The sequence below is a fragment of the Neovison vison genome, chromosome 3 (assembly GCF_020171115.1).
Source record: "Neovison vison isolate M4711 chromosome 3, ASM_NN_V1, whole genome shotgun sequence".
In the NCBI taxonomy this organism is placed as follows: domain Eukaryota; kingdom Metazoa; phylum Chordata; class Mammalia; order Carnivora; family Mustelidae; genus Neogale; species Neogale vison.
Window position 1 is genome coordinate 181,665,384 of NC_058093.1, and position 138,626 is coordinate 181,804,009.

Sequence of the window (138,626 nt, forward strand, 5' to 3'; positions counted from 1 at the left end):
AAAAATAAATAAAAAATAAAATAAAAAAAGAGAATAGCACAAATGTAAAATAATGCCATTTTTCTTTTTTGGGGAATATGTACTTATTTTTCATAAAATGTCATTCATGTTCCAATACAATAGAATCTATTATTTTTTAAGTGAAACAATGAATACATATTTTTTAATTTCTCTTTTTAAAAAAGATTTTATTTATTTAAGAGAGAGAGCAGGCCTGCACAGGGGTGGAGGGAGGGGTAGAGGAGGAAGAGTAGGGAGAGGGAAAGAATCTCACACAGAGCCGGACTCAGGGCTGAGCGAGGAGCCCGATGTGGGGCTTGATCTTCCCACCCGAGATCATGACCTGAGCTGACACAAAGACTGGGAGACTTTAGAGACTGAGCCACCCAGGTGCCGCGTTAAATTTCTGTTTTAACATACAGAGTTATGATAGACATAATATACATAAAAGTACTTCTCTGGTGTCCTCAGTACTTTTCAAGAATGTAAAGGGGAGAATCTTAGTTTTAATCTCCCAAAAGTGGGAGAATCTTAGTTTTAATAGCTGATTTAGTTCATTGCACTGGAGTATCATAATTCATTTAATTAGTAAGGAATGCCAAAGAATAAGATCCTTAAAGTTAAATTTGTGTACACTCTTAATTATTTCTTTAAGATAATTTTCAGGGATGATTTTTAACATGCAGATTTATTTACTTATTGTAAATAAGTAATTTACTTATTGTACAAAAATGGACTAATATCATTAATGTAATCCACCCCCTCAGCCAGTCAACACTTTCCATTCTTTCTGTTTTCTTCCAAGCCACAAAGGGGAATGTAAGGCATTTAAGACTTTATCACTAGGTCACCATTTCCAAGGGGAAAGTCCCTTGTGGATCCTCCAGCCCAATGCGCCGCAACTTAATCACCCTGAAATCTTTTTAAAACGCAAGTTCCCAGGGTTGTGGGAAAGAACTGAGCATCCTTCTCAAATACCTTCATCTATGTGTTTATTGCCAGTGGAATCAATTCATTTTTCTGAAGTACAGGCTGAAATGAGTGCTGCGTCCTACATGCTCCTAGAGCTCTCTCCTTCTGAGGACTGGGGAGGTAGGCGCGCAGTAGCCATTTGTGTAGCCGTGTGTCCATCCTCTCCGAGGACCAGTGGCCTCCTTGAACAGCACCCACGGCACCTCCTCTCTTCTATTTCCAGTACCAAGCACAGTGTCAGGCACTCACTGAGGCCGCAGCAAATTTAGTGAACTGCTGAACGAAGGCTCTTCCCTAGCAGATCCTTTTTCAGTAGGTCTGAGATAGAGCCCAGAAACGTGCACTTTTAATAAATCCTGCCTCCGACATCAGATAACAGGAGTACAAGGGTAACGGGCTCCACCCGTGAATCCTGCTCCACCACTAGGTGCCTGGGTCTTGAATCTCCATAACCGGACAGATACAGTCTGTAGGGGTTGCCGTGGGAAGTAGCCGAGCTAATGCACGTCCCGTTCTCGGCTCGGGGAAGAACACACGCTAAGGCGCAGAGAATGGGCCTCACGGAAGGTAAGCCGCAGCCCCAGGTAGGCGACAAAGAAACCTGAGATGGGGGCAGGGAAGAGGGCGGAGGCAAGACGCGCGTGGGTCTCCCGCAAGACACCCCCCGGGTGTTTCTGGGGGGCGGGGTGTCTCTCCTTGCAGCGCTGTTGGGCGTGACCGGAGGGCAGGGCGGAGCCTTCGTGCGCGAGCGGAGCCGGGCCGCAGCTGGGGGCGGGGCCTTCGTGTGGGCCGCGCCGGGACCGGGCTGGGGGCGGGGCGGGCCCGCAGGCAGGGAGGGGCGGGCCCAGGGCGTGCGCTGACAGGAGCGCTCCGGGAGTGAGAGACGCCTCCTGGCGGGAGCTGGCGGCAGCGGGGAACCGAAGGCGGGCGGAGGGACCGGGGAACTGCGGGGAAGGCGGCGGCGGGCCTGTCTCTTTAAGGTGCCCGAGGCTCGCGGGCGCTGCGCTGAGGGACGGCGCGGGGGCGCGGCCTGCCTCCCTCGCCCAGCCCCGCGGCTCGCCCAGGCCTCGGCCGACCTGCGGGGGAACAAGGGCCAGGCAGTCTCGCGGCGCCGCGGCGCACGGTGAGCGGGAGCAGGCGGGGCAGGGTCTGCGGCCGGGGAGGGTCCGGACCGAGAGCGCCGGCCTCTGGAGGCCGAGGCCGCGGCGGGCTGTCGGGGCCGGGAGAAGCAGAGCAGCTCCCGCGCGGCCTGGGCCCCGCCTACGCGCAGGACAAAGTGGGGGTGCCGCCCGGTGGGTGCTGGGCGCGGGCCCGCAGGCCGGCGGCACCTCTAAGGCCCCCTCCCCTGCCTTGCTGCTCGGCGGCGCGTCGGTGAGTTGGGGGTGAAAAGCCGCTTTGGCCTCTGCCTCCTCACCGGCAGCCAGGGGCTCCGTGCAGCGGCACAAAGGCTGCTGTCAGTGCCGTCCCCCTTGGGGACCACACACAGGTCGCCCGAGCCCGAGAAGCGGGTCCCGACGTAGGAAAACAGTTCCGGTGCGGTACCGTTCCTCACTCCCTTTAAATAATTCTGTTACCTGCTTCGTACTTGCCATTATTTACTTGAATACTTTTTCCAGTGAGATTTTGGGAGTGGTATGAAGACAACCATAAAAGATGAAAAAAAAAAAATCCCATTTTTAGTGAGCGTAGGATGAAAACTACTTCTCGATAAAAATCACTTTTTGAAATACCTTCTTTGGCCTCCACGAATATGCACCAGAAAGCATCCGACTTAGTATTAAATACATTAGTCAATGCTGTTAAATAAATTAGAAAATTGGGCTACTAACGGTCTTTGGGAATACTTTGTGGGCCTCAGTATCAATCACCAGGGCTTTCTCTTTCTAAACTGAGTCATACTGGGTACAAAGCCCTTTATTCTTCCCACCTTCTTATTGTTTTGCTTTATTGTGCTTTATAATACTTAGCATAAACGTTTACAGTAATCATAAAAGGCCTATAAACTCACCTTTTATATATCCAACATCAGTAGTCATTTATTTTACTTGATTCTATCTTGGGGAGGGTTTGTTTTAATGCCAAGAAGTTGTATCTTTTTAAAAAGCTTAATAACCATGTTGGTTGTTTAACTACTATCAGGATTTTTTCAGGTCTTTTTCCTTCCTTTTTTCAAAGTGTACTATCTTCTTAATAACGTTGAAGAATCTGTGGTACCTATGGTATAGAATTCAAAGAATATCTTCACATTTTAATAAATTACTCGAGTTCTTAATGCAATTAATAATTTACTATCCCCTTTGTTATTTGCTGGGTTATTTAAGGAATGACTGCCAACTGCTTTCTCTGAGCTGCTTCATTCTGGTTAATTATGTTAAGAGATAAAATGAAATAGTCATAAATAATCATTAGAATAATTTGTTTTAAAAATTTGTTGAATGTTTTAAATTATGATACAGTATTAATAGTTTTAAATATGAGTTTAAAGTTGCATAATGGGCCTAAAACTAAAGGTGAGGAGTAGTGGTGCAGTATTAAAACTAGTTATTTGCCTCAGTAACCTGGTGGTTTTTTATACATATATTATATATATATATTTGGAGTTGGCTGACAAGACCTTACCATACAAAAATTGTAGTTTGTTTTGAATGTTTTATCATTCATTGAGAATGTCCTTTAAATGATCACTCAAAAGTCTTTTAACACAAACAATGAATCTTGGTTTGTTTTGCTTTTCATTTCTGTATCTGTTCTTAACCTAGCCCTTGCCTTTGAATTAAAGCTTTTTTTTTCTTCTTGTTTGTTTGTTTAGCTTCCTGGGAGTTGATTGTCCCTGAAGAAACATGAAGACACACTGTGGTGTTATGCTTACTCTAGCCATCCTGGTGTTCCTGACATGGGTCCCTGTGTCACTGAGTTGTAACAAAGCACTCTGTGCTAGTGATGTGAGCAAATGCCTCATTCAGGTAGGATTAAGTATACTTTTTATTAATATTAAAATGTAGAAGAGATAAAGAGTGCATATATACATATATATAGTGTGTGTGTGTGTGTGTGTGTGTGTGTGCGTGCGCGTGCACGCAGACATACAGTGTAAGGCCCAAGTGTTCAGTTGGCTTCTGAGGTACTGAATCATGACACACTGGTCTGGGTTTTTACCTCCATAGTTTTCTTGCATATTCCCAAGGTCAGATTCAAGAAGTTTGGTGCTGAAAATAATATCCAGCTTCATAAATATGCCATTACAAAGTGATGAGCGCTCCATTCGGATAAAGGGTTTCCTTGTATTATCTAGTTTATATACCAAAGAAGCTCAATTAATGTATTTAGGGAAAAATTTAGCTAGTCAAATAATAATCCTTCGCTTATATAAAGTAATAGTGTCTATTCTGTGCAACAGGTTATCCCAAATGTAGCAACTTAATGCCATAAACATGTCATGCAGTGTCTGGGGGTTGGGAGTCTAGGAGCAGTTGAAATGGGTAGTTCCAGCGCCCGGTCTTTCACAAGGTTGCAGGCACATTGTTGACTGCGATTGTGGAGAACCTGCTTTCAAAATACTTGACAGTATCTCTCTTTCAGTCATCTGGATGAGCCTCGTGATGTAGATACCACTCTTATTTTTCTGGAGAAAAAAGTGAGGTTAAGTAATTTGGTTAGGTTCCTATAGCTAGTAAGTGACTGTAGAACACAGTCTTTAACTCCATTAAAGGAGCCTGTGGCCTTCCCACTAACCATACTGGTTATTACTCCATAAAGTTGTGTTAATTAGTGGTGAACTTCACATCTTATATAGCCGTTCTCTTTTTTCTCATCCTGTAAGACCATCAGCAGTCTTGTGCCTTTGTGTGTTGTCTGTATTTATTAGCCTCCCTTTTAATTTTTGGCTGTTGGCTAAGAAATCTGGTAACCACACATAATAGAATTCTGTGTAAGGTATGAGTCAGCTCTAATTCCCACATGGAGCAGTTTTATGTATGTACTATAAGTGATAATGATTTTTATAGATTTGAGGCATTTTGTATTTATTTGGAACATTTTGGTCCTTCTCATTAATAGTTGAGATCCTAGGAAGCCTGGCCTTTATCTGAGTGTAGTTTGCCATTATCTCATACTCTCTTTACCCTTGACTTTGCCTATCACACCAAAACATTGAAATAGACAAGTATGTTGGTTGATTTGTTTTTATTTTTTTCACCGTGGACATTTTTTAGGCATAAATAGAAAGGAGGAGTATAATGAAGGACAATCCCAGCAGTCATTAACTCAGGCCTACCTATGTTTCACCTCTCTTCCTCTACACTGCCCACCCCAGCTATGTCTTAATTTTAGGCAAATTCCTGACACTGTTTTATCATAATTCTAATATCTATATCTTAAAAGATAAGAACTCTAAAACACAGCCATTCTCAATTTAAGGGGTGCCTGGCTGTTTCCATTGGAAGACCATGAGACACTTGATCTCAGGGTTGTGAGTTCGAGTCCCACACTGGGGCTTTTTAGTAGCGATTACTAAAAAAACCAAAAAAAACCCCAAAAAGCAAATAATCTTTAAAAGAATTTTCAGTAATCTTAAATACCCTCTAATTTTATACCTGGAAATCTTGTTATAGCAAGTCTGCTTAGGCTCATGCTGGCAAAAAATTCTGTAGTCAAAAAAAATAAAATAAAATAAAATAAAATTCTGTAGTCAGTACATGAAGTCTAGCTTTGTGCTCTGGGCTGATGGGGAATCTGCGCCACTTCCCACACTGCTTCAGTGTAGCTTCATTATTATTAAAAAAAAAAGTATCAAAACAATTGCTACGTTCATGTTCAGGTAGAATTTCACTTAAATCTCACATTATTTTTTACTCCAAATCTATAATTTCCATTAGTTCAAGTAATTAAAAAATTGGATTTTATTAAAATAATTTGCTTGGTAAAGGAGTATTTTAAAAGATAGCTTTTGGTTAATATTGGTGAATACCCTCAAAGGTTTTCAGTTTGTTTCTTTTGCTTTTAAATTTAAAAATATGTAGGTGGCTCAGTTGGTTAAACATCTGCCTTCAGCTCAGGTCTTGATCTCAGAGTTCTGGGATTATGCCCTGCATCCCATTCCCCACTCAGTGGGGAGTCTGCTTGTCCCTCTGCCCCTCCCCCCCGACTTGTGTGCACTCCAACTCAAGTAAATAAATAGAACCTTTTACAATATTAGTTAATTAATTTTAAATATATGTAATATACAGTAGTTCAGAAAGTAAAAACTATTTTGAGTGTAAAAACTGGAAAATTGAGTGACCTTTACCTGTTAAATGGTGACTTTACTGAATTCATTGGAAAGAAGCTAGAACTTGTTTTCTTTACCATTAATTCAGTGATGCTAACATTTTTTAAGGTTCCTTTTGTTCCTTCAGAACCAGGAATCATCAAATATTTTTCTGGAGTGGTAGAGACAATACTTCTGGTGCATAGTGGCAGAGTATTTGAAGCTAAAATTATTGTGGGTTCAAGAATTGGGGATTTTCTTATTCATTTAGTCATAAACACTTATTGGACATTGAAGTAAAATATGATTCGTTCCATCATTTGACTGATTTTGTGGTCTCCAAAACTCCAGCAGATTATTTCACATTCAGACCTTTATTTTCCTTGAATTCCTTTTACTATGGCTATGTAATCATCCCAAAAATCAGTGGCTGAAACCAACGTTGATTTTGCCCATGAATTTGCATTACGTAGGGCCTGGTAAGTAACCCATCTCTGCACCACACAGCACTAGGGCAACCTGAAGGCGGAGGCCTGGAGTTATCTGAAGCAGCACCATTCCCTAGAACTTTCTATAATGATAGAAACAGTCTACATCTGCCCTGTCCAGTGCAGTAGAAACTAGTCCCATAAGGCTATTGAGCACTTGAAATATGACTTGTGTGATTGAAAATAGATTTTTAAATTTAATTTGGTTTTAATTAATTGAAATGTAAATAGTTACATGTGACTACTGGGTATTGTACTGGATCTCACAAATCTGAAGGCTCACTGATGAGTCTAACACCTGGGCTAGAAAGATTCCTCAGCTCTCTCATTCTGTCCGTCTCTCTCTCACTCACTAACTTTCTCAGTCATCTCTCTAGATGACCCCTCTGGTGTCCTGGTTTAAGACTAGCTAGATAACAGGGCGCCTGGGTGGCTCAGTGGGTTGGGCCGCTGCCTTCGGCTCGGGTCATGATCCCAAGGTCCTGGGATCGAGTCCCGCATCGGGCTCTCTGCTGAGCGGAGAGCCTGCTTTCCTCTCTCTCTCTAAAAAAAAAAAAAAAAAAAAAAGACTAGCTAGATAACATACATACTGGCTCAGGGCTCCCAAGATTCATGAAAGCACTAGAGGAATATGTATTGCCTTTTATGGTCTCACCTTAGAGGTTAAATACTACTTGCACCATAGTCATAGGTCCACCTGGATTTAGGTAGAGGGAACATAGGCCTACTTCTGATGGAGGAGCATAAAAAGAGCGTGTGGCATAAAATGGCATGGACATTTTTGGAAAATATATACACATTTAGTGTAAAATAGATTGGCTAGCTAGGTGATCTCAAAGTTTCCTTCTAGTTTTATGTAGTTGTAACGAAAGAAACCAACTATTATATGTTAAATATTCTCCTTTTTAAAAATTAGAGTAAGAAAGGCATTTCTCTTTTTTTAATTGAAGTATAATTGACATACAATGTTACATTAGTTTCAAGTTCAACAGCATGTTGATTTGACAATTCTAAACATTACTCAGTGCTCACTATGATTAAGTGTAGTTACCGTGTATTATTTTTGTATGTATACATACATATATACATAAATACATACATATATACACAAATATGCATACATACATAAGTATGTATGTATAAGTGTAGTTACCAGTATTATTTTTGTTAAGATTTTATTTTATTTATTTGAGAGAGATAGAGAGAGCACGCGCGCGCACAAGAAGAGAGGAGGGACAGAGGGAACGGGAGAAACAGACTCCCCACTGAGCAAGGAGTTTGATTCAGGGCTCCATCTCAGGACCCTGGGATCATGACCTGAGCAAAGGCAGATGCTTAACCAACTGAGCCACCTAGGCACTCCTGTTATTACAGTATTATTGACTATATTCCCTACACAGTATTTTCCATCTCTGTGGCTTACTTATTTTATACCTGGAAGTTTATAAATATGCCTCTTAATCTCCATTATGTATTTTTCCCATCCCTCCTCCCCCACAGCCATTAGTTCATTTTCTATATTTAAGAATGTTTATTTGTCTTATTTTTAATGTTCCACATATAAGTGAAAGTGTATGGTATTTGTTTTCTCTGTTTGACTCTTTTCATATAGCATAATACCTTCTAGGTCTGTCCATGTTATCATAAATGGCAAGATCTCATTCTTTTTTATGGCTGAGTAATACTCCTTCGTGTGTGTGTGTGTGTGTATGTGTGTGTGTGTGTGTGTATGTGCATGTGTGCATGTATACACTATTCTTTATCCATTCATCTATTTATTGACACTTGGGTTGCTTCTGTATCTTGGCTATTATAAGTAATGCTGTAAGAAACATAGCATGTATCTTTTCAAATTAGTGTATTCCTATTCTTTGGGTATTTGGATTATATGGTATCATATGTATTTCTATTTTTAATTTTTTTTTTAAAAGATTTTATTTTATTTATTTGAGAGAGAGAGACAGTGAGAGAGAGAATGAGTGAGGAGAAGGTCAGAGAGCGAAGCAGACTCCCCATGGAGCTGGGAGCCTGATGTGGGACTCGATCCCGGGACTCCAGGATCACGCCCTGAGCCGGAGGCAGTCGTTCAACCAACTGCGCCACCCAGGCGTCCCTATTTTTAATTTTTTGAGTTACCTCCATACAGTTTCCTACGGTGGTTGCACTAACTTACATTCCCACCAACAGTGCATGATGGTTCCTTTTTTTCCACATCCTTGCCAACACTTGTTATTCCTTGTCTTTTTGATGTTAGCCTTTCAGACTGGTATGAAGGGATACCTCATTGTGGTTTTGATTTGTAGTTTCCTGATGATTAGTCATGTTGAACGTCATCTCATGTGTCTGTTGGCCATCTGTATGTCTTCTTTAGAAAAATGTCTTTTCGGGTCCTCTGCCCATTTTTAATTTGATTATTTGTTTTTTTGGTGTTGAGTTGTATAAGTTCTTTATGTTTTGGATACTAACCCTTTATCAGATATATTATTTGGAAATATCTTTTCCCATTCACTAAGTTCCTTTTTTTTTTTTTTTGATGTTTTCTTGCACTGTACAAAAACTTTTTATTTTGGTGTAGTCCCACTAGTTTGCTTTTGTTTCCCTTGCCTCAGGAGAAATATCTAGAAAAATATTGCTAAGACCAATGTCCAAGCTGTTATTGCCTGTTTATGAGTTTATGGCTTCAGGTGTAATTTTTAGACCTTTCATCCTTTTGAGTTTATTTTTATTTTCGGTATAAGAAAGTGGTCCAATTTCATTCACATGTAGCTGTCCAGTTTTTCCAACACTGTGTCCAAGGAACTGTCTTTTCCCCATTGCATATTCTTGCCTTCTTTGTCATGGACTAATTGACCATATAGATGTGGGTTTCTTTCTGGGCTCTCTTCTCTTTCATTGATGCATGTGTCTGTTTTTGTGCCAACACAATATTGTTTTGATTGCTACAGCTTTGTAATATAACATTAAGTCTGGAATTGTGCCTGCCAGCTTTGCTTTCTCAAGATTGCTTTGGCTATTCAGGATCTTTTGTAGTTCTATACAGATTTTAGTATTATTTGTTCTAGTTCTGTGAAAAATGCCGTGGATATTTTGATAGGGGTTGTTTTAAATGTAAAATTACTTTGGGCAGTATAGACATTTTAACAATATTTGTTCCATGAGCATGGTATGTCTTTCCCTTTCTTTGTATTGTCTTCAATTTCTTTCATTAGTGTATTATAGTTTTAAGAGTATAGGTTCCTCACCTGCTTGGGTGAAATTTATTCTTAGCTATCATTTTGTGCAACTGTAAATGGCGTTATTTTCTTACTTTCTGCTACTTTATTATTGGTGTACAGAAATGCAGTAGATTTCTGTTTATTAATTTTGCCTCCTGCAACTTTATAGAATTCATTTATCAGTTCTAGAAGTTTTTTGGTGAAGTCTTTAGTTTTTCTTATATATAGTATCATGCCATCTGCGAAGAGTGTGTTTTACTTCTTCTTTACCAATTTGGATGCCTTTATTTATTTTTCTTGTCTGATTGCTGCAGGTAGGACTTCCAGTATCATGTTGAACAAAAGTAATGAGTGGACCTCCTTGTTTTGTTCCTGATCTTAGAGGAAAAGCTTTCAATTTTTCATCATTGAGTATGATGTTAGCTGTGGGATTTTTCATATGTGGCTCCTTTTACATTGGAGCATGTTCTCTCTAAACCCACTTTCTGGAGTTTTATCATGAATGTTCTTTGTCCAGTGGTTTTTCTGCATCTACTGAAGTAATCATATTGCTTTTAACCTTCCTCGTGTTGATGTGATGTATCATGTTGATTAATTTGCTAATACTGATCTACCCATGCATCCTTGGACTAAATCCCACTTGACTGTGATAAATTAGTTTTTTAATGTACTGTTGAATTTGGTTTGCTAGTATTTTGTTGAGGATTTTTGCATCTATGTTCATTAGAAATATTGGCCTGTAGTTCTCTTTTTTTGTGGTGACTCTGGTTTTGATACCAGGGTGATACTGGCCTCATAGAATAAATTTGGAAGTTTTCCTTCTTTTGTTTTTTGGAGTAGTTTGAGAAGAATAGGTATTAACACTTCTTTACTTTTTCTTTAGATTTTTTTTTTTTTTTAAATCTAAGAGGGAGTGGGTATGCAGAGGGAGAGAATCTTCAAGCAGACTCCCTGCTGAGTGGGGAGCCCGAGATCATGACCTGATCTGAAGTCAGATGATTAACTGACTGAACCATCCAGGAGCCCCAGTGTTTCTTTAAATGCTTGGTAAAATTCCCTTATGAAGCTGACTGGTCCTGAACGTTTGTTCATTGGGAGTTTTTTTGTTTACTATTTCAATTTCTTTTATAGTAATAGGTCTGTTCAATTTTTCTATTTCTTCCTGATTCAGTTTTGGAAGATTGTACATTTATAGACAATTATCAGTTTCTTTTCAAGTTGTCCAATTTGTTGGCATACAAGTTTTCAAGATACTATAATGCTTTATATTTTTCTGGTGTTGGTTATTTATCCTCCTTTATTTCTGATTTTATTTGAGCCCTCCCTATTTTTTTTTTTCTTGATGAGTATGACTAAATGTTTATCTATTTTATCTTGAAGATATTTTTATTTTGAAGAACCACCTCTTGGTTTCATTGATGTTTTCTATTATGCTTTTTCTCTCCATTTTATTTATTTCTGCTCTAATCTTTATTGTTTCCTTCCTTTTTCTAGGTTCAGGCTTTGTCTTTTTTTTTAATCTCCTTTAGTTGTAAGGTTAGGTTGTTTATTTAGATTTTTTGGTTTCCTGTGATAGAGCTATACTGCTATAAACTTCCCTTTTTGAACTGCTTTTGCTGCATCCCAAAGATTTTGGACTGTTGTATTTTCATTTCCATTTGTCTTCATGTATTTTTTTATTTCCTCTTTGATTTTATGGTTGACCCATCTGTTGTTTGATAGCATGTTATTTAGCTTCCATGTGTTTGTGGTTTTTACAGAATTCTTTCTTTTTTTTTTTTTTTTAAATCTTTTTTTTTTTTTTTAAAGATTTTATTTATTTATTTGACAGAGAGAGAGAAATCACAAGTAGATGGAGAGGCAGGCAGAGAGAGAGAGAGAGGGAAGCAGGCTCCCTGCTGAGCCAAGAGCCCGATATGGGACTCGATCCCAGGACCCTGAGATCATGACCTGAGCCGAAGGCAGCGGCTTAACCCACTGAGCCACCCAGGTGCCCTCCAGAATTATTTCTTATGATTGATTTCTAGTTTTCATTGTGGTTGGAAAAGGTGTTCCATATGATTTCAGTCTTTTTAAATTTATTGATATTTGTCTTATGGCCTAACATGTAATCTCTTCTGGAGATTGTATACTTGGAAAGAAGGTATATTTTGCTGTTTTTGGTTGGAGGGTTCTATGTATGTCTGTTAGGTCCTTCTGGTCTAATGTACTGTTCAAAGCCACTGTCCCTTGTTGATTTATTTCTTCCCTCCTTCCCTTCCTTCCTTCCTTATTTCTTTTAGATTTTATTTATTTGATAAAGAGAGATACAGTGAGAGAGGGAACACAAGCAGGGGGAGTGGGAGAGGGAGAAGCAGGCTTCGTACTGAGAAGGGAGCTTGATGTGGACCTCGATGCCAGGAATCTGGGACCAGGACCTGAGCCAAAGGCAGATACTTAACTGAGCCACCCAAGCGCCCCAGCTTTCTTACTTTCTTTTCTTTTCTTTTTTTTTTTTTCTTTTTTAAAAAGATTTTATTTATTTATTTGAGAGCGAGAGCACACAAGTCAGGGGAGGGGTAGAAGGAGAAGCAGAGAGAGAGAGCCCAACATGGGGCTCAATCCCAGGACACCAGAATCATGACCTGAGCTGAAGGCAGACAGTTAACTGACTGAGCCACCCAGGTGCCCCTCCTTATTGATTTTCTGTCTGGATGATCTATTCATTGATGTAAGTGGGATTTAAAGTCCCTATTATTATTGTATTGCTATCAGTTTCTCCCTTTATGTCTGTTAATATTTGCTTCGTGTGTTAGGTACTCCTCTTCGTGCGTCAGGTACATAGATATTTTAATTGTTATAACATCTTGTTTGATTGATCCCTTTGTCATTGTGTAGTACTCTTTGTCTCTTGCTACAGTCTTTTTAAAAAAATTAATTTATTTGAGAGAGAGAGCGCGTGAGCGCAAGCAGGAGGAGGGGCGGAGGGAGGGGGAGAGACTTTCAGGCAGACCCTGTGCTGAGCATAGAGCCCCACACAGAGCTTGATCTCACAACCCTGAGATCATGACCTGAGCCAAAACCACAAGTCAGGGGCTCAACCCACTGAGCCGCCCAGGTGCCCCTCTACAGTCTTTGTTTTAAAATCTGTTTTGTCGGGCGCCTGGGTGGCTCAGTGGGTTAAGCCGTTGCCTTCGGCTCAGGTCATGATCTCAGGGTACTGGGGTCGAGTCCCATATCGGGCTCTCTGCTCAGCAGGGAGCCGGCTTCCTCCTCTCTCTCTCTCTGCCTGCCTCTCTGCCTACTTGTGATCTCTCTCTGTCAAATTAAAAAAAAAAAAATCTTTTAAAAAAAAATCCTTCAACTCTTTAAAAAATAAATAAATAAATAAATAAAATCTGTTTTGTCTGATACAGGTATTGCTACTCCAGGTTTTGTTTTGTTTTCTTCATTTTCACTGGCATGGTGAATGTGTTTTTGTACCTTCATGTTCAGTCTTTATGTGTCTTTAGGTCTGACATAAGTCTCTTATAAACAGCATGTAGATGCGTCTTGTTTTTTAGTACATTCAGTCCTTTGTCTTTTGACTGAAGCATTTAGTCCGATTGCATTTAAAGAAATTATTGATAGGTACGTACTTATTCCCGTTTTGTTATTTGTTTTTTGACTGTGTAGTTCTTACAGGACTCTTTTTAAAAAAGTCAAATTGTGTGAGCCTGGATGGCTCAGTTGCTGAAGCAGCTGCCTTTGGCTCAGGTCATGAGCTCAGGGTTCTGGGATCAAGCCCCACATCTGGGCTCCCAGCTCAGGGGTGAGTCTGCTTCTCCCTCTGCCTCACCCCCCCCACTTGTGGTCTTTAATAAATAAATTACATCTTAAAAAAAAAAGTCAAATTGTTGGAAAGATACATAGTGAAAAATAATCCCTTGAGTAATTCTCTCTACTCTTCATTTTGTTATTCAGGTTGAACTACTTTTAATCTTCCAAGTAATAGCTTCCACTTTTACTTCTTTTACTGTTGTTGCTTTTTTTAGCCATACGGTTAAATAATATGCTTCTACTACTGCTTTTTAACTTCCATTTCTAGATTATGTATCTAAACTGCCTTTCTGTTATATTAGGTTAGGACATGACTTACTTACCATTCTTTCCTCCGCACACTCCTACCCTGCTAAAAACCCTGTTTTTAGTTTCTTTCATGGTTCTCTCTCTTTTCAGTTTCTACAATGTACTTAAACCTTTCTGTTCTGTCATAGCATTTAAAAACAGTATCTCTTTGGACGCCTGGGTGGCTCAGTGGATTAAGTCTCTGCCTTTGGCTCAGGTCATGATCTCAGGGTCCTGGGATCAAGCCCCACATTGGGCTTTCTGCTCAGCAGGGAGCCTGCATCCTCCTCTCTGTTTCTGCCTGCCTCTCTGCCTACTTGAGATCTCTGTCAAATAAATAAATAAAATCTTTAAAAAGCACTATCTCTTGGGGCGCCAGGGTGGTTCAGTCACTTAAGTGTGTCTGCCTTCCACTCAGGCCCTGATCCCAGGATCCTGGGAAGGAGTCTTGGGTTGGGCTCCCTGCTTATCAGGAAGCCTACTTCTCCCTCTGCCTCTCCCATCTGCTTGTGCTCTCTCTCAAATAAATAAATGAAATATTTTTTTAAAACCCACTATCTCTTGATTCCTGCTGTAAGAGAAGGATATCAGTAGACCTCCTTTTTTCTTTTAAAATTGTATTTATTTATTTAGCATTAGACAGAGTATAATTTTTAAGAACTGTGCATGTGACTCCCATTTATCGCCACATTAAGTATTGCGGAAAGCAAGGGAATCAGTTTTGGGGTTTTTTTGCATCTGTGAATACTACCCTCAGAAATTTTCTGCTTTTGGAGTGACTTCTGATGGCTGTCTCAAAGTTTATGGGGAATGGGATGTGACCTATACTTTAACTTTTATATCATCAAGCTTGATAACATCTATATTCTGAAGGCACTTAGTATAAGACATAAGAGCATGAACTCTGAAACCAGACTGCCTGAATTTGAAACCAGTTCTGTGTTGTACAAGCTACCTGACCTTAGTCAAGAGAGCTAATGTTTCAGTGCCTCAAATTCCTCATCTGTGAAATAGTGATAATAACCATACCTACTGTGTAGGGATATTGTGAGGATTAGATAAAGAGTACCTAGATCAGTTGCTAGCATGTGAGTGCTATAACCATAAATATTATTAACCTTAGTTCTTTGTTTTGTAACTAGTTCGAATCTTCCATGATTTATTTACAGATATATTCTAAAATTGACAATAAGCCATGTTTATTCTGTAATGTATAAGTATTATCAACTGAATGGTCACGCAGGATACTATGATTACATTTCCTTCCTTGAATGACTTTGTTTTTCTTGAGTTTCTAATTGTCTTTCTTGATTTTTCCATCCTCAGTCATTAACATCTTAAGTTGTTTTAAATTCTTAGTCTGTTTTTCCCTCACAAGGGAGCCTCCTACGTTGCTGTTTCTAGACTTAACTGATTCTCTCTAGGCGTGAGGCAAGCTGCCCTGTATTGCATCCACACTTACTTCCTAAGTTGGCTCCACTATTTCTTTGAATCCATATCTTGTTCTTTCTTGATTTATTCTTTTTATTGTAACATGCCAATGACTACCTTCTAACAGAGGCAATACTGGGAGGAAATGTTGTAGGTGCTATATCTCTTCAAAACACATTTATTCTCATTTTATTTATACCTGTTTGGTGATTTGTCTGAATATAGAATTGTTACATTATTTCCCCTGGGAACTTTGAAGACATTTCCTAGCTGCCTTTATGCCGCTGGCATTCTATATTGCTAGTAAGAAGTCTGATGCCATTCTGTTTTTTATTCTCTGTAGATGATTTTGTTTCTTCCTTTTCTCTGGAAACCTTTAGTTTCATCTCCTGATCCTTGGTGTGGACATTGTGATGAGCACCTTATAAAACTCTTTTAGGAAACAGGAGGTTTGTTTTGAGCTCAAGATTGGGATATTCCCCTTTATTATTATGTTTATATGTAACATCCACTCCTTTTTCCTGGAACTCTTGTTAGTGTAATTTTAAGATAGAGTCTCTAAGTCTTTGTTTTTTTTAAAACAGCTTTTTTGAAATATAATTCTAATACTGTAAATTGCACCCATTTAAATGTGTGATTCACTGGTTTCTAATGTATTCACAGAGTTATACAACCATCACCACAATCTAATTTTAGAACATTTGATCACCCTAAAAAGAAAATTCATGCCCATTAGTAGTCACTCCCCATTCCTTCTTCCCAACCCCTAGGCAACCACTAATCTACTTTCTGTCTTTCTGTATGCCTGTTTTGGACATTTAATATGAGTGGGATCATATGATATGTGTCTTTTATATCTGGCTTCTTTTACATGGATAATTCATCCATGTTATAGTAAGTATCAGCACTTCATTATTTTATGGTCAAATAGTATTCCACAGTGTAGATACACCACATTTAGTTCATCTGTTAATCAGTTGATGAATATTTGGATTGTTTTTACTTTTTGGCTGTGGCGAATAATGCTACTATGAGTTTTCATGTACAAGTTTTTAATGTGGATGTATATTTTCATTTCTTCTGGGTATATACTGAGGAGTGGAATTATTAGGCCGTATTTTCTTTGTTTAACATTTTGAGAAACTGCTAATGACTTCATACATTCCCAGCAGCAGTGTGTGAGGGTTCTAGTGAACCTATGCCCTTTATTTATTTATTTATTTATTTATTTATCAGAGAGAGAGAGAGAGAGTGCGAGAGAGAGCACAAGCAGAGGAAGTCCCAGGCAGAGGGAAAAGCAGGCTTCCCACTGAGCAAGAGCCCAATGTGGGACTTAATCCCAGGGTGCATGGCTCATGACCTGAGCCAAAGGCAAATGCTTAACAGACTGAGCCACCCAGGCATCCCACATGCCCATTTTTATTTACTTATTTATTTTTATTAACATAAAGTGTATTATTTGTTTCAGGGGTACAGGTCTGTGAATTATCAGTCTTACACAATTCACATCACTCACCATAGTACATACCCTCCCCAATGTCCATAACCCAGCTACCCTGTCCCTACCCTCAACTTCCCCCAGCCCTCAGTTTGTTTGCTGAGATTAAGAGTCTTTTATGGTTTATCTCTCTGCAGTCCTATCTTTTTCATTTTTTCCCTCCCTTCTTCCCACAACCCCCCCCCACCAACCCTGCCTCTCAAATTCTTCATATCAGGGAAATCATATGATAATTGTCTTTCTCTGAATGATGTATTTTGCTTAGCATAATACCCTCTAGCTCCATCCATGTCATTGCAAATGGCAAGATTTCGTGTTTTTGATGGCTGCATAGTATTCCATTGTGTGTGTGTGTGTGTGTGTGTGTATGTGTGTGTGTGTATATATACCATCTCTTCTTTATCCATTCAACTTTTGATGGACATCTAGGTTCTTTCCATAGTTTGGCTGTTGTGGACATTGCTGCTATAAACATTCGGGTGCACGTGCCCCTTCAGATCACTATGTTTGCATCTTCAGGGTAAATGCCCAGTAGTCTATATGCCCATTTTTAAATTGCCTTGTTTGTCTTTTCATTGTTGAGTTACAAGCATTCTTTATATATATTATGGGTACAAATCACCTATCAAAAATTTGAGTTGCAAATTATTTCTCTCATTCTGTGGATTATCTTTTTACTTTCCTGATGATATCATTTGCAGTACAAAAATTTTAAACTTTGATACAGTCTAATTTATCTGTTTTTTCTTTTGTTGCATGTGCATTTGGTTGTTTTGGCTAGGAAACTATTAGCTTAATTCAAGGTCAGAAAGATCTACTTGTTTATTTTCCTCTATTAATTATATAGTTTTAGTTCTTATATTTAGGCCTATGATTTTTTGAGTTAATTTTTGTGTGTCTAACTTCATTCTTTTGTGCATGGATTGCCAGTTATTTCAGGACCATTTTTTGAGGAGACTGTTTTTTCCCTATGGAATTATTTTTGGCACCCTTGTTGAAAATAATTATACCAAAAGGATAAGAGTTTATTTCTGAACTTTCACATCTATTCCACTGATTTGTGTGTTTTATCTTTATGTAGGTACCATTTTGTCTTGATTACCATAGGGTTGTGGTATAATTTGAAATCAGGAAATAAGAGTTTTCCAATTTTGTTCTATTCAAAGATTGTTTTGACTATTTTGGATCCCATGTATTACCATATGAATTTTAAAATCAGCTTGTTAATTTCTGCAAAAAAACCATCCAAGGATTTTTTTTTAAATAATAGACTTGACTTTTTAGTTTTAGATTTATAGAAAAATTGAGCAGAAAGTGCAGAAAGATCTTGTATACCCTTTTCCCTAGACACACCTACTGTTTTCCCCAATTATTAACATCCTGCATTAGTTGGTATATTCGTTACAGGTGATGAACCGGTACTGACACACTCTTATTAACCAACATCCTTAGGGCTTACTTTAGGGTTCATTCTTTGTGTTGTATGGGTCTTTGGGTTTTGACAGATGCAAAATCTCATATATCTGCTATTATAGTATAGCAGAGTAGTTTCATTGCCCTAAAAATCCCCTGTGCTTCCACCTGATCCTCTCTTCCTTCCCCTTCCTCCTACCCCTCCCCAGCCTCTGGCAACCACTAATCTCTCTTACTATCTCTATAGTTTTGTTTCTAGTATGTTGTATAATTGGAATTATATAGTATATGGCCTTTCCAGGCTGCTTTCTTTCACTTAGCAATATGCATTTCAGGTTTTCCCGTGTCTTTCTGTGGTTTAATAGATAATTTCTTTTTATTGCTGATTTATATTCCATTGTATAGTTGTACTATAATTTGTCCATTCTACTGTTGAGGGACATCTTGATTGCTCCTAAGTTTTGGAAGTTAACAATAAAGTTGCTACAAACATCCATGTGCAGATTTTTGTTTGGACATAAATTCTCAGCTTATGATAAATACCAAGAAGCACAACTGCTAGATCATATCTAAGGGTATGTTTACATTTGTAAGGAACTGCCAAACCATCTTCCAAAGTGGCTCTACATCCTTGTCAATCCTAGTGATCTCAGCGTTTTGGAATTCTGCCATTCTGACAGGTATATATTGGTGTCTCATTATTTTGTTTTATTTATTTTAAGTAGGCTCCATGGCCAGTGTGTGGCCCAACACAGAGCTTGAACTCACAACCCTGAGATCAGGACCTGAGCTGAGATTGAAAATTGGATGCTTAACCGACTGAGTCACAAGGCACCCAGAGTCTCATTATTTTATTTTTTAAAAGATTTTATTTATCTATTTGACAGCGATCATTAGTAGGCAGAGAGGCAGACAGAGGGAGAGAGAGAGAGAGAGAGAAGCAGGCCCCCTGCTGAGCAGAGAGCCCGATGCGGGACTCGATCCCAGGACTCCGGGATCATGACCTGAGCTGAAGGCAGAGGCTTAACCCACTGAGATACCCAGGTGCCCCGAGTCTCGTTATTTTAATTTGCATTTCTCTACCAGCATGATATTGACCATCTTTTCATATGCTTTATTTGCCATCTATATATCATCTTTGGTAGATGCCTGTGTCTTTTGCCCACTTTTAGATAGAATTATCCATTTTCTTACCATTGAGTTTTAAAAGTTCTTTGTATATTTTGGATAACAATCCTTTATGTCTTTTGCAAATATCAGTCTGTGGCTTGTCTTCCCATTCCCTTGACAGTGTATTTTGCAGATCAGACTGGTTTTTTTGTTTCTGATTTTGTTTCTTTAATTTGTTTTAAAAAATTTATTTAAGTAATCTCTACACCTCATGTGAGGCTCGAACTAATGACCCCAAGATCAAGAGTCACATGGTGTTTTGACTGAGCCAGCCAGGAGCCCGCAGAGCAGAAGCTTTTAATTTTAATGAGGTCCAACTTCTCCATTTTTTTGTTCATGATTGTGTCTTTGGTGTTGCCAGCTGGGATTCTGAAAGGGATTGCACTGGATCTGTAGAGTAGATCAATTTGGGAGGTCTTACCATCTTAACAGTGTTAACTCTTCTGATTCATGAACGTGAATGTCTTTCCTTTTATTTAGATTTTTCTTTAATTTCTTTCAACAATATTTTGCAGTTGTCAGAGTTCGAGTCTTACACTTTTGTTAAATTTATTTGTAAATGTTTTATTCTTTTTGGTATTGTAAATGGAATTGTTTTCTTAATTTCATTATCAGATTGTTAATTGCTTATATATACTGTTTTAGATCTTAAGTCTGTTTTCACCATCCTGTTCTTCATTCTGCAAGATTTCCTGTACCAGGAATTGTTAACTGGGGTCAATGGATCCTTTAAAGGCTTTAGAGGATCTTCAAAATTATATGCAAAATTGTAAGTGTACAGTTTTCATAGAAGAAATGTCCATAACTTTCAGAGGTTCTCAGAGGGATTGATGGTTCTGGAAAGGTTAAGGATTACTGAGGTTTTCTTTCCATTGTACCATACTAAGTTATCATTAAAATTCTTTGTAAATTTAGCAAAGTATAAGGCATGTTGACATTTTAGATAACAATAATAGTTTTTCTCCTTAAACTGTGGAAGAAGAACAGGAACAGAAATGAAGGTGGGAGATAAGTACTTTGAGAAGGGCAATGCTATAGAAGTTTAAAGAAAGAGATTACTTCCCTCTTATGGGGAATTTCCGATTCTCTTTTTGCTGTTTTGGTTTGGTTTGAACAACATTTGTAGGGTTGAAATGATGTACTGTGAGGATAAGTTAGAACATTTGTTTATGTTGAGCGCTCTGCCACTAACGAAATAACAGAGTATAAAAAATTCTCCCTGGGAGCTCATAGTCATGTAAATATTTGTTACCCGCATGGTTGCAAAGCAGCATGGTCATTCCCGCCACTCCTACAAGTTGCTATGCATAACGGTGGTCCCTGTATAAATATTTATTTTTGTTTCTGGCAGGGAAGAAATCTAACTTTAAACATCAAGGAAGTAAAATTGTTGTCTTGGTGTATTTCCTTGCTCATATAATGAATGGTTTAGCTGTTCTATTTCAGGGGGAAAATGGTTCTACAAGATTTTCTTTTAACTACATATTTACTAGTTTTTCTTCTTCTGTGAAAAGAACATTTAAAGTTTGTGTTAATATTGTGCTTCTACCCCAGAAATCTCAAGACCTGTTTTTTATTATGAATGGAAAAACCCCTCAGTGTCTTATGAGTACTTTTGGCAAACATTTATGGTCATATTTAGGATAATATAAATATTATATTTCATGAAAATATTCAAATTTATGTTCAGAGATCATTGGTGCATTATTTTAGCACTTTACTGGTTATCTGAGTATTTATTTAGCACTTTCATGTACTAAATCAACAGTTTGCTTTTTTTAACTATCAAATCTTAGATTTTCTGAAATAAGTTGGGATTTCTAAATAATTTTTTATTAATCTAGTTTCTTTAAGTGTATTTTGACCTAAGTTAAAAATATAAGTAGTTCAGGGGTGTCTGGGTGGCTCAGTGGGGTAAGCCTCTGCCTTCGGCTCAGGTCATGATTTTAGGGTCCTGGTATCAAGCCCCTTATCGGGCTCTGCTCAACAGGGAGTCTGCTCCCCCTCCCCCACCTGTCTATCTGCCTACTTGTGTGCTCTCTCTCTCTTTGTCAAATAAATAAATAAAATCTTAAAAAAATATATATATATGGTTTTGATAATTTCAGGGCTTTTTAATTACAATAAACTAAAAAATTAACTTTTTCATCCTTTTTTTTTAATTCAGTGCTAAATTTCATATTAGTCTCTTGCTACAGTTACCTTGATTTGTTATTATACTAGTAGTACTTTGGTTTACAACATACAGTGTTTCTTCTTTCCTTGAAAAACTTACCTTATTTTCCTTTAATGTTTTTTCTTCTTGATTCTACTTCACTGCTCTCAAAAGTTGTGGTTGCAACTCATTTGTGTACTGTTTTGCTTCAGTTACCACCTCATAAAAATCTTTGAAATTAATACCCAAAAGTAATGAGTTAGGCCTGATGTAATTTAAGGAAAGAATAAGTCATTGTCTTCCTCTCAGATGTTTAATGTGGTTAGAACCAGTTGCTAAAGTAAACTAAAATTGATTTTCATTGGCTGTTTCACCTGTTGAATTATTTTTATTCTATTTTGTTTTTTAAATATTTAGAGAGAGGGGTGCCTGGGTGGTTCAGTGGGTTAAAGCCTCTGCTTTCAGCTCAGGTCATAATCCCAGGGTCCTGGGATCGGCCCCCACGTAAGGCTCTCTGCTCCGCAGGGAGCCTGCTTCCTCCTCTCTCTGCCTGCTTCTCTGCCTACTTATGATCTTTGTCTGTTGAATAAATAAATAAAATCTGTAAAAAAATATTTAGAGAGGAAGTGAGCATGAGTGGGAGGGGCAGAGGGCAAGGGAGAGGGAACCTCAAGCGGACTCCACACTGGGTGGGAAGCCTGATGTGGGGCTTCATCTCATGACTCCTGAGATCATGATCTGAGCCAAAGCTAAGAGTGCGACACTTAACCAACTGCACCTCCCAGGTGTCCCTTACCTGTTGAATTATTACATGAAGACAAGAGGAAGATTTCATTGGGGCACTTGGAAATTTTCAAATAAGCCTATATTAGAGAGTATAGTAAAATACGCCCATACCCAGTTTACTTATCCCTCAGCTCCACAGTGATCCACATATGGCCAGTCCAGTTTAATCCATACCCCCACTTCACCCCATCTGGATTATTTTAAAGCAGTTTATTCGGCCACTTTTAAAGTAAGTAAGATAAAATTTTGCGACTATGTTTATGTAAGAAATGGGTGCCATTTGATATATTTTGATAGTTCATACATGAACTTGTATGCTGATTTATTTAACCAAAAGAATAAATTCTGTTTTCAGTAGTGTTTCACTTAAATTTAAATTATTTTTAGGGCAATAGTTTACTAATTAGTCAGAATTTATAAAGAGCAACATGATAATAAAATTCAGTTTAGATACTTTCATTCAAAGTTTGAAAGTTTTTCTGATGGTCTTCTTAAAGAGCATTGAATCATAACATTTATTGTAACCTAATTATAATTATGTTCATTCTTTTGAATAAAGTCTGATTTTTTTGAGGATGTCTTGTTCTGTGTTTGTTTTTAAATATCCATCTGAGGGGCTCCTGGGTGGCTTAGTGGGTTAAGCCTCTGCCTTCAGCTCAGGTCATGATCTCAGGGTCCTGGGATGGAGCCCTCCATTGGGCTCTCTGCTCAGCAGGGAGACTGCTTCTGCCCACCCCCTCCTGCCTCTCTGCCTACTTGTGATCTCTGTCAAATAAATAAATAAAATCTTTTAAAAATAAATAAATATCCATCTGAGGGGCGCCTTGGTGGCTCAATTGCTTAAATGTGACTCTTGATCTAAGTTGAGGTCACAATCTCAGGATTGTGAGATAGAGCCCTGAATCAGGCTCCATGGTAGGCATAGAGCCTGCTTAAAGTTCTCTCTCCTGCTACTCTACCCCCACCTACCCCTACTCTCTCCCTCTTAAAAAAAAAATTCATTTGGGGGCGCCTGGGTGGCTCAGTGGGTTAAGCCGCTGCCTTCGGCTCAGGTCATGATCTCAGAGTCCTGGGATCGAGTCCCGCATCGGGCTCTCTGCTCAGCAGGGAGCCTGCTTCCCTCTCTCTCTCTCTGCCTGCCTCTCTGCCTGTAAGGGTGGGGCAGACTGAGTGGAGTCATCCAATCAGTAAGCCGTATGTATATCCACTGGGAAAATTGGAATTCAATTGGCCACCTGTGTAGGGGCGGGGCTTAACCACCGCCATAAAGGTTACTCTGCCAGGCTGTCAAAGGGGGGCTGCTGCAGGAGAGCCGGGACTGCTGCAGGAGAGCCGGGGCTGCTGCAGGAGAGCGGTGGAGCCGAGTCCGCAGAGAGTGGAGCGAAGAGCGGTGAAGTCGGCGGAGAGCGGTGAAGTGGAGCGGAGAGCGGTGGAAGTCGCAGAAGAGCAGGGGAGTCAACGGTGTATAGAAGAGCTGTAACAGCTCTTGTAAGAGCTATAACCGCGTTTGGCGGTCCAGCCTCCAGCGGCGGCCCCGAGCGCCGTCGCCTGCAGCCTCCGGCGGCGGCCCCGAGCGCCGCCGCCTGCAGCTTCCAGCCTCCGGCAGCAGCCCCGAGCACCACCGCCCACAGCCTCCGGCGGCGGCCCCGAGCGCCGCCGCCTCCAGCCTCCAGCCTCCAGCGGCGGCCCAGCAGTCCAGTTGTCAGCGGTCCCTCGACGCCTGCGGTCCTGAGACATCTGCGGTCCAGTTGTCAGCGGTCCCTCGACGCCTGCGGTCCTGATGCCTACAGACCCTAGATGCCAGCAGTCGGTCCTGACACCTGCAGCCCCTAGATGCCAGCGGTCTGGAGGTGTGAGCAGCCCTGAGATGCCAACGGCCCCTAGACACCAGCAGCCTCGCTGCAAAATGCCTCGCCACCCTGAACCACAAGTGGCCTTGTCCGCAGTGGTGGCTTCCTCCCGGTGGAAGCCTGGTCAGAGTAGCATCGTGGGGAGCAGAGTCTGTGTCATCTGGGTTGTCCTCCTTGTCATTGTTGCTTCTTCATCATTGGGAGTGGCCTCATCCAGGAAATGGTCTTGTCCAGAACAGCCTCTTCTTGGGAGCGGCCTTGTCCGGGGAGCAACTTCATTGAGCAGTGGCCTTGTCTTGGGAGTGGCCTCTTCTTGGGAACAGCTCCAATCATGGAGCGGCCTCATCTGCGGAGCAGCAACGTCATCTAGAGCGGCCTCGTCCAGAGTGGCCTTCTTGGAAGTGACCTTGTTGGGTTCATCGTCACCGCCTTTTCGTAAGAGGTAGCTCTGACCGGTAGTTTGATTCCTGATGCTTGGCACGAAATAAAGTTTTGCTTGACCTTCGCTTTGTATCAGTCTCGTTCCTTTGATCACGGACCCTAACACTGCCTACTTGTGATTTCTCTCTGTCAAATAAATAAATAAAATCTTAAAAAAAAAAAAATCCATTTGACCTAAGTAAAGGTTGTAAAAGTACGTCAGCATAGGTATAACCTAATGCTTTGTTGATTACTGATGCTTACATGAGATGTATTTACTTAATTAGCTTTGTTCTTACAAATAATTTTTTTAATTCCCGTATAGTTAACATACAAAATTATTTAATTCCCGTATAGTTAACATACAATGTTAGCTTCAGGTGTACAATATAGTGATTCAGCAATTATATATATAGGGTCATGTCATCTGCAAAGAGTCAAAGTTTTGCTTTTTCCTTAACTTGGATGTCTTTTATTTTTTTCCTCTCTGATTGCTGTGACTAGGACTTCCAGTACTATGTTGAATAAAAGTGGTGAAAGTGGACATCCTTGTCTTGTTCCTGATCTTAGGGGAAAAGCTCTCAGTTTTTCACCAGTGAGTGTGATGTTAGCTGTGGGTTTTTCATATATGGCCTTTATTATGTTGCAGTATGTTCCCTCTAGACCTACTTTGTTGAAGCGTTTTATCATGAATTGATGTCATACTTGATCAGATACTTGCTCATGTGGTTTTTATTCTTTCTCTTATTGATATGATGTGTCATGTTGATTGATTTGTAAATATTGAACCAGGCTTGCATCCCTGGAATAAATCCCACTTGATCATGGTAAATAATTTTTTAAATGTATGTTTGGGTTCAGTTTGCTAATATTTTGTTGAGGATTTTGCATCTGTGTTCATCAAGATACTTCCCTGTATTTCTCTTATTTTGTTGTGTCTTTGGTTTTAGTGTCAGGGTAATGCTGGCCTCATAGAATGAATTTAGAATGTTTCCTTCCTCTTTAATTTTTTGGAATAATTTGAGAAGAATTGGTATTAACTCTTCTTTAAATGTTTGGTAGAATTCATCCGTGGAGATACCAGGTCCTGGACTTTTGTTTGCTAGTAATTTTTTTGTTGTTTACTCAATTTCATTGCCGGTAAATAACCTGTTCAAATTTTCTATTTTTTCCTGTTTCAGTGTGGGAGGTTATGTATTTCTATTAATTTATTCATCTCTTCTAGGTTGCCCAGTTTTTAGCATAAAATTTTTCATACTATTTTATTAAATATTTAACAGTATTTATCCTTTGTAATTGTGTGGTGCTGGTTATTTTTCATCTTTAACTTCTGATTTTATTTATATGAGTCTTCTCTCTTTCTCTCTCTCTCTTTTTTAAATGAACCTTACAAAAGGTTTGTCAACTTTGCTGATCTTTTGAAAGAATCAGCTCTTGGTCTCATTGATCTGTTCTATTTTTTTTTTTCTATTTTGTTTATTTCTGCTCTAGTCTTTATTATTTCCTTCTTTCTACTGATTTTGGGTTTTGTTTGCTCTTACACAAACAGTATCTGAGAATTCCTTTTGGTGTAAACTTAGATTGAGATTTTTCTTCTTGAGGTAGGCCTACATTGTTATAAACTTCCCCCTTAGAACAGCTTTTGCTACATCCCAAAGATTTTTAATCATTGTATTTTCATTTGTCTCCATATACTTTTTGATTTCCTCTTTGATTTCATGGTTGACCCATTCATTGTTTAGTAACATTTTATTCAACTTCCATGTATTTATGTTTTTTCCTGATTTTTTTTATTGTACTTGATTTCTGTTTTCATAGCATTTTCATTGGAAAAGATGCATAGTATGACTTCAGACTTTTTTCATTTATTGAATTATTTTGTGGCCTAGTAGATGATGTGTTCTAGAGAATGTTCCATGTGCACTTGAGAAGAATCTGTATTCTGCTGTTTTAGGATGTAAAGTTCTGAATATATGTATTAGATCCGTCTGGTCCAATGTGTCATTCAAAGCCACTGTTTCCAGGTTGATTTTCTGTTCAAGTTATCTCTCCATTGATGTCAGTGTGGTAATACAGTCCCCTACTGTTATTGTATTATCATTCATTACTTCCTTTATGTTTGTTATTAGGTGCTTTATATATTTGGGTGCTCCTGTATTGGATGCATAAATATTTACAGTTGTTTTGTCTTCTTGTTGGATTGTTCCCTTTATAATTAAATAGTGTCTTTGGTCTCTTATTACAGTCTTTGTTTTAAAGTCTATTTTGTTCAATATAAGTATTGCTACCTTGGCTTTCTTTTCACTTACATTTACATGATAGATGGTTTTCCACTCTTTCACTTCCAGTCTGCAGATGTCATTAGGTCTGAAATGAGCATCTTGTAGACAGCATATAGATCGGTCTTACTTTTTCATCCATTCCAGCACCCTGTATCTTTTGACTAGAGCATTTAGTCCATTTACATTTATAGTATTTATTGCTAGGTATTTATTGTACCTATTTATTTATTGTATTTATTGCCATTTTGTTTCTTGTTTTATGGTTGTTTTTGTAGTTCTTCTCTATTCCTTTCTTTTCCTGCTCTCTTCTCTCACAGTTTGCTGTCTTTCTTCAGTAATATATTTGGATTCTCTTCTTGGTCTTGGGTATATCTGTTACTGGTTTTTTATTTGTGTTTACCATTAGTTTTATATAGGACATCTTATGCATGTAGCAGTCTGTATTAAGTTGATTGCTTAAGTTTGAACTTATTCTAAAAGCACTAAATGTCTGCCCCTCCCATGTTTTAGGTATATGGTATCATACTTTTCATCCTTTCATTTTGTGAATCCCTGTGATTTTTATTGCTATGCTGAACTTTACTACTTCTATACTTCCTGTATTTCTTAATCTCATTTATGGTCTTTCCATTCAGCAAGTACTCTTTAACATTTCTTGTAAGGCTGGTTTCCTGGTGATTAATTCCTTTGGCTTCTGTTTGTTTGGGAAACTCTTTATCTCTCCTTGTATTCTGAATGATAGCCTGGCTAGATAGAGTATTCTTGGTTGCAGGTTTTTCTTTTTCTTTCAACACTTTGAATATATAGCATGCCACCCTCTTCTGGCTTGTAAAGTTTCTGCTAAAAAATCAGCTTATAGCCTTACAGGGTTTCCCTTGTATGTAACTGTTTTCTTTTCTCTCTTGCTGCTTTTATAATTATTTCTTTATATCTACTCTTTGCCATTTTATTTATTATGTGTCTTGGTGTGGAACTTCTTTGGGTTGATTGTGTTGGGAGCTTTCTGGGTCTCCTGCATCTGGATTTCTGTTTCTTTCCCCAGACTCGGGAAGTTTTCAACTATTTTTTTTTCTAACTATTATTTTTTGAATAAATTTTCTGTCCCCCTTTTCTCTATTTTCTCCTTCTGGGATTCCTTTAATGTGAATGTTCTAACCCCTGATGGGGTCACTGCATTTCCTTACTCTATTTTCATTTTTTTTAAATTCTTTTTTTTTAAAGATGTTACTTATTTATTTGACAGAGATCACAAGTAGGCAGAGAGAGAGAGGGGGAAGCAGGCTCCCTGCTGAGCAAAGAGCCCGATGATGTAGGGCTCCATCCCAGGACCCCGGGATCATGACCTGAGCTGAAGACAAGGGCTTTAACCCACTGAGCCACCTAGGAACCCCATATTTTCATATTTTGTTATTATTTCTTCTCTCTTCTGTTCAGCTTGATTGCTTTTCATTACTTTGACCTTCAGTTCACTGATCTGTTCTTCTGCTTCCTCTAATTTACTTTTTATTCCCTCTAGTATATTTTAAATTTCAGTTACTGAGTTCTTCCTCTCTGATTGATTGGTTCTTTATGTTTGTTGTTTGCTCTTTTTTGTGTTTCTGTCTGTTGAGAATCTCCCTGAGGTCTTCCACTCTTGAGTGCAATGGGTATCTTTTTGATAATTACTTTAAATTCTCTATCAACTATATTACTTATCTCTGTTTCATTTAGCTATCTTGCTGTGATCTTTTTTCCTGTTTTTTCACTCAAGACATATTTTCTGTCTCCTTATTTTGATGAACTCTTGTGTCTGTTTCTGTGTTAGGAAGGTCAGCTATGTCTCCTACTCTAGAAAGTAGCAACTGTATGACGAAGAGGTCCTGTAGTGCCCTCCAGTGTCATGTCACCTGTTCACCAGAACTTGGTGCTTCAGGGATGACTCGTATGGGTGCTGCCTCTGCTCTACTGTTGTGGCTGGGCCACTTTCCTTTCAGTTGTCTGCAATGATTCTCTCTGCCATTGTGGGCAGGGTTTGGTCCCTGTATTGTTATGGGGCCAGTCTGGGGCTGCCTTGGGCTTGAGTTGAGTCACACCAGGCATTTGCTAAAGATGCAGTAGCACCGAACTGCTAGGTGTTTTCCCTGTGTTGTCCCCTGAGAAACTTTAGTTTTATTTCACTCTGGCTTCAGCCTGATGGATGTGAGCTTATCTCCCTTTTCCCTGGGACTGGAATCCCTTTGGAGTGGTGCTGCGCCCTTTAGGGGGTATAGGTTCTGGCAAAGGGCATATTGGAAGGGGCAGATCTGCAGGAAATACAAGCTAGGTGGAGAGTATTATCGTCTGCGGGTGTCCTCTCAGGTGTCTGAGTATCTAGGTTGGGGGGTAGGCAGGCAAATTGCACTCTCCACCTCTTTTGTTCCTGGAGAAGGCTCCTAGCATCTGAGCTCTGAGATTAGTAAACAAATCTCTTCTCTATACCCCAGGCATCTTTCACTCTGCTTCTTCTATGCTATAACTTTAAGGGCTGGGACTCAGTTTCTTATGCCTTTTGGCTTTTCTAGAGCTGAGCCCACTGGTTTTAAAGTTCCAAGTGTTAAGCCCCACTGATTGTGAGAACTCGCAAAATTATTATGTTTTCAAAGCCAGATGAGGATTCTTCTTCCCCATGAGGGTTTCTTGTGCCTGGGGTGCTTGGCATGAGGGTCTGTTTCTGTCCCTTCTCCACACCCATGGCATCCTTGCCTCTAGCAGATAGTCTCATGGGTCTATTTAGCTCCCCACTGCATCTTCCGCCCTCCCTATTCTCTTCAGTGTGGACTCTTCTCTATATTTAGCTGTGGAAAGTCTATTCTGCCAGTCTTTGGTGGTTTTCTGGGTTATTTACACTCATGTGGGTGTTATCCTTAGGATTGTATGCCTAAGTTTTATCCTTAGGATGAGGTTAACTTAGTTAAATTGAGTTAACTTAGGATCCTCCTACTCTACTATCTTCCTTGCTGGGGGGAGGGTGTTAAGATCAAGATATTTTAAATACTTGGAGTTTGCTTAATTTAATGTTTAAGAATCTTGGTTGGTGTTTTTGAGTATCGTTTTATTATACAAACATTAAACTGGATAAAGAAGTCATAGTAGCTAAATAATTAAATATTTACTTGCCATTATAAAAATATTTTATACTCACAAAATGGGAATTTTTTCTGTGAGGAAATTAAAAAAATACATTGAAGTAGAAAAAGGAAAGGAATCATTCATAGTGCTATTTTCTAAACATAGACTACTCTTAATACTTCGATATAGCTCTTTCTAGGTTTTTATCCTATGTTTAGGTGATTTTTTTAAAAGATTTTTTCATTTTTAAGTTATCTCTGAACCCAATGTGGTGCTCAAACATACGACCCCAAGACCAAGAGTCACATGTTCTACCAGCCGAGCCAGCCAGACGCCCCTGTTTAGGTGATTTTTAACAATTATATATAAGTTTTGTGTTCTGCATTTTTCACTAGTATTGTTTTAGGTTTCTTTGTAAAAAGAAAATTATGTTAGTTTAGAGAAATTTAGCTTTAGCGTCAAAGTAAAATAGAGAAATACATTTTCAGAGTTAGAAGAACTGTCTTCTTCATTGCTTTCTTCAGTACTGGCTTGTATATATTTTGAATTCAGGTTTATCAAAATAATAAATTTATGGGCCACAGTGTACCATACTCATCTTTCAAAGGTGAAATTAAGTATTCTCTTATCTCCCAGAGCACTTTTGGGCCAGATACATTGCGGTATGACTCACATACAATACAGTTCACTTTCTATGGTTTTGGACAAACATATTCTTCTGTGTAACCACTACCACAGTCAAGACAGGGAACAGTGTCCCTTAACAGCCCTCTTCTGTCTCTTTATAGTAAAAACTAGCCCCCTTCCCAGACTCAGCACTTGTCAACCACTGATTTGGTTTTTTTCCTTACGGTTTTGCCTTTTTCAGAATGTCTTTTGAGCAGAATTGTGCTGTTTGAGGCATGTGTGTCTGCCTGGCTTCTTTCATTTTGTATAATGCTTCTGAGATTAATCCCTTGGATGTATCAGGTTATTGTTGAGTAGTATTTCATTGTGTGGATGTACAACATTTGCTTATTCATTCACTAGTGGATGGACATTGGGTTTTTGGTGATTATGAATAAAGTTGGTATTTACTTTCACTTATAGGTCTTTGTGTGGGCATATGTTTTCATATCTCTTGAGTAAATACCTAGGAGCAGTACTGCTGTGTCACCAAAGCTCCTTGATAGCTATTGCTTCACTTGTATACCAAAGCCTGTAAGGGAAAATCCAGCAGTACCATCCCCTTTTTATGACTGAAACATGGAGAACCACTGTGACACACTGTAGTTTATGGGCTAGGACAGAATCTAGATCCTGTAAACCCAAGTCATTTCCTGTCTACTAGACTATCATGTTCCTTTCAGTGATGTTTCCCGGTTTTAACTAACAAATTTCTAGATCTTGGCAATGGTTAGAGAATGGAAATATTTATCAGTACCCAAACATTGAAATATAAATAAGATTTTCCTTAAGTTATTAGTCTTCCATTGCTGGCCTGGAAATTTGGAATTTATAAAATAAATTTTAACTTTTTAAAAAAAATATTTTATTTATTTACTTGACAGTCAGAGATCACAAATAGGCCAAGAGGCAGGCAGAGAGAGGAGAAAGGAAGCAGGCTCCCTGTTGGGCAGAGAGCCCGATGTGGGGCTCGATCCCAGGACCCTGGGATCATGACCTGAGCCGAAGGCAGAGGCTTTAACCCACTGAGCCACCCAGGTGCCCAACGTTTTGTTTTGTTTTGTTTTGTTTTTTAAAGAGAGAGTGCAGGAGAGGGGAAGGGGCTAAGGGAGGATTTTTTTTTTTTAAATAAGTTTGTATTTATTAGTCAGAGAGAGAGAGCACAAGCAGGGGGAGGGAGAAGCAGGCTCCCTGCTGAGCAAGGAGTCTGATGCAGGACTCGATCCCAGTCCTGAGATCATGACCTGAGCTGAAGGTAGATGCTTAACTTACTGAGCCACCCAGGCATCCCAGAAGAGAGAATCTTAAGCATGTTCCACATCCAGCACAGAGCCCATCATAGACTCCCTTTTATAACCCTGAGATCATGACCTGAGCCAAAATCAAGAGTCAGATGCTGACTGAGCTCAGTCAGGCAACTGAGCCACCCAGGTGTCCCAACAAATTTTAACTCTTAAAGTTAGAAGACTCCCACCCTTTCCCCTCAATTTATTTTGCAGAGGATTAAGATCTCACCAAAACTTAGTTGTATAGACAATAGATACGATGGACTCTTGATTGAATAATTATGTAAAATCTCTGTCTTTGGGCATTCAGAGATTTGAAATTCTCTGAGATATTCAAGATTTTTCTAATATAAATGTAATAATGTTTTAAATTATTAGATTCTCCCTAAAAATTTTCATCCTTCCAGATTTTCATTTCATAGAAGCTGTTAAAGCAGCTTGCCAAATTCTGAATATTCATGCTGGTCCATATTAGGAAAACCCAGATATAAAAATTTCTGTTTCTCCTTTAGTATAACGTGTTTATTTTTTCCATCATAAGTTTATTGAACAATGTCATTACTTTACAAACACCTTGCATAGTACTTCACTCAGAGAACAGATGTCTTATTCCCTGTTACTCTGACTAGCATGCAAGAGCAGTGCTGGTGGAACAGCTTTGAGTCAGAAGACCTGATGTCAGAGCTCCGGTTGCAGGAACTCAGACAAATCACTAACCTACTACTTCTCAGCCTTCTCAACTGTCTCAGGAGCAACATCAACACTTTCTCTGAGACTTGAGAGGCAGATGATGTGGTCATTAACTGGCTGAAGCAACGAAAGAATTAAGTATTAAATTCCAACTCACTGGTTTTGCAACTCTTAGCCAGTGATACTTATTTTACCTTTACAAACAATGATTAAACTTGGGCAGTAGCACTTCTAATTGTATTCAGGTAGAGAGTGAAAGATATAATAATGCCTTTGACTGAACGACTTAGAGGATTGTTTAGGTTTAATTATGGGTTCATCTCTCTAAGAAAGTAATAACTGTAATTATTGAGATGCTAAATTAATAAGAAATAAGCTTTATATTTCTCATTCTAATGTTTGAAAAACAAGAATATCTAACCAAAACTGGGGTCAGATCTCAGCCCCTTACTGAATGATGTACAAATTTTATAATCCTATTTGAAAAATGAGGGTAATAACTGCCTTGAAAGGGTCTTTATGAGAGTCAAGATAATGCATGTAAAATGCTTAGCACAGTGCCTTTTAGTGTTATATAAAACCTACTTAGGAACTTTAGGGGAGGTAATAGCAGTAAACAAGTGGAAGTATTGAATCAGTCTTTATTTTAGACTTCTGTGAACTTTGCGTTAGGCTGTGATCACATGTTCCATCCAACTTAGCAGTACTCAAGTTTGGTCATGTAAGGTTAGGAAAATATATAAATAGCCAGTCCAAACAGAAAAATTCCACATCTCAAGTCAACCATATTTTCTACTTAGGTAGAGAAAAATAATGATCAAGTTTTTGACAAAGAATAAGAAAGCGGGACACTCAGGAATTGGGGAGCCCAACCACGTTCATCTGTGTCTGCATCTTTCTGTGCCCTGGAAGCATTTTCTACAGCAACACCTCGACCTCCATGTGGGGTCATCCAAAGTATCAGGGTCTGACAAGCCAAGGCCAGGCCCCCCTGCAGCTTCCCTAGTGCTGTAACACCAGCCTCCCCAGCTGCCGCTGCCCCGTGGTGCTAGAGGTGCTGCAGGGGGTAGAGCAGCGCCAGCGCACCCCTGTGGCGGCTGTTTAAAGAACACAATTTTAAATTAAAAAAAAAATTGAACAAGATGTGGAAAGGATCAGGATTCAAGGTCTATTTCTGAATTTGGTACATAGAATACACTATTACGCAGTTAAAAAATTATGTTGACAGATTCTTACAATAGGGAAATGCTTATTTTTTTAGTTCAGGAAAGTATACAGTCAAGATTTTGTTAGAAATGTGTAGGAATTTACCAAAGGGGGTGGATTTGGGGGTGTTTTTCCTTCTACTCTAGCATATGTTTTTCAGTATTTCATAATTTTAAAAATACTTAAATTTTTTTTTTTAAGGTATGCCTGTTACCTCGACTGTAACCTCTTTAGGAAAGCCTTTCTGGCCTCTCCATCTACTTGTGATTTCTCTCTGTCAAATAAATAAATAAAATCTTTAAAAAAGAAAGAAAGAAAGAAAGAAAGCTAAAGGGGCGCCTGGGTGGCTCAGTGGGTTAAGCCGCTGCCTTCGGCTCAGGTCATGATCTCAGGGTCCTGGGATCGAGTCCCGCGTCGGGCTCTCTGCTCAGCAGGGAGCCTGCTTCCCTCTCTCTCTCTCTGCCTGCCTCTCCGTCTACTTGTGATTTCTCTCTGTCAAATAAATAAATAAAATCTTTAAAAAAAAAAAAAAAAGGAAAGCCTTTCTGGTTACTGAAGATTCATTTATGTCTTTGTAACTAAAACTGTTAAAGGTTTCTCTTCAAGTGAAGAAGACTGCTTTATTTATTTTTTTAAGATTTATGTATTTATTAGAGAGAGAGGTGGTATGTGCATGGAAGCTGGGGGAAGGGCAGAAAGAGAGAGAGAGAGGGAGAGAGAAGTAGACCCCCTGCTGAGCGCAGAGCCTGATGCGGGGCTCCATCTTACCACCCTAAGATCATGATCTGAGCCAGAAGCAGGAGTTGGAGGCTTAAATGAGTGAGCCGCAGGCAGTCCTCTGCTTAATTTAAATGAGGTAGCTCTTAATGTTTTTCTGTGATTCTTGATACATTACAGAGTTACAAACTGAGTTGGGTTTTTTCTTCTTTTGTATTTCCAATCCTTAGGTTCAAAGGACGTTAGAAGTACTTTTTATATTTAGAAACATTCATCCTAACCATTGTTTTCTTGCTGTCAAGAAAATTATAGTGTACATTTCCAAAGATGTTTATCACCAAACATTCAATAATGTGATTTTGGGAGACATGTAAAGTGAGCAGAAAAGGATGAATTACTTGGTGAGCCACACAGGGTTATTATTCATCATTATTTACACATGGAAATTCACTGCTTTCTATTTTTTTCTTAACAATAGTCATAAAGCAGACGCTTCCCATGTATTTTGCTCTCTTGATCTGCATTGAGGTTTTTGAGATCCTAAACTCCATATATTAAATTTGCCTGGAATTTTTCCCTGGAAAATGAGAAGTTATGTGTCTGAAAATTGAAAAGGTACAAATCCTGCCTAAAAAGTTGATTTGAGGATCTCATTTTCCTTATTTTTCCATCTCCTGGAAAGAATGCTCACATTACCTATGAAGAATAGAGATTTGATGTATTTTTAGGCTTATTTACTCTGTAAATGTCTTAATATATGTGATTAGGTTTATTTTATTAGGACAAAGATTTTTCAGTCTTTTCTGTAGGAAGATGGAAAGAAAGAAAAATATTAGTTGGCATATTGTTACTTTGGCATTCAACCAGTTTTCATAGTAATTTTTACCAAGAAAGTCTTCGCCTGGATTTTTATTATTTTAATAGTGTAATAATAAAGCTCATCTTCAAGTTATTTCCCTCATATCTTGGTTTCCTATAGCTTCTCCTTTATGTCCTATCAGTAAATTATAAATCATTAAGCATATTACTAGGGTACATTATTCCATTGTACTGACATGTAAAAGTACAGGCGTCTATTAAGAGGGTGTGAAATAGATTTAATCTTGAGGGCTACATAATCCAGGCAAGTTGAAGCAACTGTTAAGTAGTCTTAGTTTTAACCTTCCATTAGTTCTCAGTAATCCTAAGATATCACCACCCTTTCATTCCGATTTAAAACACGTTGCAGATCCCTGACAGTAAAAAGACATAATGAATGCTTTAATGACTCAGACTAGAAGCCATTACATTGACATTCATTTTCTTTAAAGATTTTATTTATTTATTTGCCAGAGATAGAGGGAGAGAGCACAAGCGAGCACAGGCAGACAGAGAGGCAGGCAGAGGCAGAGGGAGAAGCAGGCTCCCTGCTGAGCAAGGAGCCTGATGTGGGACTCGATCCCAGGACCCTGGGATCATGACCTGAGCTGAAGGCAGCCGCTTAACCAACTGAGCCACCCAGACGTCCCGACATTCATTTTCAAATTATTTAATATGATATGCAGTCATTCACTTAATAAGCTATTATTTGGAAGCTTCCATAGAGAGAAAAAGGAGAAATATATTCTTTGAATAAGTTTGTTACTTTCTAATTTGCTTCTCCTGAGCTAAATAGATCATGTAAATACAAGCAACTAAGAGAGTAAAAGGTTATTTTCTATGTATAATGTAAATTAAAATTTAAAAGAAGCTTTATTTCTTGTGACTAAGTGGCAGCCTTAAAACTAAAAAACAGTAAGTATCAATATCCTTAACTCTGATGGTATTTAAAAAAAACATACTAAAAAATGTTCTCTCATTCCAAAGATAGGACAGATTTTTATGGGGAAACAAGTCACAAAGTATATCTTTGGCAACTCTGATTTTCTAGGTTTCCAAGTAAATTTGAGCTTGTCTGAATTAAGCATCACCAGTTTTATGATGAAGCATCTGTACTTCTCAGTAGGTCCCTGCCCCTCTAGTCCCTCTCTTTCTAAGAGACCTAGCAAAGTTACTTAAGTTCTACAGTACATGAATTCAGCCTGACTAGACAGAGTTCCAAAGTACTAAAATATTTCTGCTTGCATATATCATCAGGATACAGGTATACGCTGACATGAAACTCATGAGTTAGTTAGAAAATAGCACAACTGTTGATTCTCAAAAATGCTGTGAAATAGCTAAGGGACTTTTGGAGAAGTAGAAACAAGAAATTAAGTATCAGTGATGCAAAAAATCATGTCATACTAGAGTGATGGAATGACTCCAGTAGTCTAGAAATGTAATAAGATAAACTTAATAGTGATAAATATTATGTACTGTGTTTAAGTTTTTAAAAATGTGTATGGTATCTCATAACCCATGGACAGCTGAGTAAGTGATGGTGTCTACAGAGTTTCTCCTTAAGTTGGCTTTGTTGAGGAGTAGCTGTCTGGTGGAAGGGACTAAAGGAATTACCCTAAAGCCTCATTTAGGAAGCAAAGTTTAGTGGCTTAAAACAATAACCTTTTTTTTTTTTTAAGCTCTTATTTCTGTAGGTTGGCAGTCTGGGCCTCTATTGACTGTATGGTTTTTCTAGGCTCATTCTGTGTCTCTTGTCAGCTGCTGGTTGGTTGGAGGCTAGATGAGATAGGATGGCTTCAAGTGGGCCAACTTGCCCATGTGGCCTTCTCCCAGGCTTACACATGGCAGCTGGGAGAAGTTCTGAGCGGAAGAGGAGGGAGAGCACTCAGTGCTGTGGAGACCCAATGCTGTGGAGACCCAGACTCAGAATTGACATGATGTCACTTCCCCCCCAATTCTGCTGATTAAAGCCAGGCTGAAAATAGGCACTGTCCCTTGATCAGAAGAGCTGCAAAGTTACATTGCAAAGAGGGTGGGTGGACACAGAGAGGCTATAATTGCTCTCTTCTTTTAAATAGTCTACCACACCAAGCACATTGCTTTAATATGTTGTAGGTCAATAAAAATAGCAGTTTTGGCAAGATGCATTTATTCACATTCCTCATATTGAGAAACCACAGCTCCCACTACAAGCTGGCTCTTCATTTAATTTGGACAATGAATTTAATAGCTGAAAAGCAGGTTTTGTGCTTGTACTGAACTATTTTTCAAGGTAGTTTAGGAGGTAAAGTTACAGATTATAAAGTTAAATGTTTTTTGTGTTTCAAAATAAGGTAAAAGCATCCGAAATAGATAACTGAGTACATCCAAAAGAAAATATAAATCTGCTTGATGTTGTAGATATTTATGTTCCTACAAACAGTTAATGATCTTAAAAAAAAAAAAACCTGTGTGAAGAATAGATTACTATAAATGCAAATATGGGGGTTTTGCTGTAAAAAAACTAACAATTTTAAACATAGGTGTTTGAAATTTTAAGTTTGAACATTTGTCTTATTTCCAGGAGCTCTGCCAGTGCCGACCTGGAGAAGGAAATTGTTCCTGCTGCAAAGAGTGTATGTTGTGCCTTGGGACCCTTTGGGATGAGTGCTGTGATTGTGTTGGTAAGTTGACATGCAGGAAAGTTCATGTTTATCACAGAATCTTTGACTTTAAGGGACTTTAAAGAATGTAAGTATATTTTATGTGTATAGACTAGTGTCAGTATAGATGTAGTAGGTATATAGAACATTATTGTATTTGCTTGGATTGAATGATATTTACATAGATATGCAGTTTTATTTTTATTGAAAAGCTCTGGAAGGAAATTCAAAGATCTTATTCTTGAGGAACAATGGAAATTTTTTACTTTTCATTTTTAACATTTCATACTGTTGAACTTTTAATAAGAAGCTTATGTTATAGTTCCAAATAGAGATAACTACTTCATATATTAAAAATAGATTATCTTCCTTTTATATAAGATTTCACTATGGGTTGCCTTGGTAGCTCTATCATTTAAGCTCCCAGCTCTTGATTTTTCTTGGGTCTCAGTCGTTGGGTGGTGAGATTGAGCCCTTATTGGGCTTCATGCTGAGCTGGGGCCTGCTTGGGATTCTCTCTGTCCCTCTCCTTCTGCCCCACCCTGCCACTTAAAAAAAAAAAAAAAAAAGACTTAACTAAGAGATGCTTGAAAAATTAAAAGCTTTTTTTTTTTTTTTTTTTTGAGAAACTAAAAGTTATTTTTAAGTGCTTCCTGAGGAATAGCGTCCAAGATGTATTAAATAAAAAGTGGAGCACACCTGCGTGGCTTGGTTGGCTGGGCATTCAAATCTTTCTGCTGGGGTCATGATCTCAGAATGATGGGATCAAGGCCCCCTCTGGGCTCTGCTCTCAGTGGGGAGTCTGTTTGAGATTCTGTCTCCCTCTCCCTTTGCCCCTCTCTGCACTTGCACACTTTCTCTCTCTCTCAGTCTCTCTAAAATAAATAAATAAATCTTTTTTTAAAAAAAAAAACCAAGGTGTGCAAAAGTGGGTTCATGGAATCACTTGTGTTTCCCAAAGAAAATTTACATGTGTAGACTGCTGATTGGAGAAACACTCATCATCCTCTCTCCAACCAGTTAACCCTTTTTCATCCCCTAAAACCACAGTTCATACTTTTTTTTTTTTAAAGATTTTATTTATTTATTTATTTGACAGAGAGACATCACAAGTAGGCAGAGAGGCAGGCAGAGAGAGAAAAGGAAGCAGGTTCCCCGCTGAGCAGAGAGCCCGACGCGGGACTCGATCCCAGGACCCTGAGATCATGACCTGAGCCGAAGGCAGCGGTTCAACCCACTGAGCCACCCAGGCGCCCCTAAAACCACAGTTCAAATGTCCCCTTGTCTCCCAAACATCTTTTTTGACTGAGATAGGATCCTCTACGTTATTCAGATTATCTGCTTCTGTTAGGTCATGTGCTGCATGCTACTATACTTGTTTTTAACGTTTCTTTCAATAGACTATAAACTCCTTAGGGACAGAATGGTGTCATTTTGATCTTTTATAATTAACTACTATGTTTATCAAAGCGGGATATATGTATATACGTGAAGTTCATGCATGTTGTACTAAAACAAGCCCCTGGCATGCTTGTTCCCAACCCTTTGATCCTGTGTCACAGACAACAACTTCCAGGTCTTTGGTATGGTCTTACTTCCCTAATTTTGAATAATATCCCTATACTGTTCTCTTGATTCTTTGATTTTAGGAACTATTCATTGACTTTTTTTATGGCAGATAATGACTTAGCTTTATCTCTTATCTTCCCAATATAGTTATCACTACTTCTAGTTAAATCAGTAATTACTTTAGCAATCCATTGAATAAATTAGTGTTGCATATTAGTTTGATATATGATGTATAAACACTAGTTTATTAAATGAATAATACTATTAGGTCTTTTTATATTGGAGTATGCTTCCTGAAAGCTTTCTTAATCTTCTAGACTTGGTATTAGAGTTTAAAATTCTGGCTTTCATTTTTAATTTCTAAGAGCCCTTCCCTGCTTGTCCTTTTTGGGGAGCATACTGTTTTTTTTTTTTTTTTAATTTTATTTATTTATTTATTTAACAGAGAGAGAGAGAGAGAGAGAGAGAGAGCACAAGCAGAGGAATCAGCAGTCAGAGGGAGAAGGAGAAATAGGCTCCCCGCTGAGCAGGGAGCCCAACGTGGGGCTCCATCCCAGAAACCTGGGATCATGACCTGACCCAAAGGCAGACACTTAATGATTGAGCCATCCAGGTGCTCAAACAGTTTTTTTTTTTTAAGATTTTTTTTTTTAAGTGACCTCCACTCCAACGGGGGGGCTTGAACTCACAACCTGGAGATCGAGAGTCACGTGCTCCACAAACTAACCCAACCCCATTGACCTCTTCTTCTAGGAAAAGACTTACATAGTTCTGTTGAGAAAGAACCACTTATCTATGGTCATATCTCTACAATTCTAGAAGCAACTGGTGTGCTTCTAGGCTAGTTTCCATTTAAAAATATATATATTATCTACCTCTGAGGATTTAATCACTAGTTTTAAACTTTGAGGGAGTTCATAATGTAACTACCTCTCATTTAAAATTCAGTTAATCCTTCTGCTCTCTAGGATAAAATTTCCATGTTCCAGTTCTTTCTGGAGAGCAGTATTCTTTTTCTTGTAAACCATTCTCTTCCACACTAGGTTCTTGTAATGTCCTCTGTAAATCTGTGGCTGCTCCTCCCTTCTAAATTGAAACACTGACCATACTTTTCATGGGAGGGGCACAGGTCTCTGAGAGGACCTAAATTAGCCTTCCCTTCCGGTCTCATTTGGTGGACTTTTAGCTCATACTTGTCTAGCAGGCTCTCCTCCAGCAAACTTGCATAAGAGAATTCGTTTCTCTTTTCTGATTTTCTCTTAAGGTAGCTCATTTTTATACTTGCTGTTAAACATATTACTCAAATCCTGTAGTTTTTGGATCCTGGATCCCTACCTACACCTTTTTTGGTTTTATTTCAGTGTTTGCTTTGTTTTTACTTTTCTTGAAGTACACAAAGAGAGTACAAAGTACTCTTTGTACTCTCTTTGTGTATTTGAATGTAAACAAGTACATTTTTCTTGAATGTACACAAAGAGAGTACAATGAACTTGTACACTTTTTTTGAATGTACCAAAGAGAGTACAATGAACTTCTGGGTACCTACTCCCCAGCTTCAGCAGCCATACCTCTTTCATCCATTCAATCATCTGTCTGTGAATCTGCACAACCCCTCTGCCACTTTCTTTTGTTGGGTATTATAAAGTAATTTCAGTACATCTCCAAAGTCCTTTAGTTACACATCTTAAAAAAGAGAGAAAGTAAATTTTCTTACACATACAATGTTATGACTACACCTAAAATACGTAGCAGTACTTCCTTAACATTTAATATCTAGTCCATAGTCAGATTGCCCTAATTAACTAAATGTTGTTTATAGCTGTTTTAATCAAATCAAGGTCTCACAGTCCACTTACTGTATTTAGATTAGGTTTCTTATGTTTCTTTTATTCTAAAACAATTCTTCCTTCCCTCACCACCTTTAAGGTTCTGTAGACTTGTTGAAGAAACTAGTGAATTGGTTGGAAAATAGATTGCTTTCTGGCTCTGGCTGATTGCTTCCCATATTTAACTTGTTACTTTGTCCTCTCTATTTCCTATGCATTGGAGATTAGATCTTAAAATCGATCAAATTTAGATTCAGTTTTTGGGAGATGGGTATATACATTATGCACTTACAATGTCTGGTTTTTTAGTGGTGTTAAAGTTGATTGCTGGGTTCAAATGGTGAAAGTCTGATCCTTTTGTACTAACTTTTCCGTCAGTCTTTCACCTGGTAGTTTCACCCTTCATTGATGACCTTTGCCATTATCAATTTCATTAAATAATGATCTACAGTTATCTTTCCTTCTGCATTTATTAGCTAGAATTATTCTGTATAGAAGAACTTTCTTACACCTACTAGAGCCCTTTGGCTACCCTGAAATAAAGGATATGTAAACAAAAAGTTAGATAAGTAATCTCTTTGTTCAGTTTCAGAGTATTGACTTCATGCCCTAGCAAATTCCAGTAGTGTTTAATACATTTTTGCTTTGCTTTTTGGTAGGTTGGGTGTGGATGAGGGTGATGGTATTTTTTTTTCTTTTTTTTTAAAGATTTTATTTATTTATTTGGCAGAGAGAGATCACAAGTAGACAGAGAGGCAGGCAGAGAGAGAGAGAGAGGGAAGCAGGCTCCCTGCTGAGCAGAGAGCCCGATGCGGGACTCAATCCCAGGACCCTGAGATCATGACCTGAGCCCTCGGGCGCCGGTATTTTAAGTAACATTGTAACCTCATGGTTTTTTAGATACGTTTAGTGTTTTAATCAGTTGCTGCCATTATTCTTTTTGCTCAAATTGTTTCATCTTTGGTCAGTAGGAGCTTCCTCAACTTGGTGCTTGAGTCCTTTTGACATGCTTTTTGACATCTTTTTGACATGTTCTTTCTTAGCTTTAGAGACTGTCCGAAGCTCATCTTATATATCTTACATATGTTAATTCCATTTCCCCAAGGGACTTTGATTCCCAACAGAAGAAAATGGTGGGCAGAGACCACAGCCGTGCCATTAGGACTACTTGTTGCTGCTACCAGCTTTCTTATAACCCTTTTTAGTGGGCAGAGCTAATAAATAGTTATAAGGGAAAATCTTTTTGAGTTTGTAGTAATATTGCCAATTCAAATTTAAGATGACAGGTCTTTATTCCTTTTGATTTTACATCTGTAACTCTTTCATACTGAAATTATTGTTTTCTAATAATATTAATATTACTTATATGCTTTATTTATAATACATTAATGAGATTATTAAGTGGCAGTTAAGATTGTCCTTTGTCCTTGAACACGTATTGAAGATATAAAGCCCAAATACTGTCTTCCGAAATCAGCTGGAGTATTTTCTGCGAGTGGTTATGTGACCGACTTGATTTAAAATTAGGTTTATTTATGTTAGTTTTCAATTTTTAGGGATTGTTTATTTCCCTTGTGATTTGTGTGTTGATTATGTAAAATATTTACATAATTAGAAAGACAAATGTATGTAACAGTGGTAAAGCAGTCATCTCTGTCACTTCCACTTTGTTCCTTCTATACATAATGTGACCATATAACTTATTGTCCAAACTAAAACATTTTTGAGAGTTAAACCATGACAGTAGGATAAACCTGAACCTGAATTGACCTGAATTGGCTCAAGGAAACGGGTAAATGGTTTCATCCTACCTATACTCATTGTTTAATAAAACTTTTGTAGGCATTTATATTTGTTAAAAAACAAACAGAAAAACATTAATTTATTACAGAAAACATTGTGCTTCATGCTTTTTCTTCCTTGTTTTTGTATTTTAATTTAAATAAATGCCCTGGAACTTCTTCCATATTAATTTGTGGGGGGGGGTACCTACATAGAAGCCCATTGTTGGCTGAAACACCTTATGTATTCATTTGTTGATAGATGGACATTTGGGTTGTTTCCAATCTTTTGTCATTACAAATAAAATTATAATGAATAATCTTGAAGAGTCAATTCCATGTGATATTGCTAGATATTATCCCATTCTCCTCCAAAAAGTCATAATATTTGCATTCTCACCAAGGCCCTGTTCTCCCACACTTCCAAAAAATTATGTTGCCAAACTTTTGTTGCTGTTATTTGCCAAAGTTTTGGATTTTTGTTAACTTGATAGGGAAATGGTGTAGTTTTAAATTTTCATTTCTTTTATTACCCAGGAGGTTGAGCATCTGTTCATATGCTTATGGACTATTTATACTTACTTTTTTTGTGAATTGTTCTTATCTTTGCCCATTTTTCTACTGGATTATTGGTATTTTTATTTATTATTTAGAAGTTTAAAAATATGTTAGGCATATAAGGCCAACATTTATGTTATAAATTATAATTTTGTTTCCCAGTTGCTCATTTGTATTTTAACCTTTTTTGGTTTTGTTTTTAAGATTTCGTTTATTTATTTGAGAAGGGCAGAGAGAGAGAGAGAGCACGAGCAGGGGAAGGGAGAAGCAGACTCTCCTCTGAGCAGGGAAACCGACGCAGGGCTTGATCCCAGGACCCCAAAACTATGACCTGAGCCAAAGACAGATGCAAAGACAGATGGACTAAGCCACCCAGGCCCCCTTTCTTTGCTGTTTTTTATCCTGAAAAGTTTTTTTTTTTAATTTTGTGTCAACTTTATCAGTGTTTCCTTTCATTATTTCTAGATTTTGAGTCGTAGTCAGGTTTTCCCCCTACTCCCAGATAGTACTTGTATGGTTTTATTTGTTTATTTATCTGCATATAACCCTCTAATACATTTGGAATTTATCCTAATTTATGTATGAACTATGGATCCAGTTGTTTCTTTTTGACACAGTTACCACTATTCATTTAAATAGTACTTATAAAGTCATAAAGCTATTTATTTAAGTCTTTCTTCCACTGATTTGAGATGCCACCAGTATCATATTTTCTTTGCTTTCATTTCTAGGTTTTCTATGTTATGCCAATAGTCTCCGTGCCCATTCATGCATCAGAATCACACTTACTTATTTAAAAAAATCCTTATGAATGTTTTACTATCTAGAAAGACTAGACAACCATCCATTGCTTTTCTGGCCATAGTATATTAATTTCAAGCATACATACATACATACTAGAGTTAATAAGAGGATTCTTTTCTTCCCTTTAGGTTTGCACATGCTCTTTATAAAAGACTTTCCAACCAGGCTTAACTTTTGAAAACTGTTTCTCCAAAAAGCTATTAAAAATTAGGCTGCTCTTTTTCCCTTGAGATTTTCTGCCGTAAAGTACAGAAACAGACCATTGATAATATTAAGTTTTTATATAAATAAAATGCTCTGTTTTGTATTTTGGGCATTAGCTTGCACTTTTAGAATAATGTGCAATGAAAACAAGTGAGCCTAACAACTGAAAAGGAGCCACTGGCCAGAATAGCAACTTGGCCCACCTAAACAAAATCTAACCTAAACTAAAATGGCTTCTTGCTTTGACTTCTCTTCTTATTTCCTTGTCTGCTTTATAGTTCCTGACCCTTAATTCCTGTTTTATGGCTCTTTTTCTGACTTTGTCCACTTAGATTAGTTTTTGCTTATTGTATAATTTCACATAAATGGAATCATACAGTATCACAAATTGTTTTAAAATGCATTTTAGAAAATTGTGGAATGATTTATAATAAAACAGACTCTACAATTAACTATAAAAATAAAATTGTCAATTTTTTTAATGAGCAAAAAATGGGTTTATTTAGGAATAGCAGAAAATTGCAGTTTGGGATATGAAAGCTACAGCAAAACCATAGGCAAGTCCAGAAAACAAAGGAGAGGAACACTCTTTTATAGAGGACAGGGAAGAGTTAGGAGTACTCTTGTAAGTAAAAAGTCTGCTGGAGTAAACTAAGAGTTGGAAGTGTAATGGCTTCTCATTGGCTTAATTGGGACAGTCTCTCATTGTCTGGGCTGTTACCAGGGGAGAAGAAAACTTCCTCTCTCCTGCTGGGGCAGCAAAGTATAGTCTTCTTCTTCCTTTTGGGAGTTCAGTGGTGTACTGTTTGCATAATGTTGATTTGGAGATACTAGATTCTTTCTGAGACTGAGGTCATGTCTAGTACTTAATGAAAATAGATTCTGAAACTAGGCTAGGAAGCCTGGTAAAAAACTGCTTAGCAAGAATAACTTGAACCATTTTGCTACACCATTTCAGAGACTCCAGATCTCACCCAGGTGAGAGAAAAACCTGTGAAAAGGGCAAAAGAAGGTGGGGGTGTCAGGTAAGAGGCAGTGCCTGCAAAACCCAGGAAAACAAGATGAGACAGTTATGCACTTGACACTTGGAACACAAAGTCAAATGTTGAGCCTTAAGACAAAAACTCTGCCATCCTGTTGATGGCATGTTTCTTCAGTATTCCTGGTTCTTTATCTGCTTTATGAATTCCTTGAACTCTGACTTTCAACTCATGGCTATGGTTCTAATACCGACTTGACTGGGGCGCAGCCCTTTCCTTTTAGGACATCCAGGCTTTTTATGATTCTACCTTTTATAGCTCAGATCATATCTAGGTGTATCCATTGGCTACCGCACAGAATGGATTTCTGTCTTGCTTCACACCAACACTTGTTACTCTCTAATATTAGAGAAGAAATATGTGCTAAGAGTTCATCCAAATCCTAGTGTGGTAAATATTTGTTTTCTTAGTTATTTTTAGTCATAATCAAATTACATTCCTAGTTCAGGAAAATATGAATAAAATTAGAGTACAGCGAAAAACACCTTTGTTGAAATAAATGACTTTGGGACCCTAACCAAACATAACATAATTTTTTAAAAATTTTTATTTATTTACATTTATTGAGGTGTAGTTGGTAGAGTATTACATTAGTTTCAGGTAGACAGTATAGTGAATTGACAACATGATGCTATGCTCACTGCAAGTGTAGCTACCACCTGTCACTATAAATGCTATTTCAGTACCATTGCCTATATTCCCTATGCTGTGCCTTTCATCCTTGTGACTTATTCACTCTGTTAAATGGAATTCTGTACCTCCCATTCCCCTTCATTCATTTGGCCCATACCCCCCCCCACTTCGCCTCTGGTAACCACCAGTTTGTCCTCTGTATTTATGAGTCTGTTGTTGCTTTTTTGTTTCTGTGCTTGTTTTTCAGATTCCACATAGAAGTGAAATCTTATGGTGTTTGTTTTTCTCTGACTTCTTTTACTTAACATAATAACCTCTAGGTCGGTCTTTGTTGTTGCAAATTCTTTTTTATGACTGAGTATAATATTCCGTTAGATACATGTGTGTAAGACTACTCTTCTTCCTCCATTCATCTATCAATAGATACTTGGTTGCTTCTACATCTCAGCTATTATAAATAATGCTGTAATAAACAGGGGTGCCTATGTCTTTTTTAATTAGTGTTTTTGTTTTCTTTGGCCCAGTAAATAGAATAATTGGATCATATGGTATTTATAGTTGTATTTTTTTAGTAACCTCCATATTGTTTCCCACAGTGGCCACATCAATTTACATTCCCAGCAACAGTGCATGAGAGTTCCCTTTTTTCCACATCCTTTCCAACACTTGTTATTTGTCTTTTTGTTACTAGCCATTCTAACTGATATAAAGTGATAGCTCATTGTGGTTTTGATTTGCATTTCCCTCACGACTGGTGATGTTGAGCATCTTTTCATGTGTCTATTGGCCATCTGGATGTCTTCTTTGGAAAAATGTCTCTTCAAGTCCCTTGCCCATTTTTAATTGGATTATTATTATTTGGTGTTGAGTTGTACAGTTCTTTATATATTTTAGATATTCACCCCTTATCAGACATTTTATTTGCAAATATCTTCTCCTCTATGCTAGGTTAACTTTTTTGTTTTGTTGGTGGTTTCCTTTGTTTTGCAAAATCTTTTTATTTTGGTGTAGTCCTACCAGTTTGTTTTTAGTTTTGTCTCCCTTGCCTCAGGAGACATATCTAGAAAAATGTTGCTAAGGGCGTTATCCAAAAGGTTATTGCCTGTTTTTTCTTCTAGGACCTTTCTGGTTTCAGGTCTCACATTTAGGTCTTTCATCCATTTTGAGTTTATTTTTGTGTATGGTGTAAGAAAGCTATCCAGTTTCATTCTTTTGCATGTAGCTGCCCCATTTTCCCAGCACTATTTATTGAAGAAACTGTCTTTTTCCCATTTATATTCTTTCGTGGGGGCTTGGAGGGACAGAGGCAGAGAATGAATCTTAAGCAGGCTCCACGCCCAATAAGCAGAGCCCCACGCAGGAATCGATCTCATAACCCTGAAATCATGACGTAAGATCATGCTTAAACCGACTGAGCCACCCAGGCGCCCCTCCATTTATATTCTTGCCATCTCTGTTTGTAGATTAGCTGACGATATAAGTGTGACTTTATTTCTGGGCTCTCTGTTTTGTTCCATTCATCTGTGTGTCTGTTTTTGTGCCAGTATCATATTGTTTTGGTTACTGTAGCTTTGTAGTATTTCTTGAAATCTGGGATTATGATACCTTCAGCTCTGTTCTTCTTTCTCAAGATTGTTTGCACTCTTGAAGGTCTTTTGTAGTTCCATGCAAATTTTAGGATTATTTGTTCTAGTTTTGTGAAAAACACTATTATTATTTTGATAGGGATTGTGCTGAATATGTTTTTGCTTTGGGTAGTATGAACATTTTAACAATATTAATTCTTTCGTGGTTTGTCTTTCCATTTGTGTTTGTCATTTTCAACTTCTTTCATCAGTGTTTTATAGTTTTCAAGGTATAGGTCTTTAACCCCTTTGGTTAAGTTAATTCCTTAGTATTTTATTCTTTTTGGTATAATTATAAATGGAATTGTTTTCTTAGTTTCTCTTTCTGCTATATCATTATTAGTGTATAGAAATGCAACAGATTCCTATATATTAATTTTGTATCCCGTAGTAAATATTTATTTTTAAATCCTTATTGACAAATACGATTTTCCATCTTTTCCTTTTAAAATACTGATAGTATTGGGGCGCCTGGGTGGCTCAGTGGGTTAAGCCGCTGCCTTCGGCACGGGTCATGATCTCAGGGTCCTGGGATCGAGTCCCACATCGGGCTCTCTGCTCGACAGGGAGCCTGCTTCCTCCTCTCTCTCTCTCTGCCTGCCTCTCTGCCTACTTGTGATCTCTCTCTGTCAAATAAATAAATAAATAAAATCTTAAAAATAAATAAATAAAATAAAATACTGATAGTATTTAAGAAAACTATGCATATTATTTAGATAAATTATGGTCTCCACCAAATCCAGTTTTTGCATTGATTTAATACATATGCCAGAATTGATATGTCAAGAGATATAAGCTTTTTTTAAATTTGGTTTTATTTTGCTAAAATTGTTTGATTGGCTCAAATGTTTATAATTGTTACCCAGCAAGTACTTAAGGACACCCAAGTCTAGAGTCATATATGCCTAATTTTCTTCAAGGATAGTCATTAAATATCCTTTACTTTCAGCCCACCATAATCTATTACATATATCAAATATGAGTCATAGCATAATATTCAGAAATAGTTTCTTTCTTTTTCTCTCTCTTTTTTTTTTTTTTTTTAGATTTTATTTAATATTTGAGAGACAGACAGACAGACATAGCACAAGCAGAGGGAGAGGCAGAGGGTGAGACATAAACAGACTCCCTGCTAAGCTCTGAGCCTGGAGTGGGACTTGATTCTAGGATCTGGCAATCATGACCTGAGCGGAAGGCATACACTTAATCATCTGAGCCACCCAGGCATCCCATTCAGGAGCAATTTCAATTACCAAAACAATTTGCAATTCCCAAAACTGTTATGTTGTTATTGTTGTTTTTCCACAAAAAGCTCTGTTAGGCAATTGTTTTTTAATTAAGGTGATTTTTTTTTTTTTCCAAAAAGGAATACTCCTCACTTAACTCAGGTATATCTTTGAGAAACTGAATAGCTATACCTTTATTCCAAATTAACCTTTTTTTAAAAAAAATTCTCAGGGCGCCTGGGTGGCTCAGTGGATTAAGCCGCTGCCTTCGGCTCAGGTCATGATCTCAGGGTCCTGGGATCGAGTCCCACATCGGGCTCTCTGCTCAGTGGGGAGCCTGCTTCCCTCTCTCTCTCTATCTGCCTCTCTGCCTACTTGTGATCTCTGTCAAATAAATAAATAAAATCTTTAAAAAAAAATTCTCTTTTGTGATACCCATTGGATCTTATTCTTAGAAATGATAATTGACCCCATGTTTCTTAAGGTAAATTGCTTGTTATTTACAAGTCCCTTAGGTTGTCATAAAAATAGTTTCGGGGGGTACCTGGGTGGCTCAGGTTGTGATCCCAGGGTTCTGGGATAGAGCCCCCCACTAGACTCCCTGCTCTATGGGGAGTCCGCTTCTCCCTCTCTATCTGCAGCTCCCCCTGTTTGTGTGTGTGTGTTCTCTCTCTCTCTCTCTTTCTCTGTCACATAAGTAAATAAAACCTTTACAAAAAAAATAGTTTCGGGAATTGCATTATGAAGTTATTTTGCTTTTATATTTGTATGTGAGCCCCAGCCAAAACAAGGTTCCTGAATTGAAAGGATTTTTTAAAATTACTCATGTACATTAGTTCCTCTTCTATATCCAAGAAAGAACTTTGAGTTTGTTTATTGTATATGTCCTATATATCTTCTGTCTTTTATTTTTATTTTTTTATTTTTTTTTAAAGATTTTATTTATTTATTTGACAGAGAGAGATCACAAGTAGGCAGAGAGGCAGGCAGAGAGAGAGAGAGAGGAGGAAGCAGGCTCCCTGCTGAGCAGAGAGCCCGATGTAGGACTTGATCCCAGGACCCTGAGATCATGACGGGAGCCGAAGGCAGTGGCTCAACCCACTGAGCCACCCAGGCGCCCTATCTTCTGCCTTTTAAAAAGACATTTTAAAAGGGGATCTTGCCCCAGTACTATGAGCACACTTTGCACTCAGCTCTTGTGATCTGATGTGATCTTTCTCACATCATTCTCTAATAAAAGGAGCCAGGCTTCTTGGAAGAGCAGCTGGTTCTAACACTGAGGCAGGAAATATAGAAGGTAAACCCAGAACATGTTAAAGTGCCAAAAGGTAAGGACGTGCTAAAAACAACAACAGCAACAAACTCATATTGGTGTGTGTGTGTCAGCTTTACACAGGAACCAACTGAAAGAGCTCCTGGTGGCAAAAGCTGGAAAAAACAACCAACAGAATAAAGTAGTAATGGATTATAACCAAGAGTATAAAATAGATATTCACAAATCTATATTGATATAAATAATTGATTAAATAAGTTAACTAGTGGAAGAAAAGAGACAGATCACGAAGACAGAATTCAAATAAACTATGTAGATACTCTGCCCTCAAGGAGGGGGAGCATAACTGCACCAGGTGAGGGTGTGGACTACTCATAGTGACTTCCCTCTGGGAAGGTGGGAAGAGAGTGACTTTGCAGTGGAGAAATCTGACATACACTATTTCAGCCAGATGATTAAGGTCAATATAAGCAGTCATAAGTCTTGTTGGCAGTGTGTACCTTCAATCCGATTTGATGAAAATAGCACTTTATCTCTATGATCTTCCTCCCAATAACCTATAACCTGAATCTTATTGTGAGAAAAACATCACACATATTCTAAAAGCAGTGCATCCTATGAAATACCTGACTAGTACTACTCAAAACTGTCAAAGCCGGGCGCCTGGGTGGCTCAGTGGGTTAAGCCGCTGCCTTCGGCTCAGGTCATGATCTCAGGGTCCTGGGATCGAGTCCCACATCGGGCTCTCTGCTCAGCAGGGAGCCTGCTTCCTCCTCTCTCTCTGCCTGCCTCTCTGCCTACTTGTGATCTCTCTCTGTCAAATAAATAAATAAAATCTTTAAAAAAAAAAAAAAAAAAACTGTCAAAGCCATCAAAAACTAGGAAAACTGAAAAGCTGTCACAGCCATGAAAAGCCTAAAGAGATATGATGGCTAAATTTAGTGTGGCATCCTAAATGGGATCTTGGAACGGGACAAGGATATTAGGTAAATACTATAGAAATTTGAGTTACGTATGTATGTTATTTAATAATATGTATCAATATGAGTCCCTTAATTATAAGAAATGTACCATATTATATAAGACGTTAATAATAGAGGGAAACTAGGTGTAGGGGTTCTATACTCTGTACTATCCTTTTGATTTTTCTGTACAAACATTTGTTTAAAAAAAAAAAAAAAGCTGTGGGGTTCCTGGGTGGCTCAGTGGGTTAAAGCCCCTGCCTTCGTCCTGGGATTGAGTCCCACGTCGGGCTCTCTGCTCAGCAGGGAGCCTGCTTCTTCCTCTCTCTGCCTGCCTCTCTGCCTGCTTGTGATCTGTCTCTGTCAAAGAAATAAATAAAATCTTAAAAAAAAAAAAAAGTCTTAAGAAATAAGCTGTAGAGATAGGTACCTGAGTGGCTAAGTTGCTTAAACATCCAACTCTTGATTTTAGCTCAGGTCCTTATCTCAGGGTCTTGGAATGGAGCCCTACTCCAGGCTCTGCACTTAGTGGGGAGTCTGCTTGAACTTCTCTCCCTCTCCCTCTGCTCCTCTTCCCTTCCCGGCTCATATTCTCTCTCTCTCTCAAACAAATAAATAAATAAATAAAATACTTTTTCTTTTCTTTTTTTTTTTAAAGTAGGTTATAGGGGCGACTGGCGACTCAGTCAGTTAAGCATCTGCCTTCAGCTCAGGTTATGATCTCAGGGTCCTGGGATCAAGGCCTGTCTTGGGTTCCCTGCTCAGCGGGGAGCTTGCTTCTCTGTCTCCCTCTGCTGCTCCCCCTGCTGACGCTCTTTAGCATGCATTGTCTCCTCTTTGTCAAACAAATAAGATCTTTTTCAAAAATAGGTTATAGAGGAAAAAAAGGTTTAGAGGAAATAAACTTTTAAAATAAATAAATAAAAATAAATCAATTAATAATAATAAAATAATAAATAAAAATAATTAATAAAAAATAGGATGGACAATATAATCCTATATAACAGAAATTTTATCCATGTATCTAATTGTCAAAATAAAGAGACTTAATTAAAAGAAACTTTCTCAGGATTTTTTTGTTGGAAGTACATTTAACTTATAGATACATTTTTGGAGTGCTGATACAGTTTTAATATTGAATCCTCCTACCCATAAGCATGGTGTTCCTTACTATTTAATGTCTATATGTCTTTAATATCTTTCAATAATGATTTACCATTGTCAAAACAAAAAAATTAAGTTTAAAATGTTAATCCATTCATTAAACAAAGGATAGTAGTTTTGTTTTTACTGTAAAATTTGGGAAGATCAGATGAGATTCTGCTGTTGAATGGATTAATTATAGACATTTGTAACTTGATGCTTCTTTAGTTCAAGATGTCTTGATTCTTAGGCCGGGCATTCCATATCTACTAGATGACTTCCTAAAGAATTTTGTCTAGTGAAGCACTTTTTAATTCTTTAAAATGTCAGTGTAGCAGTATCTGGCTTTCAGGTCCGTGCTCTGTGACCTAATACATTATATGGCTTCTTGTATGTTACACATTATATGTTACTCAGCTTCTTGTAAAGATGAAGGCAAAGATAGTATCATTCTAAAATCATATAACACAGTAGCCTTCATTTGTAGCTATTACAATTATCACTCAAGTTAGTAAACGATGTTGGATTTAATAGTTATTTACAACTACTAATTTTTTATGATCTCTATAAAAATAATTGGGCTTGGGCACAAAGCTGTATTCTGTGAACTCTGAATTTTCTCTTGGATTTAGCCAGACCATCCATCTAAGAACTAGACTCTATTGTTAAAGCCCTTTTTAAAACTGCCTCTGCACTACTGTACTTGGCATTGTGCATTGAGTCTGCCTTGAGAGCATTGTATTGCTATGACAACTCCTGAGAGGACAGATGGTGGTGGGATTTTTATGTTTATGAAAACAGGGCATGGGGTTTTAAAAGATTAAGGAAAGCTTCTCTAGACTATGGCATGTCCCCATTTCTCAGTTTCAGTCATTACTTATCTCACCAATGTTGTTTTTTGTATCACTATATCTTCTGCATATCATCAGATAAATTGTTTCCTTTTTTTTTAAAATAATCTGTAGTTTTGAAAACAATAGGAGTTTGTTTGCAGGAAAAGATAATTATAGTATTAACGAAGTATTGGTTCTTTTTAAAACTATACCTACCCACGGGGATTCTCATTTACTTTCTGTATTCATGCTGAGGAAACTAAGAGCTGAGAACTTCCAACCATTCTGATTTCCCTCTCAAAATGAGGTCTATTTGGTCATATGCTCTGAATCCCATTGCTCTTTCTGGATAACTGTAGGGCACATTCTGCCTTAGAGATCTAGCTACAATGGCCACAGTCTCTTTCCATCTGTTCTTCTAACGCAGCAGTTCCCAAACTTTTTTTTTTTTAATCTCAGAACTCCTTTATACTCCGAAAAATTCAATCTTTTTTTAATTTCATTTTTAATTGTTAATACCCTGCTTACTTTAAAAACATATTTCAGGGGCACCTGGGTGGCTCAGTGGGTTAATCCTCTGCCTTCGGCTCAGGTCATGATCTCAGGGTCCTGGGATCGAGCCCCACATCAGGCTCTCTGCTCGACAGGGGGTCTGCTTCCTCCTCTCTGCCTGTGTCTCTGCCTACTTGTGATCTCTGTCTATCAAATAAATAAATAAATAAAATAAAATAAAATAAAAAAATAAAAACATATTTCAGATAGCTTTCAATACAGAAAAGATACTCCCCAAATGAAACACTCTGAAACAAAAGAAAAAATATGACTCAGAGGATGAAAACCAGAAGCTAATTACAGCAGAAACCTAAGCTGAGGGATACTTAATTTTTTTATTTCTTTTTTTAAATTTTTTTAAATTTTGTAATAAGCATATAATTTATTATTAGCCCCAGGGGTACAAGTCTATGAATCGCTAGGTTTACACACTTCACAGCACTCACCATAGCACATACGCTCCCCAATGTCCATAACCCCACACCCCCTCCCTACCCCCTCTTCCCCCGGCCACCCTCAGTTTGTTTTGTGAGATTAAGAGTCCCTTATGGTTTGTCTCCCTCCCAATCCCATCTTGTTTCATTTATTCTTTTCCTACCCCCCAAACCCCCCACGTGGCATCTCCACTTCCTTATATCAAGGAGATCATATGTTAGCTTTCTTTCTCCGATTGACTTATTTCGCTAAACATAATACCCTTTAGTTCCATCCACGTTGTCACAAATGGCAAGATTTCATTTCTTTTGATGGCTGCATAGTATTCCATTGTATATATATACCACAGTTTCTTTATCCATTCATCTGTTGATGGACATCTAGGTTCTTTCCATAGTTTGGCTATTGTGGACATTGCTGCTATAAACGTTCAGGTGCACGTGCCCCTTCGGATCTTTAGGGTAAATACCCCATAGTGCAATTGCTGGGTCATAAGGTAGCTCTATTTTCAACTTTTTGAGGAACCTCCATGCTGTTTTCCAGAGTGGCAGCACCAGCTTGCATTCCCACCAACAGTGTAGCAGGGTTCCCCTTTCTCCACATCCTTGCCAGCATCTGTCATTTCCTGACTTGTTAATTTTAGCCATTCTAACTGGTGTGAGGTGGTATCTTATTGTGGTTTTGATTTGTATTTCCCTGATGCTGAGTGATGTGGAGCATGTTTTCATGTGTCTATTGGCCATCTGGATGTCTTCTTTGCAGAAATGTCTGTTCATGTCCTCTGCCTATTTCTTGATTGGATTATTTGTTCTTTGGGTGTTGAGTTTGATAAGCTCTTTATAGATTTTGGATATTAGCCCTTTATTTGATATGTCATTTGCAAATATCTTCTCCCATTCTGTCAGTTGTATTTTGGTTTTGTTAACTGTTTCCTTGGCTGTGCAAAAGCTTTTGATCTTGATGAAGTCCCAATAGTTAATGAAAAATTTAATCTTTAGTCATCTCTTTCTCTGGTTGAAATTATAAAGAAAATCCAACCTCACACAACTATGAATTGGTAGAAAAAAAGTAGCTTAATAGCTTTTCCAGGGGCACCTGGGTGGCTCAGTGGGTTAAGCCTCCACCTTCGGCTCAAGTCATGATCTCAGAGTCCTGGGATCGAGCCCCACGTCGGACTCTCTGATCAGCGGGGAGCCTGCTTCCCCCCGCCCCGCCACCTGCCTCTCTGCCTACTTGTAATCTCTCTCTGTCAAATAAATAAATAAAATCTTTAAAAAAAATAGCTTTTCTAGATAATTGTGTATATTCTTCTTTGATTCTACAGCAAAACTGGACAAGTGGTAATTTCCTGTTTCAAGAACAGCTGTATGATTTGATACCCTGCCCCCTCTCTCATTCTGAAGGTCCAAATAACCTAGATTTAAAAAAAAAAAAAATTGGAGAATTCTCTCTAAAGAAATTGAAGGAGTTACCAGAAAGGACTAGAAGCACTGGTGTGTTGTAATGGCTATATTTTAGAAGAATTTGAGAAAATATATCTGAATTATCATGAGCAAGAAAGCATTTGCAAATGTAAAAATTGATTAGAGGGCGCCTGGGTGGTTCAGTTGGTTAGGCAGCAGCTGCTTTCCAGTCAGGTCATGATTCTGGAGTTCTGGGATCAGTCCCATATCAGGCTTCCTGCTCTGCAGGGAGCCTGCTTCTCCCTCTGATCCTCCCGCATCTCATGCTCCCTCTCTCTCTCTCTCTTTCTCTCTCAAATTAATAGAATCTTTAAAAATAAATAAATAAAAATTTGTTTAGAGAAGTTTTCAGTTAAGAGAGGTTGAAAATAATACTGGAATGTCATAGAAATATAGAGCAAATTGACAGAAAATGACAGGAGGAGCGCCTGGGTAGCTTGGCTGGTTAAGCATCTGCCTTTGGCTCACATCCTGATCCTGGGATCCTGGGATTGAACCCCACATCAGGCTTCCTGTGTTGTGGGGAGCCTGTTTCTCTCTCTGTCTCTGCTGTTCCCTCTGCTTGTGTTCTCTCTCTCACTCATTCTCTCAAATAAAATATTTTTCTATCTTTATTTTTGTTTTTCAACATTTCCTTAGCGATTCGGGGTCTCTTCTGATTCCATACAAATTTTAGGATTATTTGCTCCAGCTCTTTGAAGAATACCGGTGGAATTTTGATCGGAATGGCATTAAAAGTATATATTGCTCTAGGCAGTATAGACATTTTAACAATGTTTATTCTTCCGATCCAAGAGCATGGAATGGTCTTCCATCTTTTTGTGTCTTCTTCAATTTCTTTCATGAGTGTTCTGTAGTTCCTCGAGTACAGATCCTTTACCTCTTTGGTTAGGTATCTTATGGTTCTTGGTGCTATAGTAAATGGAATCAATTCTCTAATTTCCCTTTCTGTATTTTCATCGTTAGTGTATAAGAAAGCTACTGATTTCTGCACATTGACTTTGTTTCCTGCCACGTTGTTGAATTGCTGTATGAGTTCTAGTAGTTTGGGGGTGGAGTCTTTTGGGTTTTCCATATAAAGAATCATGTCATCTGCGAAGAGAGAGAGTTAAAAAAAATATATATATATTTTTCTAAAAAAGAAAAAGAAAATACAACAGGAAAAAATAGATACTCCAGGAAAGAATAAAAAATAGGAGGGAGGAACTTGTCAAAGTAATAATAGAAGAAAACTTTCCAAAGCTGAGAAGAAAAAAAAACATGTATCCTTAGACTGAAGAATCTACAGAATGCGAGCAAGATTAATAGAAAAGACCTACATCTAGACACAGCCTCAACAATGTTACTACTTCCAAGTCATAATACTCTGAAAGATCTCAGAAATAGCTAGAATTTATGTACAAGAAATAAGAATTACACTGTCGGGGCATGTGGCTGGCTCAGTCAGTAGAGCATGTGACTTTTGATCTCAGGATCATGAGTTCAAGCCCCACATTGGGTGTGGAGCATACTTAAAAAAATAAAATAAATTGGGGTGCCTGGGTGGCTCAGTGGGTTAAGCCTCCGCCTTCGGCTCAGATCATGATCTCATGGTCCTGGGATTAAGCCCCGCCTTGGGCTCTCAGCTCAGCAGGGGGCCTGCTTCCCCCTCTCTCTCTCTGCCTGCCTCTCTACCTACTTGTGATCTCTCTCTCTCTGTCTAATAAATAAATAAAATCTTTTTAAAAAAGTAAAATAAAGTAAATCATGGAAAAAAAACCCTGATTAAAAAAAAGAAGAGTCACACTGCCGTCAGACTTCTCATCACTGTCCCTGGACCAATGCCTCAAGTGCACAGTTGGAAAATTACTTTGAACTGACAAATTATTGATCAAGACTATGAATGTAAAATTAAAAACATTTTTCAACAGCAAAAACTCAAAGTTACTTCTCACACACCAGATTTGATACGACATCAAGCAAAATAAGGCAGAAGACCAAGAAAGAGAAGAATATGGGTTGAGTGAAATAGCTTTAGCCAGAAGTTGATTTAAGGACAGTTGTAAGCTGATAACTACATTGAAGACCATTCTGTGATCAGTCAGGTGTGGCCTCAGAGGAGGCACAAGAAAGCCTCAAGGAACAAAGTTTATTATAAATCACAGGTCTCAGAAAGGGAGCCAGTCACTGCCTACTGGCAGGATCATGAAGAAGCACCAGGTTTTGGTCAAGTGGCAAAAAGACAGGAGCAAGAGGAAAATCTGGGCCAGAATCTTCAGTGGGCTTCTACAGGAAGGTCAAGGCAGGACAGAGCAAGCAGTTTCGGTGTGGCTAGTTTGAATCATTCCGTGGGCCTCCAGGCTCTGCAGGTGGTCTCCAGTTGCTTCATTCTGGGCCTGGCAGGCCTGGCGTGGTTAAAAGCACAGGCCTCCTGGGTTGCTTGGGCTGGTGGAGGAAGTGTGGCCCAGACTGGTCAGTTTGCATATACTAGGCCTACTCCTGGCTGAGTCCTTTGCTGGTTCCAGGAATTAACCTCCCCAGGAAGCAGTCTCTCCCCAGCCAGAAAACTTTTTATAAGAAGCTGAAACATCGTGAAATTAAATTAAAATTAATCAAAAATTAATTTAAACAATTAATTAAAAACATAAATAATAGAGACTTAAGAGGATGCTAGCCTGCCTGGCAGTAAGTGAGGGCCCTGAGAAGTATCTCTCGAAGAAGAAAATGAGTTCCATAGTGTATCAGCAGAATAATTTTTCAAGATTTCTTATAAGCTTGTTATTTGTGGTATACACACACACACACACTCTCTCTCTCTCTTTCTCTCTCCAAGAAAATTCCAAGCGTAGGAATAGCAAGAAAATATAAAAATTCAACAAGAAAATTAGTCCTAGGAATTAAATATGGCAGTTGGTTTGCTGTTATGAAAGTGTTCACATATAAAAGAGAAACAGAGAGAATAGCATGGTGAATTCTTATATACCCATCACTGGATTCAACAGTTATAGAAAATATGGGGCGCCTGGGTGGCTGGGGTCATGGTCCCAGGGTCCTGAGATCGAGCCCCACATCAGGCTCTCTGCTCAGTGGGGAACCTGCTTCCCTTCCTCTCGCTCTGCCTGCCTCTCTGCCTACTTTTGATCTCTGTCTGTCAAATAAATGAATAAAAATATTTTTTTTAAAATGCCACAATTGTTTCATCTATCCTTTCTCCCAATTTTTCTGACTTGGCTTAGAAATATTTAAAAGCAAATTATAGACAATAAATAATAGTTACCCCTGCATCCTTCAGTTTCAATCTCTAAAAGAAAATAAAGACATTTACTTTTTAAATAATAATCCCATTAGGAAACCTACAAAATTAACAGTAATTTCTTGGTATAATCTGACATTCCAGTTCATATTCAGGTTTCTCAATTTGTCTCAAAAATGTATTTGTATAGTTGATATGTTCAAATTGATCCAAACAAGATCCTTGCATGGTATCTGGTAGTGTGTGTGTGTGTGTGTGTCTGTTCTTTTCTCATGCCATTTGACATACTGAAGAAACAGTTTGCCTGTAGAATATCCCACATTCAGGATTTGACTTGTCGTTTAACTTGTTCCTCTGTCTTTCTGTATTTCCAGTAATTTGAAGCTAGTTGTTAAAGTTTGATTGGATTCAGGTTTTATATTTTTTGGCAAGAAGACCTAATAGGTAATGCTGTATGAAATAGGTGATTTTCAATATTTTATGAAGTTTATGGAAAAGTTCATTTTATCTTAAAATTAGAAATATTTTCCTCTGCTAATATGGCATTGGGCAAGGAAATCCTATCATACTGTTCTTCAGTGAACAGTATTCATGGGGACATGTTAAGGTAAACTGCTGTTTCCTGGTTTTCAACTTTTACAATCAGCGTATGGTAAGACGAGATGTTTTCATTGTATTTAGGCAACAGAACATAGTTATTAAGTTTGTCAGCATGAGTTAGGAGAAGTTGGGTGGGGAAAGTGGGTAAGGCACTTGCATCCTTATCTGCAAATGAGGGAATTAAGAAATGTGGAATAAAAATCAGAAGTTTAAGTACATTTAAGATCACAAAGGAAATAAATTATGGTATTAGAATAATACAATTATTGGGACGCCTGGGTGGCTCAGTTGGTTAAGCAGCTGCCTTCGGCTCAGGTCATGATCCCAGCATCCTGGGATCGAGTCCCGCATCGGGCTCCTTGCTCGGCGGGGAGCCTGCTTCTCCCTCTGCCTCTGCCTGCCATTCTGTCTGCCTGTGCTCGCTCTCCCCACCCCCCCTCTCTGATAAATAAATAAAAATAAAAAAAAGAATAATACAATTATTAGAAATATGGGAAAGGGTTAGTGTAAATGAACTTTAATCCTCATCTCTCATGTAAGAGGATTAATAGATAAGATCTAAAGATGTTTTTATTGCTTTTGGTAAATTCATCATTTTTATTTAAATTCTCATGGAGGTAACCACCAGAGAAACTTAAGAAAGACTTTTAAAGTGGCTGTGTCTGGAGAGTGGAATTGAGGGTGGAAGGAACAGAAAGGAATTTTTCTTTTGATTGTACATTTTTCTGGACTCTTTGTTGCTGTTTAACCATGCACATTCACTAAGGAAAGTAATACCTTTTCTCCCCTTAGTCTTAATTTCTACCCTAAAATGTGGTTTCAACAAGTAAAGTCTACTTTAATGTAACCTTAGTTTTGAAATGTATGATGACAACAGGTCAGATATATGAAAGAATTAAGCACACATCAGAAAAACAAGTTCTGTGCACTTCAAGGATTTGAAATGCTTGTCTTTCAGTTCTTGCCATTGGTTTCCTGCTTTGGGGCCCCTCTGTCATGTGTGGAGCCAGTGTCTTTAACATCTTAGTATAATTAATTTTTAAATTTCAGCGTAGTGACAGCATGGCGCAAAGTAGCAAACTGCCTAAGAAAATGATCCTGGAAAGAAATGAGAGCTCCAAAAATAACCTCCCTAGTCAACTAAAGAAAAGCTGACAATGGTGAACTTCGAGAGGATGACAGATGCTTCCCAGAGAAGTTTAACTAATTGTTTTAAAGTCTGAGTAGTTAGTAACTCTCTACTCAGAAACTGATCCATTGTACATAATGAATATAGACAAATGAAGAATTTATGGAAATTGCAGAATGTTGCTTTTTCTGAGTGGGAGAAATCCCATGTAGCATTGGAAGATCCCATTTCATAACTCACCATGCTTGGAAGAATGCAGAATTTGAAGAGTGCTTCAGGCAAGAGATGGAGGGTCAAAATCCACGTTGCCTAAGAGTCTCTAATGATGATCTCTCTGAATGCAATCCTAGTTGAAAAAGAGAAAGATATATGAAAACTTTAAAACAATACCATGGAAAAATATTACCTAGCAAGCATTTACTTCATTTTAATGCAGGGTATTCAGATTTAAATTTAAGTTACAATAATAACTTGGGTCTTTGGTCCAAGTTAACTGCACAAAACTCCCCCCGCAAAACTTGTTTTTAATGTAATTTAATCTCTGGTAATGAGCCGTGAAGTTTCTTTGAAGTTTCAGTAGATGTTATGTTAGCTCTTCTGTTGAACTCTGTTGTTTGCTTTTTCATCTCAGGTTACTAATTTTCATTCATTATAAAGTCTAGCACAAGAATATATTACGTGTATTTGTATAATTCATGTGTTCTAAGTGTTATTGACTTTTCAGTGCCACCTAATGATTATTTATAGAATATGGCTATTAAAATGAGCAGTGGATATGAAATCAGAGTGAATCATAAGCTTGGCTCTAATCCTAGATTATGTAACAGTGGACAAATCATTTAATTTATCTGGGCCTATTTCCTCTTTTATGAATAAAGGAGTCCAATTTGACCCTTTATTCCATGATTCTGTTTCATAGTCAAAATGAAAGTTCATACATAATGAAAGATTTTATGAAAAGTATGTACAAACTTATCCTCATATCTTGCCACATTCCTTACACTAATAAAGTGTCATGTGGAAAACATGAGATGATTTTTCCTTCTGCCTAAATTTATAAAATGTCAGAATTTATAAATCTGGTTTAACTTTTCAAAATTTTAGTTTGAGAGGGGCGCCTGGGTGGCTCAGTGGGTTAAGCTGCTGCCTTTGGCTCAGGTCATGATCTCGGGGTCCTGGGATCGAGTCCCGCATCGGGCTCTCTGCTCAGCGGGGAGCCTGCTTCCTCCTCTCTCTCTCTCTGCCTGCCTCTCTGCCTACTTGTGATCTCTCTCTGTCAAATAAATAAATAAAATCTTTAAAAAATAAAACAAAAAAACCCAAAATTTTAGTTTGAGGAAAAAGATAAACTCCATATTAGGCCTAGTAAATACTAAACCAAAATGAAGTATAATTAAATTTTTTAAAGTATCATATCCACAAAAGAAAATCCAGAGTATTCTTGTCCTGTTATTATTGCTGCTAAACAATGTACCCCAAAACACAGTGGCTTAAAACAGTAATAATTTAATCAGCTCATGAAACCTGCATTCTGGGTAGCTCCTTTCTGCTCCACACATCAGCTGGAATAGCCCAAAGATTGGGGCTGATTATTTTCTCAGCTCTCCCCTTTACAGCAAAACACCTCAAAAGAGTTTTCTGTTGTCACTATCTCTAATTCTCTTTGCCATTTTCCCTCTTTTTCTTTTTTAAAGATTTTATTTATTTATTTATTTGAGAGAGAGATGGTGAGAGAGAGCATGAGCGAGGAGAAGGTCAGAGAGAGAAGCAGACTCCCCATGGAGCTGGGAGCCCAATGCGGGACTCGATCCCGGGACTCCGGGACCATGACCCGAGCCAAAGGCAGTTGTTCAACCAACTGAGCCACCCAGGCGTCCCTGCCATTTTCCCTCTTTAAGATTATTTTTTAAAATAATTCATTTTGAAATAACTTTCAAAATGTAGAGAAGATCTGCCAGAAGGGGGAAGACTCCTGTATCCCTTCACCCAGATTCTCCAGTTATTAACATTTTATCGAATTTGTTCTGTTGTTCATTACTCCTTCCTCTCCCTCCACACACACACACACCCCTCCCAAACATGTGTGATCATTCATCCTTTTTTGAACCTTTAGAAATCAAGCTTTATACATAATAGCCCATCACTCCTAAATGTTCCAGTCTGTATTTTCCAATGAGAACATTCTCTTACATAACTGGCATACACCCTCCAAATACGGAAGCCAGCATTGTCACAATACTGCCACCCAGTTCACAGACCTCATTCATATTTCTCCAACTGTCTCAGCAGTATCTCTTGTGATATCTTTTCTGATCCAGGCTCCTGTGCATAATATGTCATGCATTTAGTTGTCATGTCTGTTCAGACTCATTCACTTTAAAACAGTACTGAGGTCTTTCCCTTGACAGTTTCAGCGAGTATAGACTTTACATCATGTAGGATGACCCTAAACCTTGATCCACCTGATGATGACTGATAACCATACTTAAGGCCAGGCATTCTTGGCAATAATAGCACTGAAATGAAGTTATGCATTATGTGAAGTGATGCACATCACTGGTCATGTTAACCTTGATTTTCTGATCACATTGACATCTGCCAGATTTTCTACATTAAAGTCACCATTAACCCTTTTGTAATTGGTCAGTATTCTGTAGAGAGTTTTCTAAGAGTACTTTAATATGTTCCTCATCTAACCTCCACCCACCAGCTTTGGCATCCATTGACAGCTCCCATCTGAATGAAACACCTCTGTGATAGTTGTCAGGTGGTGATTTTCTATTCCCTTCATTCCTTCTACATTTACCAGTTGGTCACTCTATTAAAAGGAGGAGCTTTTTCTTCATTTATTTATTTATATATTTTAAAATAACATAAGGACTCACAAATTCCTATTTTATTTATGGGGGTAATCCATTGTTATCATTGTTTATTTTGACATTGAATTGTCTATTTGGCCAGTGGGCGCCCCTTCCGATTGCTTCCTGTGTTTTTTTGATACATCCCATCATTCACTGAGCATTTACTTATTTTTAGGCATGGACAGTATCCCAGGGTCATTTTGTACTTTCCCTGGCCCTGCCCTGGAATCAGTCTTTTCTCCAGATCTGGTTTCTCTTAGGATAGGTATTTAGAAAGCAACCTCTGGGCACTTGACATGCTCCATGCTTCAGGGGCGTCATCACTTCTAAGGGCCCTTGGCCAAAAAAAGTTAGGAAAATAGCTATATATAATGTTAGAAACAAGTTAATTTTAATATGTTAGAGCTTTGATTGTAAGGCATTAACTAAAAATATTGCATGATATTCCAATCAGTGAGAAAAATTAACTTTTATTTTCTTTGTTTCTCCTCACCTAGGTATGTGCAATCCTCGAAACTACAGTGACACACCTCCAACCTCAAAGAGCACTGTGGAAGAGCTTCATGAGCCAATCCCTTCTCTCTTCCGGGCACTCACAGAAGGAGACACACAGTTGAACTGGAACATTGTTTCCTTCCCTGTTGCAGAAGAACTCTCACATCATGAGAATCTGGTTTCATTTTTAGAAACTGTGAACCAGCCACACCATCAAAATGTGTCTGTTCCTAGCAATAATGTTCACGCACCTTATTCCAGTGACAAAGGTAACTACCCACAGTTGACTTCCCATCTTGCCCCGTCGTTTTCTGTGTGGTCTGTGAAACCTATATTACCTTTTAGAGCAGTTTTTGGCTTTGAGTTTGTCTAGTCTTAAATGAATTTTGGACTTTAATAACCCCAGTCCTTAAGTAGATAAGGAAGCATATCAAGCATATTGTCACGACTCCTTCATAGCCTCAGTGATACAAGTTATGTTGGAAGACAGATAACCTGGTTCTAATTTTGAGGTTTATTTGTGTTAGGTTTTAATTGTTCTTTCCATAACATAGCAACAGCACTCCTTACTTAATATGGCATTGCTCATTGTCAGATAATGTTCAGAGTGTCCAGATGGTCACGTTTTTGTAATAGCATTAGTACTACAAGTGATGCCAAGGTCATCAGCTAAATCTCGTTATGAGCAAGTTAGTATTCCAGACATCTAATTTCCAGGTGTAAACTAACTCCACTACTCTTGGAAGCTAAAGGGAAGAATGGCCTATATAACTTTGAGAAGCGTGTTAAAAAAGGCTTATTAGGGGGCACCTGGGTGGCTCAGTGGGTACAAGGCTCTGCCTTTGGCTCAGGTCATGATTCCAGGGTCCTGGGATCGAGCTCCGCATCAGGCGCTCTGCTCAGCGGGGAGCCTGCTTCCTCCCTCTCTCTCTGCCTGCCTCTCTGCCTACTTGTGATCTCTGTCAAATAAATGAATAAATAAATAAATATTTTTTTAAAAAAAGAACACTTATTAGGATAAGTCACTCCTTAATTTTGGAATGTACAGGACATGTAACTTTTATAAAGTCTTTGATATATTCAAATAAAAGGCTCTGTACAATTTTACTGTGGAAAAATAAGGCAATTATGAACATTGCAGTTATTTCTTAAAATATGAGATGAATTATACATAAGTAGATTTCATTTACTTATTTGAGAGAGAGCAAGTGAGACGGAGAGCATGAGCAGGGGCAGAGGGAGAGAGAGAAGCAGACTCCCTACTGAGCAGGGAATCCGATGTGCAACTTGATCCCAGGACCCTGGGATTATGACCTGAACCAAAGGCAGACACTTAACTGACTGAGCCACCCGGGCACCCCTATTCTTTTTTAAATTGGCTTTTTGTTGTGTGCCTTATTACAATCCTGCCTATGTGAAATAGTGTGAACTTTGGACATCAGTAATAAAAGCAAAACAGCATTTGTTAATGATATTCAGATTAAGAATTCCTATTGTTTTTGGTTAAATTACTTAAAAGACAATTCTAGATTTTGGAAAATACCAAAAATACATGGAGTGTGCCTTATTCAGCTATTATACTACCATTTTCCCCACTAAAATGTAATCTATATAATAAATACTAAATAATAATTCATAAATTTTTTTCAAATACTTAGTTTAATGAAATAATTACCAGGCAGCCACATTTCCTGGAAATACCAACTATCTTTCAAGGCAAAGTTAAAATTTTTCCCTTTGACACCTTCTCTAGGAACCCCTTGCTCCCAGATGGAATAAACTACCTCCTATTCCTGTAATTACCTTCTTCCCATATTTGTTTTTTGATTTGTTGTCTGTTTTTAACTTCTAGGTCTTTCATTTTCTACTTTGTTCCTTGGATTCTCTGATTACTCTTTGAGTCCTAGTGGTTATTATGCCATAGTAGGTATTCAGTTAAATACTTGTTGAATAAATAAATGAAAGAAATTTGGTAGATACTAATCACCTGAGATTCAAAGCTCCCCCCTGCTCACTGCCAATCCCTCATTTGCTATGCTGGCCTCGCCATTTTCCCTTTTGACCTGATAACTCAGTAGCAGTTCTGCTGTTTCCTGATGCTAACCATTCACTGCAGTGGGCTTGCCTCCACTCCATTCCCCATGGCACTACACTGCTCTCCTTGTGACTTTCCTTATTTTGTTACTTGGCAACTTTGCTTTTAATTCTTCTTCCTAATACAAGTCCAGTTTTTTCCATTAAGCCTTTTTTTACCGTTCAGACCCCTGGTGACTGAACAGTTCTATAAATGGCTCTGTAAAATAACAGACTTTAATCATACACTCTCTATTAATGGTTTTTATTGTCTTTTATTTATTTCATGTACCTTATCCTCCTAGCAGGGTCATTATATGGCATAAACTGCCAGGAGAACTAAATATTGAAACGAAATAGTTGTGTTGAAAAGCAAGACTAAAAATTGCTACTGATAATAAGAGTATTTTTTAATAGCTAATGTTGAATTGTGCTAAGTGCTGCTAAACACTTTGCATCATTTGAATTGTTTGCTTTATCTTATTATTGTAAATTTTCAGTATAACTTTAGAACAGTATTTTTTCTTTTTCTTTTTTTTTTAAGAGGGAGAGGGAGCAGGAATGGTGAGGGGCAGAGGAAGGAGAGAGAGGTTTTTTTTTTTTTCTTTTTTGAGAGACAGAGAGAGAGTGAGAGAGAGAATTTTTTTTTCTTTTTTTTTTTTTAAGTTCTTTTCAGTGTTCCAGAATCCATTGTTTATGCACCAAACCGGTGCTCCATGCAACACATGCCCTCCATAATACCCACCACCAGGCTCACCCAAGCCCCCACCCTCTCCCCTCCAAAACTGTCAGGTTGTTTCTCAGAGTCCACAGTGAGAGAGAGAATCTTAAGCAGGCTCCATGTCCAGCACAAACCTGGACTGTGGGGCTTGATTTTATAAGCTGAAGTCAAGATTTGGATACTCAACCAGTTGAGCCACCCAGGTGCCCCTAAAACATTATTTTTCAAACTCCTTTTAGTTGGAGAATTTGCTCCTCTAAGGAAATCTTATCAGAAATGCCCAGTTAAAAAAAACACAGCTCTGGGAGTACCTGGGTGGTTCAGTGGGTTAAAGCCTCTGCCTTCGACTCAGGTCATGATCCCAGGGTCCTGGGATTGAGCCCCACATCGGGCTCTCTGCTTAGCAGTGAGCCTGCTCCCTCCTCTCTCTCTCTGCCTGCCTCTCTGCCTAGTTGTGATCTCTGTCTGTCAAATAAATAAATAAAATCTTTAAAAAAATAAAACAAAACACAGTTCTGAAGTATAGCAAATTTTAAGCCCAATAATCTTAACTTTGAGATCAAAGTCTAGAATCTAAGGACGTCCCTCTACCTTCTTCAGCTGGAGTGGGGGACTCTGACCTCCTTCTCAGTTTAATTAACAAATGTGATCTTTTTTCCTACACCTCATGCAGAGTAGCGGTAAGGGAACTAAGAATAACTATTGATATCTGCCAGATAATAAAGCATTTCCTGCTTTTCCTCTTTCTTGCTCTGAGCTTTTAATTTTTTGTTTTTCAGAACACATGTGTACTGTGGTTTATTTTGATGACTGCATGTCCATACATCAGTGTAAAATATCCTGTGAGTCCATGGGAGCATCCAAATATCGCTGGTTCCATAACGCCTGCTGTGAGTGCATTGGTCCAGAGTGCATCGACTATGGTAGTAAAACAGTCAAATGTATGAACTGCATGTTTTAAAGGAGAAGAATGCAAACCAAAGCATTTTAGTCAACAAGAAAGATATAAAAAACTATTTGGTGAGGTTTACTGGTTGTACCAGGATGCCAGCAGGTTAAGGAAACATAAGAATTTGGACTGAGTTATAGTATGTCGAATGCATTAATGTGTTCAATTATAAGTATAACTGCTCTGGTTGGTTTTATAGCCCACTGGCAATAAGCCCCTTCCTCTCTATCCATTTACAGCTTTGGTCATATGAGAAGCAAGTACACAGAGAATTCCTTGTAAGATCTGAGGTTTCTAACATAAAGCCTGAGGTCTTTTTCTTCTAGCATTCCCAAAGCCTTTGGTTTTGAAAGTGTTCGAGGACATTAACGTAAGTTATGGTTTCTTCATTTACTGCTCCTGAGATGCTGAGTTTTTCCAGTTGCACACTAGACGTCATTCACTGTGCCTTGTCTCGTTTATCTCTTCTGTAAATAGGGTAGATACTCAAATATATCACCCTGAGAACTCCCGTAAAAATCACTGTCAAAAGCTTAATTTCAAATCTTGTAATGTTGGTTTTAGAAAGTAAATGCTTACTACATTTTACAGTTTAAAACTTTTACATAGTAGAATCCATCCTGTAATACACGTGCTGACAGAACTTTGGGGAAGATTCTCCTTCTACACCCCCTGCCCAAAGTACTGGTGTAGGTACTGGTGAAGAATTTTCAACAGGAATTTCAAAGCACATCTATATCACTGCATTAAATATTCCACTAGGTAAATAATGAGAAAGTTACAGCATTTCTCTGACTTAAGGTACCAGCTTAAAGAGCACTAGGAGTGGGAAATGCCTGCCAAATCAGACTCTACTTAGAGCGCCAGAGAAGCAGCTTGTCCCATTTACAGAGATGGCAAGACTGAAAACAGAAGCTGTGCTGCCGGGTAGAGAGAATGAGCCCACTCAGCCTTAGCATGGGCACGGCCATGTTCCCCAGCGATGAATGATAGGAGGGGATAAAGAAGAAACTGATGGGTATGAGCAGGGAGGGTTGAAAATACTGACAGTTCTTCTGGGAAACAAACCTTAAACTATTTGCATTAATTATTTTGTTATATTATAATCTTTAGGTTTCTGTCTGGATTGAATGTTCTTATTAAACAAGTAATCAATCGTACAGTGGGAAGTTAAGATTATGAAATGAACAAGAGATCTGTTCAAGATGATGTTAACTTCAAATACATTATAGATTATTTTGTTTTACATATTTCGATAATGATAAGCTTAAATACATGTACCCTTCATTATAATAAAATCCCAGTCATCAAGCATGAATCTAAAACATAAATATTTATATTACAGAGATTCATAACTTTACAAAATTATTAATTTCTTCAGTACCTTATGGAATTACAAGTAACATGTAGAAATATCTTTATATGTCTAAATATTTTAGTACATAGAAACAGATAAGCTTTTAGATACTTTGTATTCATTATATGAACAGTAGTTAGTTACAAGATCATATGTAATATCATGATTAGCATAAAATCTAAAGCCTTAGTACCTTTTCTGTTCTTTCAGACAACTCTAATGAATACAAGGTACTTTCCACAAATTTTTGGCCTTTTAAAAAATAGCTGAAATTTAGCTCTTGTATATTTTTTTAATAGGAAAACATTGGGATATCTTTTTCTTTCTTTTACCTAGAATGCCTCTGTTTAAAAGTGCCTTGAAGACATTTTAGTTCCCCTTCCTCATTAATGCCTATAAAGCTAAAACTTTTCTTAAAAACTTTAAACTTAAAAAAAGAAAGTTTTAAAAGAATCTGCATCCAGCTTCTTCATTTCCATTTTGCTATTCTTCAAAGTAATTTTTTTTTTCTTCAAAGTAATTTTATACCTATGAATAAAGAAATCTTTTTGTGTTAATGGATGGCATGTTTAATGTTGCCTTAAATATGTCAACAAATATTTTTTAACTGCATTTATCACCTTGATTAGGCTTTCATTATTAAATTCTTAAGTGTAGTATCTCTTCTGCCCCTATACTGGGAGGGTAATTTCTTGAGCCATGTTGTATTTGGCCTGGTTTTCCTTACATCTTTTTCCCAATGGAAATTACCCCTAAATGTAATGGTAATTTTTATATTCAATTTTGCATAGTTTTTGTGGTTTATGATGAGGTTAAAAGATAGAGTTCACTTAAAAGATTCCATTTCCAGTTTATAATGTATTTCACGTTTTGTATAACAATGTTTTCAAATTAAAAATATAACATTTGACAAATCAGTACCCCCACTAAAATTTAGACCTTTTATTACCATTCTATGTACAATTCACTTCTATATTGAAGCTCTGGTTAAAAAAAAAAACACACAAGTTTTTTTAAATTCAAAAATTAGGTTGTTAACTTTTTCTATAACTAGATTAAAAAAAAAAACTAAATCAGTAGGTATTATAAAAGCCATATGTAAAAGGTTCCTTCCTAGTTAGTTTTTTTGTCCCTCCCCAGCCCACTAGCATCTAATTATTACAGAAATTGTACTCAAAATAGTGGCACCAAATCAAATGATAATTAAAGTAAAGTAAATCTTTGTTTACATAGAATGCTATAAAGAGAGGTTTTCATTTAAAAAAACTACTTCTAAAGATTCAGAAAACAAAATTGGTAAGATATTAGAATATTTGAACAATTATTTATAAAGGAGAGTAGCATCAAAGTAGAGGAAAGAAATTAAGACTTCTGAAAAATGAGGTAGATATAAATAAGCCACTTATTTAAAAATTTTGTTTTTGTGAAAGCTTCTTTGAAGATTTTAAAAATCTATTCTACATTCCCCAGGGTATTTGTTAATTGTGTTTCATGTGATCTACAACATACAAAATTATGTATTTTTCCTTTGGTTGTCCCTATAAGCAAAAGAGTATTTTAATAAAAACTTGAAATGAGTGTGTCATGCTTTTTGTTAACTTCAGCATAGAAACACCAGAATAAGTTTGACATTTCTGTCTAGTGAGGTTATAGTTTAAAGAAAGCATGTCCCCTTCTCTCTGGATGTCCCTGCAGATTGTGTTGAAACAAAGGCTCTTTAACAGTTTGCTCTCTGCTTTTTCATGTGCTTTATTCCAATAAGGGGGAAACTTTGAAATGACACACTTAACATTCTCTTTGTTCTGCGAGCCTCAGGAGAGCTATCTGATGGTTGGAAGGTCAAGATAGGAAAATCACTCCTTGCTCTCCCATAGTGATAATAATAATATAAACATAACAGGGTTATGTTATTAGAATTGAGAGCCATAGGCTAGCCCCTTACGGTAGAATCAGTGTTATGTCACAGAATCCACATTCTGAAAGCATAATAGACAAGAGGATCTAGAGAGGGAAAAATTCAAGAGGACAGGTTGGCAGCCTCAGTGACTTAGTGGAATGAGAGAACTAAGGAATTTGGGAGGTAGAATTCATTTCAAGAAGGACTGCCCTGCTTCCCCCCTCCCTCTGCCTGCGTGCTGCCTATTTGTCATCTCTTTGTCAAACAAACAAATAAAATCTTTTTAAAAAAAGAAGAAGAAGAAGGTCTGTACGTTTGATGAGGAAAGTTGTTCTTTTGCTGCAGGTGTCCAGTGGCAGTGAGCCACGGGGTACGGAGAAGCAGAGGGTCAATCTGGAGATGCAGAGTTGGGAGGGAGCATCCCAGCTAGGGAAATCAGCAGGCAGGCAGGCTCTGGTATGGCTGGCCCCACCTAGCACCCACACCTGACAGGTTTTGAATTCTTTAAGCTGGCAGCTAAACTGCATTAGCTTATAGGTGTTATGAGTTATGATTCTTGGGCCTCTTACATTTTTCCCAACCAATTTAAAAAAAATTCATCTTACTTTTTTTTTATTTTGAAGTCCGTTCTAGAAGGATGGAGTCAGCAACAACTCCAAGGTCCAGATTTTGAGGTGAGAACTCTCAGTGCAAAAGCAGAGAAAAGAGTTCTGCCCTTCTGGGTGGTGCTATGACCCAGAAAGGAGCCTGGGAACGTGCAGTACCCTCATCCATCACGGTGGAGGATGTCAGAAATGTCCTCATTTGATTGAAGTTAGCCACTGAATTTAGACACAGTTACCACTGAAATTCCTTTGTGGCAAAAAATGATCGCACTGTCAGCCTTCCTGACACACATGGTGCTGCAGCCAGAGGGGTCATTCTAGAAGACATGCAGGTAATTACTGCCCCAACCCCAGTTCCAGTTCCCAGCAAATTGCAAGGCCTTTGTGCTCCTTTGCCTCAGAGGGCTCAGGTTATCTAGTAGGAAGTAGGAGCAAAGCGGACAACCTGCCTTTTGTTTTCCAGCAGTTTCACCTGCTTCAGGGGATTCTCTGGGGAAGGGGGGCAGTGCTGAATTGAGTGCCTTTGCCAGAAGATGAGAAGAGACCTAGGTCTCCCAGACATGGGGACTGTGCCGCAGGTCTCAGTGTGCCCTCAAGTGCCTGGCTCCAGAGTCTGAAGCTGCCTCTTTCTGGAGGTTTCAGCTTACAGCTGTTAGCAGCCCAGCCCTCACAGTCTCGGGCCCCTAGACTTGCCTCGAGGATTCTGTGAGATTCAGGGTAGCCAATAGAGCGTTGCTCTTGGCAGATACTGGATGTGATAGGGCTCTGTGTCAGATTTTACTTGATTTAAAGAAAATTATGAGAAGCACCTGGGTGGCTTAGATGGTCAAGTATCTGATCCTGATTTCAGCTCAGGGCACAATCTCAGGGTCATGAGGTCAAGCTCCGCATCCAGCTCCACGCTCAGCTAAGAATCTGCTTAAGAGTCTCTCCATCTTGCCCTCCCCACACTAGTGCTCGCTCTCTCTCTCTCTTCCCCTCCCTCTCAAAATAAATAAATAAATATCTTTTTAAAAAAAGAAGAAGAAGAAGAGTTAAGAAAAGAGCTAAGACATGTTGCAGAGTGCCGTTCGCAGAGGGGTTTCGTTCCCTCAGCCTCATCCTCGGGCAGGCTTACTGTCACCTCAGCCTGTCCCACCACCTCCTCCCACCCTCCCGCTCCCCGCGCTGCAGGCCTTGCCCCCACTCAGCACACCAAATCTATTCCACCCTCAGGTCTGCATGAATTGTTTCCCCTGCTGCCCTCAGCCGTTGATCCAGATGGCGCTTGCTTATCCTTATTCAGGGCTCAGCTCACATATCTCTATCACCATTTCTTCCTTTCTTTCTTTTCAGATTTTATTCATTTATTTGTCAGAGAGGCAGCGAGAGAGGGAACACAAGCAGGGAGAGTGGGAGAGGGAGAAGCAGGCTTCCCCCCAAGCGGGGGGAGCCCGATGTAGGCCTCGATTCTGGGACCCTGGGATCATGACCTGAGCGGAAGGCAGACGCTTAACGACTAAGCCACCCAGGCACCCCTCTATCACCATTTCTTAAGTAGCAGCCCCTCCCCAGTCACAATCCTATTACCACTTTACTTTTTAGTATCAGCTAACTCTCTGAAAGTATTTATCTGTTAGTTATCATTTGTTCTTCTCTACCAGCATGTGAAACCCACAAGGGCAGGGAATTTGTTTCTTTTTTTAATCACTGCTTTAAACACAGTACTCCAGCACCCTAAAGTGTGGGACATGTGGCAGGTACACATGTTCTCTAGATGAATGAAGCATAGCAGATCCTATCATACTTCCACTTAAAATGGTGGCTCCTCATTGAACTCAGATAAAGGCCCAAGTCTTCATCAGGCCTCCCCAGACTCTCCTCAGCCAGGCCCACCTTGGACCTCTTCATTTTGATGTGGGTTAGTTGAACACAGCAGTAAACAAAGAATTCTTGAGACCTTTACAGTTGCAGCTTATTTTATCTAAGTAGCATGGGGATAGTACCCATGGGTAGAAAGAGTTAATCTTTTTGCTGTGAGGCTGGTGGTTAGATACTTAGTATCAAAGGGAAGGGGTTATGCAGGGAGTGTCAGATTACAAAAGTTTCTTTTAATTTCTACTTGTAAAACTACTTTTGCAAGATATCTCTAGTGCCTATTATTCAGTTTGATATTAACTATAGGTGAAATATACCTTTACCCTTAAAGAGTGTAACAATGGGCACATATTTCATGCTTATCAAAACTATGTAGACTTCAGGTCAGCCTTCTGGACTAAGGGTAAACATTTTCCTGCTTCTGTCCCTCATCAGTTTCCCCGCTGACCAATTTTCAGTCCTTAAATCTGTAAGGTTGCTGAAGAGCAAAGGGCTCATCCTCTGTAACTTCGAGCTGATAGGGGTTATGGGGATATCCCTACCTATGGACCAAAATTGGTCATTATCTGTTCCTATGAATAATAATCACAGAAGGCCACTGCTGCAGAGTCCAGACATGGACATGGAGGAAGGAATTTTTCAAGAAGTGAGGATCATCTGTTGACTGGGCAAAGGAATCAGGAACTGTTTACATGTATCTCGACAAAAGGAGAGAACAAAGCAAAAGAGATGACACATTAGGATTAATATGGTAAAAATAAGTGTGATAAAAAGACCCTTTAAGGTCCACCACACAACCAGTCATTAAGTGACAATGTAGAGTCTGTAAGAGCACCCATCCAGTGAGTATTATCTGTAAGTAACTCTGTCACATTTTTGTCATGATCTGGAATGAAGACACAACATTCTATTTTAATAATGACACATGTTCTTCCTTGTGCTGCTGTTAAGACATCTGATGCCATTCTGTTTTGTAGAACTGCTTTAAACATCTGAGTTACATTAGTGTTTAATAAATAATGTAATACTGGGATGCCTGGGTGGTTCAGTCGGTTGAGCATTTGACTCTTGATTTCAGGTCATGTTCTCAGGGTCGTGAAATGGAACCCCTCATTGGGCTCTGCATTGGGTGTGGAGTCTGCCTAAGATTCTCCCTCACCGGGGCGCCTGGGTGGCTCAGTGGGTTAAGCCGCTGCCTTCGGCTCAGGTCATGGTCTCGGGGTCCTGGGATCGAGTCCCGCATCGGGCTCTCTGCTCAGCAGGGGGCCTGCTTCCCTCTCTCTCTCTTTCTCTGCCTGCCTCTCCATCTACTTGTGATCTCTCTCTGTCAAATAAATAAATAAATAAATAAATCTTTAAAAAAAAAAAGATTCTCCCTCATCCTCTGCCCCTTTCCACCCTACCCCTGCTCTCTCACACTTGCTCTCTCTCTCTCTCAAAGGAAAAAATATATATATATATAATATTTTGGAAGTCATTTGGCCTTAATTGTGTAGCATGTGGTGTTACCCATCTTATAGACTGTTTTGTTTAGCAAGCAGTCAGATAATTAAGAGGCACTTTTACGGAAACAAAAGAAAAATATAAGTCAATGGCTAGAGCAAATTACAAACCCAATATCTGAGCCTCAACTGCTGCCAGTGAGTTTTTTAGATGTCAGGCTTGAAAGCATCCTCAGCTGGAGTGGGAATAGGCAGTGGGAATCAGGTGAACTTTTCTGGTTTGTAAATCAAATGTCTCTGGCGATCCTTTTGAATGGCCTGTACTTCAGTGGCACAAAGACTGTCTATATATGAGTTTTGTGGCAATTTCTCTGAAGCTGACCTCAGGCTGTCCCACATCAGGTTTCAGGGTTTTAGGAAAAAGGAAAGCTTTAGTTTTTAATGACTTTCAGTCAAGAGAATGGAAGAAGATTGGAAACCTTAGTTAGAAAACCATAGCCAGATATTTGAGGAAACCAGAAGAACTCAGGTTCTAGTTTAGCTTCTAATAAGTAGTATTAAAATTGAATATCTACAAAGATGTATTAAAACACATTTTCTCTCTATAATTATTCTCATTTTTATCAGATAGTCAAATCAAGATTAATTTGTAAAACAAGTTCAGTTTTAACAATAAAGATGGCCAGAACCTCAGTAACAATTGTGATTGATCGTATAATCTTTAAAAATCTGCTTTCCTAGACCTTTTTTATTATTATTAACATATAATGTATTATTTATTTCAGGTTTGTGATTCATCAGTCTTACACACAGTACTCACCACAACACCTACCCTCCCCAATATCCATCACCCAGCCACCCCATCCCCCACAACCCCTCCCCTCCTGCAACCCTTGATTCCTTTCCTAAGATTAAGGTATCCTGTGGTTTGTCTCCTCCTCGGGTTTCATTTTCTTTCATTTTTTCTTCTCTTGCCCTATGATACTCTGCCTTGTTTCTTCAATTACACATATCAGTGAGATCATATAATTGTCTTTCTCTGATTCACTTATTTTGTCAGCATGATACCCTGTGGTTCCATCCACCTAGTTGCAAATGGCAAGACTTTTTTTTTCACAGATGCATAAAATTCCATTGTGTGTGTGTGTGTGTGTGTAGACACACAGCACATCTTCTTTATCCATTCATTTGTTCATGGACATTTGGGCTTTTTCCACAGTTTGGCTATCATGGACATTGGGGCTTTAAACATTGGGGTGCACATGCCCCTTCGGATCACTACATTTGTATCTTTGGGGTAAATACCCAGTAGTGTGATTGCTGGGTTAGGGTAACTCTATCTTCAACTTTTTAAGGAACCTCCATACTGTTTTCCAGAGTGGCAGCACCAGCTTGCATTCCCACCAACAGTGTAGGAGGGTTCCCCTTTCTCCACATCCTCACCAACATCTGTCATTTCCTGACTTGTTAATTTTAGCCATTCTGACTGGTGTGAGGTGGGGTCTCATTGTGGTTTTGAGTTATGTTTCCCTGATGCCAAGTGATGGTGAGCACTTTTTCATGTGTCTCTTGGTCACTTGGATGTCTTCTTTGCAGAAATGCCTGTTCATGTCTTCTACACATATTTGATTAAATTATTTGTTCCTTGGCTGTTGAGTTTGATAAGTACTTTATAGATTTCGGATACTAGCCTTTTTTTTTAAAAAAAAAAGATTTTATTTATTTATTTGACAGAGAGTGATCACAAGTAGGCATAGAGGCAGGCAGAGAGAGAGAGGAGGAAGCAGGCTCTCTGCTGAGCAGAGTGCCCGATACAGGACTCAATCCAAGGACCCTGAGATCATGACCTGAGCCGAAGGCAGTGGCCTAACCCACTGAGCCACCCAGGTGCCCGGATACTAGCCTTTTAACTGAGATGTCATTTGCAGATACCTTCTCCCATTCTGTCAGTTGTTTTTTGGTTTTGTTGACTATTTCCTTCACTGTACAAAAACTTTTTATCTTGATGAAGTCCCAATACTTTGCTTTTGTTTCCCTTGCCTTTGGAGATGTGTCTGTCAAGAAGTCGCTGTGGCTGAGATCGAAGAGGTTGTTGCCTATGTTCTGCTCAAGGATTTTGATGGATTCCTGTCTCACATTTAAGTCTTTCATCCATTTAGAATCTATTTTTGTGTATGGTATAAGGAAATGGTCCAATTTAATCCTTCTGCTTGTGGCTGTCCAATTTTCCCAACACCATTTGTTGAAGAGAATGTCTTTATTCCATTGCATATTCTTTTCTGCTTTGTCAAAGATTAGTTGACCATAGAGTTGAGGATCCATTTCTTTTTTTAAAAAAAATAAACTTTTTTTTTTTTAAGATTCTATCTATTTATTTGACAGAGAGAGATCACAAGTAGACAGAGGGGCAGGCAGAGAGAGAGAGAGAGAGAGAGGGAACAGGCTCCCCGCTGAGCAGAGAGCCTGACGCGGGACTCGATCCTAGGACCCTGAGATCACGACCCGAGCCGAAGGCAGCAGCTCAACCCACCGAGCCACCCAGGCGCCCCTGAGGATCCATTTCTGGCTTCTCTTTTCTGTTCCATTGATCTATGTGTCTGGTTCTGTGCGAGTACCATATGTCTTGATGATTACAGCTTTGGAATAGAGCTTGAAGTCTGGCATTGTGATGCCACCAGCTGTGGTTTTCTTTTTCAGCATTCCTCTGGCTATTCAGGGTCTTTTCTGGGTCCATACAAACTTTAGGATTATTTCTTCCATTTCTATGAAAAAAAGTTGATGGTATTATGATAGGGATTGCATTAACTCTAGAGATTGCTCTACAGTGTAGACATTTTAACAATATTTCTTCTAATCCATAAGCATGGAATGTTTTTCCATTTCCTTTTGTCTTCCTCAATTTCTTTCATGAGTATTTGATAGTTTTGGAGTACAGATCCTTTGCCTCTTTGATTAGATATATTTTTAGGTATCTTAGAGATTCAGATGCAATTGTAAATGGGATCAACTCCTTAATGTCTCTTTCTTCTGTTTCATTGTTGATGTATAGAGATGCAACTGATATCTGTGACTGACTTTGTAACCTGCCACTTTACTGAATTCCTCTATGAGTTCTAGCAATTTTGGGGTGGAGTCTTTTGGGTTTTCCCCATAAAGTATCATATCATCTGCAAAGAGTGAGAGTTTGACTTCTCCTTTGCCGATTCCAATGGCTTTTATTTCTTTTTGTTTGTCTGTCGCTGAACCTGGGACGTCTAGTACTGTGTTGAACAGCAATGGTGACAGTGGACATCCCTGCCATTTTCCTGACCTTAGGAGGAAAGCTCTCAGTTATTTCCCATTGAGAATGATATTTCTATGGGTTTTTCATAGATGGCTTTTATGATATTGAGGTATTGTACCTTCTATCCCCACACTCTGAAGAGTTTTAATCAAAAAAGGATCATATGTTTCTTGTCCTTTCTTTGATTAATGTAGTAAATACCACTTGGTCATGATGAACAATCCTTTTAATGTATTGTTGGATCCTATTGGGTAGTATTTTGGTAAGAATTTTTTCATAGGGATATTGATCTGTAAGTCTCCTTTTTGGTGGGGTCTTTGTCTGCTTTAGGGATTAAGGTAATGCTGACCTCCTTAAGAGAGATTGGAAGTTTTCCTTCCATTTCTATTTTTTGGAACAGTTTCAGAAGAATAGGTATCAATTCTTCTTTAAATGCTTGGTAGAATTCCCCTGGGCAGCCATCTGGCCCTGGGCTCTTGTTTTTTGGGAGATTTTTGAATACTGCTTCAGTTTCCTTCCTGATTATGGGTCTGTTCAGATTTTCTACTTCTTCCTGGTTCAGTTTTGGTAGTTTATATGACTCTAGGAATGTATCCATTTCTTCCAGACTGTCTAATTTGTTGGCATATAGTTTCTTATAATGTTCCTATAATTGTTTGTATTTCTTCGGTGTTGGTTCTGATCTCTCCTCTTTCATTCATGATTTTATTTATTTGGCTCCTTTCTCTTTTCTTTGTGATAAGTCTGGCCAAGGGTTTATCAGTCTTATTAATTCTTTCAAAGAACCAACTCCAATTTTTGTTGATCTCGTCTACTATTCTTTTGGTTACTATTTCATTGATTTCTGCTCTAATCTTTATTATTTCTCTTCTCCTGCTAGGTTTGGCTTTTTCTGATGTTCTTTCTCCAGCTCCTTTACGTTTAGGGTTAGGTTGTGTATTTGAGACCTTTCTTGTTTCTTGAGAAAAGCTTGTATTGCTATATACTTCCCTCTTAGGACCAGGTTACCTGCATCCCAAATATTTTGAACAGTTGTGTTTTCATTTTCATTTGTTTCCATGAAGTCTTAAAATTCTTTAGTTTCCTTGCTGACCCATTCATTCTTTAGTAGGATACTCTTTAGCCTCCATGTATTTGAGTTCTTTCCAACTTTCTTCTTGTGACTGAGTTCCAGTTTCAAAGCATTATGCTTTGTGATATGCTTTGGGAATGATCCCAACCTTTTGGTATCAGTTGAGACATGATTTTTGACCCAGGAGAAGTCATTCTGGAGAATGTTCCACGTGCACTCAAGAAGAACGTGTATTCTGTTGCTTTGGAATGGAATGTTCTGACTCTATCTGTGCAGTCCATCTGGTCCAGTGTTTCATTCAAAGCTCTTATTTCCTTGTTGATCTTTTGTTTAGATGATCTGTCCATTGCAGTAAGTGGGGTGTTAAAGTCCTCTTCTATTACCGTATCATTGTTGATGTGTTTCTTTGACTTTGTTATTAATTGTCTTATATAATTGGCTGCTCCCATGTTAGGGACATAAATATTTAAAGTTGTTAGATGTTCTTGTTGGATAGACCCTTTAAGTGTGATACAGTATCTTTCCTCATCTCTTATTATAATCTTTGATTTAAAATCTAATTTGGGGGCTCCTGGGTGGCTCATTTGTTAAGCGTCTGCCATCAGCATAGGTCCTGATCCCAGAGTCCTGGGATCAAGCCCTGCATCAGACCCTACTCAGTAGGAAGCCTACTTCTCCCTCTCCCACTCCCACTACTTGTGCTCCCCTCTCACTGTGTCTCTCTTTGTCAAATAAATAAATAAATAAAGTCTTTTAAAAATAAAAATAAAATCTAATTTGTCTGATACAAGGATTGACACCCATTTTCTTTTGATGTCCATTAGCATGATAAATGGTTCTCCACCCCCTCACTTTAGATCCTGAGGTGTCTTTGGGTCTAAAATGAGTCTGTTGCAGATAGCATATCAGTGTGTCTTGCTTTTTTATGCAATGTGATACCCTTTGTCTTTTTTTTTTTTCCAATTTATTTATTTTCAGAAAAACAGTATTCATTATTTTTTCACCACACCCAGTGCTCCATGCAAGCTGTGCCCTCTATAATACCCACCACCTGGTACCCCAACCTCCCACCCCCCCGCCCCCTTTGTCTTTTGATTGGGGCATTTAGCCCATTTGCATTCAGGGTAACTATTGCATTCAGGTAAACTATGATTTTAGTGCAATCATATTGCCTATAAGGTGACTGTTACTATATATTGTCTCTGTTCCTTTCTGGTCTGTGTTACTTTGGGGCTCTCTCTTTGTTTATAGGACCCCTTTCACTATTTCTCATAGGACTGGTTTGGTGATCACAAATCCTTTTAGTTTCTGTTTGTCCTAGAAGCTTTGTATCACTCCTTCTATTTTGACAGACTGCTGGATAAAGTATTCTTGGCTGCATATTTTCTCATTTAGCACGCTAAATATATCATGCCAGTCCTTCTTGGCCTGCTACCAATCTAATATTTCTACCCTTGTAGGTCACAGACCTCTTGTCCTGAGCTACTTTCAGGATTTTCTCTTTGTCCCTGAGATTTGTAAATTTTACTATTAAATGTCAGGGTATTGACCTATTTTTTTTTTTATTGATTTTGAGGGGGATTCTCTGTGCTTCCTGGATTTTGATGCCTGTTTCCTTCCCCAAATTAGGTAAGTTCTTCCCTATAATTTGCTCCAATATACCTTTTGCCCCTCTCTCTTTCTTCTTCTTCTGGGATCCCAATTATTCTAATATTGTTTTGCTTGATGGTATCACTTGTCTCTTGAATTCTCTTTGTGATTCAGTAGCTGTTTATCTCTCTTTTTCTCAGCTCTTTTGCTCTCCATCATTTGGTCTTATATGTCACAAATTCTCTATTATGCCTCTTTATCCTGTTGTTAGAACCTCCATTTTTTATTGCACCTCATTAATAACTTTTTAATTTCAACATGGTTAGATTTTATTTCTCCAGAGAGGGATTCTCTAGTGTCTTCTATACTTTTTTCAAGCCCAGCTAGTATCTTTATAATTCTTATTCTGAACTCTAGTTCTGACGTCTTACTAATGTCCATATTGATTAGGTCCCTGACAGTCAGTACTGCCTCTCATTCTCTTTTCTGAGGTGAGTTTTTCTCATTTTGTCCAGAGAAGAATAGATGAGTGAGAGGACAAAATGCTAAAAGGGAAATAACAACCCTGGAGAAATATACACTAAAGAGACCTGAAACCAGGAGGTGAGGTTTGGCGGGGGTGGGGAGGGGGAGATAATCAGACAAGTGTTGCAGAATAGAGCAATATGCTAGATTCTGTGCATATTTTGGTCTGTTTTTTAGAAAACTAGTTCCCAAAAGTATAAAGAAAGAAAAACTTGTATATGTACAAAGATAAAATTAAATATAATGAAAGGACAGACTATAGCTGTAAAAATAGAAATTAAAAACAAGAAAAAACAAAAGAGAAAACAACAAAAAAGGAAGGGATATTAATAGACAGGTGAACAGAATAGAGCAGTACACTATTTCCTCTGTGTATTTGGTCAGTTTGTTAAAGGAAACCACATCTCAAAATTGTAAAGAAAGAAAAATTTATATATACAAAAATAAAATTAAATACATTGAGATGATAGAATGTAACTGCAATGATGAAATTTAAAAAGTCTTTAACAGGGGCACCTGGGTGGCTCAGTGGCTTAAACCTCTGCCTTCGGCTCAGGTCATGATCTCAGGGTCCTGGGATCGAGCCCCGCATCGGGGCTCTCTCTTCTCTCTCTCTCTCTCTCTCTGCCTGCCTCTCTGCCTACTTGTGATCTCTATCAAATAAATATATAAAATGTTAAAAAAAAAACGTCTTTAACAAAACAAACAAAAAAATAAAAAGGAAGAGGGGAAGAAAAAAAAAGAGCATATGATCTGGCAGATAACTAGACCAGAGCCATACACTAGATTTTGGGTGTATTTTGGTCTGTTAGAAAAAAAAACAGAAAAAAAAAAACTTTAAAAAAAGAAAAACATATATATACAAACTTAAGGTTAAATACAGTGAAGAGATAGAATATGATTGTAAAAATTAAAATGAAGAAAGATTTTTTAAAAGGAATTGATTAAGAAGTTGGTTGAAAAAGGAAAGAAGAAAAAATTTGAAAAAAGAAAAATTTTTAAATTAAAGTTGAAAGGCTAAAGAATCATGGAGAAAAGCCATGAATTCTATGTGCTGTATGCCCCTAGTGCTGGAGTTTTGCAGTTCTCATTGATCAGAAAATTTGGTCTTGGCTGGATGTTCTTGCTGATCTTCTAGGGGAGGGGCCTCTTGCCGTGATTCTCAAATGTCTCTGCCTGAGTCAGAATCGCACCACCCTTGCCAGTGACTAGCTTAAGTAATCTGCTCAGGTTCTCTCTTGAGAGCTTTTGTTCCCTGAATGCTTTCCGTACAGCTTTGGAGGATGAGAACAAAAATGGCGGCCCCCCAGTCTCTGGCCCTGGAGGAGCTGAGAGCTCCGGGCTCCACTCCTCAGTGCACCCTCAGAGAAAAGCAGTCAATCCCTCCTGCCTCCCTGGTCTCCGGCTGTACTCTTTACACACCCAGCCTATGACAGAGCGTTTCTATCTCTAGCACACAGCCCCGTTTGGAGTCTCCAAACCCAGCAATTCCTGTTGCATGTTCCCACGCTACTCTTCCTGAGGGAGGAAGGGGAGTCTCCCCAGTTCTGCTGCTTTTTGGGCCCCTGTTTTAAGAGCAATGGCCTGACTGTGCCGCAGATCACGGTTTATGGCAACCCTGAGCTGAGAGCCCACTGCTAGGCTCCATCTTTACAGCAGCTTCCCTGCTCTGATACCTGGGTTCTTTGCTACACTCAGACACCCCAGGTCTTCCTGTGACCCTGAGGGTCCTGAGACCACACTGTCCCAGCAAGGGTCCAACCCCTGCTTAGTCACCAGAAGGACGTCCCTTAGTGGAGCAGACTTCTAAAAGTTCCAATTCTGTGATCCACTGCTCCATCACTTGCCAGTAGCTGCCTAAGGGAGGCTCATCACCCCCCCCCCGTATCACCTCGGATTCACTTCTCCACGTGTCTTATGTTCCAGGAAGTGGTTGCTTTTCTGTTCATAGAGTTGCTGCTGTTCTTTTCTTCGATCTCCTTTTGAGTTTGTATGTGTTCCGAACCATTTGATGGTTATCTAGCTGAATTCCTTGGACCAGAAGAAATTAAGGTCTCTTATTCCTCTGCCATCTTGGACTCTCCCCTGTTTGCTTGTTTTTTTTTTTTTTCCTAGAACTTTTTATAAGGAATCTCTAGGTTGACCTTTTAATAGCCTCTTGAGGCCAGAGCCAAACCAAATACTTGCCATCAGACTTTGCCTGAAATACCTATATATTTGGGTGAATTTCTCTCTTCTCAAGGTCTTCAAAATATCTTGAAGTTCCTGCACCTGCCAGGAAGTGACCTTCTTTATTCATCAGGTAAGGCTGCTCAGAACTCTGTAAGCAGGTGATATTTCCAAAGGGTTCTATTGGCTCCATAAAGTCAATCTGAGTTTCTTAAGGCTGTCTGGTCATGAATCTGTGCCTGTCTCTCTCAAATATGACATGCTAGTTAAAGCTTTGGTAATGTAACCAGTGTTTCTAATGGTGTCCTGTCATAAGGAGAACAGAGTTTCATTGAACTTATGCAAATAATTATATTACTATGAAAGAAAGAATACCCACTGAGCATTTCTGAATTTCAAAGGGTTCAGGTAAGGAGAAAAGTTAAATGTTTCAATTTGTTCCCAAAGGAATATGTTATCATAGTTTTGTAAGTTATAGATATCTTAAGAGAAAAAAATGTCCTGAAATCTAGAAAAGCAAATATTAGAGAACAAATAATGTTCCAAACAAGAGTCATAAAAAAATGATAATCTTCCTCAATTCATTCAGTCCCATGTTACTAATTCTTGTTATGCTTCAATGCAGCTTTCCCATTAGTTCTGGAAATTCTTATCCACTTTAATTTTATGATCTTAAGGATATGAAAAGCCTGTTTGTTAGAAAGCCCTTTTCATAAATCTCCTTGAAGACAAAATTCATTCTGGAAGAGCATCAGAATGATAACCATAATTAATAAAATACTAAAAATTGGACATGGTTAAAGATCTGATGAAAGTTTGTGATAATGCAATTAACAAGGAAATCCACTTATTTCTGTGACACATAGCATTTTAATAATTATAATGTCAAATGATGACCTTATACCAAAAGACATTTAAAACTAGAAATTTCATGTAGGTTCTAGAACAATTATAGCATTATCCAAACAACGTAACCTCAGATTTATCATCATTTGTTGGGCAATGCTTCCCAAGTAACTTAACATACCAAATAAACAAGACTAGTTAGTTGAAAAGACTTCATTTAGAATTCAAATCTTGGAAAGTTTCAAAGCACATGCCTATATAGGATCACAGATCGGTATTAAAAAACTCAATATTTAATTAACTGTGCTGGCAGTAAGAGATTCTACAGAAGGTTTTACAGTTGTTCACAAAACTTAGCTCCTTCAATATTGAGAAATTTTAACTTTCTTAAGTAATCAAAGACCTGATAAAGACAAAACATGGAATCTTTGGTTTTCTGGGCAGATAAGAAAAAACTTTGTTTACAATTTCTTTTTTTGTTTGTTTGTTTACAATTTCTTATCAAGAGCAGACCAATCAGTCTTAATTACAATGTAGCAGGATTTTAACTTAAGAAACTTTAGTCTCCAGTGAAAATTAAGTAGTAACTGATGTGGAAATGGTTCAGAGCCAATAGCCAAAAGAATTCTTGAGACGTTTTTGGTGCAAACAGGTGTTTTTTATTATAGCACCAAGACAGGGTGTGTGGGCAGAAAGGGCTGCACTGGGATTGTGAGGAGAAACTGATTATATACTTTGTAGATGGGAGAGGTAAGGACAATGGGAAGTTTCCAAAAAGCTTAGAAAATGTACAGGATCCTGGAGGCCTAGCTGCTATATGTTAAGGTTGCTTTTCCTACTGGCAAGGTAGTAACATTAAAACAGTTGGGAGTTCCTAGAGGAATGTCCTACTCTGCCAATCAAATATTTGTCAGTGGGCTGCAGGTTAGAAGAAAATTGAATTTTGTCTACATTTCCTTTTGCCTTTGTTCTCTACATCATTCCCCACTGAACAGTTCTGACCCTTAAATCTTTAAGGCTGTTGAGGGCAGAAGGTCTCAGCTTCTGTAACTTCTTCCTGCTGAATAGGGGTGTAGAGATGTCCCTACTTATGGGTGAACATTGGTCAGTTGGGGATAAATATCTATATATAGAGAGAGAAAGAGTTACCAAAGGCAGAGTCAGGCAATCCAAGGTGGGCAACATATATTAATCTCCTTGAGTAAGAAGGATCATTTGTTGGCTTGAAGTTTTGGCAATGAAGGAGTCTCAGCACCAGGCAGGGAGACATTGGAAAAGATAATAAAATAAAGTTGTTATTATTATGAGAAAGAGAAGCCTGAATAAAAGACCTCTGATAGTTGACCAAAATCTTTATCCATTCCAGGAGCTTAACCCATCACTGAAGAAAAGAGAGATCATCTAAAGTGCTAATTTGGGTATTTGTTAGGGACCTTCTTATGCCAAATTACTTTCTAATACTATAGGTGGAGGAAAAATGGATCCCAAGGGATCATACCAATGAAAAATAGATCATGTCCATCTTTATTTTAAATTGGGAAGATTGGCTGGAGTACTGATAGTTGAGGGAATGCAACCGTGAATCCAGGCAAAACCTAAAGTACAACGACCTATCCATCCTGGAGGAAGCCAGGGCCATAGATTAGTCCCACATAACCAGTGGGTTCCGTTTGGAGCTAGCCATCTGATTCCAGGTCGCCTTCTCCAATCAGTAGCAAACCAGTCAGTGGCCTGGAGTACAATGTTTTGAGAACATACTTCTAATGATAGCCATCCTAAATGGCGTGTGCTATTTTCCCAGGTATCATATGTATGATTTCTTTGTTCCCAGCATAAAATTGCCTTTTGAATGAGCTGTGCAGTGGTGGCTGTGAGCCATAAATATGCATCCCAAATCTGATACATGCCATCCTCAGTATAGCGATAAGTAGGGGTTTGTAATTTAGGCACTCGTTGGTGGGCATCAATTTGTGGGTTTGTAAATTCAGTTAATATTTTAATAGTTTGAGGATATGAAAAGGTCTGGTTATGTCCTGGTAAATGGCATGTCCTATTGACCATGGGCCAGGAAAAAACATTCTGATTAGTGATAGATTGGTCACGAAACAGGATATCATTATGTATTATTTCTGAAATGTAATTATACAGAGAGTGCCAATCGGTGCCTTGTATAGGGGAAACCCACCAGGGTAACCTAGATGTACTTGACAGAACTCCACAAGTTGTTCGATTTTGTAGTTTAGCGTAATGTTGTGCCCATTGTGGAAAGGAATTACAAGCTAAGATAGATGAATAGAAAACAAAAAGAAAATATACAACCTTCATTGTCGTTTGAAGAGGAGTTTGAGATCTTCTACAGGTTCACAGGAATTAGAACGCACATTAATTTGCTCATGGGTTTCCTGTGAAGGAGTTACAGGTTTTATTCTAGATATATGAGCCCAAAAGAGTGCCCCTCTAATTTTACTGCAGTTAGGAGTCCATAATATGACCCAATATGGACCTTTGCATTTTGGATTTAAGTATCCTGCTGTATTTGACTTCCAGTCATTTAAATAAACCATGTCTCCAGCACTTACATGGGGTGGATATTTATATTATCAGATGTTGGGAGCACATGATCAGTATACTGGTTAAGTAACTCATGAATCACACCAGACTCGAGTGAATAATTTAATAAAGCACTACAGTCTTTATCTATTGATAGGTCTACAGTGATAAAAGGCTTTTCATATACAGTTGTTGGGGGAATACATCTCATTTTCCAGTTGTATGGAATGCCCAAAGATCTCATTATTATCCTCACAGAATAAGAAGCAAAAAGATTGTCTATACATGTGCTATTTCTCTGAAGTTTATCTCAAGTTGTCCAGCATCAGTTTTTAAGGTTTTAGGGAAAAGGGCAGTTTTCGTTTCTAATGACTTTAAGTCAAGAAAGTGGAAGAAGATTGGAAACCTTAGAGAGCCATAGCCAGATGTTTGAGGAAGCCAGAAGAACTCAGGATCTGGCCTAGTTAAAATTTAATTCTACAAAAATGTGTTTTGAAACATAATTTCTCAGGGTGCCTGGGTGCCTTAGTCGGCTAAGCATCTGCCTATGGCTCAGGTCATGATCCCAGGATCCTGGGATTGCATCCTACATTGTGCTCCCTGCTCGGTGGGGAGCTTGCTTCTCCCTCTCCCTTTGCCCTTCCTCGCTGCTCATGTTTTCTCTCTTTCAAATAAATAAATAAAAATCCTAAAAAAAAATGTAATTTCTCTCTAATTACCTTCATTTCCAGAGATAGCCAAATCAAAACTAATTCAGTTGCAAAACAAGTCCAATCTTAACAAACTAGGCCTAATTATTTACATAAGCTCAGCAAGAACAGTGATTGATCTTACAGATCTTTTAAAATTTGCTTTGCTAGAAACTTTTTAAAAAATTAACATATAATGTATTATTTGCCCCAGGGTAGCTTTGCTAGAACTTTTTTTAAGGAATCTCGATTGAACTTTTAGTGGCTTCTTTAGGCCAGAAGCCAAGCCAAGTTTTTGCCATCAGACATGCCTGCAATACCTGTAGATTTGGGCGAATTCCTCTTCTCAAGGTTCCTAAAATAGCTTGAGGTTCCTGCATGTGCCAGGAAGTGACATTCTTCACTTACCTGGTAAGGCTGCCAGGAACTCTATAAGCAAGCTACCAGGCTGATATTTCTAAGGGGCTTTATTAGCTTCATGTTTCATAAAGTCAACCTTGGTTCCTTTTTAAAAAAAATTTTTATTTTTTTTTTCCCAAGAGAGGGAACACAAGCAGGGGGAGTGGGAGAGGTAGAAGCAGGCTTCCCGCAGAGCAGGGAGCCCAACATGGGGGCTCTATCCTAGGGTCCTGCAATCAGGACCCAAGCTGAAGGCAGATGCTCAATGACTAAGCCACCCAGGTACCCCTCAAACTTAGTTCCTTGAAGCTCCGTGGCCATATCTGAGTCTATGCATGTCTCTCAAATATGACATTCCAGTCAGCTCCTTGGTAAAATACCCATACTTACAATGGTGTCCTGTTACAAGTAGAACAGAGTCTTATTGAACTTGTGCCAATAACTATGATTGCTATGAAAGACTGTACACTCAATGAGAGTTTCTGAATTTCACAGGGTTCAGGTAAAGAGAAAAGGTAGGGGCACCTTCGTGGCTCAGTGGGTTAAAGCCTCTGCCTTCAGCTCGAGTCATGACCCCCCGGGGTCCTGGGATCGAGCCCCATATAGGACTCTGCGCAGCGAGGAGCCTGCTGCCCCCCCACCCGCTGTGTGCCTCTCTGCCTACTTGTGATCTCTGTCAAATAAATAAAATCTTTAAAAAAATAGAAAAGGTAAAGTCTTCAATTTGTTCACAAATGAATATTTTATCACATTTCTATCAGTCAGGAGATATCTTAAAATACCCTCAATCTGGAAGAGCAAACATTAGAGAACCAGCAATATTTCAAACAAGAGTCACAAAAACCATGGTCCTCTTCCTTAATTTATTTAGTCCTAGGTTACTAATTCTTTAGTTTGAATGCAACTTTTAGTTAGTTCTGGAAATTTTTACCAATTTTAGTTTTATGATTTTAAAGATATCAAAAAACCTGTATTTGTCAAAAAGCCCTATTCATGAATCTCATTGAAGATGAAACATGTTTTGGAAGAGAATAAATATAAAAGACAAAAGACTCGAAAATGGGCACGGTTAAAGATCTGATGAAAGGTTGCAATGTAGCTGGCAAGGAAATCTGGTCATTAACATTAAGTGAAAACCTTATTGCCAAAACACATTAAAATTTCAGGAATTTTGTATATATCTGTATGTATATATTTAAACACTTACAGCATTTACCCAAGCAATACAACCTAAGTTTTACTATTATTCGTTTGACAGGTCTTCTAGAGTAACTTAACATACCAAATAAACAAGCCTAACTGGTCAAATTGTATTTACATTTACAATTTAAAGCTGGAAATTTTTGCTTAAAAACCTCAGAAAATTATAAAGCACATGCCTAAATAGGATTTCAGATAATCACAAAATTTAATACTTAATTATTTATTTAACCAAGGTGGTAATAAGAGATTCCAAAGGCAAATATGTAGGGTTATGCAGTTATTAGCAAAATTTAACTCCTTAAACAGTGAGATTTAAGTAATCAAAGACCTGATAAAGACAAAACATATAAACTTTGCTTTTCTGGGCAGGCAAAAAAGAATAAAAAAACTGTTCATATTTTCTTATTAAGGGCAGACCAACAATTTAAGAAGAAGATTTTTAGCAGAGAGAAAAGCAGAATTCCAATCTTATACTGGGGTACTTTTAAAATCCATTCATTTCAGCCTTAATCCTGATCACATATAAAATTCCTGTCCAAAGGTTTCCCTTCATAAACCTACAACATTTTCATTCAGAGTTGCTTCATTTATTTCCATCAGTCTTAATTACATGTAGCAGAATTTTAACTCTTAGAAACCCTTGTCTCTAGTGAAAACTAAGTAGTAACCAATTGTGAACTGTTAAACCAGACTTCTTAGATGGCAAACTTATGAATCTATAAGCACAAAGCATGTTTTCAACAGACCCAAATATTCTTAGTTTCTGCAATAAGAAACCGAAAGTGCAAACCTATGTTCAGTAATCAATGCTTCAGCACTTTATCCTATTTGGGAACGACCTAGATGTCCAACAATTTGAATACCAATTGATCATCTTAGCAAAACTTTGAAGTTTCAGGTTACCAAAGACTTTGAAAGCTGTCTCAACAATTACCCATGAATACTTTGAGACATACAAAATCCAGCATCGTTTTAAGTCATCTTTTTGCTAACAGAGTGCAAAAGAGATAACACGAGATACTTTGACCTTCAGGAATCCCTGGTGGAACAGAAGTTTCAAATTTAAGGCTGATAACTCTAAAGACGTGTCTATTTTAATTAAACCAACAAACTTCAATTAGTTTAAATACTGAATTATGGTCCACCCGAATTCACTGTGAAAGTCAGTCCGTGTTTCCCCATTGTCAATTTTTGCCCGGGATACTGCTGGGGAAATCTCAAGTGCCTGGTGTAAGCACAGTGGGGCGCTCTGGACTCCTTGACAGTGAGGAGAGGAAGAGGAGTCTGTGATGCTGGAGGCATCCAGATGGTAAAGGAGCCAGTTCTGTAGGCTGCTCCCAAGGTGGAGCAGAACCAGGAGGAAGGGGAGGGGAAGGCAGAAAAGGCGAGATGCCTCCAGGAAGGCTGGAGATGGATAAAAGCCAAGAGAGCAGAGAAAGAGGTTCTCGGGGGACCTGGATTTATTTGGAGGAGGCCTATTTAGATAATTTATCACCCAGTATGTCAAGAGGGAGATTAGCAACCTGGTCCATTTGCCCAGTTTCCTGCAGAAGAGATCTAACCTATACAGGAGATCAGTCCTTTCTCAAATATTAAAATCTGAATTGTTTCCAGTGAGTTAAAAGGCATTCCAAGGAAGAGTCCTTGGGAACTGAAGTAAAGAGACAGTGCTTTACCAAAAATCCTCCTTAGACTCCCAGGTGGCATCGCACACAGCATATGTCAGAAGTTCCAGGCATCAAAAGGGACCGGAGGAGTCCCTCAGACGAAATCACTGTTGACCACTGTCCCACTGTAAAGGCCCTGCAGGAGGGATGCCAGCGGTCCCCCCAACCACCCTTCCCCATTGCATCCTAAGCTACAAATGGGTGCTGGTGAATGTACTGAGATATTGTGTCATATCTTGCCTGGCCTTTCTGGGAAGGCTGTGCCCCGAAGGCCATGAAGAACGCTCCATTTTTAACCTACTAAAACCATCAGCTAAGTTTCACAAGGGAAAACTACCCAATTTTGTAATTTAAGCAGTCAGTAGGGCACATTGATGGAAAACAGGAAAGGCAGGAAATCCATAATGGTTTAAGCAACATTCCAACATATGCAGTTCTTATAGCCAACTTCTCTAGGAAGTGATCCCTGTTAGGTCCCCCAATAATGGGTCTGTGACCAAAGGAACTTGAGACTGATACAAAGTGAAGGTCAAGCAAAGCCTTATTTCGCGCCAAACATCAAGAATCAAACTGACTGGCCAGGGCTGTCTCTTACGAAGAGGTGACCCTTCCCTGCCTTACAGACTAGCTTTTTAGGGCAAAGGCCACGTGGTTGGGCCTGGCCACGCACAGGTGGCCAATGAGATTGTAACACACAGAGAAAGCTGCATAGTCCTGCTAGCTCACACTTAAGTGACCAATTGAATTACAATCTACCCTATAGTAGATATTTGACCTAGCCTATCACCTTGGTTAGAATTGGTGCCCAAAAGGTGCCCAAAGGGCAGGGCCCATACTCCTTGGTAGCTAGGGAGACAGTATGCGCCCCCCACTGACTGGATGCCTCCACCTGGCCTGACCTACCCTTGTATTTGGGCTTTGTTATCTGGGACTGGTTTCCGGGACTTGCTTTTAAGTAAGTTCCCTGGGGGGTCGGGGGGGCAGGGTCAGTTTAAGTTTTACTGCATAAACAACAAAATCACTGTTTAACCGGATGGAATCGATGGAATCGCTCTGGCTAAATAGGCCCTTACAATCCCCGGTTGGATTTTAATTCATTCAGGTACTGGTTTTGGCTGGCACCAGGTGGAGTTTTTGTGACCAGAAGTGGCTAGACTAGGAGTGTGGAGAGGATCACATTAGACCAACTCGGAGGAAACCTCACACAGGTGTCCTAGGACCAGCTGTCGTCCCGGTGACTTAGGTGTTTGTTCCATGCCCCAAACAGACAACTTTGCATAAGGACAGGAAAAAAGAGAGGGCATCAAGTCTCTGGGCTTATTACCATTCCAGCCATGGTACTAACTTCCAGCCAAAAGGCCTCTGTTCCTCCCCCATAGAGTAGCCAGAGGCTAGTGGACTGCAGTTTGAGAAATTGACATAAAGTGTTTCAGTGAGACCATACTCCTGGAAAAGCCCCTGGAATGAAAATAAAGGAAGAGAAGAGGAATTACTCACCAAATTTGCACCAAGGCTTTGAAGTCCAGATGAGAACTCTCAGGCCTCACGCTGTGATGCCAAAATGATGTGGAAATGTTGAGGTTCAGAGCCAACAGCCAAGAAAGAATTCCCAAGACGTTTTTGGTGCGAACAGGTGTTTTTTGTTATAGCTCCGGGACAGGACCTATGAGTAGAAAGGGCTGCACTGGGATTGTGAGGAGCAACTGATTATATACTTTGGAGATGGGGGAGGTAAAGACAATGGGAAGATCCTGAAAGGTTTTTCACATGTTAAAGAAGACTTATAGGATCCTGAAGGCCTAGCTATGGTCAAGCAAAGCATTAACACAAGACAGTTGGGATCCCTGGAAGACTGTCATACTCTGTTGTCTCCAGTATTCGTCAGTGGCATGCAAGTTAAGAAGGAAGTTAAGAAGGAAATCTAATTTTACATTTCCTTTTGCCTTTGTTCTTTACATCAGTAAACAATTGTGAACTGGGATGCCCAGGTGGCTCAGTCGTTAAGCATCTGTCTTTGGCTCAGGACCTGATCCCAGGGTCCTGGGATTGAGTCCTGCTTGGTGGGAAGCCTGCTTTTCTCTCTCCCACTACCCCCTGCTTGTGTCCCCTATCTCATTGTCTCTCTCTGTTAAATGACTAACATTTTTAAGAAAACAAAAATTGTCTGTCTGTTACACCAGAATTGTTTCGATTGGCAAATTTATGAATACATTTCATAATTTCTAAAAACATATCATTTCCCATAGTACAGTCTTTCAGTGAAGCATAAAGCCTGTTTACCAACAGACTCAAGTACCACCTCAGTTTCTCCACAATAAGAAGCCAAAAGTGCAAACCTGTATCACTAATCTTTCTCTTACTTAGAAGACTTAGATAGCTAATGAATTGAATCCAGTTTATCATTTGACTTGACAAAACTTCCAAGTTTCAGGCTACCAAAAATTTTGAAAGTTGTTTAAAAGTTTTACCTATAAAACTTTTTATTTACTTAACCTGCTCATTCCTAACAATGACCCATAAAAACTCTTAAAAGACAGACAAAATTCACCATCATTTGAAGGCACCTTTTGTTGACAAATTGCAGCAAAGATAGCATGAACTTATTTGACCTTTAGTAAACCCAGGTAAAAGGTAACTCTGAAGACATGTCTATCTTAAACTAACAAACTAGAGTTAGCTTTAATACAGAATATATTGCCTTTGCACCCACTGAAAGTCAATCAATGTGTTCCCCACCATCAATGTTACTTGAGGCACTTGTGGGAAAATTTGAAGGGGTGGTTCAAGTCCAAGGGAACCCTTGGGCCCCTTCACATTGAGTTGGGAGATCCTCCAGTGTGGACCTCAAAAGGAGGTGGCCCAACAGCTTGGGGTGCTCTTCTCTCCTTGACAATGAGGAGAGGAGGAGCAGGAGCCAATGGCGTCAGAGGCAGGGAGGATGGTGCAGGACCAGGTTCTGTCAGCCCCAGCCAAGCTGGTGCAGAAACAGGAGGAGAAGGAGGTGGAAGCAAAGAGGTGAGGAGCCACCAGCAAGGCTAGAGAGGCAGATAAAAGCCCAGACAGAAGAAAGAGGAACCCCTGCCAGTCCTGTCAGTCAACACGAGTTTCCTTGGGAGACAGAGTCTCCCCTGCACTGCGATTGCATTTAATCTGCTGAACCAGTGATTTTTGTTTCCTTTTCAGGCCTTTTCCCAGGTAGATCGGAAAGAGAGAGTAGAACAGAGGGGACGTGAATAAGCAACTCTCCAGCACAAGGAAGGAGAGAGTTGGTGGGAAACTCACAGATGAAGAGGTCATTCCAACTACTATTACCTTATCCCTTCGTGGTCTCCCCAAGATGTCGCCAGGTTAACTGGGGAGACCCCGGGGACTGGGGCCTTGACCCAGCCAGACCCAAAAGAGTGGCCAAAGGTTCTTGGTCTTGTCATGAGAAGGAATTCACGGACAGACATGCAGCAAAGCGCATGAGTAACAGAAGTGGGAAAGTTGATTAAAGCAAAAAGTACACTCTTAGAGATCTGAGAACAGTCAGGCTAAAGAGAGAGCCGCCCATCCTGGGGAATGGGTTTCTATCTTTTATTGACAGTTGTTCACTAGGGGGTGGAATGTTTATTATCTAGGGCAGGAAGTGGGGTTTGGCACTTTTTTAAAAAATCCAAACTGACTCCGTTGTGTTAGGAGACAGCCCAAGAGGGAGTCCTTTGGGACTGAGGAAGCTGATACCATAGTTAAATCCAAGAAAATGAGGAAAATATATTAACCAAGAGTCCATTACCAGAATCCTCCTTGGCTTCCAAATAGTGTCCCATCAGGAATATTGCTGAAGGTTCTTGGGGTTCAGAGCGGCAAGAGGCGTCCTTCTTCCTGAGTGCTCTGACACCCTGACCTCCCTTTGCTTCCCCCACTCAGCTGCAGTAGGTGCCAGTAGATGGACTGAAACGCCACCAAGATGAAGACTGCCTCTTGGGATTTTGAGGGAGTCAATATATTTGGTGACCAAGTATAATATCCTTTGTAAGCCTCTAGATGAAGTACTAATGGATGAGGTGGCCGTCCTGGCCTTCTTTGAGAAGGAGCAGCATTTTATACTGTACTGAGCATCCTCTATCTAAGCTAAAAGTACCTTTAATCTAAAAGCACAACCCAAAACACCAAGTAGCCCATCCATGGGTAAGAAAAAGGAAAGACATGAAGAAACAAAAGTATGGGACGCCTATTTAATCCAGGCGACTTTCTCATGAGCTTTTTCCATGATCTAGTCCCAAGGAGCAGTCTCCTATTGGGTAAATGCCCCAACTGGGTAACAGCTCCAGCCTGTCCCTTTCTAGAAGCATGTGGTCCTGTTTATCTTGGATTTTATGCTCATCAGGAGCTCTCACCAAGTTATTGAGAAGGAAACCTTAGGAGTCTTAGGACTCATGGCCGTTCTAATGACCCATATGACTGTCCAGTGTCCGAGAAGAATACAGGGATTCAAAGAACAGGTAAAACAGGCCATTGTGATGACCAAAGTACTAGTGTTCAGCCAGGTGGCAGGCGTCTGTCTTCTCTGTAGTACAGCCACACACAGGAGGGTTTCAACTGAGCACTCAGACAAGGCACATTCTGAAAGGTCATACCATTCAGGACATCTCTGAAAAAGAACAAAGAAGAACCAAAGACGGGGGGTGGGGGTAGGGGTGGGAGTAAAGACTTACCAAGGTGTACGGAAGCTCTTGGATTCTTTTTTTCGCTGTCCCTGTACTGCCCCCTCTCCCAGAATGATGCAGGGTAGTTGAGGGCAGCAGTTAACAAAAGATTCCTGAGACCTTTTTGGTGCAACTAAGTAAATTTAGCTGAGTAGCACAGGAACAGGACGCATGGACAGAGAGAGCTGTGATTTTTGTTGTGTGAGGCTTGTGGTTTATATACTTAGTAATCGAAAGGAAGGGCACATGCAGGGAATGTCAGATTACAAAAGTTTCTTTGAATTTCTTTTACATTCCACTTGTGAAACTACTTTTGCAAGATTCCTCTGGTGCTTAACATGCAGTTTGATATTAACTATAGGTGAGATATACAGGCAGTCATGAGACCCTTAAAGAGACACATATTTGAAGCAATGGGAACATATTTGATGCTTATCAACACGGTATGCACCTTAGGTCAGCCTTTCGGGTGGAGGGTAAACATTTTCCTGCTTCTGTCCCTCATCAATTTCACAATCCTATTGAACGGCTTTCGGGTCCCTTGTAAATGGCGTTTCATCATCCTGGGACACTTTTCCCTTTGTGCCTACCCTTCAGCCCTTTTACTGGCCCACTAACGAAGTTCTCAGGCTTAGCATTTAACCCCAGGGAATTTCTCAGTAGCATCTTAACCTGAGTTATTACCCTAGTCAGGAAGTAACCAGGCACTGTGAATTGCTGCTCTTCAAGCCGGTGTCCAGGTTTTGAGTGGGTCATATGCAGGTGTTACAAATGCATCTTTGCTGTGTGGCTCAGGGTTTTTCTAGACTGTTGGCACTCTAAGAGACTTGGAGACTAGGGGACTTCTCGAGCAACCTAGCAAGAAGATCACGTATGTTGTTGATACAGTATTTGGTATCTTTGAGGGCAATTTTTGGTGCAGGAAAGAAGAATTAGAAATTACTATGCATTTTTAAAATGAATGTTTGATTTATTTGGTTTACAAAATTAAAAAACCTAGTTGTTCCATAAGTTTTTAAAAATAGTAAATATTATTTCCTAAGAGTTTAACAATGTAGGTATGCATTTTAAGTTTTCAAGGCTCTCCTTCAATGTTTGCTGAGTCTTTAGACAACAATTAAAGTAAACTTATAATAAAGTGAACCTATTGAGAGTTCCAATTCTGCACACAAACTTAGGAAGATGTCAACTGAAAATTAAGGCTAAGTCCATTTCTCAGGTGTATACTTTAGATTGGATTTATGAGGCTGCACTCTAATAAACAAAATCCTTTCCAACATTCAGTTAGATATGCCAATTCTTAACATAAAAACACTGATCTTATGGTTTTAATTTTCATATCCTAGATCCACTAAATCATTTCAAGGCTGAAAAACAGGTTCCTATTACACAAGACAGCTAACTGAGGTTTCTTATGACCTCAGTAAAATAGATGCCAGAGAACCTAAGAGATGACAGAGGCCAGATTAGAGGACAAGACTGGAGCCAAGATTTAGCCAAAGATGCCTTAAGAACCATGTCCTCAAGGGGGCCTGCCCCTGAAGGATGAGGACAAAATATATGCTCTGTACAGACAACTTACTATCAAGGAGATGAGCATGCTCAGTTTTCTCCCCAAATTTGCCAGTCAAGTTATTCTTCTGCCCAAAGGCAAAATGAAGACAGGAGCAGAGAAAGGCCCAGAGGTCCACTAAATGATTTCTTACCCAGGATGGAATATCCAGGTTGGGGAAATGTTCTCATCAAATAGCCCTATATGCAAAATCCCTCTGGTCCAAATTACATACATTACCTATGTCTTCCTACTTCTCAGATAAGTCTCTGCTTCCCACCTGAGTCAATGACTGAGTTGGACTCTACATATATTTGGTTTTGTAAGATAAGTTTCTGTCTTTTTTTTTTTCAAGATTTTATTTATTTATTTGACAGAGATCACAAGTGGGCAGAGATGCAGGCAGAGAGGCAGGCAGACAGAGATGGGGAAGCAGGCTCCCCGCCGAGCAGAGAGCCCAATGTGGGGCTCGATCCCAGGACCCTGAGATCATGACCCAAGCCAAAGGCAGAGGCTTAACTCACTGAGCCACCCAGGTGCCCCAGTTTCTGTCTTTTTCTGTAAGTACTCTTTAGTGAAATCCTCAAGTATGGAAATGTCTTTTGGAGTAACTCTCAAGAATGTTGAACCTGATGGTATCTTGCATCTTTTTGTATTCCAAGGATCCTATAACTCTTTTAAAATAATACTACACAGAATTTGGGGTATCTCCAATCACTTTGCCTAACTAGTGGCCACAACTTTGAGATCTTTCTATAGAAACCTATTACCATTGGGGATTTCAAGGGGAATTTAAAAAATTAACATATAACGTATTATTGGTTTCAGAGGTAGAGATCTGTGATTCATCAGTCTTATGTAATACCCAATGCTTATTATATCACATACCCTCCCCAGTGTCCATCACCCAGCCACCCCATCCCTGCCCCCAGCAACCTTTAGTTTGTTTCCTAAGATTAACAATCTCATATGGTTTGTCTCCTCCTCTGGCCTCACTTTGTTTCATTTTTTTTTCCTCTCTTCCCTTATGATCCTCTGCCTTGTTTCTTCAATGATGCGTATCACTGAGACCATATGATAATTGTCTTTCTCTGATTCACTTATTTCGCTCAGCACAATACCCTATTGTTCCATTCATGTCATTGCAAATGGCAAGATTTCTTTTCTTTTCTTTTCTTTTTTTGATGGCTGTGTAAAGTTTGTGTGTGTGTATGTATATATATATATGTATATATATATATATGAGAACTTATATATATATGAACATATATATATATGAACTGTATCTATATATACACATATCTCACATCTTCTTTATCCATATCTGTCAATGAACATCTGGGCTCTTTCCATAGTTTTGGCTATTGTGGACATTGCTGCTATAAACATTGGAGTGCAGATGCCCCTTTGGATCACTACATTTGTACCGTTAGGGTAAAAAGCCAGTAGTACAATTGCTAGGTCGTAGGGTAGCTCTATTTTCAACTTTTTAAGGAACATCCATACTGTCTTCCAGAGTGGTTGCACCAGCTTGCATTCCCACCAACAGGGTAGGAGGGTTCTCCTTTCTCTGCATCCTCGCCAACATCTGTTGTTTCCTGACTTGTTAATTTTAGCCATTCTGACTGGTGTGAGGTGATATCTCATTGTGGTTTTGAGTTGTGTTTCCCTGATGCCAAGTGATGTGGAACACTTTTTCAGGTGTGTATTGGCCATTTGGATGTCTTCTTTGCAGAAATGTCTGTTAATGTCTTCTGCCCATTCTTTTTCTTTCTTTTTTTTTTAAAAAGATTTTATTTATTTATTTGACAGAGAGAGATCACAAGTGGACAGAATGGCAGGCAGGGAGAGAGAGAGAGGGAAGCAGGCTCCCTGTTGAGCAGAGAGACCGATGTGGGACTTGATCCCAGGACCCTGAGATCATGACCTGAGCTGAAGGCAGCAGCTTAACCCACTGAGCCACCCAGGTGTCCCTTCTGCCCATTTCTTTTTCTTTTTTTTTTTTTTTAAAGATTTTATTTATTTATTTGACAGAGAGAGATTACAAGTAGGCAGAGAGGCAGGCAGAGAGAGAGAGGAGGAAGCAGGCTCCCTTTTGAGCAGAGAGCCCGATGTGGGACTCGATCCCAGGACCCTGAGATCATGACCTGAGCCGAAGGCAGCGGCTTAACCCACTGAGCCACCCGGGTGACCATTTCTTGATTGGATTATTTGTTCCTCGGGTGTTCAGCTTGATAAGTACTTTATAGATTTTGGACAATAGCCTTTTATCTGAGATGTCAGTTGCAAATATCTTCTCCCATTCTGTCAGTTGTCTTTTGGTTTTGTTGACTGTTTCCTTTGCTGTGAAAAGCTTTTTATCTTGATGAAGACCCAATACTTCATTTTGCCTTTGTTTCCCTTGTCTTTGGAGATGTGTTTAGCAAGAAGTTGCTGCGGCTGAGATCGAAGAGGTTGTTGCCTATGTTCTGCTCAAGGATTTTGATGGATTCCTGTCTCACATTTAGGTCTTTCATCCATTTAGAATCTATTTTTGTGTGTGGTATGAGGAAATGGTCCAGTTTCATTCTTCTGCATGTGGCTGTCCAATTTTCTCAACACCATTTATTGAAGAGACTTTTTTTTCCATTGCATATTCTTTCCTGCTTTGTCAAAGATTAGTTTACCATAGACTTGAAGATCTACTTTTGAGTTCTTTATTCTGTTCCATTGATCCATGTGTCTGGTTTGTGCCAGTACCATACTTTCTTGATAATTACAGCTTTGGAATAGAGCTTGAAGACTGGCATTGTGATGCCACCAGCTATAGTTTTCTCTTTCAGCATTCCTTTGGCTCTTCGGGGTCTTTTCTGGGTCCATACAAAGTTTAGGATTATTTATTCCATTTCTATGAAAAAGGTTGATGGTATTCTGATAGGGTTTGCATTGAATATATAGATTGCTCTGCAGCATAGACGTTTTAACAATATTTCTTCTAATCCATGAGCATGGAATGTTTTTCCATTTCCTTCTATTTTCCTCAATTTCTTTCATATGTATTGTGGTCTGAAAATATGCAGGGAATAATCCAAATCTTTTGGTACCAGTTGAGACATGATTTGTGACCCAGGATGTGATGTATTCTGGGGAACGTTCCATGTGTACTCCAGAACAATGTGTGTTCTGTTGCTTTGAAACAGAATGTTCTGAATATATCTGTGCAGTCCAGCTGGTCCAGTGTGTCATTCAAAGCCCTTATTTCCTGTTGATCTTTTGCTTAGATGATCTGTCCATTGCAGTGAGTGGGATGTTAAATCCCTCTGCAATAACTGTATTATTGTCAATGTGTTTCTTTGATTTTGTTATTAATTGGCATATATAATTGGCTGCTCCCATGTTAGGATCATAAATATTTACAATTGTTAGATCTTCTTGTTTGAAAGACCCTTTAAGATGATAGAGTATCCTTCCTCATCTCATATAGTCTTTGGTTTAAAATCTAATTTGTCTGATATAAGGATTGCCACCCCCACTTTATTTTGATATCCACTAGCATGATAAATGGTTTTCCACCTTCTCACTTTAAATCTGGAGGTGTCTTTGGGTCTAAAATGAGTCTCTTGCACACAAAATATTTATGGGTCTTGCTTTTTTTCCAATCTGATACCCTGTGTCTTCTCATTGGGGCATTTAGCTCATTTACATTCAGGGTAACTATTGAAAGATATGAATTTAGTGTCATCATATTGCTTGTAAATTGACAGTTACTGTATTTTGTCTCTGTTCCTTTCTGGTCTGTTACTTGGGGCTCTCTCTTAGCTCAGAGGACCCCTTTCACTATTTCTCAAGGGCTGGTGTGGTGATAGCAAATCCTTTTAGTTTCTGTTTGTCCTAGAAGATTTTTATCACTCCTTCTATTTTGACAGCCCAGCTGGATAAAGTATTCTTGGCTGCGTATTTTCTCATTTAGCACCCTGAATATATCATGCCAGTCCTTTCTGGCCTGCTGGGTCTCCATGGATTGGTCTGATGCCAATCTAATATTTCTACCCTTGAAGGTCAACAGACCTCTTGTCCCGAGCTACTTTCAGTATTTTCTATTTGTTCCTGTGATTTATAAATTTTACTATTAAATGTCAGGGTGTTGACCTATTTTTAATGGATTTTGAGGGGGGTTCTCTCTGCCTTCTGGATTTTGATGCCTCTTTCCTTCCCCAAATTAGAGAAGTTCTTCACTATAATTTGCTCCAATATACCTTCTTCCCCTCTCTCTTTCTTCTTCTTCTGGGATCCCAATTATTCTAATATGGTTTTGCTTTATGGTATCACTTATACTCAAATTCCCCCCTTGTGATCCAGTACATACACTATTTATCTCTTTTTCTCAGCTTTTTTTGTTCTCCATCATTTGGTCTTGTATGTCACTAGTTCTCTCTTCTGCCCCATTTATCCTAGCAGTAAAAGCCTCCATTTTTTATTGCAGCTCATTAGTAGCCATTTTGATTTTGACTGGTTAGATTTTATTTATCCAGAAAGCCAGCTGGTATCTTTATAATCCTTATTCTGAACTCTAATTCTGATATCTTACTAATGTCCATATTGATTAGGTCTCTGGAAGTCAGTACTGCCTTTTGTTCTCTTTTTTAAGGTGAGTTTTCTTTTTTTGTCCAGAGAAGAGTAGATGAATGAGAGAAAAAAATGCTAAAAGGGTAACAATGACCCCAGAGAAATACACACTTAGAAAATCAGAAGATACCTTAAACCAGGGAGAAAAGGAGAAAAAAAAAGAAAGAATGTGATCAGGCTGGTGAATAGAACAGAGCCATACATTGGATTCTGGGTGTATTTTGGTCTGTTAGAAGAAACTGCATCCCAAAATTATTTTAAAGACTCTTTCTCTCTATATATATAGTCTAAAGACTATATATATCGTTTTTCTATATATACATAGAAAAACAAAGGAAGAAAAATTTAAAAAAGAAAAAAATGGGAAAAAAAGCCATGAATCCTGTGCTGTATTCCCCTAGTGCTGGCATTTTGCAGTTCTCATTGACTGATAAACTTGGTCTTGGCTGAATGTTCTTGCTGATCTTCTGGGGGAGGGGTCTGTTGCAATGATTCTCAAATGTCTTTGCCCGAGAGGGAATTGTACCACCCTTGCCAGGGGCCAGGCTAAGTAATTTGCTTGGGTTTGCTCTTGGGAGCTTTTGTTCCCTGAACGCTTTCTGTACAGCTTTGGAGGGCAGGAATGAAGATGGCAGCCTCCCAATCTCTGCCCCACAGGAGCTGAGAACTTGAGGCCCCTCTCCTCAGTGCGCCCTCGGAAAGAAGCAGTCAATCCCTCCCATCTCCCTGATCTCCGGCCGTACTCCGAGCTCATCAGGCCTGTGACTAAGCACTTTTATCACTGGCATATGACCCTGTTTGGAGTTTCCAAACCCAGGAGATCCCTGAAGTATGCTCCCACACCACTCCTCCCTGGGAAGGAAGGGGAGTCTCCTCAGATCTGCCACTTTTGGAGTCCTTGCTTGAAGAGCAATGGCCTGACTGTGGCACAGATGTTGGTTTATGGCAACCCTGAGCTGAGAGCCCACTCCTGGGCTCCATCTTTGCAGTGGCTTCCCTGCTCCAATATCTGGGAGCTCCACAGCACTCAGGCATCCTCAGTCTTCCTGTGACTCTGAGAGTCCTGAGACCACACTGTCCCAGTGAAGGTTCCACCCCACCCAACCCCCAACCCTGCTTAGCCACCAGAAGGATGTCCCTCAGTGGAGCAGACTTCTAAAAGTTCCAATTTTGTGCTCCTCTGCTCTATCACTTGCCAGTAGCCTGGTGATGGAGGTTCCTTCACCTCACAGTCTCTCTTTCCAAATATCACCTCGGATTCACTTCTCCACATGTCCTACCTTCCAGAGACAGGCCACTTTTCTGTTCATAGAGTTGCTGCTATTCTTTTCTTTGATCTCCTGTTGAGTTTGTAGGTGTTCAGAACCATTTGGTAGCTAGCTAGCTGAATTCCTGGGACCAGACAAAATTTAGGTCTCCTACTCCTCTGCCATCTTGGACCACTGTCTGAACATTTATTTTTCAATATAGAAATGTATATTTAGAAAGGACTTAGAAACATGATATCAAGAATTCATATGTAGGGACGCCTGGGTGGCTCAGTTGGTTAAGCAGCTGCCTTCGGCTCAGGTCATGATCTCAGCGTCCTGGGATCGAGTCCCGCATCGGGCTTCTTGCTCGGCAGGGAGCCTGCTTCTCCCTCTGCCTCTGCCTGCCTCTCTGTCTGCCTGTGCTCGCTCTCTCTCCCTCTCTCTCTGACAAATAAATAAAATCTTTAAAAAAAATAAAAAAAAATAAAAATTAAAAAAAAAAAAAAAGAATTCATATGTATAATAGACACATTAACTGGGACAGCTTCCTTCTCACCATGACCTTTTCACTGTGGCCTCTTCTGTGTTGACCCAGCAAGATACCTCATCTCTCGCTCAAGAATTTGGAACTTGAAGATAGTGACCAAGAACCTAAGTTGCATTCATGGGACCACTTGGAGAGAAGCTCTACCAATGGAATTCTCTGGAGTTGACCTACTTCCTACACTTCCCAGTTTGATTCCTTTGATTTTAAGATCTACCCTAACAACCTTCCAGTTAAAAGCTTTTCCTTGCTTAAGAATGTTTCTGTTGGAGGTGCCTGGGTGGCTCAGTTGATTAAACATCCAACTCTTGATTTTAGTTCAAGTCATGATCTCAGAGTCATGAGATGGAGCCCTGCATTGTACTCTGCACACTAGGAGTGGAGCTGCTTAGGATTTTCCCTCTCCCTCTGCCCCTCCTGTCCCCCTGTTACATGCTCTCCCTCTCTCTCTCTTAAAAAAAAATCTGTTTCTTTTGCTTACATCAAAAAACACCAATACTAAATTGCTTATGAAATGCACTTAAAATCAGGTCAGGGATATTACAACATGTTATAAATGGTATAGTAATTAAAACAGTGTGGTACTAGCATATTCTCATACATATCAATGGTATGGGTTTGCCTGAAATAGTCCTAAATGCACAAAATGTAAAGTATAAGATAAAGATGGTGTTACATACTAGTGCGAAATTGTTATTAGATAAATGTGGGAACAACTGGGTAACTTAGCTCAGCTTGTTATAACAAATGCCACAGATGGGTTGTCATAAACAATAAGCATTTATTCCTCAGGGTGCCTGGGTGGCTCAGTCGTTAAGTGTCTGCCTTCAGCTCAGGTCATAATCTCAGGGTCCTGGGATCAAGACCCACAGTGGGCTCCCTGCTCAGCTGGGAGTCTGCTTCTCCCTCTCCTCCCCACTTGTGCTCCCTTCTATCTCAAACAAATAAATAAAATCATAAAAAAATAAAATAAAATAAACATTTATTTCTCATCATTCTAGAGGATGGGAAGTCTGAAATCAGGCTGCCAGCAGGGTCAAGTTCTCGGCAAGTGCCTTCTTCCAGGTCACAACGACCCATGTTCACATGATCTTTCTTTGGTGTGTACACACAGAGAGTGAGATCTCTGTCTCTTCCTTTCTTTTATAAGAACACTGATCTCATCATGGGAACTGTACTCCCAAGACCTTACCTAAACCCAACTGCTTTCCAAAAGCCCCACCTCCAATACCATCATGCTGAAGACTAGTTAGGGCTTTAACATAAACTTTGGGAAGGACACAAACTTTCCTCCCACAGTATTAGCCATCTGAGAAAGAATAAAACTGAAATCATACCTCATACCTTATACAGAAATACACTTCATATCAAAGATTTAAATACAATAAAATTAAACTACAAAATTACCCCTAAAAAGAGAATTATTTTTTAATCTTAGGGTAGGAAAGGCCATTTTAATTACAATGTTAAAGTTTTACAGCTAGTAAAGAGAAGACTGATGCATTTTACTACAAAGCCAAAATGTGAATACGGGGATTCTTTTAAAAAAAAATTATAAACAGTGAAAAAGACCTGATACGTTGGAAAAAATTTTTTTATATCTGTAAGAAAAAGAATTACAACCTGATAATAAAATAATTGAAGTATATAAATGGACTATTCAAAGAAAAGGAAATGCCAAAGACTATGGAAGATTCTTAACCTCTCTCAAAATGAGAGATGCAAATTAGAATACAAACACATAAAAGCATGGAAATACCGTTTGGATGTATCAAAATTGACAATGATCAATATTTTTCAGCTACAAAATGTTCAAAGAGTTCCACAATATTCAAAGAATTGTATAACACCTAACACTGAAAGGCTGCAGGAAACCAATCATGGGTCATGTGGTTTTCCACGATCTCTCTGCTGGAGAGGGGCACAGCTGGCAGATCTGCATCTATCCAGCCATGTGTTCTACAGATACTACTCACAAGGGCATCCACTCAACATTTGCATTGTAATGCAAAGTCTTGGAACAGAGGTAAGTGAGTGAGCGATGGTCCGTTCTTATAATGGAATAGTGGTGCAGAATAGTGGGGACTGTGTAAGATACATTGTTAACAGACAATAGCAAAGTGTAGAATTATGTATAATATTGTACAGTTTGTGTAAAACAGAAAAGTTTATATACATATTAGCTTGTATGCAAATAAGTGCCTGAGGAAGGAATATCCAGAGAAATGAAAACATTGGCTGCCTCCAGGGAGGGGAGATGAGAGGCGGAGGGACAGGGTAGGAAGGAGACTTTCACTTTATTCCATTTTCACCTTTTAATTGTGAGCCATGTGGATGTATTACCTTAAATAAAATTTAAATTTTAAGGGGTGCCTGGGTGGCTCAGTGGGTTAAGCCACTGCCTTTGGCTCAGGTCAAGATCTCAGGGTCCTGGGATCAAGCCCAGCATCGGGCTCTCTGCTCAGCAGGGAGCCTGCTCCCCACCTCTCTCTGCCTGCCTCTCTGCCTACTTGTGATCTCTCTCTCTCTGTCAAATAAATAAATAAAATCTTTAAAAATAAATAAATAAAATTTAAATTTTAAAAAGACATGAACAGATATTCTTTCTAAAAATGTCCATTTTGCAGAAAAAAAAATAATAAGTCTCTATGAGTGACTAGATACCCAGAGTCTCTGATAAAAATCTTAACCTAAGGAGTCTTGATTATAACTGATAGACTCCACCTGTTGATCTAGTCGTGTTTTGGATAATGACGTATTTTCAGCTCTCAAATTCTAATAAATTATTTCCAGATAGTATCCAAGATTTGAGCAGTAAGATTTTATGGCTGGTAGTCATGTGGTTCGTGCCTTTTACTCTCATGGGATTTACTTCTTTGTCCTTACAGAGGCGGTCAGGAGTATAAATTCAGTCCCTATAGTGCATTTAAACAGCTATATTCCACTTCCTTAAACTAATCAGAACCAACAAAAACACCAGCTAGAAACCACGCCTTCATTTTAAAATTCCAGGAGAAGGATCTTTAAGAAGAATGTATTTGTGGTCCCATAAAACACGCTAAGCAGTAGATCGCATCTGTTGCTTCATTTATAATCTATGAGATGACTGCCTCTTCAGGGCTTTTCTACAGCCCCAGCCGGTCCCTCCTGCGGGGCCTCCGTCACATTCTTGACTTGGAATTTCCCCGCTATTGCCAGTTTCACAAAGAGCTCGGTATATTTGGCCAGACCCAGAACCCCCAGGGTGGGGAGGAGGAAACACAAGAGTGTAATCATTTTAAGGTAATTGTTAATTTATTAAAGCAAACCTTGTCAATCAGAGTGTTTACCACTCTCCCTTTTGTGAGTCGTTCTGAATAGACATACCAGATTTCCTCCAAGGGACCTTTTTAGGCAAGTACAGAGCTTCAAACAAAGAATTCCTTCCAAAAGGGCCCGGAGTACAGACTCTTAAGTGATTCTTGGGGCTGGTGGCAGGATGCCAGCCACAGAGAACACATTCTCTTATTGATTAGGAATCTTGAATGAAATTCAAGAGGTGCAGGTGTTGGGCAGTTCTGGAGACAGCATTCAGACAGAAGAGCCCCCCTGCTTTTCCCTGAGGCTGCATAGGAGTCTAGTGGGCAGAACGAGGTGTGCCCAGTTCCGCAAAGAAGCACATCTCCTGCATGTGGATCACCTGACCGCCGTGGCTTTTTGTCATTTCTCCCATCCCTCTTCTGTTTTCGAGGTCTCGACAAAAAGAAAAATAAACATGCACTTTTCTTTTTTAATGCTCAATTTTCCTGATGATTAAGGGCTCATAAAACAGATTGAAAAAACAACTCACAGTTCATCCTCAAATTCGGCTTTCCTGCTCGAAAACAGGGAGACTGAGCAGATAGGCCTGGCAGGCAAGGCTGGGGATTCTCCTCTGCGTGCTGCAAGCCCAGACGAGCCGCGGTGGGAGACCCCTGCGAGCTGCCCAAGGTCACCGCACATTCTGCGGGACGCGTGGGGCAGGCCACGTGGGTGGGCGCAGAACCTGTCCACGGTATCCCGTCACCAGTGCGGGCTGGTACCCTTCCCAATCATTCGCCTTTCGGTCCACTCAATATGTCGCGTGTCTTGTCTGATTGCACCATTGTTGCCCCACCGGCCACAGTGCTGAGTAACTAAATCAAAGTTATGCACATTAGCTCGATCCTTGTACGGGGACCGGGAGCCCAGGTAGCCTGATGCAGGCTGGTTGCCGTGGGCTGGGCGCAGACAGGGTGGGCCACAGCTCTCCTCTCCTGGGTATCAGAACCGGGAGCTGCAGACGGACTGGTGGCTAGCAGAGGGGACCTGGCTTCAAGAATCACACGAGGAGGAACAGTGCAGCCCTGATGGGTCCTTTGCAAGCCCAAATCGTGGAGAAACAGAAAAAATGTAAGGAGAAGGTGTGAGAAGGTGAGAAACTACAGAAGAGGGCGTGAGGAAGCTGACCAGTCACAACTGCAGAGCAAAGCTTCCAGAGGTTCGGCTCCTGTGGCTGAGCCCTTTGGACCTGCCTTGATTCCAGAATAATCCTCACTCTTACTGTTTCCCAGTTTTGCTTATGTATAGGTGCACGTGTTTCCTTGCAAGGTACTTGGTTTTTGTTTTTATTTGTTTGTTTTTTGAGCAGTCTTGGTGAGTCTCTGTTCTTTATATTCCCACATCCTAAGTAATACAATGCCCTCCCAGTCGTTTTCTCCCCACAAATGGACAAAACTGAATCAGAATGAACTGTTATTTTTATTTTTTATTTTATTTTTTAAAAAGATTTTATTTATTTATTTATTTGACAGAGACAGAGAGACACAGCGACAGAGGGAGCACAAGCAGGGGGAGTGGGTGAGGGGGAAACAGGCTTCCCAGCAGAACAGGAAGCCCAATGTGGGGCTCGATCCCAGGACCCTGAGATCATGACCTGAGCCAAAGGCAGATGCTTAATGATCGAACCACCCAGGCACCCCTGAACTGTTATTTTTAACTTGACAATGTGTTGTGAGAAGTCTTCTAAATATCACTGAAACGTCATAGAATTTCCTTGCGAGGTAACCAGACTTCTGGACAGTTGTCATCAAAAAGCACAGTCCAACGTGTTGCTCTCCGGCCAAACAAGTATCAGCACAGAAACCCACTGTGAAGTCGAGTGGCATTGTCTCCCAGTCCGCCTTCCCTGGAGCCACGCCAGCCCTGGCCCTTGGGCATTTACGCCTTTCCAGCAGACCCTCGGTGAGTTCCAGTGACGGCTCTCACTTTCTCTGTCCCAAATCCATTTCTCAAGAGCACAGACATATTGGAACTGTCAAAAGGTCCTGAGAATGAGCCACAGAAAAGCAGGCAGCATCGTTTAGAGTTCTGCTTGTTCTGTGACATTTTAAAAAGAGCACATCTGTCATCAAGATAAAAAAAACTGCAAAGCTGAGCTCTTCGGTCTAACTCGAGCGAAGATGACCCTGCCGTTGAACCATCTCCCAGGGCTATCAAGAAATAAGAAATGCAGGCCATTTCAACAACTTCAGTTACCTTCTGCCTATACCTTTCATGCTCCTATGGCTTTGAACTGTTCCTGAAGTGTTTTTCCATGGCAGCTACAGCCAGAAGGGGGGTTAGTCCCACAGCAGCCGTGGACCTAAGGACCCTACCCCGGGGAGCCTGGCATTTCAGGTCCCACAGGAAGGCACTTGCTGTATCTTGAACCCTCCGAGCCCTCCACCACCCTGTGGAGTTCCTCACCTGAGCTGCATGGTGGGGGCGTCTGTTCCTGCTGTTGGGGACCTGGGCCAAGCTCCATCCCCATCTCTGCGCTTAGGGGAGGTGATGAGAGCTGTCACTGTTTCGAGGTCCTTGCCAGGAGCGCTCATGGGTGAACACTGAGAAAGGTCCATTGTGTCTGACCTCTAGCTGCTGGCTTTGTCTCAGAACACAGACAGCCTCTCGGGCACCATCCTTCCTGGATCGTGGTTTGGTGTTCAGGCTGCCATCGAGAGGGTGAATGCCGTGACACTTGTCACCACCCGGCATGCAGTTTCCATGGTGCTCAACCGGGGTTTGCCCCTCTCCCTTCTCTCTTTGTTTTCCCTGGGGTCATCCAGAAACCGGGGGACAAGAAAGAAATCGGAAGGCTATAATGCCGGCATCGTTCCATTGACAATGTGTCTTAGGTGTGTGGTAGGGAAACGAGAAAGAAAAACGGGGCTCTCTTCTCACACTCTCTGCAGCCGGAGTTACCCGTCAGCCGCCATCCTTGCGGCCACACAAGGGTTACATGGTGGTCAGAACTCACTGGGCTGATCAAAAGGAGCGAAATCTGGCCACTTGCAACGGCGTGGGTAGAGCTGGAGGATATGATGCTGAGCGAAATAAGTCAGTCGGGGGAAGACAAATACCATATGATCTCACTCATATGTGGAATTTAAGAAACAAAACAGATGCACAGAGGGGAAGGGAGGGGAAAAATAAAAAAACAGAGAGGGAGGCAAACCATGAGAGAGTCACCTCCAGGGAAAAAACTGAGGGTTGCAGGAGGGAAGGTGGGTGGGAGATTGGGGTAACCGGGTGTTGGGCATTAAGGAGAGCACTTGATGAATCACTAAATTCTACCCCTGAAACTCTTAATACACTATATATTAATTAAATTGAATTTGAATTAAAAAATAAAAGAAACACTCATTGGGCTGAACACTCAAAACCCACGCATTTTGTCATATGTTCACTATGTCTTCAGGGTTCTTTTTTTTCAATAAAAGTTAAGCCCCCAGAACAGTACCACATCCTGCAGTGTTAGGGTGGAAATAAATTCGCCTTTCTCATGGACTCTGTGACTTGGACCTTGGGGCGCTGGTGTTCCTTCCCACCCCAACTTCTCACCCTGTCTCATTTGGCCAATGTGCAGCCTGCTGGCTGATTCCTCTGTCCCTGGTCCTGGCACCAACCCTTCATCTTGCTCGTGGCCACCAACTGACCTTTCAAAATGCAAATATTTCCATGTTACTCCTTGCTTAAAGTCCTCAGTGACTTCTCATCTGCTACTGAGAGGGCAAAATCCAAGGTCCACATGGTATATAAAGCCCTCCTCCGTGAGCTGACTCCTGCTGCCTGGCTCCCACCTCCCTGCTCCAGAAATACAAACTGCTTACAATCCCCCACACTCCCAGTTTGCCCTCTGCCAGAATTGCCCTTTCCAAAATTACTCAGTTGAAGTCGGTGCCAAGACAAACACATAACCGTGCTTCTGGGCTTCCGAAACAGTGGCCGAGTGTTGTACATTCTCCTTCAATACAGACATTTCCCCCATTTTGTATCCGAGCCTGCGGTGAAGGTAGAGAACTGTGCTGGGGGCCACAAGCCAACATTTAAGTGCAGGTTTTGCCCCTTGCTGATGACACGTCCTTGGGTTGGTCACTTAGGATGTCTGAACCTTACTCTCTTTTGTGTAAAGCCAGGGTTATAATTATTGACCTTAAAGGAGGAGGAACGCATGAACTGTTAGATGTCAGGCAACTTGGGGAACTGTTCAAAGCTGCACAAACGCATTCTGATCTTTTTTTTTTTTTTTAAGATTTTATTTATTTATTTGTCAGAGAGAGAAGAAGAGAGAGCGAGCACAGGTAGACAGAGAGGCAGGCAGAGGCAGAGGGAGAAGCAGGCTCCCTGCTGAGCAAGGAGCCTGATGTGGGACTCGATCCCAGGATGCTGGGATCATGACCTGAGCCGAAGGCAGCCGCTTAACCAACTGAGCCACCCAGGCGTCCCTTTTTTTTTTTTTTTAAGATTTTATTTATTTATTTGACAGAGAGAGAGAGAGGGAGACCAATAAGCAGGCAGAGAGGCAGGCAGAGAGAGATGGGGAAGCAGGCTCCCTGCTGAACAGAGAGCCTGATGAGGGGCTCTATCCCAGGACCCTGAAATCATGACTTGAGCCGAAGGCAGAGGCTTAACCTACTGAGCCACCCGGCACCCCACACATTCTGATCTTAAGGCAACCCACGTGCAGTGACCAAAAGCTGCAGAGTCTGTTTTAGGCATTGGGCAATGTTTTGCTGCCTGGTTTCTGTTTGAGAGTGTCTTGAATCCTGGGAAGAATTTTCTGTGGCCAGCTCTGACTGTTCCATCCAACACCATGAGGACTCCTTCTCCAAGGGCAGACTTATAAGAACACAGCATCTGCCCTTCATTATGGTTAATGGTAACGGGAGCTAGATGTGCTCCAAAATGGACAGGCTGGGGAAGGATTTAGGACACAGTGGACAGAGCCCTGGATGCAAGAGAATGATGTTCTAATTCTCTGCTACCAGCTTGACCTCCCTGGTCTTAATTCTCTCATCTCCCGGGGCTCAACTAAATTAGTGCTAGCGGCCCTTCTAGTTCTTATGTTCTACGTGTGGCCAAGATAGAATGGTGCAAGATGGGTGCTTTAAAAACTGAGTTTTGGGGGCTCCTGGGTGGCGCAGTTGGTTATATGTGACTCTTGGTTTTGCTAGGTCGTGATCTCAGGGCCGTAAGATCAAGCCCCCGGTCAGGCTCCACGTTCAGCGCAGAATCGGCTTAAAATTCTCTCTCTCTCTCTCTCTCTCCCTCTGCCCCTCCCCACCACTCACTCTCTCTCTCTCTCAAATAAATAAGTAAATCTCAAAAAATAAATACAAACTGATTTTTTTTTAGATTTTATTTATTTATTTAACAGAGATCACAAGCAGGCAGAGAGGCAGGCAGAGAGAAAGAGAGGAGGAAGCAGGCTCCCTGCTGAGCAGAGAGCCCAGATGTGGGGCTCCATCCCAGGACCCTGAGATCATGACCCAAGTTGAAGGCAGAGGCTTAACCCACTGAGCCAGCCAGGGGTCCTACGAACTGAATTTTGGATAACAGCCATCATTAGCTCCAGGATCAATCAAGCCACAGATATTAATTGATCTATAATGTGTTCAGCATGTAGTCCAATCTAACTATTCTTACCAGAAGTATCATCATTGAAATACACTGATAGCTCAATCTGTCTATTCAGATGCCAATTTCTCAGGGGAAATCTCCTTTTTGCAGGACCAAGTGGTGCCTCCATTTAGAAGAGCTACTATTGATGCTTGAACAACACAGACTGGGTCTACTCACTTAAATATGCAGATTTTGTTCAATAAATACCACACAGTACTGTAAATGTATTTCCTTTATGATTTTCCTTTTTTTTAAAGATTTATTTACTTATTTGAGAGAGCAAGAGAGAGAGAGCATTTGCATGAGTGGGGGGAGGAGCAGAGGGAGAGGGAGAGAGAGAATCCTCAAGCAGCCTCCCCACTGAGCATGAAGTCCAAGTCCAACCACCCATGAGATCATGACCCAAGCCAAAATCAAGAGTCAGACTCTCAGCCTACCGAGCTACCCAGGCACCCCTCCTTATGATTTTCTTAACAACAGTTTATCTTCTCTAGCTTACTTTATTGTAAGAGTACAGTGTGTAATACATATACACAATTTGTGTTAATTGACTGTTTACGTTCTTAGAAAGGCTTCCAGTCAACAGTAGTATTAATGGTTAGGTTCTGGTGGAATCCAAAGTTATATGTGAATCTTTGACTATGTGGGGGGCCAGGGCTCCAACCCCTGTGTTCATGGGTCAACTGTAGTTAGAAACTAGTTATAGTCACTGCCTCTGGGAGCAGGGCTTGATGGGACAGGGACAGGAGACCACCATGACTTCCTTCTTTCCAGCTTTCCTTCCTACCTGTTGAATTTTGTGCTGTTTACATCAGCTAAACTCTAAAATAATCACTTGAGTATTTGCTGATCTAATGATATGGTGTCTGGAATTGCTTTAAATACTCAGGGGTGATTGGGGGGGATGAAGTAAGATCAGTCATGTATTGATCATTATTAAAGCTGGGTGATGGGTACATGGCAGGGGGTACACCGTTCTTTCTATTTTCAGAGACATTTGAAAAGTTCCATTATGATAATTTTAAAATAATAAACATTTCAACTTGTTGAAAAGCACACTTAAAATTAGCCATATACTACAAAATTTTGCTTTATTTCACCTTTTCCTTGAAATTTTTGTTCCTATAAATGAAAACAAGATGAAAGTTCCCTATGATGAATCGGTTATATTATTCCAAGTGGAATTAGAGAAACCAGGAAAAGACTGGAGTCAGATGTCAGGCTCCCCCCACACCAACCAGAATGTCTGTGTCTCTCTGTCCAAATGTATATGTTGAAATCCTAACCCCCAATGTGATGGTATCAGGAGATGGGACCTTAGGGAGGGGATGAGGATGATCATCACCCTCTCTAACCCCCTCATGAATATAGGATTAGTGTCCTTACAAAAGAGACCTCAAAACTCTCTTTCTGCCATGTGAGGACACAAGGAAAAGTCAGAATCTGTAACCCAGAAGAGGGAAGAGGGTGATCACCAGAACCTGACCACACTAGCATCCTGATCTCAGACTTCTGGCCTCTAGGACTGAGAGAAGAAATGTCTGCTGCTTATAACAAATCCCCCACTACCCAGCCAAGTTTTCTGTGGTTACAGCAGCAAGAATGGACCTAGGAGACCCCCTTAATTCCTGCTGAGTGGCAAAGCCCACTAAGACAATCACTCTGGGTCATGATCCTCTTTTTTAAGATTTTATTTATTTATTTATTTAATTTATTCATTTGAGAGAGAGAGAGTGAGGGCATGTGCAATGGTGGGGGCAGAGGGAGAGGGAGAAGCAGGTTCCTCACCTAGCAGGGAGCCTGACCTGGGGCTCGATCCCAGGACCCTGGGATCATGACTGGGCTGAAGGCAGACACTTAACCATCTGAGCCAACCAGGCGCCCCTCCTCTGCTCTTCTTGACCAAGTGTCTCCACATAGACAGTCTTGCCAGTTGAGAAGAATGTCATCATTACTGACTTTACTTTACATCATTACTGACTGGACAACCATCTTTGCTTCTTCTTTTCTTTGCTCACTAACTGTCCTTTAAGGAAAGGATGGACGAAGTCAGGCCATTAAGCAGACAGGGACTGTAAAATGGAATCAAAGGAGTACCGACGAAGTGCATTCTCCCTTATGAATTGGGAAAATGCACTTTTACAAGTGCATAGCCAATGAAAGCTGGTGCTATTTTCCTCATTCACTTAGCAATGCGTACAGGAATGAATATATAAACAAGGATTTCTGGTCTTTAATAGCAACAGTCAATTTTTTTAAAAAGATTTATTTATTTGAGAGAGCGCATAAGTAAGAGGACATGTGGCGGGGCAGAAGCACAGGGAGAGAATCTTCAGCAGACTCCATACTGAGCGAGGAGCCCAGTGCCGGGCTCAATCCCAGGACCCTGAGATCAAGACCTGAGCTGAAATCAAGAGTCAGGAGCTAACCAACTGAGCCCCCCAAGTGAACCAACCGTAATAGTTTTTTTATTGCTTTTCTTAAATCGCCGCTATAAACTCAGTGGCTTAAAACAACGTAAATTTGTTCTTAGAGTTCTGGAGGTCAGAAATTCAAAAATAATTTTATTGGGATAATACCAAAATTTCAACAGGGCAGTTTTGTTTCGGAGTCTCAGAGGGGGAGAATCCATTTCCTCACCTCTTTCAGCTCCCAGTGGCTGCCAGCATTCCTTGGCTTGCGATCCCTCCTTTAGCTTTGAAGGGCATCACTCCAAACTCTGGCTTCTCCAATTTTCTTGACCCATCTCCTGCTTCCCTCTTATAAGAACTCTGAGGGTCACCTGGGTGTCTCAGTGGGTTGAAGCCTCTGCCTTCAGCTCAGGTCATGATCCCAGGGTCTGGAATCAAGCCCCGCATCGGGCTCTCTGCTCAGCGGTGAGCCTGCTTCCTCCTCTCTCTCTCTCTCTCTGCCTGCTGCTCTGCCTACTTGTGATCTCTGTCTGTCAAATAAATAAATAAAATCTTAAAAAAAAGAACTCTGAGATGACATTGGTCCACCCAGATAATCCAGAATCATCTCAAGACACTGAACTCACTTTAACCTACAAATTCTCTCTTCCACATAAGGTAATATTCACAGGGAATTAGTGGGGGGATGTCTTTAAGGGCCATTGTTCACTGACATCACCAACTGTCCAGGAGCATCTTGGGAAGCACCTGGCTGGCAGTCCGACCTGAGTCATGCTTCTCAAAGTTACATGCACCCAGGGCTGCTGGACCAGGCCAGGCAGTTCTCTGAACCAGAGGCAGAATGTGGAACATGAACTTGATTTCATGAGAAGTGATTTAAGACATGACTTTGGTATTTATTTATTTATATTTTACCTTTTAAAAAAGACTTTATTATTTGAGAGAGAGTGAGAGAGGGAACACAAGGGGAGGACTGGGAGAGGGAGAAGCAGCCCCCACCCACCCCTCCACCCCACCCCACACCCCCCGCCCACCCCACACCCCCCCCCCACCCCACAAGGAGGGAGCCTGATGCCAGGCTCCATCCCAGGACCCTGGGATCACAACCTGAGCGGAAGGCAGACACGTCACCACTGAGCCATCCAGGTGCCTGGCTTTAGTATTTAAATAAACATAGATATGTTATAGACTAGGATAGAAAATTGTTTGAAAAATAAAAATGTGAGTCTTCGAAAAGAAATGTACCCTCTCGTGGTATAATTCTTTGGGTTTCATCCCAAGACCCTTGGGTTGGTTGGCTCTCCTCTACCGCTGCTGAAACCAAGTCCTCTACACGTGAGGGAGTGCGGGTCCAAGGGCTAACAACTTTTTAAAAGGACGAGGGAGCTGCCATCTGAAGGGCTCATCTCACGCACCACGTGCCTCAGACCTCTCTGGGGGGGGGGGTAGGGGGGGTCTCAGAAAGGCAGATTTTCCTAAAGGGAATTACATAGGAATGGAGGCCACAATTTGCCCACCCGCGAAATACCTGATTGTTTCCCTTAAGAAGTCTCCCAAATTTCACTTGTTAGAGCTCCAACCCCCAGTGGGATGCTAATAGAGGGTGGGGCGTTGGCAGGGGATTAGGTTTAGATGAGGTCATGAGGGTGGGGCCCCTGTGATGGGATTAGTTAGCCTCCGTGTAAGAGGAGGAAGGGGGACAAGGGCCACCCCTCAGCTCTCCTGGGCCAGGGCACAACGCAGCAGGATGGGGGCTTCTCCAAACCAGAGAGAGCCCCCCCCACCCCGCCCTAATACACACACACACAAGGAATCTGCAAACACCTTGATCTTCAACTTCCAGCCCTCAAAATCGTGAGAAATGAATGCTTCTTGTTGAAGCCCCCCATTCTCTGGTGTTCTGTTACAACAGCCCAATCTGGCTCAGGTGATGAGGATTCTCACCCGGGAATGTTTACAAGCATTCGTATGAAAAAAAAAAAAAATGGTAATGCTTATTTTAAAGCACCGAGTTTGACTCTAATACTAGTTTTCCTTTGGAAGACCATGTCCTTCAGGATTTGACTCATTTGAGAAAGTAAGTCATCCATACTCTAGTCCTCTCTTCCTCCTCTTCCTCCCCTCCCCTCCCCTCTCCAATACCCTAGATTTTCTTTGTTGCTCCCTAAAGCAGTGATCCTCAACTAGGGGGGTGAGCTTCTTCTTGGGATGAGATCTGTGACATTCCTTTAGAAGAGAAATATGTAAAACTACAGACCATGTTGGGATGGTAGAAATCAGAAATGGATACAAGCCTCAGCCTGGGTGAACCACTCTCCGTGGTGCCTGATCACCTGCATGTGTTTGTAGTTGGAAGGTTCTGGAATCCAACCTGCCCAGTACAGGTGGGTTAGGAATGCCGGCGAACAGTGTGTCCTGGTGGCCTGCATGCAGCAGAGGGGAGCGGTTCCCACCCTGGTGGGTGGTCAGGGGTCACCCTGCAGCCCACACATGGTTGCATGGTCTGGAATGCCGCCGCTTTGTTTGAATTCAGTCAGCTCTGATGGTTACCATTTGGGGAATATTTTACTTCCTCAAAAAGAATTCTATGTGTCTCCCGGCATGACTTGTGATTTTCTGTGTGCCAAATGAAAGGCATGCATAGAATAGTAACTCTGGTTATGCTGGGTAGCTGGAGTATCAAAGTGTGGTAGGGTGGTGGTGGTGGTGGGGGTATCTTATGCTTGAGAAGTGCTTGCTCAAGCATCCTTTCCAGTTGCCTATTTGTGGGTCAAGAAAAAGAAACTCCATTCATTAGCTGGAAAATTACTAGAACTTAGATATTGGCAAATGGAAAAAAAAAAAGTTGGAAGTAGGAATACAAAAGAGGTTTTGACAAGCTCCCTTGTGTAACAGCATGACCCATTTCAGAATTCATGAGGTTCCCAAAACGAGGTTTGCACGATGCACAGATGCTTCAAAGCATCTGTGAAGCAGCAAATACACTGAAATCTTATTTGAAACAAAACCACATTTGCATGACGAACATTGGAACACGGCTCTAAACAAGGCCAGACCCTGGAACTTGCTGAAAACCCCGGGGGGAGGCAGAGGGGGACAGTTAAAGCAAGGGGGCCCAGAGGCAAGACGGTGAACGTCTCTCCAAGAAAGCAAGTCTTCGTTTTTCAGACGGTTCCTCCTCTATCCACCTGGTATACTTTTTGCGTTATCTTAGCCCAGGTAGTCTGGCAGAGACCAAAGTCCCGGGGCGTCTGGGTGGCGCTGTCCGTTAAAGCCTCCCGCTCTTGGTTTCTGCTCAGGTGGTGACCTCAGGGTCCTGGGATGGAGCCCTGCCTCTGCCTCCACTCGGGATAGAGTCTGTTTAAAATTCTCTACCTCCGCATCCCTCTGCCCGGGCCCCCACGTGCATACACACACTCTCTCTCTCTCTCACAATAAATGAATGAATGAATGAATGAATGAATCTAAAGTCTCTTATGCCAGTCTGTAAAGCTGTGTCATCCAGTATATCTTTATTTTTTTTTAAGAATTTATTTATTTATTTGACAGAGAGAGATCACAAGTAGGCAGAGAAGAAGGCAGAGAGAGGGGGAAGCAGGCTGCCTGCTGAGCAGAGAGCCCGATGCGGGGCTCAGTCCCAGGACCCTGAGATCATGACCTGAGCCGAAGGCAGAGGCTTAATCCACTGAGCCACCCAGACGCCCTCTTTATTTATTTTTTTTTTTAAAGATTTTATTTACTTGAGAGAGTGTGCCTGAGCAAGAGAGAACACAGGAAGGGGGAGGAGTCTGACCGGGGGAGGAGCCTGACCAGGGGTGGGGTCAGAGCAGGGGGAGGCGCAGACTCCCTGCCTGCTAAGCAGGGAGCCCACTGTGGGGCTCTATTCCGGGACTCCAGGATCCTGAGCCCAAGGCAGGTGCTCAACTGACTGAGCCACCCAGGTGCTCCTCCGGTGTATATTTAAAATGGCTTATTGTGTCCATCTCATTTATCTTAACCCTCCATGTAAATGGCTTATAAACTTTTTTTTTTTTTTTTTTTTTTTTGGTCACATCGGATACAATTTATGCCAAGGTTAATAGTGACCACATTTGCAGGTCACAGCTTCAGGCTTTTTTTTTTTTTTAAAGATTTTATTTATTTATTTATTTGACAGGTAGAGATCACAAGTAGGCAGAGAGGCAGGCAGAGAGAGAGAGAGAGAGAGGGAAGCAGGCTCCCCTCTGAGCAGAGAGCCCGATGTGGGGCTCGATCCCAGGACCCCAAGATCATGAGCCTAACCTACTGAGCCACCCAGGCGCCCCAGGCTTTCTTTGTTTTGTTTTGTTTTTACTAAATTAATTTTCTCCATGGGGAGGTCAGTTGTTTCATCTGTGTTTGATTTCACTAACTCATCAGGTGCAAGCTCTATATTTACTTTCTAGGTTCCTACTCCTTAGGTAATATTTTTCATTTTCCTATTCAAATGTTGCTAAGTCATTAACAGAGTAGTTAACAATACGCTGCGCAAACTGCTTTTTCCGAGCTAATGGTTTCAGCAGCGAGAATAATGGTTCCATTTTTACATCCAAAGTTTCTCATTTTTCGGCTACTATGTCAAGTTTCTCATCCCTAATTCACATTAAATAAGTCAACATTTTGATCTTATAGGGGAGGCGTTTTTGTTTGCTTTTTTTGGAAAAATTATGATAAAATCCCACATCCTAAAAATGAACAGGGACTACAAAGATGTCTTCACATGCGATATTCAGCTGTTTCACATCAGTGATAACTTGACCCTCGTTGGCCAGATCTCAATTCTGAGCAGATTCTTCTGATGACTGCTGAGCTTTGTAGGATTTCACAGCAGGTGAGACAAAATTGATCTGGGTGCTTTCCTTATATATTTACATAGTCAAAGTGGTTCTGAACACAGGCTGCCTCTAAACTTAATTATCTGGGGCACAAAACACCAGAGAGTTTGAGAAAACCCTGTGCCTGTGACAGCTGTCTCACATAGTTTCCCATTATTTTACACGATGTCTTCATTTTAGAGAGTATTTCTGGTCCATGACAAGAAGGCAAATTAAAAATGTATGCAAAAACCCACAACTCATTTAACCAACCGGGCCTCTATTTTTATTTTTGTAATTACACAAGTAAAAAACGAACTCATGATCATTGCAAAAAAATGCAGCAGCACAAAAATATATGGAGTGAGAACTTCTTCACATACTCTCCTCCCATCTTACCCCTCCCACGGATCCTTCCAGACTTTTCTTAGAGGATTCATAAATTCGATAGATAACCTCCCACTCCAGCCCCGAGAAAAACGGATCCCTCCTTCTCCTTCTCACTCGCCAAGATTACAGAACCAAAAAGAATTGGAGTCTGGAGCACTTGTTCAAGTGGGAAAGGAGGTGCACTTTTACAAAATAAAGGGGGAAATCCCAGACAGGGCCATGCACTCCTGGAGGAAGTTTGAAGAAGGGAGTCAGAGGGGCTGGAGGTGGCGTCTAAGGGAGGGGCCAGAAGAGGGAAGTGTTTGAGCAGGTGATGAGAACCTGAGCAGAATCTGAGCGGAGTCTGCTTACACAAAGGGCTCGGACCACACCTTCCCAAGGAACAGCAACACACACACACACACACACACACACACACACACACCCCCACCCCCCCATTAGAATCAACCTTTTCAGGTCCAGGGGAAGGTGTAAGGGAGCAAGAATTCTTTTATGCCTTCATTTCCTTCCTGTAACCATATCCAGCCTATGCCACCTTGGGTGCGAGGCTGTAGGAGATTCAAAGTGACCCTCAAGGCAGGCTCAAGGAGGTGGCCCCATAGCAAACCAGAGGGGGCACAGCTGAGAACATTCCAAGCAGGGCAGGCTCAGAGGACAGGGTGTGGACCTTGGCTTTCCTTGAAGGTGGGAGGAAGCTGCTCTCTCTTTGGAGAAAGAACAAAATTCAACTGAGTGAATTTTAATGATCTTTCTGGCTTTGGTCAATGATTCATGAATCAGGCAGCAGTCCATCCGGCAGATAGAAAGGAGCAGTGAGTAGCTTTACACAGTGGAAGCCTCCTAAGCAGAGCGCACTGGGAACAAGGAAGTTAACACGCAGGCCACAAAAATCAGATTGGTTATTGCAAGGTCACCTTCCTTTAGGGGATGGTGATGGGGTCTATCAGGCCAATGACCTCACAAGTGCTGATCAGGCTATTCCTGATCGACGGGTTTAAGATTCCATTTCTGGGAGAGCCAAAACCGTCCTTAAGTCACAGTTTGGGGATGTAGCGTTTAGCATAAAGGGGGAAATTCCAGATATGGCCAGGCACTGCAGGGGGCAGTTTGAAAAAGGGAGAGGGTGGGGTTGGTGGTGGGGTCTAAGGGAGGGGCCAGAAGAGGGTAGCGTTTGAGCAGGTGAGGAGAATCTGAGCAGTCTGCTTAGACAAAGGGCATGGACCACACCTTTCCAAGGAACAGGGCCCCCTCATTAGAATGAACCTTTTCAGGTTCAGGGAAAGGACTCCCTTTGGGGGCTGCTGTTTTGTTTTAACTTTTGTTTGTTTGTTTGTTTGACCTATGTCTGTGTGATGCGCGCGTGTGTGTGTGTGTGTGTGTGTGTGTGTAAGTAAGATATTCCTTTTTCTTTTCTTTTTTTAAGATTTTATTTATTTATCTATCTGACGGAGAGAGACACAGCGAGAGAGGGAGCACAAGCAGGGGGAATGGGAAAGGGAGAAGCGGGGCGGGCTTCCCACCCAGCAGGGAGCATGATGCGGGGGCTGGATCCCAGGACCCCAGGATGTCAACCTAAGGGGAAGGCAGCCGTTTAATGACTGAGCCTCCCACGCAGCCCTGATTCCTTTTTTTAAAACCATGCTTGGGCACACACACATTTTTAAAGCATGAATGGAATCCTTGAACCTATTTTTCTGTGACTGGGTTTTTTTCACTTAAGACACTATAGTATTTCATGTCCGTATATGGAGAGTCACCTCTCCTTTTAAACACATGCTGCCCATCTTTTAAAATTAAAAGATGGTTGTTTGTTCGTGCACTTGTTGTTGATTTAGGGTTAGGAGGCTGGCCATGGGAATGACCGGGAGAGGACAGGGGAGAGAGAGGCTGGTCAGGCCACATGCCTGACTGTGTGGGGACTTGTGGGAGGGAGCCTTGCTGTGGAACAAGAGATGTCAGAGGCCGGGGACACTAATGTCACTTGTCCTCAGCCTCTACAACTCTGCAGAAAAAGTTAAGGAAAATCCCCAAATTCCATCCTTTCGAAAAATGTCGCCTTGTCATTTTAGATTTCCATGGCACAAGCCTAGGAAAACTTCCGAGATGTTTTAATGATGTTAAACGCCTTTCCCTTCCTTTTTTTTTTTCTGAAAGAATCAAAAACAAACTTCAAATGTTTAGAATGTCAACTTCATCCCAGTTCAATGCTTTTATATGTGTTGCTGAAAAAGAAACTCCCAGAAGCAAACATGTCAAAATGATCTCTGTGAAAGGAAAAGAAAAAGCTTTTTTCAAATGTCAGTGGTCAGGAATATCCTTGAAATAGAATCACAGCCTTTGAAAATCCTGTTTCATAAAATTAATTGTCCCAAGATCACAGTTGGGCGTTCATTTCATGGAACTTTCGAGTAGCCTCAGAAGTAATGTTAACTGGTCATTTATTTTCCGTAAGAATGGCACTGACTCTTCTTTTTTCTTTTTTTTTTTTAAAGATTTTATTTATTCACTTGAGAAAGAAACAAACAGAGAGATCACAAGCAGAGGGAGAGCAGAAGCAGACTCCCCGATGAGCTGGGAGTCCAATGTGGGGCTCGATCCCAGGACCTGGAGATCATGACCTGAGCCAAAGGCAGATGCTCAACCATCTGAGCGACCCAGGAGCCCCGGCACTGACACTTCTTAATAGTTAGCCTGAGGAACTTAATCAAGGGGACCAACACCAGGAACTCGGGGACAGGACTCCAAGCAGATATGTTGGTCCCCACTCCAGTCTGAAGTCTTCTCCAGGACACTTCTGTTTTGTTTTGTTTGTTTGTTTGTTTGTTTGTTTTTGCCTTAGAATTAACTTGTTTGAACAACTGCCAAGACATCAGGGGACACCTAGGAGCCAGAGACGGAGAAACAATTTTTAATCTTCCTCATGTCAGTGCAGAGAGGATTTCACAAAAATGTCATTCTCTTGGCAAAATGCCAGTGCCTTTTTTCAATTGTAAAACAGTATTTCCAAATTCTCCTCACCAGTATGGGGTAACAGAGGACCCACAGGAATGGCTCCTCCCCTAGAGTCTGAGAGGGAGGAACTATTTGGGGAAGGGGGAGAAAATTCTAGAACAGCATTTTCCACACCCAGAGAAGGAGGCCTCCTTTGATAATTTCAAAGCAGTGACTTCACAATTCAGATTTATTGCAGCAGGACAGCATTTCCCAACTGAGGGATAAAGGGATTCACTTTGTTAGAAGATGTAATGATCACTATTCTTTTTCAATTTTTAAAAATAATCCAGTAGGGACTTTTAAAAATTTTCATCCTTGGAGTGTGTGGGTGGCTCAGACGGTTAAGCGTTTGCCTTCGGTTCAGGTCATGATCCCAGGGTCCTGGGGTCGAGCCCCATGTCAGGGTCCCTGCTTATCAGGGAGCCTGCTTCTCCCTCTCCTTCTGCTTGCTGCTCTGCCTTGTGCTCTCTTTCTCTCAAATAAATAAATAAAATCTTAAAAAATTTTTTTCATCCTTAAAACAAAGTTTGAGTCATCCAACGCTTATCCCATGAGCAGGTCAGAGGAACCAGCTCACACCTAACAGCCGCTGCTGGGGAGAGGGAGGAGTTTACCACTTGGTAGACAGAGCAGGCTCATTGTGTGGGGTGGGGTGGGGTGCACCATTATCCTTAGTTCTGCATTGTTTAATTTAGTCTGTGTAAAACTACATTGAGATTGGGGAAGCAGAGTGAAGAGGAAACCCACCTAATGGGAGAAAATATTTGCAAGTCATGTATCTAATAAGGAATCAAGATCCAGAACATATAAAGAACTCCAGGAACTCAATAACAAAACAAACAGCCTGATTAAAGATAGTCAATCATCCTGAGTAGTCATTTCTCTGAAGAATATATACTTATATTTGCCACGATTGATAATGTGTGTTTATCTAACCATGGTTCTTAACAGTGCACATCAGACTCTCTCTTGTTCTTCACAGATCAGTATTAAAAGAGAAAATACAGTTTTAAAAGCCCAATTTGGCTTTTCACTGATAGAGGAAAAAAATTTTCTATTCACAATGAATGATTTTTTTTCAAGATTTTATTTATTTATTTGACAGAGATCACAAGTAGGCAGAGAGAGAGGAGGAAGCAGGCTCCCCGCTGAGCAGAGAGCCCGATGTGGGGCTCCATCCCAGGACCCTGGGATCATGACCTGAGCCGAAGGCAGAGGCTTTAACACACTGAGCCCCCAGGCGCCCCGATTTTTTTTTTAAGATTTTATTTATTTATTTGACAGAGATCACAAGTAGGCAGAGAGGCAGGCAGAGAGAGAGGGAGGCAGGCTCCCTGCTGAGCAGAGAGCCCAATGCGGGGCTCGATCCCAAGACCCTGAGATCATGATCTGAGCCGAAGGGAGAGGCTTAATCCACTGAGCCACCCAGTTGCCCCCCGATGAATGATTTTTGAACAAATAATAACAAACAGCGGTTTGAAACTTTACAGAAAATTTACAAAAATAAACCAACTGGCATTTTTCAACCAAGAACTGCAAGCATTTAAGACAGCTGCTTTGGTCTATTTTTGATGCTACAATGCTGATACATTTCAATCTAAATTTTATTCTCATTTAAACAAAATTTTATCAATGTAGTAGATGTAAATTACTTCTTGAAAAACATCACAAGATTTCAGATGGGAAGCATCACGTTTCTTCCCACTCCAGGCTACTCTCCTGGGCAATTTTTTTTTTTTAAATTTTCCATACTTCTGGTAGTTACCTTCATAATTCTAAATATTGTGCCCATATCACTACTTCTAAATTAGATAGATATTATGTAACATCTCCTTGCTCCAAAATGTAAAGATTTAACCTACACAACTGACCTTCTCTTTTCAATTTTTGATAGTTATTTTCAGTTTTTTTTCTAATATTTGTAACTTGAAATAATGTACACAGACCTCTATTTCCTGTTCCATTAGTTTTATACAATATTTCTTGTTTTTCCAGGATATACAATTAGAATTCTTCTCCAGATTTTACCTCTCGACTTAGGCTCCTTACTAAGTCTTCTGTGGATTGTCTAAAGGTTCTTTTTCAAAGTTGAAAACCATTAAATGGCTTACACATTATTATAACTATGTAGGTGTTATTAACTATAGAGATTGTTTTTTAATGCTAGGATCCCAGGGCCACCTGGATGGCTCAGATGGTTAAACACCCAACTCTCTGTTTCAGCTTAGGTCATCATCTTGGGGTGGTGGGATCGAGCCCCACATTGGGTTTCATGCTCAGCATGAAGTCAGCATGGATTTCTCTCCCTCGTCCCTCCCCCAGCTCATACTCTCACCCTCTCTCTGTCGAGAATACATGAATAAATCTTTAAAAAAAAAATGCTAGGATCCTATTTCCTTCTGTATATAGACAATGTCAGCACTCCAGGGTCACCTGAAAGAATGTTCTTAGAATTGTAAGCAAAACCTGTTCTCTTTTCTAATACTCTACCAATTGCTCAAACTTATGCCATCTTCCAGGTTGTTTTCTATTTGAACCATGACTATTTTGTACAACTTTCCCTTGCTGTTGTTGTTATTGTTTTTTCTGGAGTTTCTAAGTGCCTTTCTTTGATCCTGTCAAAAAAAAAAAGAAAGGTGCCTTCTTCTCAATAGGCTCCTAGGTCAGTTTTACTCTTTCCTGTATCCCATGTCTCCCTTTTTCTAGGCTTTCCACTCATCTCAAGGGCTTTCTGAAAAGGAGTATGTGGGAGGTAACATTTAAAAAATTCTTGTATGTGTGCAAATATCCCAATTTACTTTTTGATTCAATTGATAGGTTGACCGTATATAGCATTTTAAATTGAAAATCATTTGAAATTAATGGCAGGATACCTTGACTTACCACTTGTTCCAAAATAAGTATGCCTGTTTATTTTGGTATTTTCCTGTTTGCTGCTTACGTTTTCATATATATGGGGATCCTTAATTGTTTGTACTCACTCTCTGGGCAACTACAATTCATGAAACCGCTTTTCACAAAGGGTTGCCATTTACTACCAGATGGCAGAAGAGACCTCTTGGTAGCCCAGCCAATTTTCCATTAATAAGTTTCTCTGACACAAAAGATCATCCTAAACCTAATGTACTGGAAACTCTGTAGTCAAGAGGCCACAATTTCTTACCTCTGCATTTTACAACATTCTGTAAGTAGCAAAAGCAACAAACTTGTTGATGTATCCCAGTCCCCAGAAAATTTTTAGACAGCAAAAAGCATTTCATGAGGATATAAGTGTTATTCAATAATAAGATAACTACAATAACTGAGAAGTCTGCTATTTCAAAACATTTAGCAAATGAATTATTGTTTTCATGATGGAAATTTTAAGGTGACCAGGGAGAAAATATGCATTAGGCAACTCTTGTAAAGTAATAAATAAGAAATAGTGATTAGCCAACTTAATTGTTTGTATGTTGATATTTACTGTAGATTTTTTTTAAAAAAGATTTTATTTATTTATTTGACAGAGAGAAATCACAAGTAGGCAGAGAGGCAGGCAGAGAGAGAGAGAGGGAAGCAGGCTCCCTGCTGAGCAGAGAGCCCGATGCGGGACTCGATCCCAGGACTCCGAGATCATGACCTGAGCCGAAGGCAGCGGCTTAACCCACTGAGCCACCCAGGCGCCCCTTTACTATAGATTTTTAATATTAGCCTATTGTGTCTCTCAAGATGGATATTTTTACTGGTAAACTTTCAAGACTAAATACTGAGCTTCTGATAATTCTTCAGAGGTTTTCCATAATTTTACTTTTCTATTTCGTTTGGTAATTCTTCAGTTAGAACAAATTATTTTGTTAGAAATGTTACTTTACGGAGGAGATTCAAATATGTGTTATAATTAGGTGACCATCAACAACATAATTACTACCTTATTTGTTCTTACTTTGTTTCATGCTCACTCTAAAACATGACTATTCTAATTGGGTGAATTGAATCAGGTTAATAAGACTAATCAGAATATTTTATTTTTTTAAGATTTTATTTATTCTGTCAACCACCCAGCTGCCCCCAGAAGAGTAAAAAAAACACATCACATTGTCAGGGCTTTCTTACCTAATTAATATTAATCAAATTGCATGGCAATCTGTAACTTGTCAAATAAATATAAAATACAAGTTGCCTTATGTATATGGAACTAAAAATATAAAATAATTAAAATCATAATGCAGTTATTTATTTTTTATAATGCAGTTATTTAAATGTTTTTCCTATCATTGTACTTAAAATAACTTTTCTATTATATACCACACAAAAACTAAATATCAATCTTTCTTCCAAGAAAATTCTAAAATTTCTTTTTTTTTAAAAAAGATTTTATTTATTTATTTGACAGAGAGAGAGATCGAAAGTAGGCAGAGAGGCAGGCAGAGAGAGAGGAGGAAGCAGGCTCCCCGCTGAGCAGGGAGCCTAATGCAGGGCTCGATCCCAGTATCCTGAGACCATGACCTGAGCCGAAGGCAGAGGCTTTAACCCACTGAGCCACCAGGTGCCCTGAAAATTCTTGAATTTCTATGAAAAGGCACATGACCTCAATTATCCAAAGTAATCTTAAAAAAGAAGAGCAAAATTTAAGAATTTATACTATCTGAGGGGCGTCTGGGTGGCTCAGTGGGTGAAGCCTCTGCCTTTGGCTCAGGTCATGATCTCAGGGTCCTGGAATTGAGCCCCGCATCGGGCTCTCTGCTCAGCAGGGAGCTTGCTTCCCCTTCTCCCTCTGCCTGCCTCTCTGCCTACTTGTGATTTCCCTCTCTGTCGAATAAATAAATAAAATCTTGGAAAAAAAAAAGAATTTAGACTGACTTTACGATTACTAGTAAGGTATAGTAATCAGTGTGGTACTGGTGTAATGACAGAAAAATCAACAGAACTGAATAGAGAGCCTAGAACTGACCCACATTTACACAATTTTTTGAGTTTTACTAAAGCAGTTCAACAAGGAAAGGAAAAGTTTTCATAAAATGGCACAGAGACAACTGGATATTCATTAGGGGAAAAATGAACCACCTGTACCCAATAAATAATCCAAAATGTATCATAGACCCAGACTTAAGAGTTAAAACTATAAACCTTCCAGAAGAAAACATTAAAGAAAAAATGAACCACCTTACCCAATAAATAATCCAAAATGTATCATAGACCCAGACTTAAGAGTTAAAACTATAAACCTTCCAGAAGAAAACATTAAAGAAAAAAATCTTCATGATCATGAGGTAGGCAAAGACTTCTTGGACAAAACCCAGAAGGAAGTAACTATAAAATTAAACTTAGTAAACTAGGGGTGCCTGGCTGGCTCAGTCAGTAAAGCATGTGAGTCTTGATCTCAAGGGTTGTGAATTCAAGCCCCACTCTGGGTGTAGAGCCTATTTTAAAAAAAAAAAGGTTGGTAAATTGGACTTCAGCAAAAATTTAAAATCCTATTTCCTGAAAGGCACAGTTAAGATAAACAACAAGCAAAGGGAAAATACTGGCAAAGTATACATTTAGTAAAGGATATGCTTCCATAATACATAAAGAACTCCCACAACTGAATAATAGACAGAAAAAAAACCATTTTTTGGAAAGGCAAATAGTTTGAGCAGACAGTTTCCAAAGGAAAATGTTCTAGGGGGCAATAAGCAACCCAAAAAGGGTTCAACATCATTAGTTGTCAGGAAAATGCAAAGTAAACAACAGTTAAGTTACTATTAGAACTCACTGGAATGGCTCATATTTAAAACACTGACAACACCAACGCAGGGAAAATGGAAAGAACAGGAACTCTTGTATGTTGTTGGTGGGCGTGTGAAATGATGCAGTCACTTTAGGAAAAGTTCTGATAGTTAGACAAACATCTTACGACACAGCGATTCAGCTCTTAGGATTTTATCCAAGGGAAATTTAAAGATGTGTTCACAAAAGGACGTGTGCAAGAACGTTTTGTTAGGAGACCGTTCTCCACGGGTCTCTGGTGTTCCGCTTGGCTTGTGAGCAGAAGTACGGGCTGCTTTTTGTTCTGAGCTATTTTTGTGTAGAGAACAGCCTTGGAAAATAAAGACAAAGTCTCCCGCCAATTCAGGTTCTCTAACAGATTCAGGTTCTCTAAGCTCAGGGTTTGTCCCCTGTGTCATACATAACTCCTGTATGCAAGCGTCCCTTGGCCCTGTATGTCACTCCATGGAGATGGTCTTAGGGAAGTGGTACAGGTACTGATTGATCCTCTGGCTACCACTGTTGCTGTGAGCAAGAAAACCCTTTGTGTCTAGCTTAGAAGGCTTGTGATACACTTATGTGATGGAATAGCGCTCAGTGATAACTAGGAATGAACTACTGAAACACAGCATGAATGACTCTCAGAAACACACCAAGTGGAAGAAACCTTACACCAAGTAGTGCTAACTGAATGATTGCACATATAGGCGGTTCTAGAACAGGCACAACTAATCGATGGTGTACAAAATGAGGACAGATCTAGATAAGGGTTGGACTGAGTATTGCATTTTTTAAAAAACTCATAGAATGGTGGTACACTTCATGTTTGTCTATTTCATAAGCAAATATTAAGATCTAGTTAATTACATGTGAGCTGAAATGTTTCAGTATAAAGTATACTCTTGTCCACTGTTTAGTTTGAAATACATAAAAAGAAATGGGGCACCTGGCTGGTTCGGCCGGTGGAGCATGAAACTATTGATCTCAGGATCCTAAGTTTGAGCCCCCTGGTAGGTATAGAGATACTAAAAAAATAAATAAAATCTTAAAAAAAATACATAAAAAAAGAAGATGGATTGGTCGGTGGATAGATACATAGATGGAGCAAAGAAAGATCTATGATCAAACAAATACAGCAAGATATTAATGCTTATTTAGTCCAATAGTGGGTATACATCACCGTACAATTCTGCCTGCCAACTTTTCTATGTATACAGCATTTTTCATTTAAAAAATTGGGGAAAGAGGGGTACCTGGGTGGCTCGGTGGGTTAAGCCTCTGCCTTTGGCTTGGGTCATGATCTCAGGGTCCTCGGATCAAGCCCCGCATCGGGCTCTCTGCTCAGCAGGGAGCCTGCTTCCTCCTCCCTCTCTCTGCCTGCCTCTCTACCTACTTCTGATCTCTGTCAAATAAATAAAATCTTTAAAGAAAATTGGGGAAAGATAAATAAATAAAAATAAAAAATTGGGAAGTATCCATAAAAATTCTAATGGGGCTCAAGATACATTTTATCATGAAAAGAGTCTATCAATGTTGGGGAACTATTACTCAATTCCAGATATGTCTGTCTTTTCAGTTCTTGCAAACAGATCCAGCATAAACCCAGAGATGTCTCTCAGACAAGAGAGAAACAGAGGAAAAGAGAAAAATGAAAGATGAAGTCAAGGTTTCCAGTTCAACATCAATAGATTTTTTTTAAGATTTTAAGGTTTTTAAGATTTTATTTATTTATTGACAGAGAAGAAGAGCGAGAGAGAGAACACAAGCAGGGGGACTGTGAGAGGGAGAAGCAGGCTTCCCACTGAGCAGGGAGCCCAACGAGGGGCTTGATTCCAGGACCCTGGGACATGACCTGAGCTGAAGGCAGAGTCCTAATGGCTGAGCCAGCCAGGCGCCTGCCCCTCAATAGAATTTTTAAAATGTGTCCATCAGCTACATAATTTTACTAATAAGAAAGAAAGTATATTTTTAAATGATCATGGACAAGTTTATTAGCAACATGATCCATAGAAGTCATCCCAAGTCCATCAAAATTCTAATAAGCCAATCAAAATTGTATTAAATAATTAACATTTATTGTATATTAATTGTTTCAGTTTAGATCGTTCAGCTTAATGACACTGCTACATTTTATATGTTGTATGTACGTCTTTTTAAACTTATGACATGGGGCGCCTGCGTGGCTCAGGTTTAATCCTCTGCTTTCAGCTCAGGTTATGATCTCAGGATCCTGGGATTGAGCCCCGCATGGAGCTCTCTGTTCAGCAGGGAGCCTGCTTCCCCCTCTCTCTCTGCCTGCCTCTCTGCATACTTGCGATCTCTCTCTCTCTCTCTCTCTGTGTCAAATAAATAAATAAAAATCTTTAAAAAAATAAACTTATGACATGATTTTGATCATCGCTATAATGCTTTTTATACTGAAATAAATTCTTTTTTTTAAATTTTATTTATTTCTTTGATAGAGAGAGAGAGATCACAAGCAGGCAGAGACAGAGGAGGAAGCAGACTCCCCGTGGAGCAGAGAGCCGGATGTGGGGCTCGATCCCAGGACCCTGGGATCATGACCTGAGCTGAAGGCAGAGGCTTAACCCACTGAGCCACCCAGGTGCCCCTGAAATAAATTCTTGTATTATGTATTTTCCTTGAAAAATATGTCATTTACTTTGTATCATAGTTCTCCGCAACACATTTTGGGGAAAAAATGCACTACTTTTTTTTGGGTTCTACTTGTATTTTTAAGTAAAGAAATTATGTTGGATGAGTTTTAAAAAGTGTCTTACTATCTATATCCCATGTAAGGAAACCGGATCAGATGACCACAGATCTGTTCAGCTTGAGGGTCTGCTCTTTGCTCTGTCTTCTGAGCAGTGAAAATACAAATTACAGCTGTCTTTTTCCCCTAAACAGAAAGCATCATTCTTTTCCTCCTTCATAATGCATCATTTTCATAAATAGTTCAAACAATACAGGGACAGCGAACACATTCTCATACATATTCTGCCCAGATAACTAAGTTTGCTGTTTGCTGGATATCATGGACATCTTTCATGCCAAAAAAATAAAAATACATAGTATTTTTAAAAGATACACTGTATTCTACTGCAGTGAATATATCATAATTGATCCAATCAGTTCCTCGTTGATAGGCCTTTAGGTTTCCATGCTTTCATTGCTGAAAATAACAATATTATAAATATTCTTGTCCATCCCACACTTGTCCTAGTATATACCATTGGAATAATTTTTTGGATCACAGTTTATATATACTTTAAATTTTGCTAGATAATCCCGAATTTCTCTCTTGGAAGTCTGTGCCAATTTACAGTTCCCCCAACGCTGTAAGTTTTTTAGCTCCTCCTTCAGCTTCTGGAAACCTGCAGCTCCTGTCTTGCAAAGTAAAATATTTAACAAAGGAACTCTTAATAATCACTAGCAGGATATTTCTCATCCTTTATTTGCCGGAAAGACTTCCAGCCATTTCAATCAAAGACTCTATAAAGGTTATTTCAATTGATCCTCCTTTGTTGTAATTAGACCCCACCTAAACTTCCCAGGAGATGGTAACCCACTTTATTTTTAAAAAGCCTGTCTAGTTTTAAAAGCTTTCAACAGCCACTCTAAGAAAATCCTTTTGATGGCAAACTTCAAAGCCTTGTTTTGGTTAAAGCTCTTTTCTTTTTGTTTCAGCTTCAATAAAAAGATGGAATACCTGATTCCTTTACTTGAAAACTAGATTTTCAGTCATTAAAAGCATGTCTCCACAAGCACAGAGGAATCCCACAGGATTTGAGATGCTGCCGTCATTCTACAGGGTCTGACCTTTCCCCACCTGTCTGGAAAGCTCTGTGCGTTCCACCAGAGAAAGGAGTAGGAGGATGGGAGGGGCCACAAGCTAAGGTCTGTTGGACACAAGGACAAAACAAAACTATTAAGTGCTTTGGAAAGACTGGGAACTAAAGTGAATGTTTTCGGTTGAGTCACAAATGGCATATTTGCGTGGCTGCATCCAGAACCGGAACCATATTTATATCAGTGAACCAGAAATTCTAATTCTCCGTTAAACAGCCCTGTGCAAATTAAACTTCTCAGGCTTTGTCTGATCCAACCAGACCATAGAGCTTAAATTCAGAAACTTCCCCAGGGTCATCTGTAAGTAGTTAGCGACAAATTCCGGACTTAGCCCCAAATCTATCTGACTTTGGGGAGCATTTCCTTGCATTGGTTCATTTTTTTTCCTTCCAGCTTAAAATAGAAATTTCATTTTATTTTTATGTAGTTGAGGTACAATGTTCCATTAGTTTCGGGTGTACAACATGATTAGCTATTTGAATATATTGCAGAATGATCAGTATAATAAGTCTAGTTACCACCCATCACCAGATATAGTTACAGTTTTTTTTTCCTCGTGATGAGAACTTTGAAGAGCTATCATATTATTTCATATAAGGGCCAGAGCAACTTTACAAAGTAGTTAGCATTAGGACTGTTTTTGCAGATGACCTAATTGAGTGAAGAAAATATGTTCATAGAACCGAGGTCAGCCAAGTACAGCCCATGGGCCAAATGCAGTCCTTTGCTTGTTTTTCTAAATAAGGAATTTTTGGAACATAGCCACACTCACTTATGTACGTATTGTTAAGCTGCTTTTGAGTTACAATAGCAAAACCGAGTAGTTCTAACAAAGGCCATACAGCCTAAGGAAATCTAACCAACTTACTATCTGGCTCTTTGAAGAAAAAAAATTGCTGACCCTGACCTACAGTAGGAATGAGAGTTAACATTCAAACTCAGTCCTGTCAGAGTCCAAATAATCTGTGCCCAATTACCTACTCTAATTAGACCTGCTTGCCGTGTGTACACATTTTTGCAACGTTTTTGACGGTATTTCTCTTCTTGCGGACATGTCGGAGTGCTGCGGTCTGGCTGCTAGCACAAATTACATGTTAATTCGGTGTCTGTGGGGCAAGATTATCCCACAGTCACTGCCACTGAGCTCCTCGGAGCTTACAGGTCATTATAGGAACTGCCACCTCCCGGCTGCTGGAAATTAAGTGCAGCCACCAGGCCTCTTGCTCTGGGGCCCGTCTTGCTCTTGAGCATGGATAGCTTGGCTCTGCGCTTTCCTACTGTCACCCCTGACCCGCAGAGACTCTAGCTGAACCCCTAAGCGATGCCAGAGCCCCTCAAACAAGCACATATCTAATGGCTTTGATGACTCTTGTGTCCTGGGACCCTCCTGGGGACCGTTATCCTTTGGTGAGTCTTCTGGTCACCCACAATATATCCATTCCAACATGCCCGCTTCCCTCAACCCGTTTATTTTTCCCTCTACCATGTGGCAAGGAAATGCAGACATTTCTGCTTCACTGAATGTTGGTCATGGCTTTTTGCAAGCTTCTAATTAATTGCTGCCTGAGCATGAGGTTTGCCCTGTTCCTCGGGCCAGTCAATTGAAGCAGCTCTTCTGGTGGAAACTCCTTACACCATTATCGGGCCTAGCATGTCCCCATCCCGGTGACTGGCCTGGCTTCTGGGACGGGTGTTGGGGGCAGCCCCAGAGAAGTACACCTGCTGTGTGCTCTGTAGTGATTTCTAGAATGGCGGAAGTATCAGCTTTTACTAGGGAAGGGGGAAACATTGGGAAGTCATAGGGTTAAAAGGTGTCTATAGAATTAACATCTTATGGCCTACATCCATTTATCTTTATTCTGTATTTCAGAGTCCCAGGTTTTCCTAACCAGGACTTTGACCTTAGCACAGCAGACTTGCCTTTGGCTGAGAATTCAAACCTCCCTGGAGCTCATCTGTGTCCGCTCTTCTACCACAAGAGATAAGGGCCTCTTTGTATGCTACTCAACAGGACTATGACTCTTGGCCATTAACTGCTTATTAATGGTGCTCAGTCTCTAATCATCCCTCTGCAGAGTATTAATATAATTTATCAGCAGCCATCTACTTCAACTATCTTGGAAGACATGGTTCTCCTCATATTTCTCAAATTCCCGAATCATTTGATCTGCAAGACTGTTCCCCTCTCCCTGGAAATTATTCCAGCTCACCACAGGGAAAGTCCCGAGCAACCGGGTCACAATCTTGTGCCAGGAGTATCTGCGCCCACCTACCACTCAGGAGAGCATTTCCAACACCTGCCAAATGAGAAGTCAATAAATCCCAAATCTCATCTTTCCATCTGTTTTCTCAGACTCTAATTTCTGTGCAATTTGCAATAGTCTGAGTGCTCTGAGAAGTGAATGCCAGGATGGGACAAGACGTGCAAGAGATTTATTAGGGGAAACAACTATGAGAGAAAATGAGGAGACTGGAAGAGCTATCAGTCATGATACAGGTATGACCTGTCAAGGAAGAAATGGGGGAAAGTAGGGGGGAAGAAAGAAAGGAGGATGAAGAAATGTCCATAACTACATGCAGTTCTAAGAAAATTTTGGCAAGACTATGGGCGTCTTCAAGTCAAATACACCCAGGAAAGGAATCCTGCATCTTGCAGGAATGGGCTTGCCTTAGTACTCCTGGCACTCTTAGTCACTGACTGGGGAGCAGCCAATGTGGGAAGTGTGGCCTTGGGAAGATTAATGTGATGCACCTGGAATACAATATCTGGGACATTCCGGCAACTACACTCCCTACACTCAGAGATCCAAGAGTACATGGCTCTATGGCCATACCTCACATGCCAAAGGATAATGCAGATCCTTTCTTTTTTCTTTTTTTAATAAGAATTTACTTATTTCCAGTTTTATTGAGATATTATTGACCTATATGTAAGTTTAAGGTATATGACATGATGATTTCATACATGTATCCATGGCAAAATGATTACCACAATAAGGTTAGTTAAGCCCTCTGGGGGAAACACCTTTTAGGAGAAACCAGTAGGTTGACACACTCAACAAAGTAGCCCAGCCAGACCACGCAAGAGGGAATGAGGTTACAAGTCCCAAGCCCCACCTCCACATACAAGCCTTTTAGCTTCACACTTTTAAATGTAGTTAGATAGCCAAGAGTCACTGCACACTTGAGGAAAATCTTTAATGTGAAAATCAGAGGCCAAACAAACACAAACAGTGGTCACAAAACCATCAAATCACAACCCGAGAAGAATCAGAGATTATGCAAGGAGGAGAAAACCTTAACATATGTTTCACTGCTAGGAAGGAAAGACAGGTTATTTCGTCCAAGAATAGAACAGGATGCTATATAAAGAAAATTAAGAGAAAAAAAGTTAAGAGAAATTAAAAGTATGAAACCAAATGGAAAACCTAATACATAGTTTGAAAATATAGTTGTAGAAATTTTCCCAGAAATGGAAGTAAAAACATAGAGTAAAAAAAAGGAGATAAAATAGGAGATAAATAGGAGATAAAAGACAAAAATAGGAGATAAAAGACCACCATAAGGATTCAAGAGCAAATTACAGGAATTACAGAAATACAGAAGAGAGAAGTGGATGGGGGGGGGAGTCATCAGTGAGGCAATTCATGAAAAGATCCTGCAACTGAAATGCAAATGCCTCACCCACAAAAGAATAAAACTAATCCCAGCTCAAGACATACCATTCTGAAATTTCATAAAACCATGGACAAAATAGAGAATTTGAAAGTATGTTTTTCTTAAAGAAGAAAATTTAAGGTTTTTGATGTTTTGTTTACAAAGGATCAATCAGAATAACATTGGATTTTTCCACAGCGACACTAGAAGCTAGGAGGATTGTAGCAAAGTCTTCAACACTCTGGGGTAGAGTGATTTGTAATCTGTATTTGGCCAAGCCAAGTCAGTTACTTGTTAGAATAGAAAAAGGATACTTTAAAATATGTGGGGTGTGTTGGGTGGCCCATAGCTGGTCTACTAAATTAAGAATATGCAGATAATGACCCGCCAAAGTGAAGAGGCAGAAGCCACCCACACAGGGCTGGCAGGTTACTCCCTCAGCATTTGAGTTCCCACTTTAGGAAAAGGGTCCTTTTGATTAAAGGCACAGTTTATTGTTTTATTGTTGTTTGTTTTTTAAAAATTTTTAGAGAGAGAGAGACAGCCCGTACACAGGTGCTCCCAGTGGTGGGGGAGGGGCAAAGGGAGAAGGAGAGCGAGATTCTTCAGCAGACTCCCTGCTGAGCATGGAGCCCATCTCATGGGGCTGAATCTCACTACCCTGAGATCATGACCTGGGTCAAAACCAAGAGTCTGAAAAAACAAAAAACAAAAAACAAAAAACCAAGAGTCTGCCCAGGTGCCCCTGAAGGTGCAGTTTTAACAGATACAAAGAAAGTAAAACCACAAGATGTAGTACTTACAGCTCCCAGAAGCAGGGTATGGGGGAGGGGGTAGGGAGTGCAATGAATGGGGGGGGTAAGGGGTAAAGGGGGGAGGGCAGTTCTCCATCCCAGGTCACAAGGAAACCGAGGAATTCTTTTAGATGTTTAGACTTATCTAGACCAAAACTATAAGCCATAAACATGATCCAAATTATTATTCTAAATAACCTCAATGTTATCACTTAAAAAACTTTAAAAAATCTGGGATGCCTGGGTGGCTCAGTTGGTTAAGCAGCTGCCTTCAGCTCAGGTCATGATCCCAGCATCCTGGGATCGAGTCCCACATCGGGCTCTTTGCTTGGCAGGGAGCCTCTGCCTGCCACTCTGTCTCCCTGTGCTCACTCTTGCTCCTCTCTCTCTGACAAATAAATAAAATCTTAAAAAAAAACTTTAAAAAGCCAATGTTGTACTTTAAATGATGACACCAGTTTTACCATTTCTCCCCCCAGAAATGAGTACATGAAGCACTGGCTTTGCAGCATATAATGGAAATGGAAAAAATTCTGGTATATCAGATGGAGACTTGGAAGGTAAATTTTTTATCCAAATCAGCTTGATAGTTTATTTACTCCTAGAAAATCTTTAAGATTAGAGAGGAATGGAGGGAAGACACTAGAATGCAGTTTATACTTACATTTGATTCATGACTGTTTCAATCAAAAGTTAATTCACACTAATTTACAGACCTTGGAGGTTATAAAAGCATTCTTGGAGGAGCCAAGGCGAGTCAAGAATTCTTGTCATAGATTGCAAATAAACGGCCACAAATTCTTTCCTGTGTCTCTGTGTAGGTGGATTCTGTTTATCCATCCCTTGAATCTGGAGCTTGGCATGTGACTTGCTTTGGCCAATGAGACATGAATAAATGACAAAAATGTTTTTGTGCTGAGAATACAAACTAGCCTTTGGAAGATGAGAGATCACTGCAGAGAGAACCTCAGCCATCCCAACTGCCCACCTAATTCACCAACTGACCATAACTGGAAGAGCAGCAGAGTAGTTTAAAGTCACTGAGTTGTAGGGTGAATTGTTGCAAAGAGCAAATGTGAAGTCGTATAG

General features: G+C 39.9%; 1 protein-coding gene across 4 annotated transcripts; it reads left to right on the forward strand.

Moving 5' to 3' along the window:
* Nucleotides 1–1,946: 1,946 nt before the first annotated feature.
* TWSG1 (twisted gastrulation BMP signaling modulator 1) lies at nucleotides 1,947–69,984 on the forward strand. 4 transcript variants are annotated; one of them, XM_044243401.1, is made up of 6 exons: nucleotides 1,947–2,095; nucleotides 3,782–3,935; nucleotides 38,088–38,187; nucleotides 64,413–64,679; nucleotides 66,263–66,333; nucleotides 67,984–69,984. In XM_044243401.1, the coding sequence occupies exons 2-6, from the start codon at nucleotides 3,813–3,815 to the stop codon at nucleotides 68,149–68,151; spliced, it is 729 nt and encodes a 242-aa protein (XP_044099336.1). In that variant the 5' UTR covers nucleotides 1,947–2,095; nucleotides 3,782–3,812; the 3' UTR covers nucleotides 68,152–69,984. The 4 variants fall into 4 exon arrangements, with proteins under 4 accessions (XP_044099336.1, XP_044099339.1, XP_044099338.1 ...); XM_044243403.1 differs by lacking the exon at nucleotides 1,947–2,095 and adding an exon at nucleotides 2,201–2,343; XM_044243402.1 differs by lacking the exon at nucleotides 1,947–2,095 and adding an exon at nucleotides 2,419–2,505.
* The last annotated feature ends 68,642 nt before the right edge of the window (nucleotides 69,985–138,626 follow it).

What these genes read in the sequence shown, in the direction of transcription:
- TWSG1 (XM_044243401.1), top strand. Translation starts at nt 3,813, where the DNA reads ATGAAGACACACTGTGGTGTTATGCTTACTCTAGCCATCCTGGTGTTC. An exon ending in TGAGCAAATGCCTCATTCAG is followed by an intron (nt 3,936 to 38,087) that starts GTAGGATTAAGT and finishes TCTTATTTCCAG; the next exon opens with GAGCTCTGCCAGTGCCGACC. An exon ending in CTAGTGGTTATTATGCCATA is followed by an intron (nt 66,334 to 67,983) that starts GTAGGTATTCAG and finishes TTTGTTTTTCAG; the next exon opens with AACACATGTGTACTGTGGTT.